Below are 144,179 nucleotides of genomic sequence, written 5' to 3' on the forward strand. Positions count from 1 at the left end.
ACAGCCAGAGAATAGCTTAGCAGCAAATCCAACACAATAGGATTTGAAAGAACATAGAGACCCATTTTATATTGGGGCAATTAGAGAAGACAGTAGGAGAAGGCAATTGCACCCCACTCCAGTACTCTTGCCTGGAGAATCTCAGGGACGGGGCAGCCTGGTGGGCTGCCGTCTATGGGGTCACACAGAGTCAGACATGACTGAAGCGACTTAGCAGCAGCAGCAGCAGCAGCAGAGAAGACAGTACTGAAGCAGGGGTCTTGAAGCAGGTCTGAAGAGATGGGAGAAAAGCAATTTATCATTTTGTGTGGTGTCACCTTAAAGGAAGGCTAATATTTTCCATTTCCTTCCTAGTTCTCAACACAAGACTTCAACCCATTGTCACCAAACACAAACCCAATGGCTTTTCCCTGGAACTGCCCACTCTGGCCCCCTAGAGGAATCAGACTCCTGAAGTGAGTACCTTATGAGATGAGAAACCTCATGTGACTGAAGGCTGGGAAGTGAAGAACTTGCCTCCCATAGAAATATACTCAGAATTGACAGTCACCATCCTCAATTCTGTTCGCAAATATCTCTGTTTTCTGATCTTGCTCAAAATTGCCAATTCTCCCTGCTGTCATGTTTAGGGAGATACTAACCACTTCAGCTTTGATGTTCCCCAGAGTCAAGTCATATCTGCTGTCTCCTATATGCACAGGGATCCTGTGTCTTATGTCTCCGTGGAAACTCTTCCCCAGAAGGCAAGTGATTGAAGGGAAGACACTGGTCCTTGTGTGCTCTGTGTCTGAAGGCACAGGGGAAACCCTCTTTTCCTGGCATAGAGGGGACATGAAGGAGAGTTTGGGGATGAAAACGTGGCATTTCCAGGGAGCAGAGCTGGAAATACTGGTTATCACCAGGTTGTGGGGGATGCAGATAGGCTGGAGGGTACTACTCTACAGCTGGTGACAGTTATGGCCTCATCCAGACTGAGGCAGGAAATATCCCTGTGAAAGATGAGATCCCACAGTTCAAACAGAGGTTCTCAGATAAGGCTCAGGGATCCTATACGATCGTGAGAACACTTTAAGGTGCTCACAGCAACCAGAGCTATGAAAAGCTAAATCTTTTCTTACAAAAACAGACCTTCCAAAATAAAGAGCTGCCTTAGGGGAGCTACAAATCTGGTAGAAAAAGAAGATAGTAAGGTGGAAGACTTCCCTGGTGGCTCAGACGGTAAAGCATCCACCTGCAATACAGGAGAACCGGGTTCAATCCCTGGGTTGGGAAAATCTCCTGGAGAAGGAAATGGCAACTCACGCCAGTATTCTTGCCTGGAAAATCCCATGGACAGAGGAATCTGATAGGCTATAGTCCAGGGGGTCACAAAGAGTTGGACACGACTGAGTGACTTCACTTTTCACTTTAAGGTGGAAGAGATAGTAAGACGAAAGAACACTGCTGCAGTCAGCAAGCCAGAGAAAGGCTTCCTAGAATTCATCCTCATAGCTCTAGGGTAAGTGCCTCTACACCTGTGATGTTCAATACAGGGGCTGCTTGTCACATATGGCTATTTACGTTTAAATTGTTATTAGTTATTAAATTGTTATTAAATTGTTATTAGTTGCTCAGTCGTGTCCGATTCTTTGCAACCCCCTGAGCTATAGCCTTCCAGGCTCCTCTGTCCATGGGATTCTGTAGGCAAGAATATTGGAGTGGGTTCCCATCTCCTCCTCCAGGAAATCTTCCTGACCCAGAGATCGAACCCAGGTCTCCTGCATTGCAGGCAGATTCTCTACTGTCTGAACCCCCAGGGAAGCCCTGCATTTAAATTAATTAAAATAAAAATATATTTTTTTATTCACACTAGTCACATTCCAAGTTCACAACAGCCATATGTAGGTAGTCTGCTGGGCAGCACAGATGTCAAACATTTCCACCATCATAGGAAATTCTGTTGCACAGCCCTGCTCTAAGGATTAAATCTGGAATGTGGGGACAGAGGCAGGGGTAGGTGGTGAGATGTCAAGCAGAAGAGACACCTTCTGACAGCCCATTTTCCCCTTCAGGTCCAATGTCTTGCCCTGTCCTCGGCCTCAGAGCTCCAGGGACCCAGGTGGTGTTGGGGGAGGGGACATGGTGGAGCTTCACTCTGAGACCCAGAGAGGCCCTCCCCAAATCCCACATCAGTTTTATCATGAGGATGTCGCCCTGGGCAGCAGCTCAGGCCCCTTTGGAGGAGGAGTGTCCTTCAACTTCTCTGACCACAGAACATTCTGGAAACTATTATTTGAGACTGACAATGGCCTGGGAGCCCAGTGGAGTGAGGCACCGCTATTAAATATCATTTGTGGGTTACTTGAGCCAGGGCTATGGGATTCCCTTCTAGAGGAAAGACAAGTGTGCCAGTCAATGTGTGCTAAGTCATTTCGGTTATGTCCGACTCTGCAACCCCATGGACTGTAACCCATCAGGCTCCTCTGTCCATGGGATTCTCCGGGCAAGAATACTGGAGTGGGTTGCCATTTCCTTCCCCAGAGGATCTTTCTGACTCAGGGATTGCACTCGCGTCTCTTACATCTCCTACATTGGCATTGGCAGGCAGGTTTGTTTTTTTGTTTTTGTTTTTGTTTTTGTTTTTTTACCATTGAAGGGCATTTGGTTAAGATCGGGATCCCTCGGAAAGTAGCATTGACATATATATGCTATCTTGTACAAAACACATAGCTAATGAAAAGTTGTTATATAATGCAGGAAGCGCAGCCTGGTGGTCTGTGATGACGTAGAGGGCTGGAATGGCGGGAGGCGAGGGGGGGAGGCTCAAAAGGGAGGGGATAGATGTATAATTATGACTGATTCATGTTATGCTGCAGAAACCAACACAATGTTGTAAAGCAATTTTCCTCCAATTAAAAAATAAATTAAAAAAAAGTACAAAAAAAAAAAAAAAAAGAAGATTAGGGTTCCTTGGGAATTCCCTCGTGCTCCAGCTCTGTGTTTTCACTGCCGTGATTCACTTTTAATCCTTATTTGGGGAACTGAGATTCCACAGACCACATGGCACAGCTGAAAAAGAAAAAAAAAAATGTTTGAAATTCCTCAGTGACTTGTACGGGAAGCAGAGACTAGAGATTGTGAAGTTAACAGCCAGCCTCACACTAACCTGAGAGGAGTGGACTACACTTCAGGTCATCGGACAAATAACTGAACATCCACTTCACCACTTCTAGCTAAGGCGAAACTCACTGAGACCTCTGCCCCATCCCCACCTCACACCCCTCCCCCACAATATCCGCAGGATTCCAGCCCGAGTCCCAGGCCTCTATCCTCAGGGTTTACAGAAGACAAGGGCCACCTTCTGGCTGCAGTGATGGCAGTGGGGGCTGGGGGGATCTCTGCTTGGTTTACTGGCAACTGCTGCTCCGTTTTTGTTTTTGTTTTTGTTTTAACCTCAGGTTCCAGAGGAAGTCAGGTTTGTAACTTCTGCCTTTATTCTTTATTGCTCTCTCAGAAATGCTGCTTTGGTGGAGTAGACGGCACACAGGTAGCCTGGAAGCTGCCACCCAATGGGTGAGACTGTCAGTTAAAGCAATTCAGCCCTCCAAGTAAGTATTGATTGCACATTTACATTTGTTTCTTCAATAGAACTCTGAAAAAATAACTCTCAGTGAGAAACAATTTCCATGAAGATGCATAAATGGGAAAAACAACAGGGAGCTAGATTTTATAAGAAATAATCTGAGTAGTCTAAGTACTATAGACTATAATGGGCTTCCCAGGTGGCAAGTTGGTAAAGAATCTGCCTGCCAGTGCAGGAGACACAAGAGATGTGGGTTTGATCCCTGGGGTAGGAAATGGCAGCACACTCCAGTATTCTTGCTTTGAAAATTCATGGACAGAGGAACCTGTTAGGCTACAGTTCGTGGGGCAGGAGGAGAAGAGGGCAGCAGAGGATGAGATGGTTGGATAGCATCACTGACTCAATGGACATGAGTTTGAGCAAACTCCGGGAGATAGTGAAGGATGGGGAAGCCTGGTGCAGCACAGTCCATGGGGTCCCAAAGAGTTGGACATGATTTAGCAACTGAATAGCAACAATAGACTATAATACAATGGGTATACTAAGTATAGTATCATTGATATTTAATTAAAACATAACATACTATACTATGGGTAATTATATATGATAATGTGTAATATAATATAGAAAAAGCTTTGGGCTTGAATAAAAGAGATGAGTTCTAGCCACAGTTCTGCCACTTGCTGAGTGGGATATATCAAAAACCTACCAAGACAATGATTTGATCCGAGTTTCATTTTCTTTCTCTGAAAATGGAGATATTCATGCATCCTCTCCTTGCCTTCACAGAGGCATTCTGAGTCATTTTATATAAAATGTCTCACTCCATTTTTTCATTTAGTTATATTCCTAATTCACTTCATGAGAAAGCTTGTGACAAAAACTATCAACAGAGGAGAATGAGGTGCAAATAGAGAATCAAGCCCATGCAAAATATAAATAGTTGGAAGTTAGCTACAGTTTGCTTGCCTCCGTTTGTAATCACACAGAGTCTAGTCCTAGACTGCTCTCTTGGTAGCAGGAGAATTCTGGATGCTTCAAGCCTGCTGCTTGGTTAATGCTCAGGCTCCAGATTGCTCCTGCAGAAGTCTTAAGAACTTGGGCTGAGCTGGCCTAGGGTGTGAATGGCACAGAACCCTCCCTTCACCAGAGTGAGGAAGGAGGAGTCAGCTTCACCAAAACCTCATGAACCAAGCACAACTGTCATATAATAGGTGAGGGATGCCTCTCCTCTGGGCTTCCCAGGTGGCGTTAGTAGTAAAGAGTCTATCTGCAATGCAGGAGGCTTGAGTTGGATTCCTGGGTCAGGAAGATCCCCAAGAGGAGGGCATGGCAACCCACTGCAGTATTCTTGCCTGGAGAATCCCATGGACAGAGGAGGCTGGAGGAACCCTACAGCCCATAGGGATATAAAGAGTCAGGCATGACTGAGCAACTTGGCACGCATGCATGCCTCCCATCAAAAGAAGGTTTCATTGGCCCACAAAGCCAGCTAAGAACTTAACAACAGACAATTAGCCATTATTACCTTGACTCCAAGAAATCACTTTTCCAAAATTACTATAGGCTAGGTCTTTACCCACAATAAAATAATCACATTTCTTTTCCAATTCACCTTCCTCCCATTGAGTGAGTGAAGTTGCTCAGTCATGTCCGACTCTTTGGACCCCATGGACTGTAGCCTACAAGGCTCCTCTGTCCATGAAATTTTCCAGGCAAGAGTACTGGAGTGGGTTGCCATTTCCTTCTCCAGGGGATCTTCCCGACCCAGGGATTGAACCTGGGTCTCCCACATTGCAGGCAGATGCTTTAATCTCTGAGCCACCAGGGAAGTCCCTCCTATTACCTTTTTCAATTCTTAGGGCATAAGAAGAGCTGTTCATCCCAAGAGAGGCTTTTGATGTTTCTCTTTGAGAAGTCTTTCCAGTTCTTTTACCTTTTTTAAAAAATGCTCTCGTAATATTATGACATAATGCACTCACTAGATGCATTGGGGACGCCCAGCATATTGGTGCCAAGAATGCACTTCCATCCTGAAGAGCCCTCCAGATACCCAGTAAGCTCACATAAAGACAAATAATAAACTTAGGGAAAATCCTAACTAACACAGGGAGGGAAAAGGATCCCAGCCCTCACTAAGTGTCCCCCCAGTCATGAAAGGAGCCTGTTAAAATGCCCTGTGCCAAGAGACTGCAGAGGACCTCCATGAAGACATTAACCAGAAGGACAAGGAGAGCCTGGCATACATCAAACAAGTGTCTGAAGATCTCATGTCCCTAAAGGATGTCTAGAAAATTTCAAAGTGCCTTACCTGCATGCAGGACAAAGGAAAGGAGAATATAGACTCCAGCAGGGTGAAGATTACTGTGCCTACTGAGGGTACCTATTAAAGTTCATATGGATTTAATTTAAGTATTCACTTTTCAAACCTTCCAGGCAAGATTGTATAAGCTAATCAGTGATGGACAAATAATTAAAAATCCTCAAGGATTCAAAATTGTGGCTGCTTTAATTTCAAAATCAAATATATCCTGAATTTATGTCATAGGGTTACTCTGAACTGTGCCTATTTGGGATACAGAACAGAAGTACAACCTAGGACTGGAAGAAACCAGGTCAGAGTCACTACATGGTATTCACATGGGGATGTCATTCACTTTGCAGTCTATAGAGACGGCATCCCATAGCACTGTGCATGGCTCTGGAGCCAATAAATCTGGCTGCACAGCAGAATCAACCATAAAATCAACAAATATCCCATCCCAACCCAGACTTCAGTTCAGTTCAGTAGCTCAGTCATGTCCAACTCTTTGTGACCCCATGAATCGCAGCATGCCAGGCCACCCTGTCCATCACCAACTCCTGGAGTTCACTCAGACTCACGTCCATCGAGTCAGTGATGCCATCCAGCCATCTCATCCTTTGTCTTCCTTTCTCCTCATGCCCCCAATCCCTCCCAGCATCAGAGTCTTTTCCAATGAGTCAACTCTTCGCATGAGGTGGCCAAAGTACTGGAGTTTCAGCTTCAGCATCATTCCCTCCAAAGAAATCCCAGGGCTGATCTCCTTCAGAATGGACTGGTTGGATCTCCTTGCAGTCCAAGGGACTCTCAAGAGTCTTCTCCAATACCACAGTTCAAAAGCATCAATTCTTCGGCACTCAGCTTTCTTCACAGTCCAACTCTCACATCCATACATGACCACTGAAAAAACCATAGCCTTGACTAGATGGACCTTTGTTGGCAAAGTAATGTCTCTGCTTTTGAATATGCTATCTAGGTTGGTCATAACTTTTCTTCCAAGGAGCAAGCATCTTTTAATTTCATGGCTGCAGTCACCATCTGCAGTGTTTTTGGAGCCCCCAAAAATAAAGTCTGACACTGGTTCCACTGTTTCCCCATCTATTTCCCATGAAGTGATGGGACCAGATGCCATGATCTTCATTTTCTGAATGTTGAGCTTTAAGCCAACTTTTTCACTCTCTTCTTTCACTTTCATCAAGAGGTTTTTTACTTCCTCTTCACTTTCTGCCATAAGGGTGGTGTCATCTGCATATCTGAGGTTATTGAGATTTCTCCTGGCAATCTTGATTCCAGCTTGTGCTTCTTCCAGCCCAGCGTTTCTCATGATGTACTCTGCATATAAGTTAAATAAGCAGGGTGACAATATACAGCCTTGTACTCCTTTTCCTATTTGGAACCAGTCTGTTGTTCCATGTCCAGTTCTAACTGTTGCTTCCTGACCTGCATATAGATTTCTCAAGAGGCAGGTCAGGTGGTCTGGTATTCCCATCTCTTTCAGAATTTCCCACAGTTTCTTGTGATCCACACAGTCAAAGGCCTTGGCATAGTCGATAAAGCAGAAATAGATGTTTTTCTGGAACTCTCTTGCTGATTCTAAATTCTGGAAATGAGGATCAAGCAATAGTGCTTGTACAGTAACCCAAATGCATAGAGATGTTGGGTTAGTTTGGGCTATTTAATAAGAAATGATCATAAAAATAATAGAAACAAAGATTGAGTGCTTACTATGTGGCAAATACTGTTATAATCATTTACCATGCAGTGACTAATTAAATGTTCACTTTTTATTATTATTACTGTTTTCCTCATTCCACAAATACAGAAACTGAGATACAGGAATGGTGAGTAATTTACCTAAAGTGACCCAACCACAATGCACTACACTAAGCTCATAAAGAGCACACCAAGGTCTCGAGAAGAAAGTGATTCACTTAGGTTACACAGCCAGTAGGCAAATCACTAAATTTTCCAGGTGTAAGGCATGTACTATCTGCCCCTGGGAAGACAGGCATTTTATATTTTTCATTCATTCCACTAACATATATTAAGCACTAATTCGACCCCAGGCACTGTGCCAGGAGCTAGAAACACAGTGGGACAGAGCCAGGAGTTTATTGCCAAGGAATACACATACAGCGGTCATGTGGAATGTGGGATGCTTATCCTGAGTGTAAACTTCCCAGCACAGGGCCTTCCAGACCATCATCTATGGATATGTGAAATGAGTAGACTCCTCTCACATCACATCCATCTGAGACAGAGCTTCTCCTTGGAGGACACTCGCTTTTCTCAGCCTCACAGGAACAGGTTCTGGTGTCAGTCCCCACAGGTGAGGCCTCTGTGTCTAGTACACCTTCGTGTATTGGTTCATTTATCCAATATCTCGTGTGTTATGTCCCATGTGCTAAAGATGCTGGCATTCTCCTGATTTATTCAAAGCTCAAAATGGAAGATTTGGAAAATGATTCAAAATGGAAATTTGGACATGCCATGTTCTGCATCCCTCCCCCTTTCTGGGACTAAGCTCAAGCTATTTCCTCAGGAACAAGCCCTTCTTCTACCCCCACCTTCTATCCCTGTCTGATTTCTACTTCTTCACATTTCAATGCATGTGTCAATGTATCTGAGAGGTCTAACTCTCCTCCCAACTCTGCTTTCAGAGATAATAATGAAATACCATAACTCCTGCTGATAATAATAGCCAGTTCTTACCATAGCATTTACTTTGTTCTTATGCTTGACATATGTTAATTGATCATATAGAGTATTGTTTATTTATGAGGGAATTAGGCACAGAGAGGAGAAGGCGATGGCACCCCACTCCAGTACTCTTGCCTGGAAAATCCCATGGATGGAGGAGCCTGGTGGGCTGCAGTCCATGGGGTCGCTGGGAGTTGGACACGACTGAGTGACTTCACTTTCACTTTTCACTTTCATGCATTGGAGAAGGAAATGGCAGCCCACTCCAATGTTCTTGCCTGGAGATCCCAGGGACGGGGAAGCCTGATGGGCTGCCGTCTATGGGGTCACACAGAGTCGGACACGACTGAAGTGACTTACCTTACCTTAGGCACAGAGAGGGTATGTAAGTTAGTCAAGATCACACAGCTAAAAAGTGACAAAGTCTAGTTTTGAAACTAGAATTCTGGCACCAGAATTCTATACAAAGATGCTATAGATTTAAGACAATATTTTATGACACATTTTGGAACACAAAAAAGAAACACTCCTTAAATATAAACTAAAACCTCATGGTGATGGTAATTGATATATATTCACATATGGCATCCCATTTTCTTCCTGGATATTACTACGTTTTTTGTCTAAGACTTCATCACATTCAGAGTTTGAACTTTTTCTGAACCACTTTGGTCAACAGCAATGCACAGGAATCTCTATTTTAGATGTGACAATATCATTGTGAGGTACATCAGAGACAATGACACTTTGTTTAAAGTCCAAGATTATTTTTGTCCTCTGATTAAATCATGTGTTATTGAAAGTTAAGTATCTTTTCTGTGATATTAGCCCAACATAATAGAAAGATATTTACACAATCTGTATCTTTGAAGGAAATGATAATGAGCTATACTTTTGATGAAAATTTCCAAACAACTGATTATTTTTCTCTGAACTTGATCTGGACGTCCCCAGATTAGACTTGTTTTGGTCCCACCAGGCGTCAGGGGTTGCCCTTGCTGGGCCTCCGTGACATTGCCCATGCATAGGTGTATCAGGCTGCAGTCTACCAACCTTTCAAGACCCTGTGCCTTTCTGGGTACTGAATCCTCTGAAACTCTGTCTACATATTAGCCCCCTTGCCAGCTTTTCTTCCCCTCTTAATTGACTGTTCCCAGGACTGACACTTCTTTCTGTGCTTTCAGAAATCCTTCAGCACAGGTCTGAAGAAATGCCTCTCTTCCAGTTCATCTGCCCCAGCCAAGGACCAGGAGCTTGTGTATATCAATGGTGAATGAGTAAGGGCTGTTAGGTAAGGTCTCCAGGTAAGGAAAGGTATAGGGAAAGGACCAATGAGGTGAGGCTTGTAGGGACGTCCTTAACATACCAGGTTCCACTGAGACTCAACTGGAGTGGTGAAGAGAAGTATGAAGCATGTGGTTGGGAAAAGGTGCCTCTGTGAGCCCTTGACCTCCACCTCCTCTCTAACCTCGTCCCCTTTTTTCAGTGAATCTAATGTGTCTGTGCATGGTTCATTCCCAGGTCTAGAGCACCCAGCAGGGACCGAAGGGTGAAGGTGAGCTTTGGGGCAGTGCTTCTGTCTTTGTTGTAGCTCAGGGGTTAAGTGGGCTGCTGGACACAGCAGAGATTTCCAGAGCAGTAACTTCTGCCCCTTAACACTGATAGCAGCCATCACTCTGCACATAGGAAGAGAATGTGGGTCTCTCTCAATGGCCGTATCTATCAGAGCCTCTGTGTCTCTTCCCTGTCTTGGGAGCAAGACAGAAATCCTGGGGGATGAAGTTTAAGGACTGGATAAAAGAGCCCTCCACCACACACCCTCTTTTTAACTTTCTAATTTCTTCTCCAGAAGAGCACCTAGGAACACATCTGGAAAGCAAAGTGGTTCCATGTTCCTGGCTTGTCTTGTCCCAGTATTTATTCTCCCTCAATGAAACATGTAGTTCAGTGTATGAGACACAGTAATCCCTCAACAAAGCATTAGCTTCATTTCTCTTTATGAGTTTTTTCCTCCTCAAAATTCCTGTGTTGTCTCTTCTGAAGTGGATAAAGGACAGTCCCCAGCAGCCGCACTGAGCAGGTCTGAGCGTGAAAGGAGCCTGAGAGAAACCTGCAGTGAGTCAGAACAGGTCCTACAGGCATGTCTTGACCTTGACTCAGATCCTTGGTGTCTTGAAGTACTCACCAGAATACCCATGTGCTTCTCTCCTAGGAGTCCTCAGTCATTGTTTCAAGGATAAGGATAATTATCTGTCAGGACTCAGCAAGGAAAACTCAACAGAAGAAAAACTAAAATCATGGCATCTGGTCCCATCACTTCATGGCCAATACTTGGGGGAAAAATGGAAGCAGTGACAAATTTTCTTTTCTTAGGCTCCAAAATCACTGAATGGTGACTGCAGTCATGAAATTAAAAGATGCCTGCTCCTTGGGAAGGAAAACTATGACAATCCTAGACAGTGTATTAAAAAGCAGAGACATCATTTTGCTGACTAAGTCCATATAGTCCATATGGCTTTTCCAGTAGTCCTGTATGAATATGAGAGTTAGACCATAAGCAAGGCTGAGTGCCAAAGAATTGATGCTTTCAAATATGGTGCTGGAGAAGGTTCTTGAGAGTCCTTTGGACTGCAAGGAGGGCAAACCAGTCAATCCTAAAGGAAATCAACCCTGAATATTCATTGGAAGGACTGATGCTGAAGTAGGAAGCTGATGCTCCAATGCTTTGGCCACCTGATGCAAAGAACCAACTCATTGGAAAAGACAGTAATGCTGGGAAAGATTGAAGGCAAAAGGAGAAGGGGGTGGCAGGGGATGAGATGGTTACATAGCATCACCAACTCAGTGTATATGAATTTGAACAAACTCCAAGACATAGTGAAGGACTTGGAAGACTGACATGTTGCAGTCCTTGGAGTCTTAAAGACTCAGACATGACTTACAGACTGAACAACAGCAAGGAAAGTCAGGGCTAAGAAGTACCCTCTGAGGATACTAGAGAAGGTTATGGAAGTATCGTCCTCATGACCTGCTCATGACCCAGACCTTGTGTTTCCTTCAGGGACCAGAGTTGGCAGTTGGAGCCGTCTTTCCAGTTCTCTTCACCCTCTCACCTAGACTATACCATACTACAGTGAAGCCAGTATAGTCTACGGCCCTCAGCTGGAAGAACCAGGTCACAGAGAGAACACAAGGGAGAGGGAACCTTCGTGAGTAGGGGCTGCCCCCAAATCCCCTGAGGGCGGCTATGCAGTCAGCACCTGCAAGCACAGAGTGAGTGGTAGCCTTGCACCAGACCACTGGCTGCAAGTCACAGACCCCCTGGGGGAAACTTTACCACAATTCTTAGGTTTAACTGTTACAGAGGGCCCTCAACGTGGCAAGCAGTGGGAGGAGATAACCTTTAAAGCACTTTTACCATCAGGCAAACCTTCTGGTATGCATGTCATGTTCACCCATGGTTTGTTTTACTAGTTTACCCCATTTCTTCACTTTTAGTCTTTTGACATGCATTCAAGCCTTGATCATCATATTACTGATGATCATCATATCATCATCTACTTCATGAGGTTAGAATAAATCAACAAATTAAACATAATAATGTGGTGTAAGTAGTTCTAATTGGCATAAGAAAACTAGTTGTGGGAAACAAATGGTTGCAATGACTCTATGTCAATGGTGTATTTTTATATTCATCTGCCTCTACTGCAACTATGTAGCTAGGCTACACTGTATCCCATTAATGTAGCTTAATTATATGAAAAACTACCTTAAAGCCATTAAGTTCCTAGATAAAGAGTTTCCCTCCTCACTCTGCACCTTCTATTTTTCATTCTCCCTGACCAAAACCCCAATTAATTCTTGATACTATTTCTGTCAATGGATTAACTTTCAACTTTACATACATTTAAAAAAAATAAGTGGCCCAATCAAAAAATGGGCCAAAGAACTAAATAGACATTTCTCCAAAGAAGACATACAGATGGCTAACAAACACATGAAAAGATGCTCAACATCACTCATTATCACAGAAATGCAAATCAAAACCACTATGAGGTACCATTTCAAGCCAGTCAGAATGGCTGCTATCCAAAAGTCTACAAGCAATAAATGCTAGAGAGGGTGTAGAGAAAAGGGAACCCTCTTACACTGTTGGTGGGAATGCAAACTAGTACAGCCACTATGGAGAACAGTGTGGAGATTCCTTAAAAAACTGGAAATAGAACTGCCTTATGACCCAGCAATCCCAGTGCTGGGCATACACACTGAGGAAACCAGAATTGAAAAAGACACGTGTACCCCAATGTTCATCGCAGCACTGTTTATAATAGCCAGGACATGGAAGCAACTTAGATGTCCATCAGCAGATGAATGGATAAGAAAGCTGTGGTTCATATACACAATGGAGTATTATTCAGCCATTAAAAATAATACATTTGAATCAGTTCTAATGAGGTGGATGAAACTGGAGCCTATTATACAGAGTGAAGTAAGCCAGAAAGAAAAACACCAATACAGTACACTAACGCATATATATGGAATTTAGAAAGATGGTAACAATAACCCTGTATACGAGACAGCAAAAGAGACACTGATGTATAGAACAGTCTTTTGGACTCTGTGGGAGAGGGAGAGGGTGGGATGATTTGGGAGAATAGCATTGAAATATGTATAATATCATTTATGAAATGAGTTGCCAGTCCAGGTTCGATGCACAATACTGGATGCTTGGGGCTGGTGCAGTGGGATGACCCAGAGGGATGGTATGGGGAGGGAGGACGGAGGAGGGTTCAGCATGGGGAACACATGTATACCTGTGGCAGATTCATTTCGATATATGGCAAAACCAATACAATATTGTAAAGTTAAAAAATAAAATAAAATTTTTAAAAAAGTAACTTAAAAATTGAAAAAAAAAAAAGAATAAAAAAGACTTCCTTTGGCAATTTGAGTGGGAATATTCTTTCCAGAATCCATTTAATCCTTAGTCCTAGGGATTTTAAAGAATTATGAAATGAGGTTTCCATAACATGAAATACAAAATAATTGAGACCAATATAACTCCGCCATTATAAAAAGTTTATTACACTGTCTCTAAAGCAAAACCTGCCTCTCTCCTTTTATACCAAAATTTTCAGAGTCCATGGTCCCCCAAATACCACAGTTTGTCCTGTCCTCCTTGTCTCCACCTTCACCTCCTGCCATATACCACCATCAGACTCTTTGCTCATTGAAGGAAAAATTTAAAGCTTTGAAATGGTTTAAATTAAAAAAAATTTAAATCTTTGAAACATTTCCAGAAACTTTAGGCAAAGTATGCAAGACATATATTTCAGGAAAATAAAGGGAAGAAAATAAATTCTAAAAAGAGGAATGGTGGGTCAAAACAGTCCCTGGTGTCTGCAGAACTAATATGTCATAGACAAAAGGAAGGTGAAAAAAAGAAAAGAAAAAATAAAAATCTGACAAACAACTTTAGGTTGAGGCATATAATGGTAAATTGTCAACAGGACTAGGCTCAGAGATGCCAATGTTGCTAGTAGAACATTATTTCTGGGTGTATCTGTGAAGGTGTTTGTAGAAGAGAATTGCATTTGAATCATAGACTGAGTAAAGACCTAGCCTCATCAATGCAGGTGGGCATCACCTAATCTGTTGAGGACCAGATTAAAACACAAAGGTGAAGAAAAGGCTTGAGCCAGGACATCCATCTTCTCCTGACTTCAGATATCAGCACTCCTGGTTCTTGGGCCTTCAGACTCAGAGTGTTATACTCCTCTGGTTCTCAGGCTTTCAGGTTTGGACTAGGACAATACTACTGGCTGCCTTGAGCCTCCAACTTGCAGACAGCAGATCATGAGACTTAGTCTTCTCAATCATGTGTCAGTCCCTTTTGTTATATCTTTGCATATTCTACTGGTTAAAAGGTAACTGCAGAGACTTAACAAGGTATTCTGGGCTAGAATCTTCTCTGTTTTTGGGAGAGAAGTGACATGGCAGGACAAAAAGACAAAATTTGGACTGGATGGGAATGCTGATTGATTTTTCACCACTTGTCTAACTTTGGGAAATTATTATCCTCTCTGAACCTCAGTTATCTTATCTATAAAATGGGAGTAATTGTTCTTATAGGGCTGTTATAAGATTGAGATCTTCTAAGAAATAAATGCCTATTGTAAAGAAGGCATATAATAAGTGGCAATTTTTATATTTGGATTGCTATTATCATCATTGTTATGGAAAGGACTGTTCCTTACAGACATTCCAAAATACAATTTATCAAGAAGTCTTTAGTGAGTTTTACCCATGTTACTGCTACCACCTTTTTCCAAACACAGGCAGATGCAAAGAACCCTACATACACTCATATAGTCTAATCAATGGAATAGACTACAGAAAGCCCACTTCTCTTCTCCAGTCTTCAGATAATATTTTAGTCAGGGTTTTTTGTTCTAGAACAGAAATCAGTTCTGGCTCACTTTTCAAAATGGGGATATTTAATTGAAAGTGTATTAGCGACTCCGAAAGTGGAATGACTAGGCTTAGGAAATGGATAGGAACAAGAAAGTAAGCGGCCCAAGCAGTAGAGCCCACAGCAAATGTCATGCTACAGAAATGTGGTCTACCACTGATCTGTCCACTGCAGCAACCCCATACCCTAATACCACCAGCTCAAACTGCAAAGTCCTAGGGTAGAGGACTAACAGGCTGAGCATGGGTTGCACATCTACCTCTTGACAGCACAGGAATGGGGGATGGAATAGTCTTGTTCATTAGGCTTTTAAAAGGATACACTGCACTATTCCTCACCAAGACCATGCATCAGGTGAGTCCACCTGAACGGAAATCAAAGTGATGATAAGAATGGTGTGTTGTACTCAAGACATCAAATAAAGCAAATGACAAGAGTCTGCTAGCACCACTAACTCAGTCATCTTAAAATATGACTAACTGACCCATATATATGTCCTATACAGCCATGCAAATAAAGTATCTTTTTTTTTTCTTTTGGCCAAGCCCTGTGACTTGCAGGATCTCAGTTCTCTGATCAGGGATTGAACCCAGGCCTTGGCAGTGAAAGTGCCAAATCCTAACCGCTAGACCACCAGAAAACTTCCAAAGTGTGTATTTTTTGATTAGATACAAATAAAGTTACTACTGTAAAACAGACTATAGCAAGAATTATGACAGGCTAGAGAAAGATGCACATTGAAGAACTTAATGAACTAAAAAATAAAAGGCTGAACTTTAAAGAGGGCCTCTTTTTAGTGTTCATAAATTAAATATTACCACTATGAAATGCAGCTACATGCTCAATAAGAAACAAAAAGTTTTCTAAGTACAAGAACTTTCACAGAGGGTAAATCTATAAAAGAATGTTTCTTGAGGGCAAAAATATTGTGTTTCCTGAAGAGAATTAAGCATTGGCTGATGTTCAGGAAGTTGAAGATATGATTTAAGAGCTGAAAGGATAAGTGTGTGAAATTTTTAACCGATGCATGACATTTTTACAGCAGTTTATAAAAGTATAAAGATAAATACTACCACCACCTGGAATAACTATTTACTTCAATATCTTTAAGAATTAAGGTGGAACTCAAAGTTTTGGTCCTGATGCTAATAGTGTATTGAGATAAATCACATCAGACAGTGCATGCACGCATGCTCAGTCGATTCAGTCATGTCTGACTCTTTGTGACTCACTGGACTGTAGCCCACCAGGCTACTCTGTCCATGGGATTCTTCAGACAAGAATATTGCAGTATGTTATCAAGCCCTCTTCCAGGGGATCTTCCCAACCCAGGGATCGAACCCACATCTCCTGTGTCTCCTGCATTGTAGGCAGATTCGTTACCACTGAACCACCAGGAAAAGCCATTGGATAGTAAATCTGTGTAACAAATCACCTTAAAACCTAATGGTTTAAATCAACATACATTTATTTATCTTATGATTTGGCAATACAGTTACTTGGCTTGGGTTTATCTCGACAGCTGTTTCGGCCTAGGCAGTGCTCAACAGTTATTGGCTGGGTTCTCTTATGCATTTCTGCTGTCACCTGATGATTGGGTTTGGGCTGTCTGGTTTAAGCAGTGAAGGCAGAAGCATGCAAAACCTCTTGAGACATTCATGATTTTCATATCATTGCTTCTGCCACTTTTTATTGGCCAAAGCAAGACATTAGGCCAGACTGGATTCAAGAGATAAAGAAACAGATTCCCCTCTTTCATGAGAGAAGCTACCAAGTCACATTATAAGGTCACAGATGCAGGTTGGGGAAGAGTCTGTGGCTATTTTTGCATCTACCACAAGTCTTGAAAAGTTAATATGTGCTCAGTCATTCAGTCATATCTGGCTATTTTGTGACCCCATGGACTGTAAGCCACCAGGTTTCTCTGTCTGTTGGTTTTCCCAGGCAAGAATCCTGGAGTGGGTTGCCCTCATCTTCTCCAGAGGCTTTTCCCATCCCAGGGATGGAACCTGCATACGCTGCGTCTCCTGCATTGACAGGTGGATTCTTTACCACTGAGCCACCTGGGAAGCCCAAAGTTGAATATAGCCTGGTCAAAATTAGTAAGAAAAACATAAATGTGCTCTTACAGTGGTCAGTGCTAATACTGAACTTATGATTTGCAATGAAAAGGAACTAAATTTGATCATTGCACCATTCATAAGAAATCACTCTATGCTGAAACAGAACACATCTCAAACTCAATAATTAAAACCATAAGCCAGATATATTCCTGAGATTAGGATCACAGAAAGACTAGCCATGTTACTTGATGAATAAGAGGCAGAGTATAGTTGTCATTCATACATGAATTTTAGGTGACTTACTTGTGACATGATACCATAGAGAACTGAAAGAAACTCATTCATGTCATCGACCTTGGCTCCTCACCAAAGATTATGTCAAATACTTGGCTTTTTAGTGGATGATTAAATACATGTAAACACAATTTCTCAGGGAAACATTCATTAGTATTATGTGCTGTGCTGTGCTTAGTCGCTCAGTCATGTCCGACTCTTGGCGACCCCATGGACTACATGTAGCTGCCAGCCTCCTCGTCCATGGGGATTCTCCAGGCAAGAATGCTGGAGTGGCCTTCCTCTAGGGGATCTTCAAAACCCAGGGATTGAACTTAGGTCTCCTGCATTGCAGCAGATTCTCTACCATCTGAGCCACCAGAGAAGTCCAAGAATACTGGACTGGGTAGCCTATCTCTTCTCCAGGGGAACTTCCTGACCCAGGAGTTGAACTGGGATCTCCTGCATTCCAGGCAGATTCTTTACCAACTGAGCCACCTGGGAAGCCCCATTAGTATTATAATTACCCAAAATTGTGATCCAATTCACTGAAATCAGTTTCTAGAAATAAAAGGGATGACCCAAACTATATAACTCTAATTATGGAGTTGAAAAGTAAATTTAGAAAAAAATGTCTGAAAATAAACTAACATGGTTAAATTGTCCTTTTCCAATGAACATGATAGTTGAGCTTGAGTTTCAAATAGAAATAACTAAACAGTAAGGCAATGTAACAGTGAAAAACAAATATGGCAATGTAGGAATGCCAGAATTCCAAATATCTAAGTCATTCTCCTGAATATGAAAACCACTGTGTGAACTTTTTACCCATGATCAGAGATGCTTACATTTGCAAATAGCTGTTTATCCTTATAAAACAACAAAACTAAATATTGTGGCCATTTGCCTTTTTTTCTTCCAGTTTTATGAAGATATAACTGACATGCAGCACTGTTTAAGTTTAGGGCTTCTCAGGTGGCACAATGGTAAAGAATCTCCCTGCCAATGCCGTAAATGCAAAAACACAGATTTGACCCCTGGGTTGGGATGATCCCCTGGGGGAAGAAATGGCAATCCACTCCAATATTCTTGCCTGAGAAATCCCATAGACAGAGGACCCTGTAGGCTACAGTCCATGGGGTCGCCTAAAAAGTCAGACCTCACTGAGTGACTGAGCATGCATGCACACATCATGAGTTTAAGGTGTACAGCATAATGATTTAACTTACATATATCATGAAATAATGATTATAAGGTTAGTAAACATTTATTATTTGATTTAACTGAAAAATTAAAGAAATAGAGGGACTTTCTGTGGTGGTCTAGTGGTTAAGTTTCTGTGCTTTCAACACTGGGGACATGGGTTTGACTCCTGGTTGGGGAACTAAGATCCCACATGCTGTGTTGTGATCTTAGTTGAAAAAAAATTTGTTTCCTTTTGATGAGAGTTTGTATCTTTTGACTACCTTTATCCAATTCCCCCTCACAAATCCCTCCCCCATCTCAGGTAACTACAAATCTGATCACATTTCTATGCATTTGTATGTTTTTGAAGTATAATTGACCTACAATACAATTAGTTCCTGTCATAGAACATAGTGATTTGATGTTTCCATACATTTCAAGATGATCATCATGATAAATCTAGTTACCATCTGTTACCATACAAAGATATTACATAATTATTGACTATATTCTCCACACTGTTCATTTCATACCCATGGCTCATTTATTTTGAAACTGGAAGTTTGTTTCTTACTCTTCCTCATCTATTTCTCTTCCCCGCCCCCTCACCCCTCTTCCCTCTGTGAACCACTTTCTGTTCTCTCTATCTATGACTATTTATGTTTAGTTACATTTGTTCATTTGTTTTTTAGATTTCACATATAAGTGAATAAAACAATATTCATCTTTCCCTGTCTGACTTACTTCACTAAGCATAATACCCTCTGGATCTTCCCATATTGTCACAAATGGCAAGATTTGATTCTTCTTTATGTCTGAGTAGTATTTCCTTGTGCCTTTATGTATCCATATATATATATGTATGTATCCACATATATATATGAACATATATACATATGCATAATACTTCCTTGTGTATATACATCACATAATACTTCATTGTGGAGAAGGCAATGGCACCCCACTCTAGTACTCTTGCCTGAAAAACCCCATGGACAGAGGAACCTGTCCATGCAATTGCAAGAGCTCCCAATGGCCAAAGCAGAAATATTTTAAGCAATGAGATAAAGTAGCATTAGATTATACCTAAAGTATAAAGTGAATACACATGAGTTCATAGTGATATAAACAAAGATTGAATGAATGAATGAACACACAGAGACAAATAAATAAATAATGAGGACCAAAAGACAAATCTTCCTTACAAAAGTGGAACTTAACACCCTCTCAACCCCACTTCCTGAGTGTGGGTTGGACTTAGGAACTTGCTTCCAAACACTAAAGGATGGAAAGGGATAAATAGTAACATTACCTTGAAGAAAACTGGCAAACACCACCATAACCAAGTGACGGAGATAAGCAGTACTTGCAGTAAGACATGTCGATGTTGTGTATCCCTTGATATGAAGTGATGAGAAGCACACTGTGGCATTCTTTCTGCAAACTCATAACCCTAGTCTAATCCTGAGAAAAACATCAGATAAACAGATGAAACAGCATTATAGGGTATCTGGCCAATAATCCTTAAAAGTCATGAAAAACAAAGACTGAGAAGCTGTCACAGACCAGGGTAGACTAAACAGAGTATCCAAATGTAATGTGGTATCTTAGATTGGATACTACAAAGAGAAAAAGGATATTAAAGGAAAAAATGGTAAAATCTGAGTAAAGTGTGAAGTTAAAATTAATGCATATATATAGAATCTAGAGAAATGGTACAGGTGAACCCATTTGCAGGGCAGGAATGGAGATGCAGACGTAGAGAACAGGCATGTGGACACAGTGGGGAAAGGGGAGGGGGACGGATTGGGAATTGACATATACACACACTACCATGTGTAAAATAGATAGCTAGTGGGACAAAGCCACTGTACAGCTGAGGGAGCTCAGTGTGTGCTCTGGGATGACCCAGAGGAGTGGGATGGGCATGGGGGTGGGAGTGAGGTTCACGGGGGAGGGGATGCATGTATACATACGGCTGATTCCTTCATTGTACAGCAGAAATGTCGTAAAACAATTATACGCCAGTAAAAATTTTAAAAAGGTAATATACCAATCAGGGTTTCTTTGTTTTGACAGATGCACCACTATAACATGAGACAATGGATGAGGGATACATAGGAACAGTCTGTACTATCGGTGCAATTTTTCTGTAGATATAAAATTATTCCAAAATTAAAAATTTATTTTTAAAAAGCAGAGTTTTAAATATTTTTTCATACATGAAAAAGATCAGTTTCTTACATTGTCAGTAAATATAAATATTACTGTTTATCACTAATACAAAATCTAAAAGTTGTTCTTGATTGTTTAAGCAACTGCCTAATAAATTGTAGTATTTGTTGATGTTTTGAGATGAAACTATAGTTATGATAACAATAATATGCCTTTATAGCAGTGACTTAAACACAACAAAAATAGTGCTTGACTTAAACTATGTAAACTTTTACATAATGGTTGTCAATGTGATTTTTGTGCTTGGACATCTTTTGTAATGTCATAAATATAAAATTTTATTTGCTAATTGAATAGCCTTCATTCATCAAAATTGGTGCCAAAAACAAGAAAACAGAAGATGTGATTTCAGCTTCCCCTCTACCCAGAATCAATAATATTGAAGTACTTAGTGTAAAATACTCTTTGTAGAACACTGTATCAATTATAAAGTGCTTTCTAGTTCATAGCACTAAAATAATAATAGTGATTTATTGAATGCTTACATTGTGCTTAGCACTGGGCCATGAGTTTTACATCATTATCTCATTCATACACATGACAGTAGCAACATCCCCTTTGAAAGAAAGTGTTAGTCGCTCAGTTATGTCCAACTCTTTGCAACCCCATAGACTGTAGTCTGCCAGGCTCCTCTGTCCATAGGATTTCCCATCAAGAATCCTGGAGTGGGTAGCCATTTCCTCCTCCAGGGGATTTTCCTGACCCAGGGATTGAACCCAGGTCTCCTGCACTGCAGGCAGGTTTTTTACTGTCTGAGCCACCAGGGAAGCCCTTTAAGTGAATGTAATATTTATCTTGTTTTTACCAGTGTTGAATCTGAGACCTAAAGAGGTTAAGTACTTTAGGTTGTATTAGTTGTAAAGTCATACAACTAATAAGAGGTGGGGACAAGATCTGAATCCATGCCTCACCCCTCCTGAGACAAATAGTGACAGTTGGAAGGTGATAGGTCACAGAGCCAGGTGATAAAGGACCTAAGTGCCACCTTGACACTCTTTATGTTCCCATGGTGCCTTGTGTCTATGAATACTTTGATCCTTACCACATTTTACAAAGTCTTTAAAGAAGATGCATTTTATTTATTTTGTGATACTTCTAAGGTCATGGACATTGCCTGGAATTGATGTCCAATACAATTCCTAATTAGAGAAACAACAGTATGAATATAGAAAAATGTGATTATGAGAAAAATACGGACCATTCACCTAATTCATCCTACATCTGTTATCTCCCCCTCCTAAGAAGGCCAGGGGTCATTTAGTCACAGATACTATGAGTGTGATGATGACAGTGATGTGACTGCCTCCGCCTTTGACCACGCTCATCTCTCAGTCTACTTGGATGTCTCTTCCATGGGAAACTTCTCCTGATTCTCCAGATCTGGGTCAGATTTCCGTTCTTTTGGACTATCAGACTTTTCATTCTATTTAACTTCCTGTCGGCTTTCCTGTCTCCCCATTAGGATGAAAGCTTATCGAGTCTTGCTTGCCACTATTCTCCTGGCACTATGCCTGAAAGTGAAAGTGGCTCAGTCGTGTCCGACTCTTTGCAGCCCCCTGGAATAAGTCCATGGAATCCTCCAGACCAGAATACTGGAGTGGGTAGCCTTTCCCTTCTCCAGGGAGTCTTTCCAACCCAGGAATCAAACAGGAGTCTCCCGCGTTGCATGTGGATTCTTTACCAGCTGAGCCACAAGGGAAGCCCAAGAATACTGGAGTGGGTAGCCTATGTTTTCTCCAGTGGATTTTCCCAACCCAGGAATCAAACCAAGGTCTCTTGCATTGCAGGAGGATTCTTTACCAACTGAGCTATACTTATGTAATTAATATATATTGGTCGAGACATTCTTGTAGCAAATTTTGGATTCTAGGATCTTAAATAAAAAATTTCACAGTCTGTTCTCCAGGAAAAGCATGATGGGGCTGTAATTTATTCTTTGCAGCCTTCTCAGATCAGTCTGTATCTTCATTTGAGACAAACGAACCAGGGAATTTTCATAAAGGTCAGACAAGGTACAAGTTGTCTTATGATTCAGATACTTTGTCCTATATAAATGGTTACCTGGAGGTGGCCCAGTAGAGTTCATCAAGGGTCATTTCTGCATTGAATGGGAAGTTTTTCAACACTGGAATGATACAGCCACATCCTTGGATTATGTGGATCTCAACTGGACTGCAGTCTTACCTGATATCTTGTAGCAGAGAGGATAAATTACAGTTTTCCCAGAAGACAGAGTCTGGAGGTTTCTGAAAATAAGAAAACTAAAGCCTTGAGAAGCTATTCATACCAAGATATCTGAGCAGTTCTTAAATATTGTGATCAAATGTTGACTTTCATCATTGAAATTTTCTCACACAGGGTAATGTGCTATTTGGTATTTAAAGAAGGATTCCTCCACTTCCCCTTTTCACTTCATTAATTTGAGCAGCGATACTCAGAGAGTATCGCTGAACTCATTCCCCAGTGCTGGGAACTGGCTTGTCTCCTATGAGATGCTCCTCAGGATGCTAGAGGAGGCTTCTGTGCTGCTGTGGGCATCCTTCTTGGTCCTCGGTAAGTGGTGGGGGGAAGTCTGCTCCCTGGGAAAACTGAGTCTCTCCACAGACAAATAGGTTCTCTGGGCTGGCTGCTGAAAAAAGAGATTTTACTCCCATTTAGAACAGCAGAAAATGAACAAAGGAGAAAGATATCAATTTAATGGAATGATAGGGAAAAAATTATTTCCAAAAATGTGTTCTTCATTTGCTTTTAATTGCTTATTTGAAAAATTCCTTTTACTCTCCAAAAAGTGAACTTATTTTTCCATGTAAAAAAAACTACAATTAGATTTTATTACCTCTCTAACCACAGATCACGAAGACCAAGAGTAAAAGATGAACTGACACCCTTGTGAAAGGGCCATGTTCTGACGATGGACTGATGTAGAATGATCTTCTGCTGAGAATAGTTACTTCTTTCTCTGTATTAAGAGATCAAATCTGTTCTAATGTTTGCAAAGAGCGTGAGAAGTTTTCCTTTGATTTTGCTTCCCTGCTTCTGTGTTACTTGCTAATATCTATCCAAATGAGACACTGAATCTCTAGTAGTTCAAGCTTTGGGAAATAAAGACTAGCCAGTCATTTGTACAATGAATTTTGTTAAACGTGTTTGCCTTGTTCTCAGCTATATCTCCAGGCTCTATTTAAGAAGGGAAGAGTTATTAGTGTGACTGGCGCATTATAGGAATTCAGTAAATAGTGAATGAGTGGCTACATGGGGCATAGCACAGTGTTGGGCAATGCAGAGGATGCAGAACATGGAAGACATAGCCTCTGTCCTCAAGAATTGACACTCTGATAAGGAAATCAAGAGTATTTGAACTGGCAATACAAGAAAAATATTGCACAATGGGTTATAGGATAATATGTGATGATAATTAATTATTGCTGATAACCCTGTGTCAGATAGTCTTCTAAGAATATCTCATTGTGTTAATGTATCTAATTCTTTAACAAATGAAGAGCTGGAACTGTTATAAATCCTGTTTTATGGGTGAGGAAACTAAGGCAAGGAGATGACATCGTGCCTTAAGTTTCATGCAGCTGTTAGGTGGCAGAGTCAGGATTCAAACCTCTAATCTGACAGTGTAGTTATGCTTTTAAACATTGCCCCATACGGCATGTCCAGTTGAGGATTTCATGTGAACTCAAATGCGAGGAGTTCTAAATCAAAAGAAAAGTGATGGTGCTGTGGCATAGACGTATCTCAGAGGGCTTCATGGAAGAGATGGAATTTCACCTGGGCTTTAATGCATGGGTGTAATTTGCTTTTGCTTCATACTGAGGTAGGAGGAAAACACTCCAGGCAAGAAGATAGCAAAGCTAAGCCTCAGCAGCAGCCACAGTTATGCTAAAAAATAATTCTAGCAACCCTTAACTAACAACTTACTAATTTAACTTCTTAAAATAAGGCCAGAAGGTAACTTTGATGGTCCTAATTTTACAGATGAAGAAATTAATTGAGGCTTGGAGGTTCTATGTAGCTTGCCCAGGGTCACACAGCTAAAATTCAAACCTGTTTCCACCTGAGTCTGCAGCCTGAGACTCTGACCATGACATCATCTTGTTTCTCCAGGGTGGGTGGATCTGCGCGTGTTTTTCCTCCTTTTGGGGGGAAGTTGAAAGTGGCAGGTGGACCTCAGGGTGAAATGGTTTGGGACTCATTGTCTTGTGCTGACACCTGACTCTTTACTCTCTTGCAGCAGCTCCAGTCAGTGGACCACTTGGTAAGTCCTTCTTTTCCTTTCTCTTTACATTTCTGGATGTCCTAACAGCCATCCTGTATCTCAAATATTTGTCAAAAGGGACCTTGTCATGCCCGCATCCTTTTCTTGAGGACTACGGGCAGATAAAAACACGTCTTAGGACTCTGACCCTAAGAGTTTGGGGGTCACACTCCAGGACCAAACTTGCTGTTGTGCTGGATGATCTTGGAGGAGGACCTGGGATATATGTCATGGAATTCAAGAAGGTGTATCTCCTTCTGATGTGCAATTCTAGCTGATCTGACAGAATGCATAGACTCCTGAGGGGGGAAGCATAGAAATAAACTATTACCTCAATAAGGGAGGTAGAGGTGCAAACAACTTGCTGGCTTCTCCATATTTCCCCCAGTTTGATAGATCAGTTGCATGCTCATACTCAGCTGCTTCAGTCATGTCCTACTCTTTGATCCCGTGGACTGCACCCTGCTCGGCTCCTCTGTCTATGCGATTTCCCAGGCAAGAATACTGGAGTGGGTTGCCATTTCCTCCTTCAGGGGTTCTTCCCCACCTAGGGATCAAAGCCATGTCTTCTGTGGCTCCTGCATTGGCAGGCGGATTCTTTACCATGAGTCACCTGGGAAGCCTCTGACAAATCACTGCCCCTAAGCAAGTGCAACCAGCTAATCCCAAACTTCAGTATTCTTTGTAGATATTTCTCTGTTAATAAGCTCAGATCATGATGACTTTGAGCCCCTATCCTACTACTTAGCAGAAAGTCCAGGCCTCTTTGGGGAGCTGTTTCCAGGAATTTTGGCAGTCCCTGAGGATTCATTCAAGTCTCCTCTATCCAGGGAGCTGATTATGGTCAGTTAACTCCAGCCAGCGGGAGCCACTGCCCCTTGATGCAGTGTCCCGTGAAACTTCCCAGAAGAGTCTTCCGCTCAGTGCCATGGATACAGACTTTTTCCCACAAGTAACTGGGAGGAGATCATAACTTGACAAAGCTTTCTTAAAAGTCCTATGATGGTGAAATAAAATACGGAGAGTGTCAGCCAGTAGACGTGGGTAATCTCAGAACCCACTGTCTCCGTCCTAACCTCAGAAAGACCCTGACAAGATGTGTCTCCTCCTGGCCACAGGGTTGCCTGTATGTAGCAGGGGCAGCTTACTTGGTGTGGCAAGGAATGAAGCTGTGTCCACCAAAGGAAGTTTTCCCTTCTCCCTAGAAAAAGACCCACTGCCCAAGTCTCCATTTCCTCAATCCCAGGCTCTTCCCAGGAACATAGATAATGCAGATTCCTATTCTCTTCAAGAGAAACACAGTCCCATACCTGCTGGGGACATAGTATATCTGTACAAACCTCTAAAGAAAGAGAGAGAAAAAAGGTCTGCAGAGACACGTGAATGTTTATATAACCAAACAGAACACTTAGTTTTCTTGTTTAGAACAAGCATTCAGGTCACTCTACAGTTTTTGCCCCCAGAGTATTTTCACTACATTTGCATATAATTCTAAGGTGTATTTGGGCACTTCTTATGGAAAAAGTTGAGAATAGGTAAAGTCTCAGGGCTTCCCTGGTGGCTCAGCAGGAAAAAAAAAAAAAAAAATCCACCCGCAATGCAGGAGCTGTAGGAGATGTGGGTTCAATCCTTAGGTCAGGAAAGTCCCCTGGAGGAGGACATGGCCACCCACTCCAGTGTTCTTGCCTAGAGAATCCCATGGACAGAGGAGCCTGGAGGGCTGTAGTTCATAGGGTCATAAAGAGTCAGACACGGCTGAAGCGACATAGCACTCATGCATGAAAAGTCTCAAGCTTTAAAAAAAGTAATTGCTTATACACCTTTAAATACAGATAGTCCTTATCTGAGTATGACATGTACTAAGATAAAAACACACTTAAGTGATTCCACTTACAATTTTACGGTAAACTGCATATCCTCAACACTGAGATATTATTTTTGAAAAAAAGATAATATAAATGGAAATAATTTACTTTGTTTTCTACATCACAAAATTTAGATTACCATAGGCAATTTGTAGAACAAAGCATGAAGCAAATATTGATTTTTTTTTTTTTTGGTATGTGATCGCAGTCACAGCTGCAGGCATCATGACTGTGTGCAAGGCAGGAAAGAGGGGGAGGGAGCAGTAGGAAACTCAAATGGCAGAGGAGCTCCCCTGCTATGGTTCTCTCCCTTCATCATAAAGGAAAAGCCTTTTCCCAGAATCCTCACCCCTTAGTTCACTCCTAGCTTTATTCTTCTGACATCTCCTTACTCAGAACTGTGTCACATTGCTGGGCAGTTAGTGCTTCCGTTTTTCAAACTTATCGGCAGGCAATAGGCTCAACAGATGGGCCCTGAGACTAACTTTCAGAAGCCAAACAAGTATTGTCCCTATCACTGATTTCCCCTCTTCAGTCGTTAACAGATTTTGCTCTACTACATTTGTCAGTGACTTTGGAGGCATCAGAGCAGTGGTCTCACAAAACTTTTACCACCTTCATGAATTACTGCATCTTTGACAGAATCAGAAGTATCACTTTAACAATCAGTTTTCATTGTACATACCATGAAAGATTAGCCTGTCAAAGCATTGTTCTGTCTAGATAGCAGCATTAAAGGAGTGAGAAAGTTTGTGTGGATATTTGTGAATAATTTGGTTTGCAATTACTTTTATTATGTCAAAGATGGAAACTTTTTTTTCTACCCTCTTATGTTTATAATGGAGGGTTGCAAATTAAACTGACAAAAGACAGATTGGCAAGAGAAAAGAAAAATTTTTATTCAAAACTTCAGGAGTACATAGAAAAATATAACCTAAGGAGGCATTAGAATTGGGGAATTATGTAATATCTGGATTGGAAAGAAGGGGAGAAGGGCAAGAAGGTCACCTGGTTGTTGTTGTCCAGTTGCTCAGTCGTGTCTGACTCTTTGAGACCCCAGGTACTGCAGCACGGAAGTGTTCCCTGTCCTTCACCATCTCCCGGAGTTTGCTCAAACTCATGTCCATTGAGCCAGGGATGCCATCCAGCCATCTCATCCTCTGTCGCTCCTTTCTCCTCTTGCCCTCAACCTTTCCCAGCATCAGGCAGGGTGTTTTCCAGTGACTCAGCTCTTTGCATCAGGTGGCCAAAGTATCGGAGCTTCAGCTTCAGTATCAGTGCGTCCAATGAATATTCAAGGTTGATTTCCTTTAGGATTGACTGGAAGGCCACTTACTGGAAAACAAATAAGTTTTAGGAGAGATAAATAGGCCCTTAAAAGAATAGATGGGAGCTAAGCTAGTGTTGTCACAATATCTGTTTAGCTGTGGTGTTGACTTTCAGTACCTGGTGATAAGAAATGATCATTTATTTGCTCCTGGGGAGGTGATTTATGACAATTGAACTGTTTTCAGCGGCTTTGCTTTTAGGCAGATAAGGGAATTCAGAATAAAAATAAATAAATAGAATCTTTTATCTTATGCCCTCAGTTCAGAATAATTTTTATGCCACAGTTGTACCTTCACCCGTCATTTACTAACTCTCACAACCTTGAAACTACAAACTTAGAAAATAAACATTCAGATAAGAAAGAACCACAGTAATAACTGTGGTAAGTAAAATTAAAACAAAACCCACCAACCCAGAATTCTTACAAAGGTAAGAAAGAGAGCAAATGCTTTTAGTACTAAATCAGCATTAAATCAAATCCCTTACGCTTATACAGTGGAAATGAGAAATAGATTTAAGGGACTAGATCTTATACAGTGCCTGATGAACTATGGACAGAGGTTTGTGACACTGTATAGGAGACAGGGATCAAGACCATCCCCAAGGGGCAAAAAAATGCAAAAAAGCAAAATGGCTGTCTGAGGAGGCCTTACAAATAGCTGTGAAAAGAAGAGAATCCAAAAGCAAAGGAGAAAAGGAAAGATAAACCCATTTGAATGCAGAGTTCCAAACAATAGCAAGGAGAGATAAGAAAGCCTTCCTCAGTGATCAGTGTATTAGAGAAGGAAATGGCAACCCACTCCAGTGTTCTTGCCTGGAGAATCCCAGGGACAGTGGAGCCTAGTGGGCTGCCGTCTATGGGGTCACACAGAGTCGGACATGACTGAAATGACTTAGCAGTAGCACCAGTGATCAGTGCAAAAAACTAGAGGAAAACAATAGAATGGGAATGACTAGAGATCTCTTCAAGAAAATTAGAGATGCCAAGGGAACAATTCAGCAAAAGATGGGCACAATAAAGGACAGAAATGGTATGAACCTAACAGAAGCAGAAGATATTAAGAAGAGGTGGCAAGAATACACAGAAGAACTGTACAAAAAAGATCTTCACGACCCAGATAATCACGATGGTGTGATTACTCATCTAGAGCCAGACATCCTGGAATGTGAAGTCAAGTGGGCCTTAGGAAGCATCACTATGAACAAAGTTAGTGGACGTGATGGAATTTCAGTAGAGCTATTTCAAATCCTAAAAGATGATGCTGCAAAAGTGCTGCACTCAATATACCAGCAAATTTGGAAAACTCAGCAGTGGCCACAGGACTGGAAAAGGTCAGTTTTCATTCCAATCCCCAAAAAAGGTAATGCCAAAGAATGCTCAGACTACCACACAATTGCACTCATCTCACATGCTAGTAAAGCAATGCTTAAAATTCTCCAAGCCAGACTTCAACAATACATGAACTGTGAACTTCCAAATATCCAAGCTGGTTTTAGAAAAGTCAGAGGAACCAGAGATCAAATTGCCAACATCTGTTGGATCATCGAGAAAGCAGGAGAGTTCTAGAAAAACATCTATTTCTGCTTTATTGACTACACCAAAGCCTTTGACTGTGTGGATCACAAGAAACTGCAGAAAATTCTTTTTTTTTTTTTTGCAGAAGTAATATATACATATATATATATATATATATTATTTTTACTTTACAATATTGTATTGGTGTTGCCATACATCAACATGAATCCGCCATGGGTGTACACGTGTTCCCCATCCTGAACCCCCCTCCCAGCTCCCTCCCTGTACCATCACTCTGGGTCATCCCAGTGCACCAGCCCCAAGCATCCTGTATCCTGCATCGAACCTGGACTGGCGATTAGTTTCTTATATGATATTATACATGTTTCAATGCCATTCTCCCAAATCATCCCACCCTCTCCCTCTCCCACAGAGTCCAAAATACTGTTCTATACATCTGTGTCTCTTGCTGTCTTGCATACAGGGTTATCGTTACCGTCTTTCTAAATTCCATATATATACGTTTGTATACTGTATTGGTGTTTTTCTTTCTGGCTTACTTCACTCTGTATAATAGGCTCCAGTTTCATCTACCTCAGTGGAACTGATTCAAATGTATTCTTTTTAATGGCTGAGTAATACTCCATTGTGTATATGAACCACAGCTTTCTTATCCATTCATCTGCTGATGGACATCTAGGTTGCTTCCATGTCCTGGCTATTATAAACAGTGCTGCGATGAACATTGGGGTACACGTGTCTTTTTCAATTCTGGTTTCCTCAGTGTGTATGCCCAGCACTGGGATTGCTGGGTCATAAGGCAGTTCTATTTCCAGTTTTTTAAGGAATCTCCACACTGTTCTCCATAGTGGCTGTACTAGTTTGCATTCCCACCAACAGTGTAAGAAGGTTCCCTTTTCTCCACACCCTCTCTAGGATTTATTGCTTGTAGACTTTTGGATCGCAGCCATTCTGACTGGCTTGAAATGGTACCTCATAGTGGTTTTGATTTGCATTTCTCTGATGATGAGTGATGTTGAGCATCTTTTCATGTGTTTGTTAGCCATCTGTATGTCTTCTTTGGAGAAATGTCTATTTAGTTCTTCGGCCCATTTTTTGATTGGTCGTTTATTTTTCTGAAATTGAGCTGTAGGAGTTGCTTGTATATTTTTGAGATTAGTTGTTTGTTAGTTGCTTCATTTGCTGTTATTTTCTCCCATTCCATTGGCTGTCTTTTCAGCTTGCTTATAGTTTCCTTTGTTGTGCAGCAGCTTTTAATTTTAATTAGGTCCCATTTGTTTATTTTTGCTTTTATTTCCAATATTCTGGGAGGTGGGTCATAGAGGATCCTGCTGTGATTTATGTCGGAGAGTGTTTTGCCTATGTTCTCCTCTAGGAGTTTTATAGTGTCTGGTCTTACATTTAGGTCTTTAATCTATTTTGAGTTTATTTTTGTGTATGATGTTAGAAAGTGTTCTAATTTCATTCTTTTACAAGTGGTTGACTAGTTTTCCCAGCACCACTTGTTAAAGAAATTGTCTTTAATCCATTGTATATTCTTGCCTCCTTTGTCAAAGATAAGGTGTCCATAGGTGTGTGGATTTATCTCTGGGCTTTCTATTTTGTTCCACTGATCTATATTTCTGTCTTTGTGCCAGTACCATACTGTCTTGATGACTGTGGCTTTGTAGTAGATCCTGAAGTCAGGCAGGTTGATTCCTCCAGTTCCATTCTTCTTTCTCAAGATTGCTCTGGCTATTTGAAGTTTTTTATATTTCCATACAAATTGTGAAATTATTTGTTCTAGTTCTGTGAAAAATACCATCAGTAGCTTGATAGGGATTGAATTGAATCTATAGATTGCTTTGGGTAGTATACTCATTTTCACTATATTGATTCTTCCAATCCATAAAGATGGTATATTTCTCCATCTATTAGTGTCCTCTTTGATTTCTTTCACCAGTGTTTTATAGTTTTCTATATATAGGTCTTTAGTTTCTTTAGATAGGTATATTCTTAAGTATTTTATTCTTTCCGTTGCAATGGTGAATGGAATTGTTTCCTTAATTTCTCTTTCTGTTGTCTCATTATTAGTGTATAGGAATGCAAGGGATTTCTGTGTGTTGATTTTATATCCTGCAACTTTATTCATTGATTAGCTCTAGTAATTTTCTGGTGGAGTCTTTAGGGTTTTCAATGTAGAGAATCATGTCATCTGCAAACAGTGAGAGTTTTACTTCTTCTTTTCCAATTTGGATTCCTTTTATTTCTTTTTCTGCTCTGATTGCTGTGGCCCAAACTTCTAAAACTATGTTGAATAGTAATGGTGAAAGTGGGCATCCTTGTCTTGTTCCTGGCTTTAGGGGAAATACTTTAAAATTTTCACCATTGAGGATAAAGTTTGCTGTGGGTTTGTCATATATAGCCTTTATTATGTTGAGGTATATTCCTTCTATTCCTGCTTCTGGAGAGTTTTTATCATAAATGGATGTTGAATTTTGTCAAAGGCTTTCACTGCATCTATTGAGATAATCATATGGCTTTTATTTTTCAATTTGTTAATGTGGTGTATTACATTGATTGATTTGCAGATATTGAAGAATCCTTGCATCCCTGGGATAAAGCCCACTTGGTCATGGTGTATGATTTTAATGTGTTGTTGGATTCTGATTGCTAGAATTTTGTTAAGGATTTTTGCATCTATGTTCACCAGTGATATTGGCCTGTAGTTTTCTTTTTTGTGGGATCTTTGTCAGGTTTTGGTATTAGGGTGATGGTGGCCTCATAGAATGAGTTTGGAAGTTTACCTTCCTCTGCAATTTTCTGGAAGACTTTGAGTAGGATAGATGTTAGCTCTTCTCTAAATTTTTGATAGAATTCAGCTGTGAAGCCGTCTGGACCTGGGCTTTTGTTTTCTGGAAGATTTCTGATTACAGTTTCAATTTCAGTGTTTGTGATGGGTCTGTTCAGATTTTCTATTTCTTCCTGGTCCAGTTTTGGAAAGTTGTACTTTTCTAAGAATTTGTCCATTTCTTCCACGTTGTCCATTTTATTGGCATATAATTGCTGCTAGTAGTCTTTTATGATCCTTTGTATTTCTGTGTTGTCTGTTGTGATCTCTCCATTTTCATTTCTAATTTTATTGATTTGATTTTTCTCCCTGTGTTTCTTGATGAGTCTGGATAATGGTTTGTCAATTTTATGTATCCTTTCAAAGAACCAGCTTTTGGCTTTGTTGATTTTTGCTATGGTCTCTTTTGTTTCTTTTGCATTTATTTCTGCCCTAATTTTTAAGATTTCTTTCCTTCTACTAACCCTGGGGTTCTTCATTTCTTCCTTTTCTAGTTGCTTTAGGTGTAGAGTTAGGTTATTTATTTGACTTTTTTCTTGTTTCTTGAGGTATGCCTGTATTGCTATGAACTTTCCCCTTAGCACTGCTTTTACAGTGTCCCACAGGTTTTGGGTTGTTGTGTTTTCATTTCCCTTCATTTCTATGCATATTTTGATTTCTTTTTTGATTTATTCTGTTATTTGCTGGTTATTCAGCAGCGTGTTGTTCGGCCTCCATATGTTGGAATTTTTAATAGTTTTTCTCCTGTAGTTGATACCTAACCTTACTGCATTGTAGTCAGAAAAGATGCTTGGAATGATTTCAATTTTTTTTTTTTTTTAATTTACCAAGGCTTGCTTTATGGTCCAGGATGTGATCTATCCTGGAGAAGGTTCCGTGTGTGCTTTAGAAAAAGGTGAAATTCATTGTTTTGGGGTAAAATATCCTATAGATATCAGTTAGGTCTAACTGGTCTATTGTATCATTTAAAGTTTGTGTTTCCTTGTTAATTTTTTGTTTAGTTGATCTATCCAAGGTGTGAGTGGGGGTATTAAAGTCTCCCACTATTATTGTGTTATTGTTAATTTCCCCTTTCATACTTGTTAGCATTTGTCTTACATATTGTGGTGCTATGTTGGGTGCATATATATTTATAATTGTTATATCTTCTTCTTGGATTGATCCTTTGATCAGTATGTAGTGTCCTTCTTTGTCTCTTTTCACAGCCTTTGTTTTAAAGTCTATTTTATCTGATATGAGTATTGCTACTCCTGCTTTCTTTTGGTCTCTATTTGCACAGAATATCTTTTTCCAGCCCTTCACTTTCAGTCTGTATGTGTCCCCTGTTTTGAGGTGGGTCTCTTGTAGACAACATATGTAGGGGTCTTGTTTTTATATCTATTCAGCCAGTCTTTGTCTTTTGGTTGGGGCATTCAACCAATTTACGTTTAAGGTAATTATTGATAAGTATAATCCTGTTGCCATTTATTTATTGTTTTGGGTTTGAGTTTATACACCCTTTCTGTGTTTCCTGTCTAGAGAATATCCTTTAACATTTGTTGGAGAGCTGGTTTGGTGGTGCTGAATTCTCTCAGCTGTTGCTTGTCTGTAAAGCTTTTGATTTTTCCTTCGTATTTGAATGAGATCTTTGCTGGGTACAGTAATCTGGGCTGTAGGTTATTTTCTTTCATTACTTTAAGTATGTCTTGCCATTCCCTCCTGGCCTGGACAGTTTCTATTGAAAGATCAGCTGTTGTCCTTATGGGAATCCCCTTGTGTGTTATTTGTTGTTTTTCCCTTGGTGCTTTTAATATTTGTTCTTTGTGTTTGATCTTTGTTAATTTGATTAATATGTGTCTTGGGGTGTTTCGCCTTGGGTTTATCCTGTTTAGGACTCTCTGGGTTTCTTGGACTTGGGTGATTATTTCCTTCCCATTTTAGGAAAGTTTTCAACTATTATCTTCTCAAGTATTTTCTCATGGTCTTTCTTTTTGTCTTCTTCTGGGACTCCTATGATTCAAACGTTGGAGCGTTTAATATTGTCCTGGAGGTCTCTGAGATTGTCCTCGTTTCTTTTCTTTTTTTCTTTTTTTCTCTCTGATTCATATATTTCTACCATTCTATCTTCTACTTCATTAATCTTATCTTCTGCCTCCGTTATTTACTATTCGTTGCCTCCAGAGTGTTTTTTACCTCATTTATTGCATTATTCATTATATATTGACTCTTTTTTATTTCTTCTAGGTCCTTGTTAAACCCTTCTTGCATCTTCTCAATCCTTGTCTCCAGGTTATTTATCTGTGATTACATTTTGATTTCAAGATTTTGGATCATTTTCACTATCATTATTTGGAATTATTTATAGGTAGATTCCCTATCTTTTCCTCTTTTGTTTGGTTTGGTGGGCACTTATCCTGTTCCTTTACCTTCTGGGTATTCCTCTGTCTCTTCATCTTGTTTATATTGCTGAGCTTGGGGTCGCCTTTCTGTATTCTGGCAGTTTGTAGAGTTGTCTTTATTGTGGAGTTTCCTCACTGTGGGTGGGGTTGTATGGGTGGCTTATCAAGGTTTCTTGGTTAGGGAAGCTTGTGTCGGTGTTCTGGTGGGTGGAGCTAGATTTCTTCTCTCTGGAGTGCAATGAAGTGTCCAGTAATTAGTTATGAGATGTCAATGGTTTTGGAGTAACTTTGGGCAGCCTGTATATTGAAGCTCAGGGCTGTGTTCCTGTGTTCCTGGAGAATTTGCGTGGTATGTCTTCCTGTGGAACTTGTTGGCCCTTGGGTGGTGCTTGGTTTCAGTGTAGGTATGGAGGCGTTTGATGAGCTCCTGTTGATTAATGTTCCTTGGAGTCAGGAGTTCTCTGGTGTTCTCAAGATTTGGACTTAAGCCTCCTGCCTCTGGTTTTCAGTCTTATTTTTACAGTAGTTTCAAGACTTCTCCTTCTACACAGCACCACTGATAAAACATCTAGGTTAAAGATGAAAAGTTTCTCCATGGTGAGGGACACCCAGAGAGGTTCACAGAATTACATGGAGAAGAGAAGAGGGAGGAGGGAGTTAGAGGTGACCCGAATGAGATGAGGTGGAATCAAAAGAGGAGAGAGCAAGCTAGCCAGTTATCACTTCCTTATGTGTGCTCTATAGTCTGGACCACTCAGAGATGTTCGTGGAGTTATACAGAGCAGAGAAGAGGGAGGAAGGAGACAGAGGTGGCCAGGAGGATAAAAAGTGGGCAATTAAAAGGAGAGAGACAGATCCAGCCAGGAATCAGTTCCCTATGTGTTCCCCACCATCCGGAACACGCTGGTGATTCACAGAGTTGGGTAGAGAAGAGAAGCGGGAGGGAGGAGACAGAGACGACCTGGTGGAGAAAAAGGAAAGTCCAAAGGGGGAGAGAGCAGTCAAGCCAGTAATCTCACTCCCAAGTAAAAATGGGTATAGAAGATTGGGTTCTTAAAGGTACAAAATTGATAACAAATACCAAAAAGCAAAGATTAAAAATCTAGAGTAGAGGTTGGATTTTCAAAAATACAATATTAAAGAAAAGAAGAAGAAGAAGAAAAAAAAACAAGACAAAGTCACAAAAATTATTTAAATATATATATATATATGAAGTTTGCTTTAAAAAAATAGGGTCTCTTTTTTTTCCAAAGTAATAGTAGGCTATAAAAATGAAAATTAAAGGAGTAATAGAGGATTTAAAATTTTTAAAAAAATTAAAAAAAAAGAATGATAGTAAAAATAGTAAAAATATATCTAGGACTTTCTCTGGTGTTGCTGTAGTCAGTGTGGGGTCAGTTCATTTTTGGATAGTTCCTTGGTCTGGCTTATATTTCTAAAGATTATGAGATGGCTGGATGGCATCACTGACTTGATGGACGTGAGTCTGGGTGAACTCCGGGAGTTGGTGATGGACAGGGAGGCCTGGCGTGCTGCTATTCATGGGGTCGCAAAGAGTCAGACACGACTGATCGACTGATCTGATCTGATCTGATAAGCTGCTTCCTATGTAGTTGGTACTAACTACAGGGTTTTAATCTATTGCACCTCTCACTTCCAAGGTGGTTCCCTCTGTTTTAGCTTCTTCTGTTTGCTGGTCTCTTCAGTGTCTGATTTCCTCCCTGTCACTAGTGGGGGCAGTGGTGGACACTTTTTTTAGGTTCACTTGTTCAGTCGCGCTGTGGGGAGGGAGGGACACTGCAAACAAATAACACTGGCATGTGCTTGCAGTGTCGCAGCCACAGTGGGCCTGCCCCCGCTCACAGCGCTTGTGTCCTCTCTGCCCACACTGCTCAGGCTGTAGATTGCTCTGTTGGGAACCGTCCAAGGCCGGCCCTGGGCTGCATGCACCTCCCACGTCTAAGCCGCTCAGGTTCAGGCATTCGGGTAGTCCTCAGAGGTGCACACTCAGTTGGGCCTGTGTTTTGTGCCCTTCCCAGGTCCGAACAGCTCAGGTGATGAGGTGTCTGGCAAGCGTGGTCACTGCGACTTATCACCTCCCCCTTCCCTGCCACTCGGTTTTATGAGTGTACAACCAGCGCACCTTCTCAGGCGGATGTTGTCCGTCCAGAACCCCAAGAAGTCTTAGTTAGCAAAGAAGACTGCTTGCAGTTTGGTAGATAATGTCTCTCTGGGGCTGTGATTGCCCCCTTCTGCCTCTGGCTGCCAGTCACCAGAGGGGGATGGTCTGCAGCCGGCTAGTTCTGTTCAGTCCTTTGTTCTGTGCGCGGGCCTGGTGGAGTCTTAGGTTAGGACTTTTCGTGTGGTAGCTATCCCACAGTCTGGTTTGCTAGCCCAAGTTAGTTCACTCAGATTGCCCTCAGGGCATTCAGGCCTGGTCCTTACTCTAACAAATGTAGCCCGCGCCTCCCTGCCCAGCCCCTGCTTGGCGGATGCAGGCATCTGCGCTGCTTCTCCGCTGGGGGAGTTACTGTTGGGCTTGTAATCTGTGGGTTTTAATTATTTATTTATTTTTCCTCCCTGTTACGTTGCCCTCTGTGCTTCCAAGGCTCGCCACAGACTCGGCAGTGAGAGTGTTTCCTGGTGTTTGGAAACTTCTCTCTTTTTAAGACTCCCTTCCCGGGACGGAGCTCTGTCCCTATCTCTTTTGTCTCTTTTTTTGTCTCTTATATTTTTTCCTACCTCCTTTTGAAGACAATGGGCTGTTTTTCTGGGTGCCTGATGTCCTCTGCCAGCATTCAGAAGTTGTTTTGTGGAATTTACTCAGCGTTTAAATGTTCTTTTGATGAATTTGCAGGGGAGAAAGTGGTCTCCCTGTCCTATTCCTCCGCCATCTTAGGACCGCCTCCCAAGAAACTGCAGAAAATTCTTAGAGAGATGGGGATATCAATAACCTCAGATATGCAGATGACACCACCCTTATGGCAGAAAGTGAAAAAGAACTGAAGAGCCTCTTGATGAAAGTGAAAGAGGAGAGCAAAAAAGTTGGCTTAAAGCTTAACATTCAGAAAACTAAGATCATGGCATCTGGTCCCATCACTCCATGGCAAATAAATGGGGGAAAATGGGCAAACTTTATTTTGGGGGGCTCCAAAATCACTGCAAATGGTGACTGCAGCCATGAAATTAAAAGATGCCTACTCCTTGGAAGGAAAGTTATGACCAACCTAGACAGTGTATTTAAAAGCAGAGACATTACTTTACCAACAAAGATTCATCTAGTCAAAGCTATGGTTTTTCCAGTAGTCATGTATGGATGTGAGAGTTGGACTGTAAAGAAAGCTGAGCACCAAAGAATTGATGCTTTTGAACTGTGGTGTTGGAAAAGACTCTTGAGAGTCCCCTGGACTGCAAAGAGATCCATTCAGTCCATCATAAAGGAAATCAGTCCTGAATATTCTTTGGAAGGACTGATGTTGAAGCTGAATCTCCAATACTTTGGGTACCTGATGCAAAGAGCTGACTCATTGGAAAAGACCCTGGTGCTGGGAATGATTGAAGGTGGAAGGAGAAGGGGATGACAGAGGATGAGATGGTTAGATGTCATCACCAACTCAATGGACATGAGTTTGAGTAAACTCTGGGAGTTGGTGATGGACAGGAAGGCCTGGTGTGCTGCAGTCCATGAGGTTGCAAAGAGTCGGACATGACTGAGCAACTGAACTGAATTGAACTAAAGCATTAAAGCAGAATACAATGCCCATCACGGGCAATCCACCAAGAGATTGCAAAGATAGAAAAGGATTTCTCATTCTTAGATGGCCAAGGGGATTCAGCCCATTACATCCATGTTTTCAAGATTAAAGAATAATTAGTTCTCAATCAGGAGGACTTGACAGCACCTTTTGCCACATATTTAGTGTCAGTCACTCTGTTGTGTCTGACTCTTTGAGACCCCATAGACTGCAGCCCACCTAGCTCCTCTGTCCATGGAATTCTCCAGGTAAAAATACTGGAGTGGGTATCCATTCCCTTCTCCAGAGGATCTTCCCAACCCAGGGATCAAACCTGAGTCTCCTATATTTTGGAGGATTCTTTACCTTCTGAGCCATCATGGAAATCCAATTTATCATTCTAGTTATCTTTTATCCAGAGGAGAAATAACTGTTTCATATATTTATGTTGGGGGCTTTCCAAGTGGCTCAGTGGGTAAAGAATCTGCCTTTGATGCAGGAGATGTGGGTTTGATCTCTAGATCAGGAAGATCCCCTGGAGGAGAGCATGGCAACCCATTCCAGTATTTTTGCCTGGAGAACCCCATAGACAGAGGAGCCTGCCAGGCTGCAGTCCACAGGGTCACATAGAGTCAGATACGACTGAAGCAACTTAGCTCGCACATATCTTTAGGTAAGACTGGAGTTACTATTGCATACTGGAGCAAGGTACACACCAAAGATAAACTCTTACCCTTCCATGGTAATGGGGAGTCAGGAGCCAGAGGAGCTGTCCCCCTACATGGCTGCATTTCAAAAAGATGGCTCCTTCTTGAGAAAGATGGTTCCGAGTTGTGAGACAGGCAAGAGACTTTTTAGCAATTATAAAGATTCACATATATTTGAAAGAAATTCTGAAGAAAAAAACAGAGAGAGAGAGAGTTGTTTCTCTTACTTTAAACAGGGAGAATGAAACCTCTTATTTTTAATTTGTATTTACGCTTACATTCTCCAGCTTCTGTCCATCAATAATTCAAAGATCTTAAGGCTTGATTTTATGCAGGGCCCACATTTTATTTTCATGAAAAAGTATCTTTGAGGTGTGGGGATTTAGAAGCACCTAGTTCCCAGCACTCATACCCTTTGTAGTTATTTCAGGGTAATTCCCACTTCAGACAACAGCCTGCTCATAGCAGCATTACCTACTTCTTGTTGGTAAAAATACTATTTAGACCCTTTTCTATAACTTCGGAATTGACCTCAAATTCCTACACTCCCTCCCTCTATAATCCCTCACCCCACTTTGTGGCCTTGCCAAACAAATGCTCATCTTAGAGAAATGCGTGTAACACGAAGAATCCGGGTGGGAAGGAGCCCAGGAGGAATCTACTTGAAGATGTGGCCTGTTTGAAAAGGTAAGGGGGTTGGCAAGTCTCCCATCACTGATCTCCCATGCTGAGTAGGTCCTGCTGGGGTTGCCCTCTGAAAGGCCAGTATTCTGTTGTAGACCATAGAGCAGCTGCTGACACTCTTGAGTAAGACAAACAGTCAGCAAATTTGAAACCTGGGGAAACAGCAGTCCTGCCACAGGTTCTTTCAGAGATCCTCCAAAGCCGGGTCTTCTGGTCCATTCCACACAAACCGCCCAAATGGGAATGCAGGCACCTTCACCTCAGACTTATTTCTCTTCTCTCCAGCTACTGTACACAAATCCGTGATTTCCGTCCAGCCTCCGTGGACCACTGTCTTCCATGGAGAGAGAGTGAATCTGACTTGCAATGGATTTCACTTCTATGCACAAGAGAAATTACAAGGCTACCGTTGGTTCTCTGGGAAAGCACGTCCACGTGAAACTCCAGGAAATACCCTTGAGGTTCGTGATTCTGGACAGTACAGGTGCCAGGCCCCAGGCTCACTCCCAAGTAACCCTGTGCACTTGATCTTTTCTTCAGGTGAGAAAGTAGGTGAATTAGTGAAAACTTGGGAAGCGGTTTCAGTACATCTTAGCTCCCTGGATTTCCCAAGGAAAGTCTTCATTCTACTCTAAGCCTTGACCTTTCAGTTTCACGTCCGACCTCCCGCATTGTCTATAGGTGTTTTTCAAACTACTATTGACATCAGAGTTTAAACATCTAACATTAATCAGCAGACATCTTGCACACTTACATAATTAAAGCAAGGAGTTAGTTTTAGGGGATTTAGAAGTGAAGCTGTCTTAGGTCCTGTCTTTAATGACATTGTAGCCTCCTTTGGGAGAAATTGCATCTACATGAATGTGCTGAGCACAAAACAGAAGGTAAAAAGTGCCATAAAACAAGAATTCAGAGGTGGGAAATCTCCAGCCTCAGGCCTCATGTCCTCACCTGTCTTAGGATTTGTCCCTTCTCCACTACTTTCCTATCTAACTGGCACACATATCTCTTCATCCAGTTTTTCCTATTCTAAAGATCTTCATTTAGAGCAGTGGTCCCCAACCTTTTTGGCACCAGGGACCATTTCAGTGGAAGATAACTCTTCCACGGAGTAGGGAGTAAGGGGATGGTTTTGGGATGATTCAAGTGCAGTAGGGTTCATGTTCCTATGAGAATCTAATGGTGCTGCTGCTCTGACAGGAAGCGGATCTCAGGTGGTGATGTGAGTGATGGGGAGCAACTGTAAATACAGGTGAAGCTTCGCTTGCTTGCCTGCTGTTCACCTCCTGCTGTGCAGCCTGGTTCCTAACAGGCCACTGTCCGTGGTCTGGGTGTTGAGGACCCCTGGTTTGATCACTCCCCAGGCATTGGTCAGTAGGAGCAGGCATTCACTGCTGTCATCTCAGAGAGAAAGTGTAGAACTTGTCTCTAATCAGAATCTGTAGAGCATGGGAGGTTCATGAGCGGACCACATTCACTGTATCTTGACCCTGAATTTGTGTCTATGACCACAAACCCTCTGCCTAGTGCACTTCAATGCACTGTAACACTTTCTAGTGTATTTCTCCAAAGACATCTTTGATAACTCCTGTTATCTAGTCAGTAGGTTGGTGCTGATCTTTGCTGTATTCAACGATATCAGATATTTTGGTCACGTCTCTCAGCTTTTCCTCTCCATGTTAGAATCCTTTTATTTTTGAATCTGTCCTTGAATGATTAAATAGATGTGTCTAGGATTTATTTAGGAATTGTATCTGAAGCAAGTCACACTGATTTGGAAGATGAATGAGCTTGGATCAGAAGACTAAATCCTGGGGAAGGAAAAGGAAGAAAAGAAAAACTCTGAAATTCAGGAGACTCAGAGGAAAGAGTGCCTGAATGACAGTGTCTTATCTCTGTGTGATTTCCAGCCTCCCTCATCCTCCAGGCACCATATTCTGTGTTTGAAGGTGATGAGCTGGTTCTGAGATGCCAGAAAAGGGGGAGAGAGAAACTGGCTGTTGTGAAGTATACTTGGAATCGAAAAATTATTTCTGGTACTGATGAAAGCTTTGATCTTTTGATACCGAAAGCAAGTTTAAATAACAGTGGCTGTTACCAGTGCATTGGATTCTTGGAAAATGCTTATGTATTGAGAACAAGTCAGACAAATATTCAAATTCAAGGTAAACCCTTCATTTCATACACATTTCCTAATCAGTGTCAGGGTGGGATAAACTGGGCACCTGAGTGGGGATCTATATGAGTAGTTTTTCTGTTTGTTTACTGATTAGTTTTGGTGTGCCTCATGGCTTGTGGGATTTTCTTAGTTCCCTGATCAGGATTGAAACAAGGCTCTCGGCAGTTGAAAGCACACTGCCCTTACAACTAGATCTCCAGGAAATTCCCTATATAAGTTGATACCTTAGCAAATGTTGGATAAATTTGTGACCTAAGTCCTCTAAGAGGTAGAGAAAGTGGAGTAATTTAACTTAAAGAGTCCTGGGAAAGATAAATGTAATAGAGGGGCCAATAAGTTTGTCCTGTTGGATGTCTGACGTTTTCTGGAACCAAGAATCCAAGCCGGCCTCATACTGAGAGCTTGGTTTCCCTCTTCTCTCTAGAACTATTTTCACGTCCAAAGCTGGAAGTCACAGATTCCCAGCCTATAGAGGGGAAGCCTGTAAACCTGAGCTGCGGGACACGGCTCCCGCTGGAGCGGCCAGACACTCGGCTTCACTTTGTGTTCTTGAGAGACGACGGGGTCATGATCTCGAACTGGAGTGGGTCTCCGGACCTCCAGATCACAGCCATTTGGAGAGAGGACTCAGGATCATACTCGTGTGGTGCTGAAACACTGACTGGTGGCATCCACAAACGCAGCCTCCCACTTCAGATTGATGTGCAGAGTGAGTATTGGAGGGCCAGGTGGTGATGTCTCCCCTGGCTGCTCCCTCTGGCCCTGTGGGGGCCCAGCACAGATGGATTTTGTCAGCCTGACAGAGGCTCCAGGCTTAGATCTCATGAGAAGTGAGGTACTGTAATAAAAGAAATACAGGATTTTGCTTCCATCTATATTTCTCTAAAAACTTAGTGTTTCTTTAAAATTCCAGCACCTTGAAATGACAGAGGTGATTCATGGAGGTAGATACAGATTTGGGGAAAACAAAATGAAAACATGAAGCTAAATGCTTTGCTACTGAATCAACAGATTCTAGGATGTCAGGTCTTTGGGGAAACTGTTTAGAAAACACATAACCACAGAGATGGACCTCAACTGGTAACAATAAACAGTGTGATGTGTAAAATGGAAAAGGAGGACATACATACATAGAAAGATAAATATAGCAAATATTGGCTTGTCTTAAGTACCAAAGAAGGACTGGTGGAAAAGGATGTAGTCTAGGCCAGTGTAATGATAGCGACTATTGCTATTATCTCTGTGGGATCAAAATAATGCAGACTAATAACTAGGACATGACATAAAACCCAAATACTTTTCCAAGGAGAGTCAATTTTTCTCTCCTGGAGCCCGTGTATCAGGATGAAAAGGTTGTTACATTTAGTGATGCTCTAGGTCTGAAATCTGCAATCTCTGGGCTACAGTGCTAGCACCTGCAGAAGAGTATATCTTCAAGTCCCATAAAAGTGCCCCTGTCCAACATCCCAGCCCCATCCTCCTACCATCATGCCCTCACCTGTTGTCCTGTGTTCACACAGGAATCCCTGTGTCTGGAGTGCTCCTGGAAACCCAGCCCCAAGAAGACGAGGTGATTGAAGGGGAGACGCTGGTCCTTGTCTGCTCTGTGGCCAAAGGCACTGGGAACACCACATTCTCTTGGCACAGAGAGGACACGAGGGAGAGTCTGGGGCAGAAAAGCCAGCGCTCCCAGAGAGCAGAGCTGGAGATCCCTGTTATCGGGGAGAGCCATGCCAGGAGCTACTACTGCACAGCTGACAATGGCTACGGCCTCATCCAGAGCGAGGCAGTGAACGTCACTGTGAGAAGTAAGGTTTAATCCCCATTGATCTTATTTATTCTCATATTTCTCAAATTAGGGGTGGACATAGCCAACTATCTTTATGATTCTCCTTTTTAAATTTCATTTCCACTTTGCCATCTTCCAAGGTGATAGACACTTTCTTCCATTAAATATCAATAAATCAAGTTGTAAGGAGGTACTCCAGTGAGCTAATGCTGTCCAGGAACCATTTCACCCCTTGGGGATGATTTTGTGTGTTTTTATGCTGATCCATTGTTTTGTTGCTCTCCAAGAACAGCCTCATGTCATTAGTAGTGTTTTAGGGTAGGGCATAGCTCCACCATCCTAAGTGTCAACTATACTCTCCTTTCAGTAAATCATCCCACAGGACCAAAGATCTAAGGCATCATTTTACTCTGTTACTGAGGGTCTAAGAGTATCTTAGTACCAAATCGCATGCAAGTTATGAAACTTACAAGTACCAAGAGTGAATATGGAGCCCCTAAATGTCCATAGAGGAGATAAGCCTTCCTTTGCGATTGCATAGTCCTAGCTTATATCTCTCTCTCCATTCATCTATCTCCAAGGAGTCATATAAAGTCAAGCCAGGTTTCCACTCAGCCACTGTGGCACTGAAGAAATGATTCCTATGGGGCTTCAATGCAGCCTCTATTTCAGGTTCATTTGCATCCTGGGTTAACTACGGGAAAGCAAAGATTTTCCTGCTTTCCTTTATATTTAAACCCCTTAAAAGAGTTATCTCTACTCACTGTCTTCACTTCTATTTTCTTTCAGACTCATCACTATCAGGCTTTCCTCACTCTAATAGGTACTATTATACCTATTCATCAGATGCTCCTTTTAAGTTTTTGTTACTGGACCTTCATCACATTTTCCCCTGGAGTAGGAAATGCACTGCACTCTGGTATTCTTGCCTGGAAAATCCCATGGGCAGAGGATCTTGGTGGGCTATAGCCCATGAGCCAGGCGTCATTCTAGATCTTCCACTTTGAATCTACCTGCAAGTCTGATAGCTCTGCCTTCAAAATACCCCCAGAATATGACTAATTCCCACCAAGTCCACTCCTACCACCTGATCCAAGCCACCTGGATGATTGCAATAATACTGTTCTTCTGCTTCATCTGTGGTTCTACACAGCCTGTTCTCAACACGGCATCAGGAGGAACTCTAAGCTGTAAATCAGACCATGTTTCTCTTTTGCCCATGGCTTCCTATCTCCTTCAGAGAGAGAACCAATGTCCTCTCAACATTCCTCTGGGTCCTGGTGATCTGTTGGTCCTACTACTGTGACCTAATGGCTCACCACTCCCCTTCTCCACCTGAGCCACCAGGGTCTCCTGTCTCTTCTTCAAAGCTTTCAGTCACATTCCACCACAGGGCCTTTGCAATGCTTTTCACTGATATCCTCATGCTCATTCCCTTGCTTCCTTCAGAACTCTACTCACCTTCTCAATGAGATCTTCCCAGCCATACTATGCAATGTAGCAGCTCTTCACCAAGCCCTCCCTCTCCTGGTCCTTCTTGATTCTTCCTTGCAGCATGTGTCAGCAATTACCATACCATGTAGTCTTTGCTGTCTCCTTTCACATCTCCCATGAGGGCTTCCCTGGTAGCTAGATGGTAAAGAACCCACCTGCAATGCAGGAGACTGGGTTCGGTCTCTGAGTTGGGAAGATCCCTTGAAGATGGGAATGGCAACCCATACCAGTATTCTTGTCTGGAGAATCCCCAAGGACAGAGAGCCTGGTGGGATATAGTTCATGGGGCCACAAAGAGTCAGACATAACTGAGTGACTGACACTTTCAACAATTCCACACCTCCCATAGTAGCTTCATGAAGGTAGATCTCTATTTTGACCATTTGTTATCACAAGTGCCTATTCTACTGATAGCTCATAATAAGCATTCAGTAAATATTTGCTGAGTGAATATATTTTGCATATATCACTTTTGCTTATCATAGTAATAATCCTAGAAATGAAAGAGATCATTATCTTCATTCTACAGAAAAAGAGAGTGAAACTCAAAAAAGTTGGCTGATTTGCATTAGGTCACAAAGCTTCTACCTAGCAGCCTGGATTTGAACCTCAATACAATCTTTTAGCTCAGAGAGAGAAACCATTGTCAAAGTTTTTTGAAGAAGTACCACTATCCACCATGCTAAATAAGCAGAGAACTGTGCTATTTATATAAAACCAGTCAGCCCTGACTGAGCCATAAACCTAAACAGTTTGGTTAGTGGCTCTGGCAAGGGGTTGCTATGCTAATGGCACAGCTGCTCTACAATTTTCCCTTCAACTCCCTCAGGGCATGTCCCGTGATCAAGCAGGGCCTTCCCAGGTCAGGGGAACTGCCATGTCTTCCCCCAAATAGATGCCACAGGAGGGTCTGCATCTCATCCTCAAAATTTCTTGAACAGTAATATTGGGTGTAATTCCCAGCAGAGAAGGGCAGAGACTAAGCCTGAAATACCATTAAAATGACATTTCAAGAATCAGGTGGGCGAAGGGAAAAAGAGATTAGCAAAGTTGAAAGCTGCCCAAAGACACCCTCTGAAGAGTCTTGAACGCCCTAGAATCCAGAGTGACACTGAGGGTAGGAACATTGCTTCTCCAGGAAGGCTTTTCTTTGCTAATTGATTTTCTTTTAACTTTGATTGTAGTATAGTTGATTTACAATGTTGTGTTAGTTTCAGGTGTATGGCAAAATGAATCTGCTATACATATACATATATCAATTCTTTTTGAGATTCTTTCCCCATATAGGTCATTATGGAGTATTGAGCTATATATATGGAGTATTGAGCTATATCTTGTGTTATATAGGATTTCCTGGTGGCCCAAATGGTAAAGAATCCACCTGCAATACAGAAGACCCAGGTTTGATCTCTGTACTAGGAAGATCCCCTGGAGAAGGGAATGGCAACCCACTCTAGTATTCTTGCCTGGAAAATTCCATGGACACATGAGCCTGGAGGGCTACAGTCCATGGGGTTGTGAGAGTCAAACACAACTGAGCAACCAACTATTACCCTGTGCTATACAGTAGGTCCTTATTAGTGATCTGTTTTGTATGTAGTAGTGTATGTATGGGAAGGCATGGCAACCCACTCCAGTATTCTTGCCTGGTGAATCTCCATGGACAGAGGAACCTGGTGGGCTCCAGTCCACAGGGTCACAAAGAGTCAGACACGACTGAAGCAACTTAGCATGCATGCACAGTGTGCATACATCAATCCCAATCTCCTAATTTATCCCTTAGTAACCATAAGTTTGTTTTGTATGCTTGTGTTTAGTCGCTCAGTCATGTTCAACTCTGCAATTCCATGGACCATAGCCCACCAGGCTCCTCTGTCCATGGGATTCTCCAGGCAAGAATACTGGAGTGGATAGCCATTCTCTTCTCAAGGGGATCTCCCAGACCCAGGGATCAAACCCGGAACTCCTGCACTGAAGGCAGATGCATTACCATCTGAGCCACCAGGGGAGCCCAAGTTTGTTTTCCGCCTCTCTAACTATTTCCGTTTTGCAGATAAGTTCATTCGTACCCTTTTTTCCTCAGACTCCACATATAAATGGTATCATGTGATATTTGTCTTTCTCTGTTTGATTTACTGCACTCAATATGAATCCACAAAGACTCTTATACTGAAAATTTTACTTACAATCCCTGAAAAAGAATAATTGTGAATCTGTTGGTAATTCACACCTATAGGTAAAATTTCTCATCTTTCCTTTTGAATTTTAAGGTCAGTAGAATGAATCAGCATCCTCTGATACAGGCAGTGAACTGGTTCCTTCACACATGTAATTTCATTTTACTCTCACAACTGTTCTGCAAGGAAACAGATGATCTCAGAGTGTAAGCAGATTTCGAGGATTCAGTTGATATGCAACAGAACCAGAATGTCTTCTTTTTAATTTGTGGACTTCCTGCAAAATCTCTGTGATTAGAAATGTCATATAGCATAGCAAATAGCATAGCAGGATAGAAACTCTGAGGTAGCCTGGAGCACTAGTGCCAAGGTAGGCTGTCTTAGCTTGCATTTCTGTAACAAGATATGGTAGACAGGGTGACTTTAAGAGCAGGAGTTTATTTCTTACAGTTTCAGAGGCTGGAAGTCTGAGATCAGGACTGAAATCAGGATGCTGGCATGATTAGTTTCTGGAGAGATGCCTCTTCCTGGTCTGCAGACTTCTGCCCTCTAGCTGTGTCCTCATGAGACAGAGTTGGGGAGAGAGTGAGAGAGATCTCTGGAATCTCTTCTTTTAAGGGCCCCAATCCCATCAATAAACTGTGGAAAATTCTGAAAGAGATGGGAATACCAGACCACCTGACCTGCCTCTTGAGAAACCTATATGCAGGTCAGGAAGCAACAGTTAGAACTGGACATGGAACAACAGATTGGTTCCAAATAAGAAAAGGAGTACATCAAGGCCGTATATTGTCACCCTGCTTATTTAACTTATATGCAGAATACATCATGAGAAATGCTGGGCTGGAAGAACATGCTGGAATCAAGATTGCCAGGAGAAATATCAATAGCCACAGATATGCAGATAACACCACCCTTATGGCAGAAAGTGAAGAGGAACTAAAAAGCCTCTTGATGAAAGTGAAAGTGGAGAGTGAAAAAGTTGGCTTACAGAAAACTAAAACATTCAGAAAACTAAGATCATAGCATCTAGTCCCATCACTTCATGGGAAATAGATGGGGAAACACTGGAAACAGTGTCAGACTTATTTTTGGGGGCTCCAAAATCATTGCAGATGGTGATTGCAGCCATGAAATTAAAAGATGCTTACTCCTTGGAAGGAAAGTTAAGACCAACTTAGATGGCATATTCAAAAGCAGAGACATTACTTTGTCAACAAAGGTCCATCTAGTTAAGGCTATGGCTTTTCCAGTGGTGATGTATGGATGTGAGAGTTGGACTGTGAAGAAAGCTGAGTGTTGAAGAATTGATGCTTTTGAACTGTGGTGTTGGAGAAGAGTCTTGAGAGTCCCTTGGACTGCAAGGAGATCCAACCAGTCCATCCTAAAGGAGATCAGTCCTGGGTGTTCATTGGAAGGACTGATGCAAAAGCTGAAACTCCAATACTTTGGCCACCTCATGTGAAGAGTTGACTCATTGGAAAAGGCTCTGATGCTGGGAGGGATTGGGGGAAGGAGGAGGAGGGAACAACAGAGGATGAGATGGCTGGATGGCATCACCGACTCGGTGGACATGAGTTTGAGTGAACTCCGGGAGTTGGTGATTGATAGGGAGGCCTGGCATGCTGTGATTCATGGGGTTGCAAACAGTCGGACACGACTAAGCGACTGAACTGAACTGAACTGAATCCTAGCATGAAGGACCATTCTCACGGCCTCATCTAAACCTGAGTACTTCTCAAAGGCACCATCTCCAAAGCCATCACACTAGGGTTAGAATCACTTCAGTTTATGAATTTTGGTGGAACACAATTCAGTCCATAGAATGGGCTGAAGTTGGCTAAGGTAGTGCTGTGTGCATGCTCAGTTGTGTCCGACTCTTTGTGACCCCAAGGACTGTAGCTCACTAGGTTCTGCTGTCCAGGGAATAGTACAGGCAAGAATACTGGAGTGGGCTGCCATTTCTTACTCCAGGGAGTCTTCCCGACCCAGGGATTGAACCCAAGCCTCTTGCATCTCCTGCGTTGGCAGATAGATTCTTTACCATTGTGCCACCTGATGCTGTGTGAGTGAGCCTAATGTGTGAGAGTGTCCCTGAAACTGGTCAAAGGGCCGTGAAATTTCTGAGGGTCTAGGGCATTAGAAAAGACCCTGATGCTGGGAAAGATTGAAGGCAGAAGGAGAAGGGGATGACAGATGATGAGATGATTGGATGGCATCACCAACTCGATGGATGTGATTTTGAGCAAGCTCCGGGAGTTGGTGATGGACAGGGAAGCCTAGCGTGCTGCAGTCCATGGGGTTGCAAAGAGTCAGACATGACTGAGCAACTGTACTGAACTGAGGGCATAATGTAAGGGCAATGAATAAGAGATAATACTTACATAGACATAGCACTTATCATATGTTAAAAAAAAAAGTGAAGTCACTCAGTCGTGTCCGACTCTTTGTGACCCCATGAACTGTAGCCTCCCAGAATCCTCCGTCCATGAGATTTTCCAGGCAAGAGTACTGGAGTGGGTTGCCATTTCCTTCTCCAGGGGATCTTCCCGACCCAGGGATCGAACCTGGGTCTCCCACATTGTAGGCAGACACTTTACCATCTGAGCCACCAGGGAAGTCCTATCATATGTTAAGAACCATTCAAAGCACTTTATTAACTCATTTTTATCCACCAACAATAGTACTGCTATAGTTACCGTTATCTCCATTTTACAGATAAGAAAACTGACAAACAGGGAAGATTAAATAAAGGTTGCTGGCCACACAGGTAGTAAAAAGAGGAATGTCTCTAACCTAACAGCCTGATTTTAGAGGTTATGCCTTCCTTTTTGTTGCTATTCCACTTATAGTGAGATATAATTGAAATACAACATCATGTAAGTTTACAGTATACAATAAAGTGATTTGCTGCATGTATATATTTCAAATTTATTACCACAAAAAAGTTAGTTAACACATCCATCACCTTACACAGTTGGAATTTTGTGAGTGTATGTGTGATAAGAACATTTATAATCTACTATTTTCAGTTCACTTCAGTTGCTCAGTCATGTCTGACTCTTTGCGACCCCATGGACTGCAGTACACTCGGCCTCCCTGTCCATAACCAACTCCCAGAGTTTACTCAAATTCATGTCCATTGAGTCAGTGATGCTACCCAACCATCTCATCCTCTGTCATCCCCTTCTCTTCCCGCCTTCAATCTTTCCCAGCATCCGGGTCATTTCAAATGAGTCAGCTCTTCGCATCAGGTGGCCAAAGTATTGGAGTTCCAGCTTCAACATCAGTCCTTCCAATGAATATTCAGGACTGATTTCCTTTAGTACGGACTGGTTGGATCTCCTTGCAGTCCAAGGGACTCTCAAGACTCTTCTCCAACTCCACAGGTCAAAAGTATCAATTCTTCAGCACTCAGCTTTCTTTATAGTCCAACTCTCACATTCATACATGACTACTGGAAAAACCATAGCCTTGACCAGATGGACCTTTGTTGGCAAAGTAATGTCTCTGCTTTTTAATATGCTGTCTAGGTTGGTCTATCTTAGCAATTTTCAAATATATTTACAATATATTCTTAGCTATAATCACCATTGTATATATCACATCCTCCAAACTTACTCATTTTATAACTGGAAGTTTGTATCCTTTGACCACCTTCACCCATTTCTCCCACCCTCCAGCCCCTACCCTTGGCAACCACCAATTCATTCTCTGTTTTTGTGTTTCTTTTTTTTTTTTTTGAAAGAGTCTATATGTAAGTGAGATCATAAAATATTTGTCTTGCCCTCTGTCTGACTTGTTGCACTTAGCATAATACCCTCAGGCTCCATACATGTTGTTGCAAATGGCAGAACTTTCTTTTTTATAGCTGTATAATAGTCTATCATATTCACATTCCATCATAATTGAATAGTGTGTGTTTGTTGTCGTTTAGTTGCTAAGTCATGTCTGACTCTTTTGTGACCCCATGGAGTGTAGCATACCACGCTCCTCTGTCCATGGGATTTCCCAGGCAAGAATACTGGAGTGGGTTGCCATTTCCTTCTGTAGGGGATCTTCCTGACCTAGAATCGAACGTGTGTCTCCAGTGTTGGCTTGTGCTTTGTCACTCAGTCGTGTCTGACTCTTTGTGACAAGTTGGACTGTAGCCCTGCATTGGCAGGGGGATTCTTTACCACTGAGCCACCAGGGAAACCCTACCGGGGTCCAGCCCCGGTTGGATCCAGGGATTCCCTCAGGAGGACGGCGTTGGCGAAAGGATAGCAAAGCGGAGAGAACAGAGGCTTGATCTAACTGGTTTATGCAGAAAGCCAATAAAATTCGTGACACCAAACTTGCTTTGACCATGGAGGCCACAGGCGCCCTCTCAAATAGCTGAAGGTGCCCCGCCTTAGGCACCTTCTCGAGTGGGTCTTAGAAGCCCAGGCAGTTAAGTGGTCTCAGAGGGCCCCCACGCTCCAAATTAGTCCTCCTGAAGGAAGAACAGAAAAGAAAAGGAGAGAAAAGGAAACAAGAACGACACAGGGAGACCAAGCCTGATGAGCAAGGCCCATAGCTTTATTTTCAAAAGGAGCTTTTATACCCTAAGTTGTACATAGAAGATAATAGGGGGTGCAAAGTCATGCAAGGTCAGCAGTCCTAGACCCTTATCGAAACCAGGCTTTCTTTCTGCACACTTATCATATACAAGCTTTAGGTGATTTACATCATCTTCTGGTCAGGAGACCTGTTAACATTCTTCTTCTGATAAAGATTAGTCAACCAGAAAAACTTATTTTCTCCAGAGGTGATTTTTCTTAAGGTTTGGCGCCACTCTCTGAAAGCACTAGGTAGAATTGCATTCCTATAGGGCAAAGGTGCAGTGGGGGATAATCAAGGGAAGAATTTATTAGCTCAAGGGTCTAAGGTTATTATTAACATTAAAGCTTTTACTTATTTTTCTATATACCAACTATGTTAATCAATACACTCCCAGGGACACAGTGGATAAGGGATATGGAAACTTGGCAGCAAGCATTAGCTCAACAAAGAAATCCTCTACTAGTTCTATTCTAACAATTTTAACTCTCTGAGAAGCTCTGAATTGTTAAAATATCTTAAGCTTCCTGTGCCTCTTATGGTTGGGAGGTTGTGAACAATCACATGCATAGCTGTAAGAGTTCAGAAACCTGTCAGGCAAGTTAGAAAGCTTTCTGAGGGATTTGAATTGGAGCACACCTATTATACCCTGGAGACTTATTAACTAGAGCTCTAAGTTGGTTTTCTTACAGAGAAAGGTGGTCAGGGATAGCCCTCCATAAATGTCAGAGGAGTAGGTGAAAGTCATAAAATAGTTAAACAGACAGATTCTTGTTTTGGGGTAGACGCTCAGGCAGGTCCAGGGGGGCCCCTTGAGTCCTGATTCACCTTTGCCTTCAGGGCCTCTCCACATGACCTTTGTCATGGGTGGGAACTCCCGTGCTGGCTCCCAGCATCTCCCCCTGTTTTATTTCTTAAGACAGCCAGATGCAATTCAGTCGCGAGCACTTTCTGTATCTATTCATACATCAATGATATTTAGGTTGCACATATCTTGGTTATTGTAAATAATATGGCGGTAAATATGGGGATGCAGATATCTCTTTGAGATAGTAATTCTGTTTTCTTTGGATATATACCCAGAAGTGGGGCTGCTAGATCATATAATAGTTCTTTTTTTCTTTTTTTAATTTTCTAGGAGTCTACATACTGCTTTTCACTGTGACTGCACCAATTTACATTCTCACCAACACTGTACAAGGGTTTTCTTCTCTCCTTGTCCTTACCAACACACTTCCTGTCTCCATTTTTTTGTTTGTTTTAGGGAATAAAGTTTATTTTGATGAAAAGTGTAAAACAAAATTAAAATTAAAATTGTGTACATTAGTAACATAACTCAACATGCTTAATTTGATATAAGTGTGACACATTTTCTTGCTTTCCTATGTTTTGCTAAATCACCATAACCTTGTTGTTGTTCAGTCATTAAGTCATGTTTGACTTTGCAACCCCATGGACTGTAGCAAGCCAGGCTTCAATATCTCCCAGAGTTTGCTCAAATTCAAGTCCAGTGGGTCAGTGATGCTGTCTAATCATCTCATCCTCTACTGACCCCTTCTCCTTTTGCCTTCTGTCTTTCCCAGCATCAGGGTCTTTTCCAGTGAGTCAGCTGTTTACATCAAGTGTAAAGCTCCAAAGTATTGGAGCTTCAGCTTCAGCATCAGTCCTTTCAATGAATATTCAGGGTTGGTTTCCTTTAGGATTGGCTCTGGTTTGGTCTCCTTGCAGTCCAAGGACACCATAACCTAGACTGCTTTATTAAAATAAGGCATGTAAACTTATTCTTAACTCTTTTGCTTATGCTCTGATTTCAAACAATTTTATTAAAAAAAAGGCCATTGTAACAGGTGTGAGGTGCTACCTCACTGTGGTTTTGATTTGCATTTCCCTGATGATTAGTGATGTTGAACACGTTTTCCTGTGCCTGTTGGCATTTGCATGTCTTCTTTGTAAAAATGACTATTCAGATCTTTTGTCCATTTTAAAATTATCATTTGAAGGTTTTTTTGGCTATAGAGTTGTATGACCTCCTCATATTATTACCAAGGACTTTTCCCCTATAATTTCTCCTAGAGGTTTTATGGTTTCTGTTCTTAAAGTCTTTAATACATTTCCAGTTAATTTTTGTGAGTGGTTTAAGGTGGAGGTCCAGTTTCATTCTTTTGCATGTGAATTAGCAAGTTTCCCCAGCACCATTTATTTAGAGATTATCTTTTCCACTGAGTATTTTTGACTCCTTTGACAGATATTAGTTGATGATATATTCACAGGTTTATGTCTGGACTCTTGATTCTATTCCACTGGTTCATGTTTCTCATGTTTTTTATGCCAATGCCAATTTCTTTTGTTTGTTCAAGCTTTGTTATATTGTTTGAAATCAGGAAGTGTAGAGCCTCCGGCTTTGTTCTTTTGTTGCAGGATTGCTTTAGCTATTTGGTGTCTTTTGTTATTCCATACAATTTTTTTTTTAATTTCTATAAAAAATGATGTTGGAATTTTGATAGGGATTGCATTAACTCTGTTTGGCTTCAATAGCTTTGAACAATATGGACATTTTAGCAATATTAATTCTTTCAATTCACCAACATGGGATTTCTTTCCATATATTTGTGTCTTCATTTGTTTAACCATATCTTATAGTTTTTAATATACAGATCTTTAATCTCTTTGATTAAATTTGCAATCAATAATAACTCTTTTATTGTTTTTGATGCTATTGAAAACAAGATTGTTTTCTTTATTTCTTCTTCAGATAATCCCTTGTTGTTGTATAGAGCACATCTGATTTTTGTATTGATATTGTATTCTGCAACTCTATGAATTAGTTAATTAGTTCTAACAGATTTTCTGGGAAGTCTTTAAGATTTTCTTTATTTAAGGTCACATCTTCCAACAGAGACAATTTTTTTTCTTCCTTTCCAATTTTGAGGCCTTTATTATTATTATTTTCTTGCCTGATTGGTCTGGCTAGAAATTCTAGAACAATGTTGAATAGGAGTGGAGAGAGGGCACCCTGGCCTTGGAGAATGTATCTGATGAAAAAAAATCAAAATTCTCCAACAATTTAGTCTATTCCTTCTATCAGTTTTTTCCCCCCACCTCTTCAAAGCACATAAGACTCAGGCTTCTAGGAGGAAGGAAACTGATGTCATTTCATTGTGGTGTCCCAGTTTATTATTTTAATGGAGAGCAATATCAGAGTTATTGTTGGTTCAACTAGTGCCCTAATCAGTGGAGATATTTGCTTTCTTTCTCAGGCATGTTGCTGTTCCAAGTTAGATTCTGCCAAGTCATCATCATAACATCTTTCCAGATGTCTAGGGGAAATTTCCAAATGGCCAAATTACAAGAGTACAGAATAGATAGACAACTGGTTAGATAGATAGACAGATGTAGTGTGTGTGTGCTCAGTCACTCAGTCATGTCCAACTCTTTTCAACCCCATGTACTATATAGCCTGCCAGTCTCCTCTGTCCAGGGAATTTTCCAGGCAAGAATACTAGAATGGGTTGCCTTCTACCGAAGAGATCTTCCTGACCCAGGGATCGGTTCCACAACTCTTGTGTCTCCTGCATTAGCAGGCAGATTCTTGACCAGTGAGCCACCTGGGAAACCATATATGTCCCTCCGAATATTAATGTCTGAAGTGAGGTGAGTGGGTCAGTGGAGGGAGCTGGCTTCCTTTTCTCCCCTTTGCCACAATCCCCTCAGATTCCTGCCTTCTGCCCCCACATGGTGAGTCACTTCCTGTCATATGCAGGCTCAGGACTGTGCTGCCCACAGTGGAAACCTGCTTCCTGTGCCACACAGTCCTAGTCCAGTCCTCAATGGCCCCCATGGGTCCTTGTCTGTTAGAGCCCTCCCTTTCCCAGGGTGCAGGACCCCAGCCAGGCCGAGGAAAGTTTCTAGGGCTTCAAGGCACCTCCAGGCTCTAGATCCCTCTCCCTGAGGCTCTCTCACACACTTTTTCTGTCCAGGCATTCCCGGGATTAAAAGAGGCCTTGTTGCGGGAGGAACCACTGGGGGATCACTCAGCATTCTCCTGGCTGTGGCCCTGCTGTTTTACTGCTGGTACCAGAGGAAACCGGGTTTGTGTTCTCTCTTACCTTTTGCTAACCTCCACAACCTGCCCCTGCCTCAGAAACCCCATTCATTGCAGCCTTGGAAACTGCCACATTACCATTCTCCACCTCACCACCCCAGTGCTAATAGATGGGCTCACCTGCTTTCTTCAAAAGGCAGTTTTCTTAACAGATGTCTAGTCTAATTTATGAAGCCTCAGGTGAAAGATGGGGAGGGAGAAGCCTCAGGTGAAAGATGGGGAGGGAATACACATTTTAATGTAAAGTTTCAAGAACTTCAAACAGTTTCCTTGGATAGTTTCTTTGGTCCAAACAGACTGGTCCACTAGATACTTCAGACCATCCTACATCCCCCATAAGTGGACAATCAAATAAAAGTTGAAAGGCCCTACGAAGAAATGACTGAGAATGGGAGCTGACTAATCTCTATCCTTCTTCCTCAGAGATGTCCTTGAGTCAAAGCCTGGGACCAGCATCTCATATTCCAATGGCTCCACTCTCTACAGGTCAGGCTACTGGCTCCCCCTCCACCCAGAGGAGAGTTTCTCCCAAGTACTGTCTGTTGTGCTTCCAAAGCCTTCTTGCTTTAACCCAGGTCAGGCTAGTTTCAGCTGGTGTAGAGGCATACACAAAAGCTTTTTCAGCTCTAGTGCAGTTACCCACATGCTTTAACTTTGTGTTTTGAGTGCATGCTCAGTCACGTCCCACTCTTTGTGACCCCATGGACTGTAGCCCCCCCAGGCTCCTCTGTCCATGGAATTTTCCAGGCAAGAATACTGGAGTGGGTAGCCCTTCCCTTCTCCAGGGGATCTTCCCTACCCAGGGATCAAATCCAGGTCTCCTGCATTGCAGGCAGATGCTCTACTGTCTGAGCCACCAGGGAAGCACAACTCTGTTTTTAACTTAATTCAACTCAACTCACCAGATCCTTCTGGGCACCTCCTGTGTATCCTGCACTCGGCTGGATGTACAGAGCTTTGGACCTCTGACCAAAGTGTCCTTAACAAGCCTGAGGTGAAGTCTGAGGTTCTGGGCATAACCACAGTTTCTTCTGGAAATCCACCTGTAGCCCCACACTACTCTGCAAGAAAAACAATTTGGTTGTATTTAGTATTTCCTAAGGTATATAAACACAGCCTTGAACCCTAATCAAGTCTCAGATGTTTGCATATTCAACACAGCAATGTGTAGCCCTGACCCCAGCAAGTTATGTGCTTGGTTCAGTTCTTTTTCACGAGAATCCAAGACTGCACTCACATTTGAATTGACTCTGTTAGCACATGGGCTTCCCTGGTAGCTCAGCTGATAAAGAGTCCATCTGCAATGCAGGTGACCCCAGTTTGATTCCTGGGTCTGCAAGTTCCCCTGGAGACCTAGGCTGCCCACTTAAGTATTCTTGTGCTTCCCTGGTGGTTCAGATGGGAAAGAATTCTCCTGCAATGTGGGAGACCTGGGTTTGATCCCTGGATTGGGAAGAACCCCTGGAGCAGGGCATGGCAACCCACCCCAGTATTCTTACCTGGAGAATAGCCCTGGACAGAGGAGCCTGGTGGGCTATGGGGTCGAAAGAGTCGGACACAACTGAGCACCGCACAGCACAGCACAGCACAGCACACAGCTCAGGTGGTACATGTGTGAAATATTTGAGGATGAGCTCCCTCTGCTGACACAAATCTGCCTTTGTTTTATTTGCAGGAGATGTCTTTCAGGGAGACACAATCAGGTGAGGTCTCAGCCTTCTGGTTTCCCAAGAATAAAATATGCAGAACTGTGGGGATACAAGATTAGGCCAAGTGATTTCTCTATGTTCCTGTGGCTTGATGCTCCCACTTTCACATTCTTTAAAATGGCCATAATCACAGCTTCTTAGAATCCTTCTAATAGTGTATACAATGGATTTTCCCACATAAATAGATCAGTTTCTTATTTCAAATTTACCCATTCCATTAAATGGATGATACTAAAGGTTATAGATTTTCTAGGTTGGCACAAAATATTTCTGGTGCAAATAGTCCTATAGTTAGACCACATGTTACTATAACTGTATAAAATGATTGTTAGTCCTAGATTTTACAGTGGGGTCTCAGCTTCTACTAATCCTCTTTTTGTCCCAAATGTGCTTACTTACTCATCAAATTTTGTGTTTTTAAGTTTGGTTTGGTAAATATGGTCTTGTTCTTCTATCTGTGTCAGTGTCTCGGTCTTAGGACATAGTCAGGGTCTTGGATCATGGATTATGTCTAATTGCTTCTTGAATTATCCAGGCAGAATGCTGTGAAGACACTTCCTCCTGATGATGAGGCTGGGTTTTGTTTGTTTGTTTGTTTTTTACCAATTGAGAGTGACCATTCTATTTACGAGATGATCATTTCTATGACGTCAAAGACTCTTCTGGCCTCGTTCTGCTGACTTCTCCCTACTCTTTTTTTTTCTCTATCCGACTTTCATGTATAGTGTAATGTTCCAAGGATGATCAGTGTTTCTATGCCTTACAGGAGACCCCTGACCTTAGGCCCACCAGGACCCCTCAACCCCATGTGCCCTGCCCCTGTGGAGCTGCAGCAGTTGTACATCAATGGTGAGGACTCCCTGGTAGGAAGCTGTTCTGGGCCTGAGCCAGAGAAAGATACTTGTTTTGAGGCCTGGCAAAAGGCCCTGGTCTCCCTAAGTATCCCAGACATTCATGGTAAACTATTGTTTATGAAGAAGCATCTGTAGCATGCCCCAGTGACTGGCACTGCTTACAAAGTGTTGTTTTTTTTTTTTTCTTCTCAGTGCATCCCAGAGAAAGAGACTTGGTATATTCTGAGATCCAGATTACGCAGCCTGGGGCAGAAGGGGAAGGTATGTTACTGGGGAGAGATTCTGGCTTCAAATTGCATTCATTCATTTGACACATGTTTGCTGAGTCTCCTTTGAGTAAAGGGAGTGAATGAGTGATCAAAACAGATTAAAAATCCCTACAGTAGTGCTTAGATTCCAAAGAAAGAGGACAGATACAGAAAGCTATGTAGCATCTTTCCTGATGTCAGAACAAAAATTAAACATTCTTCTAATAGACATTGTAATCATGAGGGTATATGTTCAAAGTTTACCTGAAAGTAATGAATGAATTATTGCAAAGCACCTACCATGTGATAAGAATATTATCATTATAATATATAAATATTAATATGTGTAATATATACACATTTAGTTAATCTATATAACAACCCTGTGTAACCCACATACTCAGCAAGCAAGACTCATGACTTACTTACAAAAATTTTCTGTCCCCCACTGTGTCTTTAAACTTTCTTCTGTGAGAGGTTTTCCTGGGCACTTGGGTTGAAAATTCTGGCAACCAAAGGCTTTTCAACACATTCTCCATTCTCTTAGGTGATAGACAGTAGGTGGACACTTTATGTCACAGTCTTGTAGTCTCTTACTTAGTAAGTAAGTAAGTAAGTCTTTTACTTTAGTAAGTAAATAGAACTCCAAGTTTGAAGATGGTTAATCAGAACTTTCTCCTCACCTAGCGCAGGCAGGTTTCAGAATGAAGCTGGCAACAGTGTGGGTGATGGGGAGGACCAGGCAGAGTTGGCTTCTTCCCTATTTCTTGGGTTGACTTCCCCTAACTAGCTTGGGGAAAGGAGTGGGAAAGAAGTTACTCCAACTGGTACTGTGGAAGCTGGCTTCTGCCTTCCTGAGATGAGAGATACTTAAGTGGGCACAGGTGAGGCATTTCTAATTCCATGAGTTGTTTCTTGCTCCTTCACTGGCCTCACCTCCAATCAGTCACATCCAACTTCCTGCTGCTGGAGTCCCTTGGTACCTGGAGGCTTTATTGAACAGGACTTAAGGTGACCACACTTCTGCTTGTTCTGTCTCCCATGTGGACCACATCTGTACCTGGGGACACCTAAGAATTTCAGGTCCTAGCTGGCCCAGCAGATTTCTTTTGATCCCACCACTTGTTGTGAGTTAGAACTCTCAATGCTCCTGACAAGGGGTGTTGAAATATTTTTTAATTGTAATCTGCAGTAATAAATACAAGCTGTGTAAAAAAAAAAAGAAATATAAGTTGTACTGTTAAGAAATGTGAATGTGCACATATATATGCACACACACATACCTAAACCAAAAGTTTTAGGAGATAATACTTAGTGTGATGCACTCAATTTTCTATTCTACTCAAATTGATTGTTTTAATCAACTTTATGGAGGAATCAACAATATAAAATATAATTCACCACTTTTAAATGCACATTCAAATTATTTTAACAAATGTATCCATTCACAGAACCACCACCACAATCACACTGTGATGTGTGAACATTTCCAGAAGCCCAGAAAATCCTTTCATACTCCTTTGCAGTTAATCTCCCTCCAGCTTCACCCTTGACAATTACTGATCTGCCTTCTGTCCTATAGTTTGCTATTCTATAATTTCACATAAACAGATTCTTATATAATGCAGTCCTTTTGTTTGGCTTCTTTCACTTAACACAATGTTTTGAAACTCATCCACATTCTAGCATAAGTAGTTCACTAATTTTTTGACATGTAAAAAGCTATGCCTATTTAATATATACAGCTCATGAGTTTGGGGATGAATCAACACCACAGAAATTGTCACTACCATTAAGCCCATAGATATATGCACCATTTTCCAAAGTTTTCTTTCACACCCTTTATGATGATAATGATGATGTGTCGTAAGGACACTTAACATAAAATTTACCTTCTTACTAATTTTAAGTATACAATAAAATATAGTTAGTGATTGCAATATGTAGCTCAGTTGCTAAGTCATGTCCAAATCTTTGCTACCCCATGAACTACAACATGCCAGGCTTCCCTGTCCTTCTCTATCTCCTGGAGTTTCCTCAAACTTATGTGCGCTGATGTCATCCAACCATCTCATCCTCTGTTGCCCTCTTCTCCTCCTACCTTCAATCTTCCCCAGCTTCAGGGTCTTTTCCAGTGAGTCACTTCTTCACATTAGATGGCCAAATGATCGGAGCTTCAGCATCAGTCCTTCCAATGAATATTCAAAATTGAATTCCTTTAGAATTGACTGGTTTGATCTCCTTGCAGTCCAAGGGACTCTCAAGAGTCTTCTTCAGCATCACAGCTTGAAAGCATCAATTCTTTGGCATTCAGCCTTCTTTATGGGCCAACTCTCACATACATGACTACTGGAAAAACTATAGCTTTGACTAGATGTACATTTGTTGGCAAAGTTTTTTTTTTTTTTTTTTTTAAACTTTACATAATTGTATTAGTTTTGCCAAATATCAAAATGAATCCACCACAGGTATACATGTGTTCCCCATCCTGAACCCTCCTCCTTCTTCCCTCCCCATACCATCCCTCTGGGTCATCCCAGTGCACTAGCCCCAAGCATCCAGTATCGTGCATCGAACCTGGACTGGCATCTCGTTTCATACATGATATTTTACATGTTTCAAAGCCATTCTCCCAAATCTTCCCACCCTCTCCCTCTCCCACAGAGTCCATAAGACTGTTCTATACATCACTGTCTCTTTTGCTGTCTCGTACACAGGGTTATTGTTACCATCTTTCTAAATTCCATATATATACGTTTGTATACTGTATTGGTGTTTTTCTTTCTGGCTTACTTCACTCTGTATAATAGGCTCCAGTTTCATCTACCTCAGTGGAACTGATTCAAATGTATTCTTTTTAATGGCTGAGTAATACTCCATTGTGTATATGAACCACAGCTTTCTTATCCATTCATCTGCTGATGGACATCTAGGTTGCTTCCATGTCCTGGCTATTATAAACAGTGCTGCGATGAACATTGGGGTACACATGTCTCTTTCCCTTCTGGTTTCCTCAGTGTGTATGCCCAGCAGTGGGATTGCTGGATCATAAGGCAGTTCTATTTCCAGTTTTTTAAGGAATCTCCACACTGTTCTCCATAGTGGCTGTACTAGTTTGCATTCCCACCAACAGTGTAAGAGGGTTCCCTTTTCTCCACACCCTCTCCAGCATTTATTATTTGTAGACTTTTGGATCACAGCCATTCTGACTGGTGTGAAATGGTGCCTCATGGTGGTTTTGATTTGCATTTCTGTGATAATGAGTGATGTTGAGCATCTTTTCATGTGTTTGTTAGCCATCTGTATGTCTTCTTTGGAGAAATGTCTATTTAGTTCTTTGGGCCATTTTTTGATTGGGTCGTTTATTTTTCTGAAGTTGAGCTGTAGGAGTTGCTTGTATATTTTTGAGATCAGTTGTTTGTCAGTTGCTTCATTTGCTATTATTTTCTCCCATTCTGAAGTCTGTCTCTTCACCTTGCTAATAGTTTCCTTTGATGTGCAGAAGCTTTTAAGGCTAATTAGGTCCCATTTGTTTATTTTTGCTTTTATTTCCAATATTCTGGGAGGTGGGTCATAGAGGATCCTGCTGTGGTGTATGTCAGAGAGTGTTTTGCCTATGTTCTCCTCTAGGAGTTTTAGAGTTTCTGGTCTTATGTTTAGATCTTTAATCCATTTTGAGTTTATTTTTGTGTATGGTGTTAGAAAGTGTTCTAGTTTCATTCTTTTACACGTGGTTGACCAGATTTCCCAGCACCACTTGTTAAAGAGATTGTCTTTAATCCATTGTATATTCTTGCCTCCTTTGTCAAAGATAAGGTGTCCATATTGTTGGCAAAGTTATATCTCTGCTTTTTAATATGCTTTCTAGGTTTAATATGCTTTCTTCCAAGGAGCAAGTGTCTGAATTTCATGGCTGCAGTCATCATTGCAGTGATTTTGGAGCCCAAGAAAATAAAGTTTCTCACTGTTTCCACTTTTCCCCCTTCTTTTTGCCATGAAGTGATGGGACTGGATGCCATGATCTTAGTTTTTTGAATGTTGAGTTTTAGGACAGCTTTCTCTATTCTTCTCTTTCATCTTCATCAAGAGGTTCTTTAGTTCCTTTTTGCATTCTGCCATTAAAGTGATATCATCTGCATATCTGAGGTCAATATTTCTCCCAGCAATCTTGATATTCCAGCTTGTGCTTCATCCATCTCGGCATTTCACATGATGTACTCTGCATTTAAGTTAATTAAGCAGAGTTACAATATACCACCTAGATGTACTCCTTTCCCAATTTTGAACCAGTCTGTTGTTCCATGTCTGGATCTAACTGTTGCTTCTTGTCCTACATACAGACTTCTCAGGATACAGGTAAGGTGGTCTGATAATCCCATCTCTTTAAGAATTTTCCACAGTTTCTTGTGATCCACACAGTCAAAGCCTTTAGCATAGTCAATGAAGCAGAAAGATTTTTTTTTGCAATTCCTTTTCTTTTTCTTAGAGAAGGAATTGGCAACCCACTCCAGTACTCTTGCCTGGAAAATCCCATGGATGGAGGAACCTGGTAGGCTACAGTCCATGGGGTCGTGAAGAGTCGGACATGACTGAATGACTTCACTTTCACTTTATGATCCAGCAGATGTTGGAAATTTGATCTCTAGTTCCTCTGCCTTTTCTAAATCCAGCTTGTACATCTGGAAGTTCTAGGTTCATGTACTGCTGAAGCCTAGCTTGAAGGATTTTGAGCATAATCTTGCTAACATGTGAAATGAGGGCAATTGTACAAGAGTTTGAACATTCTTTGGCATTGTCCTTTTTTGGGATTGGAATGAAAGCTGACCTTTCCCAGTCCTGTGGCCACTGTTGAATTTTCCATATTTGCTGGCATATTGCAGATAAGGCAATGGCAACCCATTCCAGTACTCTTGCCTGGAAAATCCCAGGGACAGAGGAGCCTGGTAGGCTGCAGTCCATGGGGTCGCTAGGAGTCAGACACAACTGAGCGACTTCACTTTCACTTTTCACTTTCATGCATTGGAGAAGGAAATGGCAACCCACTCCAGTGTTCTTGCCTGGAGAATCCCAGGGATGGGGTGGGGGTGGGGGGGCGCTGGTGGGCTGCCGTCTATGGGGTCGAACAGAGTTGGACACGACTGAAGCGACTTAGCAGCAGCAGCTGGCATATTGAGTGCAGCTCTTTAACAGCATCATCTTTTAGGATTTGAAGTGGCTCAGCTGGAATTCCGTCACCTCCACTAGCTTTGTTCGTAGTAATGCTTCCTAAGGTCCACTTGACTTCACATTTCAGGATGTCTGGCTCTAGGTGAGTGACCACACCATCGTGGTTATCTGGGTCATTAAGAGTTTTTTTGTACAGTTCTTGTGTATATTCTTGCCACCTTTTCTTAATCTCTTCTGTTTCTATTAGGTCCTTGCTGTTTCTGTCCTTTATTGTGCCCATATTTGCATGAAATATTCCCTGATATCTCTAATATTCTTGAAGAGATCTCTAGTTTTTCCCATCTATTATTTTCCTTTATTTCTTTGCACTGTTTCCTTAAGAAGACCTTCTTATCTCCCCTTGTTATTCTCTGTGACTCTGCATTCAGTTGGGTATATCTTTTCCTTTCTCCTTTGCCTTCCACTTCTCTTCTTACTACACAGTATATCTCCAGAACGTATTCATCCTTGATAACTCAAACTTTGCACCTTTTGAGCCTTACTTCTAGTTTCCTTTCCCCAAGCTCCTTGTAACCACCATTCTACTCTGCTTCTGTGAGTTTGAAAAAATACAGTGTTTGTCCTTCTGTATCTGGCTTATTTTTCTTAGCATAATGTCTTCCAGATCCAACTGTGTTGTCACAAATGACAGGATTTCCTTCTTTCTTAAGGTGGAATAATATTCCATTGTATATGTGTGTGTATGTCTGTGTGTGTGTATAATATTTCAGTTTTCATTCATCCATCAATAAACTTTTAAGTTGTTTCTATATCTTGCTGTGATCTAGTCAAGATCCTGATTTCACTTCCTTTGGATATGTATTTAGAAGTGGAATTGCTGGATCATACAGTAGTTTCATTTTTAACTTTTTAAGAAACTCCATACAGTTTTCCATATTAACAGTACCAATTTACACTCTCACTGACAGTGTTCCAGAATTCCTTTTTCTCCACATCCTTGCCAACTCTTGGTATCTTTTATCTTTTTAATGATAGCCATCCTAACAGGTGTGATGTGATATCTCACTCTGGTTTTGATTCCACTGATGATTACTGATGTTGAGCACCTTTTCAATAACTGCTGACCATTTGTATGTCTTCTTTAGAGAAACAACTCTTCAGATCCTTTGCCCATTTTAAAATTGGGTTATTATTATTGTTAGTTTAGCTGTTGAGTTGTATGAATTCCTTATATATTTTGCATATGAATCTCTTATCTGATAATATGGTTTGCAAGTGTTTTCTTCCATCTTGTATGCTGCCTTTCAGTATCCTTGTGTCTAGTAGAAATTTCAATTGTAAGCTGATCCTGAACTTGGTTTACAAATGAGGTTAAAGACTTCTGCAAGGTCCCAAATCCAATGAAGACTAAGTCTTCTGTTTTACTATAATATTTGCTGCATATAGTGCCTATTGCTATATTTGACTAATGCATATCCTCTGAACACCTGCTTTGTCTGTCACTGATTTCTCAGCCATCCTCACTAATCAGGATCTTTTGAATGATAGAATTAGAATTGCCACCAATTTGATTGGGTTAATTGGGTGCTTATTATCAAGTTACCCTGATCAGTTGCTGTTCTTCACACTCTGTCTTTGACATATTTGTCAAAACACCCTTGAAGCTGAGCACTCTATTGGTGGATGAGTTATATTTCAGGCACTCTCTGTGTTGATGATCTGTAGCAATATTTCTTCACCAGTGCCTGAGTGTTTGCATGAAGGCCCTGAAATTGCATGCAAAGTTCCTTTGATGTGTCTATTATTCCAGGGAGAGAGTACATAGCTTCTATTCGGTCATTAAAAAGATCTGTAACCCCAAAAGATCCATGGAAAAAATATGATGAAAAATAGAGTATCCCAGGATGTATCCTTTTCCCCAGGCTCTATCCCTCCATAAAATTACTATATAGTTCTCATGATTCTATCTGCTCTGAGATTCTTTATGTCTAATAAGGAGGATGTGAGAAATGGTGTGATCACTGACCTAGAGCCAGACATCCTGGAATGTGAAGTCAAGTGGGCCTTAGAAAGCATCACTACGAACAAAGCTAGTGGAGGTGATGGAATTCTAGTTGAGCTCTTGCAAGTCCTGAAAGATGATGCTGTGAAAGTGCTGCACTCAATGTGCCAGCAAATTTGGAAAACTCAGCAGTGGCCACAGGACTGGAAAAGGTCAGTTTTCATTCCAATCCCAAAGAAAGGCAATGCCAAAGAATGCTCAAACTACCACACAATTGCACTCATCTCACATACCAGTAAAGGAATGCTCAAAATTCTCCAAGCCAGGCTTCAGCAATATGTGAACCGTGAACTTCCTGATGTTCAAGCTGGTTTGAGAAAAGGCAGAGGAACCAGAGACCAAATTGCCAACATCCGCTGGATAATGGAAAAAGCAAGCGAGTTCCAGAAAAACATCTATTTCTGCTTTATTGACTATGCCAAAGCCTTTGACTGTGTGGATTACAAGAAACTGTGGAAAATTCTGAAAGAGATGGGAAACCAGACCACCTGACCTGCCTCTTGAGAAACCTATATGCAGGTCAGGAAGCAATAGTTAGAACTGGGCATGGAATGACAGACTGGTTCTAAATAGGAAAAGGAGTGCGTCAAGGCTGTATATTGTCACCCTGCTTATTTAACTTCTATGTGGAGTACATCATGAGAAACACTGGACTGGAAGAAGCACAAGCTGGAATCAAGATTGCTGGGAGAAATATCAATAACCTCAGATATGCAGATGACACCACCCTTATGGCAGAAAGTGAAGAGGAACTAAAAAGCCTCTTGATGAAAGTGAAAGCGGAGAGTGAAAAAGTTGGCTTAAAGCTCAACATTCAGGAAACTAAGATCATGGCATCTGGTCCCATCATTTCATGGGAAATAGATGGGGAAACAGTGGAAACAGTGTCAGACTTTATTTTTTGGGGTTCCAAAATCACTGCAGATGGTGATTGCAGCCATGAAATTAAAAGGCGCCTACTCCTTGGAAGGAAAGTTATGACCAACCTAGATAGCATATTCAAAAGCAGAGACATTACTTTGCCCACAAAGGTTCGTCTAGTCAAGGCTATGGTTTTTCCTGTGGTCATGTATGGATGTGAGAGTTGGACTGTGAAGAAGGCTGAGTGCCGAAGAATTGATGCTTTTGAACTGTGGTGTTGGAGAAGACTCTTGAGAGTCCCTTAGACTGCAAGGAGATCCAACCAGTCCATTCTGAAGGAGATCAGCCCTGGGATTTCTTTAGAGGGAATGATGCTGAAGCTGAAACTCCAGTACTTTGGCCACCTCATGCGAAGAGTTGACTCATTGGAAAAGACTCTGATGCTGGGAGGGATTGGGGGCAGGAGGAGAAGGGGATGACAGAGGATGGCTGGATGGCATCACTGACTCAATGGATGTAAGTCTGCGTGAACTCTGGGAGTTGGTGCTGGACAGGGAGGCCTGGCGTGCTGCGATTCATGGGGTCGCAAAGAGTCGGACACGACTGAGTGACTGAACTGAACTGAACTGAAAGTTTTCTCTTACTGTGGTTCCACCTCCAAGAAACTTTGGCAATCAAATCAAAACCAGAACATGATAATATAAGACAGTTTTTCCCTCAGGGAATACATTTAAAGGATTCTAGTGTGAACTTGCAGAAAAAGCAGGGGTTGGACTTTGCGATTGGTGAGATGGAGGTGCTGTAAATTAAGAGAGGCAATAATTGAAACTAAGAGAGAAATTATCTCTTAGCATCTGTAAAGAAAGGGAGTGAGGTTTCTCTTTGTGGTATTGAGGGAGAACTTTATAGATCAATGGAGCTTGCAAAGAACATCCAGAGGGTTGGGTAAAGAAATGGTAAAACAAGATCATGTGTGTTGTAGGAGGTGTTAGGTGGCAGAGAAGAGAAAATGAGAATCAATGCAGACAGCCCAATGACTCCCAGATTCTGGGAAATAAGCTAGAAGACTGGGTTTGGAGTGGATCCAAACATTCATCACCCTGTGGTTTTCTTTTTCTCCACAGCCAATACGTTCAGAACATCTCTAGAGGACCAGGTGAGTTTCATTTCCTGACTGTTTTTCTCTCCCACTACTACCTATCACCCCACATTCCCTCTCCTTCCAGTTCTTCTTCTATCTTTTTTCCACCCCAGCAGATCTCAATTGTCTACTCTGAAGTGAAGACACAGCTCTGAGATGATTCAGCTGGAAAGGTCAGCTCTAAAGATGAAGATGCCAAGGAAAGTTATCAGAATATCCTACTTATACGACTTGTCTCTGATCCAAAGACCCAGCTTAGTGCAGTTCTTGAGGACTCTGGAGCGACCATCTAGTTCCAGCTTTCCAGTTCTTCTTGCCCATGTGCATTCACTCCAAGGACTTCTGATTCATCCAGTCTGAGGCAGTGATGGGAAGACCCCTCAGAGACTACACTGAAATGACCAAGATCCATGGTCAAGAGAAAAGCCTATATACCTTCTCTGAGCCTAATCTAATGTGCTCCTTACTGTCTGATTTCAGGAGAGGGAGAAAGACTGCTGTAGAAAAACAGAAGGACAAATTTTGGAGAATTGGGATTTCTACCTAGATAGAAAAGACTGAGTGAATCAGGTCTCTGTTTAATACATATTCAGCAACTCTCCCTGTGGGGAATAGGTTGCTTCAATTGGTTTCACTATGAGTGGCTGCCTGCATACTTCACAAGCAAAGCACAGGTCCATCCCTCCTGCTTACACTGCCTGTCAGGATTCAGTTGCAGACAAAAGAATCCATTTCAAGTGGTTTACAGATAAAGGAATTAAAAAATTTATATCAGCTACTTTGAAAAATCATTTGAAGAGCTGGAGAAGCAGGCTCCAGACTGAGCTTCCAAAAGCAAAACCTGATTTCATTAATGTTATTAGGGGCAAAGATTTTTAACACTGGAGACAAGAAATACAACAAATATAAAAAGTTAAGTAACAACCTGGAAAACCTAAATTTGAATTGGAAATGTCAGTACAAACTGATGACAAAAACTGCTCATTTTAAAAATGTTATCTATTTCTGAGGTCATCCACCAGAAAGGTCTAGAAATAATTAATAATTCAGTAACAATGAGCATCCATTGCACATGCTGTAGTCTCTAAATACTTTTTCCTATTCAAAGAATATAGAGCCACCTTTCTTGTAGGAGCTGTATCTTTGAGTTATCAAATAGGTGATGTTAGAATAATTCTTCCAATAAATGAAGAAGGACTGAAAGAAATAGAAGGCAACTATTTTGTGTGAATGTTTCATGCTACACCTAATGATCAAGTTGATATAAAAAAAACCCAGCCTAATATTATAGGCCTCCTAGTGGAAGTATTCAATACCACCTACAAAGTATTTAAGCCTGAATTATCAGAAGTAAATCTATTGAAGTCTCTAGATCTAACTACCAGTTTATAGGAAATACAGTGGACAAAGGATTTTGTTAAATAGCACCATGGGATTTTGATCAGAAAAATCTAAACTATGGAAAAATTCTAAAGGATAAATGATCTGGTTTCTTTAACAAAAAAAGAAAGGAGAAAGGGAAGACTTATAAATTAAATGATACTTAAGACATGTCAGTCAAAAGGAATGAGTGGGTCTTGCCTCAAACAAATCAAGTTTAAAAAGAATTACTTATGGAATACTAAATGAAATTTATACATTAATATGAAGAAATTATGTTTGGATAATTTATATGTTTGAAGAATTTATGTTTTGGGTATAAATGATAGTATTATGGTTATGTTTTTATTAAAAATATTCATCTTTTACTTAATACTGAAGTATTTGTACATTAAATATTATGATTTTGCTTGAAATAATCCAATAAGAGTTGGGTGGGCAGGAAGTGGATAGAGGTACAGATAAAGCAAGATTGGTCATGTGAGCACCATTTCTGAAGCTGGATGATAGGTATGTAAAGGGAGGAAGTAGAGCTTATACTAGCCTCTTTGTATGTCTTAAATTTTGATGATAAAAAGTTAAGCATTGCATTGTACATATGTACCACAGCTTCTTTACCCAATGGATCTCTAGGTTGTTTCGTGTCCTAGCTACAGTAAATAGTGCTGCAAGGAACATTGGCGTACATGTGTCTTTTACAATTATGATTTTCTCAGGGTAGCCCAGTAGTGGGATTGTTGGGTCATATCGTAGTTTTATTCCTAGTTTTTTAAGGACACTCCATACTGGCTTCGATAGTGGCTGTATCAGTTTGCATTTCCACCAACAATGATAGAGGGTTCCCTTTTCTCCACATTCTCTCCAGCATTTATTGTTTGTAGATTTTTTGATGATGGCTATTCTGACCTGTGTGAGGTGAGTTCACATTGTAGTTTGATTTGCATTTCTCTAATAATGAGCAATGTTCAGCATCTTTTCATGTGTTCATTAGCCATCTGTATGTCTTCTTTGAACATTGCTCAGTCATAAAAAGGAACACATTTGAGTCAATGTTAATGAGGTGGATGAACCTAGAGCCTATTATACAGAGTGAAGTAAGTCAGAAAGAGAAAAACAAATATGTAAAGTATGTAAAAGCCATATGTAAAGTAGATAGCCAGTAGGAATTGTTGTATGATTGAGAGAACTCAAACCAGGGCTCTGTGACAAGCTGGAGGGGTGGGATGGGCTGGGAGGGAGGTTCAAGAGGGAGAAGACATATGCACACTTATGGCTGAATCATGTTGATGTATGGCAGAAATGGACACAGTAGTGTAAAGCAATATCCTCCAATTAAAAATAAATAAAATTTAAAAAGATAATAAGACCTAGGGTGGACGGGATAGTTAAGGAGTTTGGGATGGGCATGTACACACTGCTATATTTAAAATGTATAGCTGACAATGTCCTACTGTGAATAGCATGGGAAACTCTGCTCAATGTTATGTGGCAGCCTAGATGGAAGGAGAGTCTGGGGGGAGAACAGATACATGTATATGTGTTGCTGAGTTCCTTTGCTGTCTAGTTGAAACTATAATATGCATTAATATTGGCTATACTCCAATACAAAATAAAAAGTTAAAAAGAATGTTAAGCACTCCCAATCTCCCATACTCTGCTTTACTTTTATCCCTCAAGCATTTATCACTTTAAAATATACCATACAATTTGCTTATGTACTATGCTTATTGTATGTCAGTCCTCTGGAAAGTAAATTAAGGGAAACAACGTTTGTCTTTTTCATTCACTGACACATCCCAAGCACCTAGAACTATGCTTGATACATTCTAGGTGCTTAATAAATACTTTTGAATATCTGAATTGCCTATTTTATTCTAAAATATCTGCCATGACAGTTCTTTTAGAATGGTGTGTGTGTGTGTGTATGTGTGTGTACTTTTAGTGTAGCTAGTAAAAGCAGTGTATCAAAATGAATATGGGTTTTAAATCCAAAAGATTTTAGTTCAAGACTTGAATTGCCACTTATAATTTCTTAGATAAATTATATACATTTTTTGCATCTAATTTCCCTCTATGCAAAATGAAGATACTATGTACCTCATGGGCTTCCCAAGTAGTAAGAACTGATAGCTTATGATGAACGATGGTGAATTTGTGGTCTCCGAAGAAGATTTAGCTTTGGGACCAGGCATCAGGCTTGATCACTCAACAGCTTTTGTGTAGCAGAGTTTTATTAAAGTGAAAAAGGAACAGAGAAAGCTTCTGACATAGACATCAGGAAGGGACTGGAGAGTGCCCCCATTCTTAGTCTTAGCAAGAGAGTTATTTACTTTTAATTGTTTATTACAATAAATCAAAAGGATGTCTCAAGGTTGTAAAGATATTACTAGATCTATTTCCACAATATACATTTTAAGACAACAGGATTAGTCAGAAGGTTTTCAGGAAAGAGAAACATGTCCTCAAAGCAGGATACATTATAGTTATATAATCCTTACTAAGGAATGTAGAAAAAAACCTTGTCCTTTCCTCCTCCTTGAGAATTCCAGACCCCTTATTCCTCCTTGGGGACCCTGGACTTCTTATCAACCTGCCTAAGGATTGACTCTCAGAACCTACCTGCCAATGCAGGAGACATGAGACGCAGGTTTGATCCTTGGCTCAGAAAGATCTCCTGGAGGTGGGCATGGCAACCCACTTCAGTATTCTTGCCAGGAGAATCCCAAGGACAGAGGAGCCTGGTGTGCGACAGTCCAAAGGATAGCAGACTCTGACACAACTGAAGCGACTTAGCACACATGCTCATACCTTGTATGACCATTGTGAGCACATTCCTAATCAAGGCTTTTGTCCTTGCAGTTCCCTCTATCTGTAATGCCTTTCCTCTTGATAACCACTACTTGTTTCCTCTCATCCTTTAGAGCTTACTCAAATGTAATCTCCATAAAGTCTTCCCTTATTACCTGTTTATGATAGACACATCATCTAATCTTCATCAACTCTTCTTCTTATGCTACCTCATATTTATCCAAAGCACTTTTGTCATCTGACATTATAAATTCTTATTTGTTTATTATCTGATTACCCAAAGCATAATTTATGCTCTATGTAAACAAGAATTTTATTTGTTTTGTTTAAGAATGTACCCTTAGTGCCTCTTTCAGAGCCCAACACATGATAAGCACTTAGTTAACATTTATGAATTATGAGAATTATATAAAGCAATCAATGTAAGTGTCTGATAATGTGCCTTTTGCATATAAGCATTCAATACATATTAATTGTCAGTGTTTAGTAAGCCACTGATTTATTTTCTAGGTCAAAAAATATTTATTGTGCACTTAGTATACCAAACATAAAGATAGATTAGGAAAAAATGTTTCTCCTTAAGAAGTTTCCAGTAGAAAACAGACTGGATACAAGGGAAGGGGAATGAGAGGGTGGGACAAATGGGCAGAGCAGCATGAACACATTTACACTGCCAAATGTAAGATACAGAGCCAGTGGGGATTTGCTGTATGATTCAGGGAACTCACCAGGGCTCTGTGATAACCTAGAGGCATGGAAAGGGGTGGGGGGTGGGAGGAAGGTTCATGAGGGAGGGGCTATATATATGCCTATGGCTGATTCATATTGATGTGTGGCAGAAACCGACACACTATTGTAAAGCAATTATTCTTCAATTAAAAATAAAATTAAAAAGAAGTTTCCAAAGTAACGCACTGGAAGAGATAGATACATAAAGAGATAATTTCAGTATAATGGGAAAGTATGATTAGATGGGGAGAAGGCAATGGCAACCCACTCCAGTACCCTCGCCTGGAAAATCCCATGGATGGAGGAGCCTGGTAGGCTGCCATCCATGGGGTCGTGAAGAGTCGGACACGACTGAAGCGACTTAGCAGCATGATTAGATGGAGCACTTAGCCCATGTGTTAGGGAAAGTAACATTAACAGTTGTAACAGGTGAGCCCAGAAGACTCAGGAACTTTCCAAACAAATCATCAGTTGCTCTCAGAGCCACTCAGGAACATAGGTTGCTTACATCTCATGGTACTGCCATCTTCAGTGCTTCCAGTTCCTCTGCAAAAGGGGAGAGCATGGAAGATCAGCCAAAAGACTTTAGGGCCCAGTCCTGAAAGTGGAATACATTTCATTGCTCCCACAGGCCACTGACCAGAACTTAGCCACAGTTTCCCTACCTAACTCAGGAGTGGGAGTAGGAATCCAGCTGAGGCCTGGAAATCAGAGGACACAGATCTTATGGACACCCCAGCTAGTCACTGTGTGACTCAACCAAGGGAAATTTTCAGGGAAATTTTTTCTGGAAGAGATAGCACACAGTGAGCAAGAGAATATTAACATGTAGGAACCAACCGGATCTGAGTTCAGATCCAGGTCACAGTTCATATCTATGTAACCTTAGCTGTTGTTGTTCAGTTGCAAAGTTGTGACCAACTCTTTGTGATCCATGGACTTGTCCATTACCAGCTCCCGGAGTCTGCTCAAACTCACGTCCATTGAGTCAGTGATGCCATCCAACTATCTCATCCTTCGTTGTCCCCTTCTCCTCCTGCCTTCTACCTTTGCCAGAATCAGGATCTTTTCCCATGAGTTAGCTCTTTGCATCAGGTGACCAGAGTATTGGAGCTTCAGCTTCAGCATCAGTCCTTACAATAAATATTCTGTGTTGATTTCCTTTAGGATTGACTGTTAAGTTACTCAAATATCTCCTTAGAGATTAAAAATGAGAGAGCAGTAGAACCTAATTCATAAACATGCTGTGAGGATTAAATGTGTGGAGTCTTAAGCATAAAGTTTAAGACACAGTAAACATTTATTAATAAGAAATATTAGCTGTCAGGAAGAGGAGAAAGGAAGGAACAGTAATGAGAGGAAAAGGAAACTGAATTAGAAAACTAAACACAGAAAGAATGGGCTAGGAAATGAAGCAAAGGGCTTTGCTGCTGCTGCTGCTGCTAAGTCGCTTCAGTCGTGTCTAACCCTGTGCGACCCCAGAGACGACAGCCCACCAGGCTCCTCCGTCCCTCGGATTCTCCAGGCAAGAACACTGGAGTGGGTTGCCTAGACAGACATAGATAACTGTGCTCAGGTATAAAACAGAAAAATGTGCTCAGGAACTTATAAGCAGATTAGTATATGTTCAGAGTAAAAATCTGCTTACTGGAAAATTGTGTCAGTCTGGAAAGGTAGCTATCCCAGTAACCTTGGCACCATAAGGAAATTTATCTTGTAACCATCAGGAACCAAGGATGATTTAGTCTAACAGTGTGTCTCAGATTTGTGTCCTTCAGAGAGCTCTTTCTGGTGGTTGTGTCACAGCTTCATGGTGGGTGAGCCTGGTGACAGGGAGAGTGCTTAGGTACTGTTCACTGTTAGATGAACAGGGTAGAGCCACAGACACAGTACAGGGGAGGGGCACAAAACTTGTTTTTTGAGAAACTCAGTAAAAGTAATTGATCGATTAGAAGTGAAGAAAGGCATCGAGGACAGCTCCCAGGAATTTGGCTTAGGCTGCTCAGGGGAACTATGATGCCATAGATGGAGACAAACTGGAGTATAATTCAAAAACTTCTTGGCAAAACTGCAGCCTCACCCAGTTTTGCTCAGTGTTGCATTTTATGCGCTGGGACTTTATTTGCCAAAAACTTTGTGGAAAATTTGAGATTCACATCACGTCTCTCTCCTCCTGGCCAATCACTTTGGGGCCTAGTCTTTTTCCTTTTCTTTAAGAATTTGATTCATTGCCTTCACTCTCGAGTTGTTAGGAAGTTTACCTAGATAATCACTATGATAATTGCATCTTGTGTTTTTGATGATTCTGCTGTGCTTGCCACCAGCCTTTGGTCTCATTAGCACCATCCCAGCTTCTTGCTTATTATATTTAATAAAATCTCTAAAGCTAAGCATGGCCTTGAGATAAGATGTAAAAACAGCCCCTACCCAAATGTCAGCTCAAGAGTCTCAGAAAGAGGAACCCCAAGATAAATATATCATTTATGTTTATGCAAAATTGTGTTATGTCTTCAGACTTGCCAGAGGCATGGAAAAATAACACCTCAAAAATTTACATAAGCTGGAGGGGCAAGGGGAAAGCCTCAAACCAGTTGGCTTCTATTATTTTCTAGCTAAAAAAAGAAAAAAAATAGAATTTTCATTATGAGAGGAAATCAGCTCATTTGCACAGGGCCTCCTTCCCTGAGAACACAGGAAGTCCAAGTTCTCCCCAAGAAGCTATTCAGGGTCATGAAGAGGAGGGCAGAGTTAGATTCAGGACATTATATAACTTTTATGACCCAGTGAAAAGTGAAAACGTACTGGGGTCCAGCCCCGGTTGGATCCAGGGATTCCCTCAGGAGGACGGCATTGGCGAAAAAGATAGATAAAAGGAAAAAGACACAGACGTTTGATCTGACTGGTTTACATGGGAAACTAATAAAACCTGTGACACCAGGTTTGCACTGACCACGGAGGCCGCAGGCACCCTCTAGAATAGCGGAAGGTGCCCCACCTTAGGCACCTTCTTGAGTGGGTCTTAGAAGCCCAGGCAAGTAAGTGGTCTCAGAGAACCCCCACGCTCCAAGTCAGTTACCATGAAGGAAGAACAGAGAAGAAAAGGAGAGAAAAAGAAGGAAGAAAGAATGACACGGGGAGACCAAGCTTTGAGCAAGGCCTGTAGCTTTATTTTCAAAGGGAGCTTATATACCTTAAGTTGTGCATAGAGGATAATAGGGGGTGTAAAATCATGCAAAGTCAGCAGTCTTTGATCCTTATCGAGACCAGGCTTTCTTTTCTGCAAACTTATCGTATACAAATGGTTTAGGTGATTTACATCATCTTCTGGCCAGAAGGCCTGTTAACATTTTATGACTCTGATAAAGGTTTGTCAACTGTAAGACTTATTTTCTCTAAGAGTAATTATTTTAAAGTTTGGCGCCATCCTCCGAAGGTGTTAGATAAAGTTGCATTCCTATAGGGCAAAGGTGGAGTGGGCTTACAACAAAGGAAATAATTTATTACCTTAAGGGTCTAAAGTTGTTAACACCAAGGCCACTACTTATTTTTTTCCATATACCAACTATATTAATTAATACACTTCGGAGGATACAATACAGGGGATGTGGAAACTTGGCAGCAAGCATTGGCTCAACAATGAAATCTTCTACTAGTTCTATTCTAACAATTTCTAACTCTCTGAGAGGCTCTATACTGTTTGAATATCTTAAGCTTCCCATGCCTCTCGCTGTTGGGAGGCTGTAAACAGCGTAGCTGTAGGAGTCCGGGTAAACCTGTCAGGCAAGTTAGAGAGCCATCTGAGGGGTTTGGATTGAAACACTCCTATTATGCCCAGGAGGGTATTTAACTAGAGCTTTAAGTTGATTTCTTTCAGAGAAAGGTGGTCGGGAATAGCCCCCCATTGATGTCAGAGGAGTTGGTGAAAGTTGTAAAATAGTAAAACAGACAGATTCTGGTTTGGGGGTAGACGCTCAGGCAGATCCAGAGGGGTCCTCAAGCCCTGACTCGCCTTGCCTGTCAGGGCTCTCCCACATGACTTTGTCATGGGTGGGAACTCCCGTACTGGCTCCCAGCAAAAATGGAAGACCCCTTGTTCAAAAACCAAGAGAAAAAAAGTGATGCTAAAAGTACTAATATATAAAACTTTTTTTTCTTTCTTCCATGGTCTCTCCCTCTTCTTGCCATGATGTTTCTTATTTGCTATTTAAGGTCATCATAAGAAAAGAAAAAACAAAAATTTAAATCATTAGCAGTATAAAGGATCACCTCTATATTTTGCAATGCCAGCTTTAACTGGAAATATGAGAGTATTTCACTCATATGTAGAACCACAGAAATTAGACAATTGGTATTTCATAGTTCATTCATGCATAGGCATTTTGTTCTTACAAGAACAGTGGAAATTCTGGGGAAAAAAAAAAAAAAAACAACGTCTCACTTAAAATTTAGTTTCTTAATATAAGCACATTATGCCAATACTTTCTATTTGTGGATTACTGACAAGTAAGGAAAGTCTGAAATACTGAGATTGCCTTATATTTCCTTTTCCTTCTATGTTATTTTCAACATACATGATTAACTGATATAGGGAAGTACCATAAGAAAGGATACAATAGGGTTTCTTGGTTGTTCAAGTTTCTTAGAACGCAACTTCCTTCTTACTGTGTTTGAATCAAGTTCTGGCTCAAATTGAAAGTGTGGCTTTTGGGGGCTGTTAGTTATTGATCTAATGTTTAGTTTGTACTCCCTTTGAGTCTTCCTGAGCATGGTGGATCGAACTGGAATTCTGTGTTCATGGGATATTTAAATGCTATTTGCATTTAGGCAGCAAGGAAAGTGGATACACCTATTGTAAGTATCTTCTCTGCTCATGTGCTGACTCCATTGTCCCATTAGGCTTCATTTACAAAGCACAAATTTAAACATAAAGGTATTAGAAATTTCAAGATGGCAACAGCAGAGCATTAAACCCTTTATAGTGCAGGACCCTGTGTAACTGCACAGGTCATAAGCTCATGGAACTGGATATAGTTTTGATGCTTCCAGCAAGTCACAAGTGGCTAGTCAGAGGTCTTCTCCAATGGAACTTCCAGAATCAAACAGGCCCAACACAAGTTCTAATTCCCTTTTTATAAATTCTTTCTAATTATTTGAACCCATCATTGGAATTTGTGATCATGCTGGTGCTGGTATGAGAAGGCGATTGGATCTGAAAACCTTGGGCTGAGGGCAGCCTCGATGAAAGAGTCACTGAGTGAACATTACCGAACACAAGTTCATGTGCTCCACGAGCAGTGAGGCCAAAAAAAATGAAACGTCAGAGTTTGGAGCAGAGAAAGATTTATTGCAGGGCCATTCAAGGAGATGGGTGGCTCATGCCCCCTCCTCCCAAACTTGAACTCCTCAAAGGGTTTCAGCAAAGCATTTTAAAGGCCAGGTGAGGGAGGGGGGCGACAGGTTAAGTGATCAGCTTGTACACAGTTCTCTGATTGGTTGATGTTGAAGTAACGGGGTGGTTAATTTTATCAGTCCTTGTGTGTCAGTAGATCTGCGTGCTATGTTCTCATGATCACCGATAAGTTAATTTCTTACAGTTGGTGGTGGTTTTTAGTATCTGAAAAACTCAGGAAATACGCATGAGATACTAATATCTGGGTACTTCAGAAAGAAGCTAAAGCTGAGGATACGGGGGAGGGGTCTGTTCTGGGTAAGCTCCAAAAGCTCCTGGTTGGTTACAGGAATGAAAAAAAAAAAAAGAGAGAGCTGAGTTCAGTGTGACAGGTTAATAAACTTCATAACTGCCATTTATGCAGTATCTACTATATGCTTATGATATATACTTTGCTATTATCTCATTTAATGTCAACAATAACTAGAAGGCAAGTATAATTAATATTAGCTTTATAGATGAGAAAACTCGGGCTCAAAATCTCTTCTGTCCATGAGATTCTCCAGGCAAGAATACTGGAGTGGGTTGCCATTTCCTTCCCCACAGAATCTTCCCGACCCAGGAGTTGAACCCAGGTCTCCTGCATTGCAGGCAGATGCTTTACCAACTGAGCTATGTGGGAAGCCCTATAAATGAGAAAACCAGGGCTAAAAATCCTGCCTAGTTTTCCAAAAGTCACCCAGAGGGTAACTGACAGCTAAGATTGAGCTTCATGTCCATCGAATTTGAATCCCAATGTTCTCCCCATACACCAAGCTTCCTCTCTGACCAATGATCAGTTTATACAAGGCAGATGATGTATTGAGATGGCCAAACTGGAAAAAAAGAAAAACACAGAGAAAAGAGTCTTTGCACAGACATTGTAGGTGAGGTTCATCTTGGCAGGTCCAGCAAGTATTTTAAGATGGGGAGAGATTTGCTTGACCATCCCAGTGAAGGGTGCCTCTTTGGATTACCTTTTAAAATGTAATCAGGTAGATAAATTAATAAGAAATAAAAGTCAATAGAAAATGATGAATAGCACATATTTAGAGGTTAAATTAGGTGGAGGAAAAGGACATAGATTAGAGAACTAATAAAAAGTTGGAAGGCTGGGGAGCTTTTGTTCTTTGCTACCTGTTTAAGGTAGCAAAGCCACAGCACACGAAAAGAATGTCCAGCATGCCAAGATAGAGGTTAAGGGCAGCCTAATCTGACCTTATATCTTTTCTGAACATGGTCAGAAAAATGGTAGCAAGTATGCAAATTGACCCCTAGGGATGGGTAGCTCCCCTCAGAACCCTACAAAATTCAGTGGTAGATATCAGATATGTTCTTTCTTTGTTATCTCTGATGATGATGATCTAGTCACTAAGTCATATCCGACTCTTGGGACCCAATGGACTGTAGCTTGCCAGGCTCCTCTGTCCATGGGATTCTCCAGGCAAGAATACTGGAGTGGGTTGCCATTCCCTTCTCCATTTCTTCTGTTATCTCTGACTGTTGCTCTTATCAGATTCAGGTTGATGTAGACAGTACCTTCATGGAAATTGTGAAATATTCAAGTGTATTATTAATAAATCTTGTTATCCTAGCCAATAAGATTCAAAAAACAACACATATTCACAGAAATACTCATGAATGCTAAAACATGAATGAGACTTGGAAACATACTGAGTGAAAGAAACCAGACACAAAAAACCACATATTGTAAATTGATTTCTATGCTCAGAATAGGTAAATCTACAGAGAAAGAAAGTAAATTAGTAATCTGTTGCCTGGGCTGTGGGTGGGAATGGAGAGTACAAATGGGTGCCAAGTTCCTATTTGGGGTGGTGGAAATTTTTTAAAAATTAGATTGTCGTGATAAAACAAGTGGATTACATCATTGAAAATTATACTTCAGTAGAATTGTTAAATATATATAGATTCATTCAGTGATTTTCAGTAAGTGTTCATCACCACAAATAAAGGCAATTTGGTAAAAAGTTGTAGAGTAGAAAGTGCATATTTAAAACAATAGCGCGTTTTGGTTTCATGCAGGTCTGAGTTTTGAATAGGTTGGCACCAACCTACCTAGAAGGGTGGTGTTGTTTCCTTTATAAAGATGAAGAGGCCTGAGGTCAAGTTTGAAAACGTGCTTGAGGTCATCCCTCTTGTAAGCGGAAGCGCTCTGAGTCTTTCTGGTAACACGGCCTGTGCTTCTTTACCTCTCTGTCATGATAGAACCATGCCTGTTACATTTTCCCCCTGGAAAATGACGTGATGGTAACATTTAAAGTAAATCCTACCTTTGTCTAGATTTGTTTATGCTGCCAGCACTCCTTATTCATCTCTATCAATCCTCTTTCATCACTGCATCTGAGATTTTCCCTCCAGCTGTTGATAGCCAGAGAATGGAGAGGTTCCAACCCTTTTCCACAATGATTGACAGAGCCCTTGAGCTACATGGTTTATCCAATGATCATGAGATTACTGTGGCTAATTCCTCACATCCTAGTTTAAATATGTCTCTTCCTTTGTCTTCCAAAACCTTTTAGCTTTAACCTGTACTGTTATAGAGAGTACAGCATTTATTTATAGACTTCATAAAACCAAGTTTGCATTTCCTGCCACCAGGGACCCAGAATAGGTCCTTAGTAATTGCCTTTGAGATATAATCATTTGACCATGGAAAATGTTGCTGTTACAGATGGCTTTCAGTTTAGTTCAGTCGCTCAGTTGTGTTCAACTCTTTGTGACCCCATGAACCCCAGCACGCCAGGCCTCCCTGTCCATCACCAACTCCCGGAGCCTACCCAAACTCATGTCCATTGAGTTGGTGATGCCATCCAACCATCTCATCCTCTGTTGTCCCCTTCTCCCTCTGCCCTCAATTTTCCCCAGCATCAGGGTCTTTTCAAATGAGTCAGCTCTTCCCATGAGGTGGCCAAAGTATTGGAGTTTCAGCTTCAACATCAGTCCTACCAGTGAACACCCAGGACTGGTTGGATCTCCTTGCAGTCCAAGGGACTCTCAAGAGTCTTCTCCAACAAGGGCAATGTTGTATCTAGATTCCTATTCAAATGTTAATGCCTGTTGAATCTCTTTATTGAATTGGTTAGGTTCAGTCTCAGACAGATCTGGGATGAAAGCCTGCTTCACTACTGCTTAAGAGTCTTCAGGCTTACAAGGTACTTGAAATTAAGGTACTTAATTTCTTTGAGCTTCAGTTTTCCTCATATATAAAATGAAGATGATAATACTGACCTGAAAGAATATTGCCTCTCTTATTTCATTATTTAACTGTTATAGTGTTGATGCAAACATTAAATAAGATAATATATGCATAGTACCTGGTGTGATGTTGTATTACAGTAAGCATCCAAAATATGGTAACTATTAGGAAAACCATCACTTTGAGTTCAGAATAAGAGCATATCTACCACATTTTACTTTCTGAGACAAATCACAAATGATAAAAATTAGCTAAAAAAAAATCTACCTTGAGTGAAACTTTTTTGGGGGAGGAAAGGCTTTAACAAAACAATTTTTCCAAGCATATTTTGTCTTGGTATTTAAACTCATGTAAAATTAACTCATGTGTATTTCAAGAAAAAAAATCCATCTTTTTCTGATTCATTTATGCTTAACTTAGTAGGATGTTTCTGCAGAAGAGTTATTGAGTATCCAGGTCACTCCCTATCATCCTCCTTAAACTTCTATTACTTCTTTTTTTCATCTTAAATTTGTAGATTAATTTGGTAAGATTTAAGGTCATTGTGCTGCTCTTCACAAAAATGATGCAACTCTCAATTTATCTAGCTTTTTTATGTCAATAAATTTTATAATTTTTTTAAAGTACTACCTAATCAGGTCCAACTGCTCAAAAATCATTACCTAAGAGAAGCAAATGTGGGTAGAAAGGAAAGTTGTTTTTAATCAGAATGTCAGCCATCTGGGAGAAGGTAGACTCAGTTCAGTTCAGTTTAGTTGCCCAGTCCTGTCCAACTCTTTGAGACCCCATGGACTGCAGCACACCAGGCTTCCCTGTCAGTCACCAACTCCTGGAGCTTACTCAAACTCATGTCCATCAAGTTGGTGATGTCTTCCAATCACCTCATCCTCTGTCGTCCCCTTCTCTTCCCACCTTCAATCTTTCCCAGCATCAGGGTCTTTTCCAAGGAGTCAACTCTTCGCATCAGGTGGCCAAAGTATTGGAGTTTCACTTCAGCATCAGTCCTTCCAATGAATATTCAGGACTGATTTCCTTTAGGATGGGCTGGTTGGATCTCCTTGCAGTCCAAGGGACTCTCAAGAGTCTTCTCCAACACCACATTTCAAAAGAATCAATTCTTCAGTTCTCAGCTTTCTTTACAGTCTAACTCTCACATCCATACATTACTACTGAAAAAACCATAGCTTTGACTAGATAAACCTTTGTTGGCAAAGTAATGTCTCTGCTTTTTAGTATGCTGTCTAAGTTGGTCATAGCTTTTCTTCCAAGGAGCAAGTGTCTTTTAATTTCATGGCTACAGTCACCATCTGAAGTGATTTTGGAGCCCCCCTCCCCCAGCAAAAAACAATCTGTCACTGATTCCATTGCTTACCCTTCCATCTATTTGCCATGAAGTGATGGGACTGCATGCCATGATCTTAGTTTTCTGAATGTTGAGCTTTAAGCCAACTTTTTCACTCTCCTCTTTCACTATTATCAAGAGGCTCTTTAGTTCTTCTTCACTTTCTGCCATAAGGGTGGTGTCATCTGCATATCTGAGGTTATTGATATTTCTCCCAGCAATCTTGATTCCAGCTTGTGCTTCTTCCAGCCCAGCATTTCTCATAATGTACTCTGCATAGAAGTTAAATAAGCAGGGTGACAATATGCAGCCTTGACATACTCCTTTTCCTATTTGGAACCATTCTGTTGTTCCATGTCCAGTTCTAACTGTTGCTTCTTGACCTGCATACATATTTCTCAGGAGGCAGGTCAGGGGGTCTGGTATTCCCATCTCTTGAAGAATTTTCCACAGTTTGTTGTGATCCACACAGTCAAAGGCTTTGGTATAGTCAATAAAGCAGAAGCAGATGATTTTCTGGAACTCTCTTGATTTTTCTGTGATCCACTGGATGTTGGCAATTTGATCTCTGGTTCCTCTGTCTTTTCTAAATCCAGCTTAAACATCTGGAAGTTCATGGTTCATGTACTGTTGAAGTTCGGCTTGGAGAATTTTGAGCATTACTTTGATAGCATGTGAGATGACTGCAATTGTGCATTAGCTTGAACATTTTTTTGGCATTGCCTTTCTTTTGAATTAGAGTGAAAACTGGCCTTTTCCAAGCCTATAGCCACTGCTGGGTTTTCCAAATTTGCTGGCATATTGAGTGCAGCATCATCTTTTAGGATTTGAAATAGCTCAACTGGAATTCCATCACCTCCAATAGCTTTATTTGTAGTGATGCTTCCTAAGTCCCACTTGACTTTGGACTCCCAGATATCTGGGTCTAGGTGAGTGATCACACCATCGTATTTATCTGGGTCATTAAGATCTTTTTTGTATAGTTCGTCTTGTATTCTTGCCACCTTTTCTTAATATCTTTTGCTTCTGTTAGGCCCATACCATTTCTGTCCTTTATTGTGCCCATCTTTGCATGGAATGTTCCTTTGTATCTCTATGTATCTCTAATATATATGTTAGGTCCATCTAGCTAACATGTCCTTTAAGGCCAGTATTTCCTTATTAATTTTCTCTCTGGATGATCTATTCATTCATGTAAATGGAACATTAAAATCTCCTACTACTATTATTGTTTATTTCTTTCTTTAAATCTGTTTAAATTTGCTTTATACATTTATGTTCTCCTATGTTGGATGCACAAATATATTTACAAATGTTATATTCTCTTGTTGGATCGACTCCATTATCATTATGTAATGTCCATCTTTGTCTCCTACTTCACTGTTTGTTTTAAAGTCTATTTTCTCTGATATAAGTACAGGATGGCACCCCACTCCAGTACTCTTTCCTGGCAAATCCCATGGACCGAGGAGCCTGGTAGGGTGCAGTCCATGGGGTCGCTAGGAGTCAGACACGACTGAGCGACTTCACTTTCACTTTTCACTTTTCACTTTTATGCATTGGAGAAGGAAATGGCAACCCACTCCAGTGTTCTTGCCTGGAGAATCCCAGGGATGGGGGAGCCTGATGGGCTGCCGTCTATGGGGTCGAACAGAGTCAGACACGACTGAAGCGACTTAGCAGCAGCATCACTGCAGATGGTGATCAGCCATGAAATTAAAAGACGCTTACTCCTTGGAAGGAAAGTTATGACCAACCTAGATAGCATATTCAAAAGCAGAGACATTACTTTGCCAACAAAGGTCTGTCTAGTCAAGGCTATGGTTTTTCCAGTAGTCATGTATGGATGTGAGAGTTGGACCGTGAAGAAAGCTGAGCGCCGAAGAACTGATGCTTTTGAACTGTGGTGTTGGAGAAGACTCTTGAGAGCCCCTTGGACTGCAAGGAGATACAACCAGTCCATTCTGAAGGAGATCAGCCCTGGGTGTTCTTCGGAAGGAATGATGCTAAAGCTGAAACTCCAATACTTTGGCCACCTCATGCGAAGAGTTGACTCATTGGAAAAGACCCTGATGCTGGGAGGGATTGGGGGCAGGAGGACAAGGGGACGACAGAGCATGAGATGGCTGGATGGCATCACCCACTTGATGGACATCAGTTTGGCTGAACTCCGGGAGTTGGTAATGGACAGGGAGGGCTAGCGTGCTGTGATTCATGGGGTCTCAAAGAGTCGGACACGACTGAGTGACTGAACTGAACTTAACTGATTCCAACTTTCTTTTGGTTTCATTTGCATAGACTACTTTCCCTTCATTTTGAGTGTGTGTGCTCCTGTCCTTACATCTGAAATGACTCTCCTGTAGGCATTATATATATGGGTCTTGTTTTCTTATCAGTCAGTCATTCTATGCATTTTGGTTGGAGCATTTAACAAATTTGAATTTAAAATAATTATTGATAGATATGTACATATTGCCACTTTGCTAATCCATTCTTAGTTGTTTTCTGTAGTTCTTCTATAGTTCTCTTTTTCTTATCTTGAGTTTTTCCTTTTTAACAGACTATTCCAATTTTACATCATTTTTTACTCTTAAAGTGATACTCTTTATCAACAAAATTTAAATATACAAGCAAGTGAATTTATATGTTCAACAAAATTAAATTACAATCATTCATGTGTTTGCATGAAGGTTAGTTCTTGTAAACTTCTCATGCCAAATTTACAAGAATAAGCTTTTCATCTTAAGCAATCTTTATAATTTTTTAGAAATTTGAATGTCATCTTTCAGATTAGTTTCAAAATCACCTTTGGTCTCTCTGTAAGAGTGTACCAGTTTAAATTATAATTATTTTTAATTGATGTTTAGTTGATTTACAATATTACATTATTTTCTAGTATACAACATACTAATTCAATATTTTTATAAATTATGCTCCCTTTACAGTTATTACGAAACAATGGCTACATTTTCCAATGCCATACAATAAAAGTATTTATTTTATGCAGCAGTTTATATCTCTTACTTTATTACCCCTATCTTGCCCATCCCCCTTCCTTCTCCCTGTTGGTAACCACTTCTTTGTTCTCTATACCTTTGAGTCTTTTCCTGTTTTGTTATTTTTAAGTTTGTTTTATTTTTTAGATTCCATCTATAAGTGATGAGATACAGGATTTATCTTTCTCTGTTTGACTTATTTCACTAAGTATAGTAAGCTCTAGGTCCATCCGTGTTTCTGTAAATGGCGGAATTTCATTTTTGTTTTTTTGGTTGAGTAACATTCCATTATGTCAAAGTGAAAGTGAAAGTGAAGTTGCTCAGTCGTGTCCAACTCTTTGCAAGCCCATGGACTGTAGCCTACTATGCTCCTCTGTCCATGAGATTTTCCAGGCAAGAGTACCTGTCCATGAGATTTTCCAGGCAAGAGTACCGGATTGCCATTTCCTTCTCCAGAGGATCTTCCCAACCCAGGGATTGAACCTGGGTCTCCTGCATTGTAGGTAGATGCTTTACTGTCTGAGCCACTAGGGAAGTTCCATCATGTCAGGGGAGTTTATAATTTCCTTGGTTTTGTCTTGACACAGCAAAAATTTGAAGCAACAGATGGACCAGTGTTACAGCTCAGTATTACAGCTCAGTTTTATTTGGCAAGCGAAGGAAAATACATCCTCAAGGCGTGAGGGTGGACCAACACAAAAGAAGCACAGAGAGAGAGAAGAGAGGAGAAGAAGCTCAATATGGCTCCTGTTTTTATATGTTTTTTCTCCTGCCCCTGAGTCTGCCCTATGTAAGCTGGGCTAGCCAGGAGGGCTATTCGCTTCACCTTAGGTTCTTATTCCAGTCCTTGGACCTTTCTTTATTTTATTTTTGTGGGCTTTCCCCTTGTTTGTCTTTTAGCCACTGCTATTTTGGATTCCTTTCTCCTATTATAACTACCTAACAATTTTCCAGTACTCTTGCCTGGAAAACACCATGGACGGAGGAGCCTGGTAGGCTGGAGTCCATGGGGTCGCTAAGACTCAAACACGACTGAACGACTTCACTTTCACTTTTCACTTTCATGCATTGGAGAAGGAAATGGCAACCCACTCCAGTGTTCTTGCCTGGAGAATCCCAGGGATGGGGGAGCCTGTTGAGCTGCTGTCTATGGGGTCGCACAGAGTCGGACACGACTGAAGCGACTTAGCAGCAGCAGCAGCAACAGTTATAACAAATATATCATCTTCTTTATTCATTCATAGGCTGCTTTCATATTTGCCTATTGTAAATAATACTGTTATGAACATTGGGGTACATGTATTTTTTTATTAGCATTTTTTTTTTGGATGTATACCCATGAGTGGAATTACTGGATCATATGGTAGTTCAAGTTTTAGTTTTTTGAGAAGCCTCCATACTGTTTTCCACAGTGGCTGCACCAATTTGCACTCTTACCAACCATGTGAAAATAAGGGAAGCAAAAAGCAAAAGAGAAAAGGAAACATATATCCATTTGAATGCAGAGTTCCAAAGAATACCAAGGAGAGATAAGAAAGCCTTCCTCAGTGATCAATGCAAAGAAATAGAGGAAAACAATAGAATGGGAAAGACTAAAGATCTCTTCAAGAAAATTAGAGATACCAAGGGAACATTTCATGTAAAGATGGACTCAATAAAGGACAGAGATGGTAGGGACCTAAAAGAAGCAGAGGATATTAAGAAGAGGTGGCAAGAATACACAGAAGAACTGTACAAAAAAGATCTTCATGATCCAGATAATCACGATGGTGTGATCACTCACCTAGAGCCAGACATCCTGGAATGTGAAGTCAAGTGGGCCTTAGAAAGCATCACTATGAACAAAGCTAGTGGAGGTGATGGAATTCCAGTTGAGCTCTTTCAAATCCTGAAAGATGACACTGTGAAAGTGCTGCACTTGATATGCCAGCAAATTTGAAAAACTCAGCAGTGGCCACAGGACTGGAAAATGTCAGTTTTCATTCCAATCCCAAAGAAAGGCAGTGTCAAAGAATTCTCAAACTACCGCACAATTGCACTCATCTCACATGCTAGTAAAGAAATGCTTAAAATTATCCAAGCCAGGCTTCAGCAATACATGAACCATGAACTTCCAGAAGTTCAAGCTGGTTTTAGAAAAGGCAGAGAAACCAGAGATCAAATTGCCAACATCAGCTGGATCATCGAAAAAGCAAGAGAGTTCCAGAAAAACATCTATTTCTGCTTTATTGACTATGCCAAAGCCTTTGACTGTGTGGATCACAAGAAACTGTGGAAAATTCTTCAAGAGTTGGGAATACCAGACCACCTGACCTGCTTCTTGAGAAACCTGTATGCAGGTCAAGAAGCAACAGTTAGAATTGGACGTGGAACAACAGACTGGTTCCAAATAGGAAAAGGAGTACGTCAAGGCTGTATATGGTCACCCTGCTTATTTAACTTCTATGCAGAGTACATCATGAGAAACACTGGGCTGGAAGAAGCACAAGCTGGAATCAAGATGATTGCCGGGAGAAATATCAATAACCTCAGATATGCAGATGACATCACCCTTATGGCAGAAAGTGAAGAAGAACTAAAGTGCCTCTTGATGAAAGTGAAAGAGGAGAGTGAAAAAGTTAGCTTAAAGCTCAACATTCAGAAAACTAAGATCATGGCATGCAGTCTCATCACTTCATGGGAAATAGATGGGGAAACAGTGGCTGACTCTATTTTTCTGGGCTCCAAAATCACTGCAGATGGTAATTGCAGCCATAAAATTAAAAGATGCTTACTCCTTGGAAGGAAGGTTATGACCTACATTGACTGCATATTAAAAGCAGAGACATTACTTTGCCAAAAAAAGGTCCATCTAGTCAAGGCTATGGTTTTTCCATTGGTCATGTATGGATGTGAGAGTTGGACTATAAAGAAAGCTAAGCACAGAAGAATTTATGCTTTTGAACTGTGGTGTTGGAGAAGACTCTCGAGAGTCCCTTGGGCTGCAAGGAGATCCAACCAGTCCATCTGAAAGGAGATCAGTCCTGGGTGTACATTGGAAGGACTAATGTTGAAGCTGAAACTCCAATACTTTGGCCACCTCATGAAAAGAGCTGACTCATTGGAAATGACTCTGATTCTGGGAAAGATTGAGGGCAGGAGGAGAAGAGGATGACAGAGGATGAGATGGTTGTATGGCATCACTGACTCAATGGACATGGGTTTGGGTAGACTTTGGGAGTTGGTGATGGACAGGGAGGCCTGGTGTACTGAGGTTCATGTGGTCGCAAAGAGTCAGACACGACTGAGCGACTGAACTGAACTGAACCGAACCAACCATGTACAAGGGTTCCTTTTCCTCCATATCCTTGCCAACATTTGTTATTATTATTTTTTTTTTTATGATAGCCATTCAGGTATGTGTGAGGTGATATCTCATTGTGGCTTTGATTTGCATTTTCCTGATAATTAGTAATATACCTGTTGACCATCTGCATTTCCTCTTTGGAAAAATATTTATTGAATTCTTCTGCCCATTTAAAATGTTTTTTTTTTTTTTGAAGTTGAGTTGTATGAGCTTATCGGATATTAACCCCTTATTGGTTATATTATTTGCAAATATTTTCTCCTTTGACATGCAAAAGCTTTTCATTAGCTCCCATTTGTTTATTTTTGCCTTTGTTTCTTTTCCCTTAGGCAATTGATCCATAAAAAATATTGCTATAGTTGATATCAAAGAGTGTTCTGCCTATGTTCTCTCCTAAGAATTTTTTTCAGATCTTAATCCCTTTTAAGTTTTTTTGGAATATGTTTTGAGAAATTATACTAATTTCATCCTTTCACATGTAACAGTCTGGTTTCCCAGCACCACTTACTGAATGTGCTCTCTTTCTTGTGGTTTAATGACTTTTTCTTTCTTTCTTTTTTTAACTGTTATATTTATGTTACTTTGTCTTTCTCTCATTCTGATTTGTTTGTTTGCTTTAGTATTTACTATAGGATAGCTTCGTGGTTACCAGGAGGCTTTCATATAATAACATAGCACTCTATTTGAAGTTGGTAAGAACTTAAATTTGATCCCTAAAGCTCAACATTTTTATTTTCCTCATGACAGTTTATATCTTTATATCTTGTGTATCCCTTAAGTAGTGATTATAATAGTTATTTTAACTACTTTTGTATTTAATTTTTATACTAGCTTTGTAGGTGATTGAACCACTACCTTTACTATATATTTGTATTCTGTATCCAGTTCCCATGACCCTGCAGCAGGCCACTGTCAACCCATGCCTCCACTGGAGACTCCTGGACATTCACAGGCAAGTCTGGTTTAGTCTCTTGTTGGGACACTGTTCCTTTCTCCTGGCTCCTGGCTCACTTGCACAAGGTTTTGTTTGTGCCCTCTAAGAGTCTGTTTCCCCAGTCCTGTGGAAATTCTGTAATTAAATCCCATTGGCCTCCAAAGTCAAATTCCCTGGGGGATCTTAGTCCCTTTGCCAGATCTCCAGGTTGGGAAATCTGTTGTGGGTCCTAGAACTTTCTTAACAGTATGAGAATTTCTTGGTATAGTTGTTCTACAGTTTGTGGGTAGGTCAGTCAGGAGATCTATGGTGGGGCTAATGGTGACCTCCTCCAAGAGGGCTTGTGCCACATGCTGCATGACCCAGGTCTGCTGCACCAAGAGCCCCTATCCCCATGGCAAGCCACTGCTGACCCATAGCTCTGCAGGGGACACTCAAACACTCAAAGGCAGGTCTGGTTCAGTCACTGCAGTGTCTCTGGGTCCTGGTGCACATAAGTTTTCATTTGAGCCCTCCAAGCATCTCTGGTGGATATGGGGTTTGATTATAAACAAGAATTTGCCCCTCGCACTGTCTTGTTGGGGTTTCTCCTTTGCCCTTGGATGTGGGGTAATCCTTTTCTAATGGAATTCAACGTTCTCTTGTTGATGGTTGTTCAGCAGTGAGCTGAAATTTTGGAGTTCTCACAGGAGTAGGTGAGCACACATCCTTCTACTCTGCCATCTTTACCTTCCCTAGGGTCTTGCTTATTCTGGATCTCACAGCACAGTCCCAGAGAGTGGACACATAGCTACTCTTGAATCAAACCTATTTGGAGCCTAAGCCTGGACACCATTTTTCCTGGTGACTGGGGATTCCTTAAATCTCCCATGAAGCACAGTTGGGACAAAGATCATAATATGCTCCTGTCATCTTACACAACAAATTTAAGGCGACAGAGTAAGAAAGCTAAGATGCTTTTCCCCTACTTCCCATCCCCCGCCTTGTTTTGGTCCTTTCCAATATCCTCCTAGGACTGGAAATCTAAGATGAGACTTATCACTTCCACGCCCACCCCTACACCCCCAACCCCTTCCCACCCTGTATCCCCATGGTGGGGTCGCCAGGCTTTGCCTTTCATTTACTTTGCCCTTCACCTTAGGAAACATCACTAAGAACAAAGCTAGTGGAGGTGATGAAATTCCAGTTGAGCTATTTCAAATCCTAAAAGATGTTGCTGTTAAAGTGTTGCATTCAATATGCCAATAAATATGGAAAACTCAGCAGTGGCCACAGGACTGGAAAAGGTCAGTTTTCATTCCAATCCTAAGAAAAGTCAATGCCAAAGAATGTTCAAACTACTGCACAACTGCACTCATCTCACAGGCTAGCAAAGTAATGCTCAAAATTCTCCAAGCCAGGCTTCAACAGTACATGAAATATGAACTTCCATATGTTCAAGCTGGTTTTAGAAAAGGCAGAGGAACCGGAGATCAAAAGAGCCAGCATCCATTGGATCACACAAAAAGCAAGAGAGTTCCAGAAAAACATCTGCTTCTGCTTTATTGACTATGCCAAAGCCTTTGACTGTGTGGATCACAAGAAACTGTGGAAAATTCTTCAAGAGATGGGAATACCAGACCCCCTGACCTGCCTCCTGAGAAATCTGTATGAAGGTCAAGAAGCAACAGTTAGAACCAGACATGGAACAACAGACTGGTTCCAAATAGGAAAAGGAGTACGTCAAGGCTGTATATGGTCACCCTGCTTATTTAACTTATATGCAGACTACATCATGAGAAATTCTGGGCTGGAATAAGCACAGGCTGGAATCAGGATTACCAGGAGAAATATCAATAACCTCAGATATGCAGATGACACCACCCTTGTGGCAGAAAGTGAAGATAAACTGAAGAGCTTTTTTTTTTTTTAATTTTTATTTTTTAACTTTACAATATTGTATTGGTTTTGCCATATATCAAAATGCTTCCACCACAGGTATACATGTGTTCCCCATCCTGAACCCTCCTCCCACCTCCCTCCCCATACCATTCCTCTGGGTCGTCCCAGTGCACTAGCCCCAAGCATCCAGTATCGTGAAGAGCTTTTTGATGAAAATTAAAGAGGAGAGTGAAAAAGCTAGCTTAAAACTCAACATTCAAAAAACTAAGATCATAGCATCTGGTCCCCACACTTCATGGCAAATAATTGGACAGGAAAGCAATGGAAACAGTGTCAGACCTTATTTTCTTGGGCTCCAAAATCACTTCAGATGGTGACTGCAGCCATGAAATTAAAAGACACTTGCTCCTTGGAAGAAAAGCTATGATCAACCTAGACAGCATGCTAAAAAGCAGAGACATAACTTTGCTGACAAAGGTCTGTCTAGTCAAACTATGACTTCTCCAATAGTCATGTATGGATGATAGTGTTGGACCATAAAGAAAGCTGAGCAGTGAAGAATTGATGCTTTTGAACTGTGGTTTTGGAGAAGACTCTCAAGAGTCCCTTGGATGGCAAGGAGATTGAACGAGTCAATCTTAAAGGAAATAAGTCCTGAATATTCATTGGAAGGGCTGATGCTGAAGCTGAAACTCCAATACTTTGGTCACCTGATGTGAAGAGCTGATTCATTGGAAAAGATCCTGATGCTGGGCAATATTGAACACAGGAGGAGAAGGGCATGACAGGGTGAGGTGATTGGGTGGTATCACCAACTCGATGCAAATGCCCCAGGAATTGGTGGTGGACAGGGAAGCCTGGCATGTTCAGTCCATGGTGTTGCAAAGAGTGAGACATGACTAAGCAACTGAACTGATTGACTGGCTTACTATATATTTACCTTTTTACTGAAATATTTTCTTTCATATATATATATATTTTTTTTTAAAGAAATTAAGCTTTCTTTTCTGTTTAAGTAAGTCCCTTTTTACACTGCTTGTAAAGCCAGTTTAGTGGTGAAAAGTCCTTTAGCCTGTGCTTCCCTCTCCTTCTATTCTAACTTTTCTGGGTAGAGTATTACTGGTTGGATTTTTAAAAAAATTCTTTTGTTTAAGCACTTTGAATATATCACTTCACTCCCTTCTGGCCTGCAAAGTTTCTACTATATAATCTACTGATAATCTTATGAATGTTCCCTTGTATGTAACAAAATGCTTACTCTAGATGCTTTTAATATTTTCTCTTCATCGTTAACTTCTGCCATTTTAATATGAAATTAAATGGTCCCTTAAGGGATTCCTTGGTGGCTCAGATGGCAAAGAATCCACCTGCAATAAGGGAGACCTGGGTTCCATCCCTGGGTTGGGAAGATCCCCTGGAGAAGGGAACAGCCATCCACTACAATATTCTTTGAAGAAGGAAATGCCCACTCCAGTACTCTTGCCTGAAAAATTTCATGGACAGAGAAACCTAGTGGGCTACAGTTCATGGGGTCGCAAAGAGTCAGACTCTACTGAATGACTTCACACTCACTCACTCACAGTATTCTTGTCTGGAGAATTCCATGGACAGAGGAGCCTGGCAGGCTACAGTCAGTGGGATTGCAAAGAGTTAGACATGACTGAGCCACTTTCACTTTCACTTTAAGAAGACCAGAATACAGACCCAGAAAGAAAAGGTGGGGAAAACTATTTGAAAATAAGAAACTGGCATTCCTCATGGCAGGTAATGTCAGTATACCAGGATGAAAACCTGACTTTTAAAAAGTTATCGAAGCAATTCACATATACAGAAATTAAAAACAAACAAACAAACAAAACTGTATAGAAAGACATTGGAGAATGAAATGGCAACCCACTCCAGTATTCTTGCCTTGAAAATCCCATGGACAGAGGAGTCCATGGGGTCACAAAGAGTCAGACACAACTGAGCGACTAAGCATATAGCATGTATGCTTCTGCTGCTGCTGCTATGTCGCTTCAGTCGTGTCCGACTCTGTGCAACCCCATAGACGGCAGCCCACCAGGCTCCCCCATCCCTGGGATTCTCCAGGCAAGAACACTGGAGTGGGTTGCCATTTCCTTCTCCAATGCATGAAAGTGAAAAGTGAAAGTGAAGTCACTCAGTCGTGTCTGAATCTTCGAGACCCCATGGACTGCAGCCTACCAGGCTCCTCTGTCCATGGGATTTTCCAGGCAAGAGTACTGGAGTGGGGTGCCATTGCCTTCTCAGGATAGCATGTATAGAAAGACATAAAATAAAATATCTTCTTCCATTCCATAGTTCTGAAAATATAACCACTATTTTAGGTTTATTTCCCAGGAAATAAGAAAGGATTCTTATATCAATTTATTTATACATGTACTCTATATTTTACATTTACCCCAATGTAATATTAGTATAAATACCAATCTACTCCCCACGTTTTTCTCTTCACATTGATCAAGGTTGTCTTGCTTTCTTACATGTACAAGCTTATCTCATTGTTAATGTCTTCATGGTGTGTCATTATTTAGATGTATCAGAATATTCTTAAGCAGTCCTATGTTTATTCTGGAGAAGGAAATGGCAACCCACTCCAGTATTCTTGCCTGGAGAATCCCAGGGACAGAGGAGCCTTGTAGGCTACAGTCCTTGGGGCCACAAGAGTCGGACACAACTTAGTGACTAAACCACCACCATGTTTATTCAGTCCTATAATGTTTCTTCCAGTGTTCAGCTATTATGAATGATGTCATAATAAACATTATTTTAGAGCTATCTTCCATGCTTTCCTTAAGCGATTTTTCCAGCAATAGAAACGTGGTGTCAAAAACCCTAACATTTATTTTTATCACTTTGATCACAGGGCAGGAAACTTTGATTAGTAGTTAAAAATGGGAACTCCCACTTCCTTTTTTCTAGTTTACTAATGCATCCTCCTCTTTGAAAAAGCTATTTCACAGATGCCTATCTTCGGGCTAGGGTGATAGTGTACAACTTTGAGATCAACGACAAAAGCGCTATTCCTGAGAAAGCTTCTCTTTTGGCCTCTGCCTTGGGCAGACCAAGTCTTCATGCTGCTGTGGGTATCACTGCTGATCTTGGGTAAGTAGAAAAGCTCAACATGAGCCCTGGGTGGGGTTAGGACAGCATCTCTCTACCACAGACCTGGCTTTTTTGGGGGGCTCAGCCCCTTCTCAAAGATTCTTTCCTGACTCGAGAGATTATGTTCTCTGACTTCACCGTATAGCTCAGAGATTCTTACTTTGAGGCTGCAAGAGTGGTCAGAGCCTCAACTTTACAAAAAAAGGAAACCACAGTGACCACAGCACTAAGGGATTATTCATTTTTTTCTACAAAAAATACTACATCATGAAGTACAGCAAGAGTATTCTGTTTGCTTGTTCATATGGTCTCATTCAGAGAAGACCTTACCTTTCTGTCTGTAAAGGAGGTGTGTTTATTCCTTATGTGACAATCCAAGGCTGTGGTGCTGGACATGAGAGGACAAGTTTTCTAAGACAAAAGATGTCTCCTTCTTTTGCACACAAATGCAAATGATATCAGTGATTGGCAGTTTAAGAGCACAAAGAAAGGGAGATGAAGACAGGGACTCACAGGGGGAAGTGAGCAAGGCAGGGGAAAAACCTAAGATGCTTGATATTTTTCTTTTCCCCTTCAGGTTTATTGAAGCATAATTGACAAATTAAAATTTTATGTATTTAAGATGTGTAAGATGTCTTGATACACATATATTATGCAATAATTACCACAATCAACTAGTTAGCATTCCTCTCACTTCACATAGTCACCTTGTGTGTGTGGTAAGAACACTCAGGATCAATTCTCTTAGCAAATTTCAACTTAACGTTATTATTAACTAGTCACCATACTCTACATTAGATCTCCAGTACTGCTTCATCTTACAACTGAAAGTTTGTTCCTTTGACCAACATGTCCTCAGTTCTCCTACAGCGTACTCACTGCTGGCAAACACCATTTTAGTCTCTGCTTTTGTGAGTTCAACTTTTTCAGATTGAACATGTAAGTGAGATCATGTAGTATTTGTCTTTCTCTGTCTGGCTTATTTCACTTAGCATAATGTCCTCCAGGTTTATCCATGTTGTCGCAATGTCAGGATTTCTTTCTTTCTTTAAAAGTTGAATAATATTCCATTGCATATATGTGTGTGTGTGTATACACATGCTACCTTTTATTTATCCATTAAACAAAAGACAGACACTTAGCTTGTTTCAATATTCTAGCTACTGTGAGTAATGTTGTAATGAATATGGGAGTGCAGGAATCTCATTGATATACTAATTTCATTTCCTTCAGATATATACCCAGAAGTGGGATTACTGGATCATATGATAATTTTACTTTTAATTTTTAAGGAACTTCCAGACTATTTCTGCATTATGACTGTGTGAATTATATTCTTGTCAACAATGTATAAGGTTCCTTTATCAACACTTGTTATCTTTTGTCTATTTGATAATAGCCAATCTAATTAGTGTGAGGTGTTATCTCCTGGTTTTGATTTGTGTTTCTTTAATGTTTGAGTGGGGAAGGAAATGGCAACCCACTCCATGTTCTTGCCTAGAGAATCCCAGGGACAGAGGAGCCTGGTAGGCTGCCGTCTATGGGGTCATGCAGAGTCAGACACGACTGAAGCGACGCAGCAGCAGCAATGTTTGAGCATCTTTTTATAAACTTTTGGAGATTTGTACATCTTGTATTGAGAATATCTATTCATATTCTTAACTATTTTTTAATCAGGTTATTTGTATTTTGCTGTTTATTTGTTAAAGTTCCTTAGACATTTTAACCCCTTATTGGATAGATGGTTTTCTTTTATTTTCTCCCATTTCATAGGTTACAATATTGTTGATTATTTCCTTTGTTTGCAAAATTTTTATTTTTGATGCACTCCCATTTGTTTTAGTTCTTGTTATTGTTGCCTATGCTTTTGGGGTCATATCCAAAACTCACGTACTAGGTCAATGCCAAGAAGCTTTCTCCATGTGTTCCCTTTTAGCAGTTTTACAGTTTCAGGTCATACATTTAAGTCATCTATTTCAAATTGATTTTTGTACATGATGAGATACAAGAATCCAATTTTATTTGTTTTCATGTGGAAATACAGTTTTCATGTGGAAATTCAGTTTTCACAGAGTGATTTATGGAAGGAACTCTTCTTTCCCCTTTGTGTGTTTTTGGTACAGATTTTGAAGATCAGTTCAGTTCAGTTCAGCTGCTCAGTTGCGTCTGACTTTTTGCCCATGAACCTCAGCACACCAGGCCTCCCTGTCCATCATCAACTCCCAGAGTTCACCCAAACTCATGTCCGTTGAGTCGGTGATGCTATCCAACCATCTCATCTATTCTTTGGATCTCTGAATTCAGATGCTTATATCTGAGGGTGGTGTTATCTGCATATCTGAGGTTGTTTATATTTCTCCTGGCAATCTTGATTCCAACTAGTGCTTTCTCCAGCCCAGTTTCTCATGATGTACTCTGCATATAAGTTAAATAATCAGGTTGACAGTATACAGCCTTGACGTACTCCTTTTCCTATTTAGAACTAGTCTGTTGGTCCATGTCCAGTTCTAACTGTTGCTTCCTGATCTGCATACAGGTTTCTCAAGAGGCAGGTCAGGTGGTCTGGTATTCCCATCTCTTTCAGAATTTTCCACAGTTAATTTTGAAGATCAGTTGACTATAAAAGTGTGCATTCATTTCTAGGCTCTCTGTTCTGATCCATTGATCTATATGTCTATTTTTATTTTAGTTTAGATTGTTTTTTATTGGAAAATAATTTTTCTACAATACTGTGTTCAGTTCAGTTCAGTCGTTCAGTCATGTCCGACTCTTTGTGACCCCATGAACTGCAGCACGCCAGCCCTCCCTGTCCATCACCAACTCCCGGAGTTCACTCAAACTCACGTCCATCGAGTCAGTGATGCCATTCAGCCATCTCATCCTATGTCGTCCCCTTGTCCTCCTGCCCCCAATCCCTCCCAGCATCAGGGTCTTTTCCAATGAGTCAACTCTTCACATGAGGTGGCCAAAGTATTGGAGTTTCAGCTTTAGCATCATTCCTTCCAAAAAACACCCAGGACTTATCTCCTTTAGAATGGACTGGTTGGATCTCCTTGTAGTCCAAGGGACTCTCAAGAGTCTTCTCCAACACCACAGTTCAAAAGCATCAATTCTTCGGCACTCAGCCTTCTTCACAGTCTAACTCTCACATCCATACATGACCACTGGAAAAACCATAGCCTTGACTAGATGGACCTTTGTTGGCAAAGTAATGTCTCTGCTTTTGAATATGTTATCTAGGTTGGTCATAACTTTCCTTCCAAGGAGTAGGCATCTTTTAATTTCATGGCTGCAATCACCATCTGCAGTGATTTTGAAGCCCCAAAAAATAAAGTCTGACACTGGTTCCACTGTTCCCCCATCTATTTCCCATGAAGTCATGGGACCAGATGCCATTTTAGTTTTCTGAACGTTAAGCTTTAAGCCAACTTTTTCACTCTCCACTTTCACTTTCATCAAGAAGATTTTTAGTTCTTCTTCACTTTCTGCCATAAGGGTGGTGTCATCTGCATATCTGAGGTTACTGATATTTTTTTGGGCAATCTGGATTCCAGCTTGTGCTTCTTTGAGCCCAGCGTTTCTCATGATGTACTCTGCATAGAAGTTAAATAAGCAGGGTGACAATATATAGCTTTGACGTACTCCTTTTCCTATTTGGAACCAGTCTGTTGTTCCATGTCCAGTTCTAACTGTTGCTTCCTGACCTGCATATAAGTTTCTCAAGAGGCAGGTCAGGTGGTCTGGTATTCCCATCTCTTGAAGAATTTTCCACAGTTTCTTGTGATCGACATAGTCAAAGGCTTTGGCATAGTCAATAAAGCAGAAATAGATGTTTTTATGAAACTCTCTTGCTTTTTCAATTATCCAGTGGATGTTGGCAATTTGATCTCTGGTTCCTCTGCCTTTTCTAAAACCAGCTTGAACATCAGGAAGTCCACGGTTCATGTATTGTTGAAGACTGGCTTGGAGAATTTTGAGCATTACTTTACTAGCGTGTTTGATTAGTGCAATTGTGCAGTAGTTTGAGCCTTCTTTGGCATTGCCTTTCTTTGGGATTGGAATGAAAACTGACTTTTTCCAGTCCTGTGGCCAAGGCTGAGTTTTCCAAATTTGTTGGCATATTGAGTGCAGCACTTTCACAGCATCATCTTTCAGGATTTGAAATAGCTCAACTGGAATTCCATCACCTCCACTAGCTTTGTTTGTAGCAATGCTTTCTAAGGCCCACTTGACTTCACATTCCAGGATGTCTGGCTCTAGGTCAGTGATCACACCATCATGATTATCTAGGTCATGAAGATCTTTTTTGTACAGTCCTTCTGTGTATTCTTTTTGTACAGTTCTTCTGTGTATTCTTGCAATGTTGTGTTGGCCTCTGCCTTATATCAACATGAATAGTTTTGATTATTACCACAGCTTTGTAATAGTTAGAAGTCAGAAATTGTATTTTCCAGTTTTGTTCTTCTGGCTCAAGATAGTTTTGACTTTTGGAGGGTCCTTTGTATCTGAAAAATCTATTCAGATTTTTTCTTTGTGATTGCTATGGGACCTATATAAAATATAAGAATTTAAATTAATAAATTTATTTAAATCAAGTATTAAAACTCTATCCTTTAATTATCCCCCATTTTATTATAGATATCACAATTTACATACTTTTACATTGTGTATACATTAACAATTTATTGTAGCTATAGTTAATTTTTAGCACTTTTGTCTTTTTAAACTTTTTGCTAGAGTTAAAAGTGTTTTACATACCACTATATAGGATTTTATGAATGTTTATTTCCCCTCAAACTTCATATATTAAAATTTTGACACTGAAAGTGATAGTATTAGGAGATGGAGGGGCCTTTGGGAGATGAGTATGTCATGAGGAGACAACCATCATAAAACAGATTAGTGCCCTTATAAAAGAGGTCAAAGAGAGTCCTGTTATGCTTCTTTCATGTGAGATTATAGTGAGAAAGTGGCTGTCTATGATGAAGTGGACTGTGCCAGAGAGAGTCAGCCAGAGTTACTAATCTCCAGAACTTTGAGAAATAAATTTGTGTTGTTTATAGGTTACCCAGTACAGCACTTTTGTCATAACAAATTGTATAGACTAAGACACAGTATTTAACATATTCTGAATTTGATTATACTCAGTTCAGTTCAGTTCAGTTCAGTTGCTCAGTCGTGTCCAACTCTTTGCGACCCCATGAATTGCAGCACACCAGGCCTCCCTGTCCATCACCAACTCCCGGAGTTCACTCAAACTCACCTCCTCTTCCTCAATTCATGATGGAGGTATATCCTAATAAACTCATTATAAGTAGAAAATATCATAAGTCTAAAATGCATTTAATACACTCAGCCTATCAAATATTATAGCCTAACCTAGACTGCTTTAAACATGCTCAGGACACTACCTTAGCTGATAGTTGGGTAAAATCAGCTAACACAAAGCCTATTTTATAATAGAATGTTGAATAATTCATGTAATTTACTGAATACTGCACTGAAAGTGAAAAATACAATAACTGCATAGATACAGAATTGTTGTAAGTGTGTCTGTTGTTTATCCCTGTGACTATGTGGCTGACTGGGAGCACTGGCACACTGCTGCTGTCCAGCATCGCAAGAGAGTAACATACTGTGTGTTGCTGGCCCAAGAAAAGATCAAAATTCAAAGTCTGGCTTCTACCAAATGCATATTGCTTTTGCACCATCACAAAGTTGAAAAATCATAGGTCAAACCATCTGAATATTCACCTTTACTAGTGAGTTTTACAATTTCATGTGTTTTCAAGTTGCTGTTGCTGCTGCTAAGTCACTTCAGTTGTGTCCGACTCTGTGCGACCCCCTAGATGGCAGCCCACCAGACTCCCCCATCCCTGGGATTCTCCAGGCAAGAGTACTGGAGTGGGGTGCCATTGCCTTCTCCGAGATCATAATCTGCATATCCATAATTCAATACACTAACTCTGTCTTCTCAAAACGTAGGGATCAAGCTTCATTAAAATAATGCTGGATCATTACTCACATTCTCCACCAAAAAACAAACAAAAAACTGATAAAGCTGGTACTCATTATAACAAAGTCCTGAAGAAATATGTCCAGTACCCAGAGTATCTGCATTATATTGCCTAAAATATCCAGTTTATAACAGAAATATTAGGCATGCATAGAAATAGGAGTTGGAACTGTATAGTGGGGATAAAGGGCATTTGAAAAATGACCAGTAAAATTACCCTAGTAAAATTAGGTGATATCTCAGCAAAAAAATGGGGAGGCCAAAAGGCAGAGGGACACATTCAAGGTGTGCTAAGAAAAAAACCTATCAACCAAGAAGTCCATCTTGACCAAAACTACCTTCTGAAAGATAGAGACAAAACAAAGATGCTCTCAAATCAATAACAACTGAAAAAATATATTAATAGACAATTGCCTCACAGGAATTACAGGACGAGTTCTTTAGCTTGAATACCAGGGATTCCAGAAAGTGGTTCATATTAATGTTAACAAAGAAAAACACCTGTATATTTAATGCCATAAGAATAAAAGGCAGAAGTAATACAATTTTCTTTCAATTGATGTGAAAGGAACTATGTAAAATAGTTCCTTTTTAAATATGTGTGTCATGTGTTAGTACACTACAATATATAGCAATGTGATACCCATGTTAGGACATTTGCCATTCAAAAGCACAAGTGTAAGAGTAAACTGTACTGAGCAAAGGAAATGACCACAGATGGTACACAAGTGTACCAAAATATTTGAGAGGATTATATCATTAATATAATCTGCATGACAATAATAAAAAAAGGGAAAAGAATAAAGCTTTATATGAATGCTTTCTTGTATCCCTGGAATTAAGCTATGATAATATGTAATCAATGCATATATTTTTAAAGAGGAACCTCTAAATTTTTAAAAAATATCTAATGGAGAAGCCATTATATTCATTTAATGAAAAATAAATTTATAAAGGACTAAGAGAAGGCAATGGCACCCCACTCCAGTACTCTTGCCTGGAAAATCCCATGGATGGAGGAGCCTGGTGGGCTGCAGTCCATGGGGTCACTAAGAGTCAGACACGACTGAGCGACTTCACTTTCTTTTTTCACTTTCATGCATTGGAGAAGGAAATGGCAACCCACTCCAGTGTTCTTGCCTGGAGAATCCCAGGGACGGGGGAGCCTGGTGGGCTACCGTCTATGGGGTCGCACAGAGTCGGATACTACTGAAGTAACTTAGCATAGCATAAGAATTAAAAGTGTTAGTTGCTCAGTCATGTCCAACTCTTTGCAACCCCATGGACAATAGCCTACCAGGCTCCTCTGTCCATGGGTTTCTCCAGGCAAGAATACTGGAGTGAGTAGCCATTCCCTTCTCCAGGGGATCTTCCCTACCCAGTGATTGAACCTGGGTTTACTGTATTGCAGGCAGATTCTTTACCTTCTGGAAGAGTTAAAAATTTAAGAGCTGTAAAACACAAAAGGCAAATGCCAGGTGTATTGCATCTATGTCAATAATACTAAGAGTGAATGAATGATATGGTCCAAACAGGAGGAAGAGAGTTTCACCTCATATGAAATAGACAAACCCTGATCTAAGTATGTACTATGTAGAAGAAGTAGACTGTATTTTTTATTATATTTTTAATTTTATTTTATTTATTTATTCATTTATTTTCAGCTGTGCTGTCTCTTTATTGCTGAGCATGGGCTTTTTTCTAGTTGGGATGCTTGGTCTTCTCATTTGCAGTGGCTTCTCCTGTTGTGGAGCACAGGCTCTAGAACACTGGCTCATTAGTTGCATAGCATGTCCTTAGTTGCCCTGAGGCATGTGGAATCTTCCTGGACCAGGGATCAAATCTGTGTCCTGTGCTCTGGCAGGCAGATTCTTAACCACCAGGCCACCAGGGAAGTCTAGAAAGCACACTTTAGATGAAAGATACTGAGTGAAAGTCCAACTGTGTGATAGATATACATGTGAATGACACCAACATGAAAAGAGGTTGTATAAACATTGTGCAAAATGCACTTGAAAACAAAAATTATTAATAGAGATATTGAGGGATATTATATGGTTCCCAAAGTCTCAAATGTTATGGCTTGCATCTGAAGTGAAACCTAAAAAAAAGGTGTAGCCTTTTTCATGCCTCTGTTAGCAAGTGAGAGAGACTGAAAATCAGTACCATGTCTATTGACCTTCACAGACGTTAAAGATGACTCACCAAACCTGATTTGAGGAGGAAAGGAAATAATAAAATTTAAAGTAGGGATGAATGAAATGGGGAGTGAAAAAATCATAGAGAAAAACCAGTGAAACCAAAAGTGAGTTTTATAGAAAAATTAACAAAATTGACAAATCTTAAGCAAGGTTGATCTAGGAAAAAGAGGGAATATTCAAATGTATACAGTCAGGAAGACTGAGGGATATTACTACAGACATTGCATAAATAGAAAAGGACTATGAAAGAATTCAGTGAACAAGTATATGCCAAAAGCTAAGACGACTTACATGAGACACATAATTTCCCTGAAGGAAACAAATTATTGAAACTATGAAACTAAAACAAAAATAAATAAACCATAAAACCCCAAATCAAAACAGAACTACAAAAAGTGAAGTGCTTGAGGGACTTCCCTGGTGGTTCAGTGGTTAAGAATCCCTGTTCCAGCGTAAGAGAGTTCCCTTTTCTCCACACCCTCTCCAGCATTTATTGCTTGTAGACTTTTGGATTGCAGCCATTCTGACTGGCGTGAAATGGTACCTCGTAGTGGTTTTGATTTGCATTTCTGTGATAATGAGTGATGTTGAGCATCTTTTCATGTGTTTGTTAGCCATCTGTATGTCTTCTTTGGAGAAATGTCTATTTAGTTCTTTGGCCCATTTTTTGATTGGGTCATTTATTTTTCTGGAGTTGAGCTGTAGGAGTTGCTTGTATATTTTTGAGATTAGTTGTTTGTCTGTTGCTTCATTTGCTATTATTTTCTCCCATTCTGAAGGCTGTCTTTTCACCTTGCTAATAGTTTCCTTAGTTGTGCAGAAGCTTTTAAGTTTAATTAGGTCCCATTTGTTTATTTTTGCTTTTATTTCCAATATTCTGGGAGGTGGGTCATAGAGGATCCTGCTGTGATGTATGTCGGAGAGTGTTTTGCCTATGTTCTCCTCTAGGAGTTTTATAGTTTCTGATCTTATGTTTAGATCTTTAATCCATTTTGAGTTTATTTTTGTGTATGGTGTCAGAAAGTGTTCTAGTTTCATTCTTTTACAAGTGGTTGACCAGTTTTCCCAGCACCACTTGTTAAAGAGATTGTCTTTAATCCATTGTATATTCTTGCCTCCTTTGTCAAAGATAAGGTGTCCATATGTGCGTGGATTTATCTCTGGGCCTTCTATTTTGTTCCATTGATCTATATTTCTGTCTTTGTGCCAGTACCATACTGTCTTGATAACTGTGGCTTTGTAATAGAGCCTGAAGTCAGGTAGGTTGATTCCTCCAGTTCCATTCTTCTTTCTCAAGATAGCTTTGGCTATTCGAGGTTTTTTGTATTTCCATACAAATTGTGAAATTATTTGTTCTAGCTCTGTGAAGAATACCGTTGGTAGCTTGATAGGGATTGCATTGAATCTATAAATTGCTTTGGGTAGTATACTCATTTTCACTATATTGATTCTTCCAATCCATGAACATGGTATATTTCTCCATCTATTAGTGTCCTCTTTGATTTCTTTCACCAGTGTTTTATAGTTTTCTATATATAGGTCTTTATTTTCCTTAGGTAGATATATTCCTAAGTATTTTATTCTTTCCATTGCAATGGTGAATGGAATTGTTTCCTTAATTTCTCTTTCAATTTTCTCATTATTAGTGTATAGGAATGCAAGGGATTTCTGTGTGTTGATTTTATATCCTGCAACTTTACTATGGAGAACAGTGTGGAGATTCCTTAAAAAACTGGAAATAGAACTGCCTTATGATCCAGCAATCCCACTGCTGGGCATACACACTGAGGAAACCAGAAGGGAAAGAGACACGTGTACCCCAATGTTCATCGCAGCACTGTTTATAATAGCCAGGACATGGAAGCAACCTAGATGCCCATCAGCAGATGAATGGATAAGAAAGCTGTGGTACATATACACAATGGAGTATTACTCAGCCATTAAAAAGAATACATTTGAATCAGTTCTAATGAGATGGATGAAACTGGAATCTATTATACAGAATGAAGTAAGCCAGAAAGAAAAACACCAATACAGTATACTAACGCATATATATGGAATTTAGAAAGATGGTAACAATAACCCTGTGTACGAGACAGCAAAAGAGACACCGATATATAGATCAGTCTTATGGACTCTGTGGGAGAGGGAGAGGGTGGGGAGATTTGGGAGAATAGCATTGAAACATGTATAATATCATGTATGAAACGAGTCGCCAGTCCAGGTTCGATGCATGGTACTGGATGCTTGGGGCTGGTGCACTGGGACGACCCAGAGGGAGGGTAGGGAAGGAAGGAGGGAGGAGGGAGGAGGGTTCAGGATGGGGAACGCGGGTATACCTGTGGCGGATTCATTTCTATATTTGGCAAAACTAATACAATATTGTAAAGTTTAAAAATAAAATAAAATTAAAAAAAAAAAAAAAAGAATCCCTGTTCCAATGCAGGGGATAGGGCTTGGATCCCTGTTTGGGGAACTGTGATGCCAATGCCTCAGGGCAACCAAGCCTGTGCACCACAACTAACACCTGATGCAGCCAAATAAGTATAAAAATATATTTTTAAAAGGTGAAGTGTCTGAATTATTAAACCAGAAAACACCCATAAAATAAACCCAGACTGTACCTCTGAGTAGATAACGTCTATACAAAGTTCTTCAAAAGTTTTCAACAATATATATTACTGTTGTTCACAAAGTCTTCTCAAAGGAGACAATCAGTTCAGTTCAGTTCAGTCGCTCAGTCGTGTCCGACTCTTTGTGAACCCATGAATCGCAGCACGCCAGGCCTCCCTGTCCATCACCAACTCCCGGAGTTCACGCAGACTCACACCCATCGAGTCAGTGATGCCATCCAGCCATCTCAACCTCTGTTGTCCCCTTCTCCTCCTGCCCTCAATCCCTCCCAGCATCAGAGTCTTTTCCAATGAGTCAATTCTTCGCATGAGGTGGCCAAAGTACTGGAGTTTCAGCGTTAGCATCATTCCTTCCAAAGAAATCCCAGAGCTGATCTCCTTCAGAATGGACTGGTTGGATCTCCTTGCAGTCCAAGGGACTCTCAAGAGTCTTCTCCAACACCACAGTTCAAAGGCATCAATTCTTCGGCACTCAGCCTTCTTCACAGTCCAACTCTCATATCCATACATGACCACAGGAAAAACAATAGCCTTGACTAGATGGACCTTTATTGGCAAAGTAATGTCTCTGCTTTTGAATATGCTATCTAGGTTATACTTCACACTTATTTTGTGAGACTGTTACTACTGTAATATGAAAAGTGAAAAGTTAACTACCAAAACAAACAAACAAAAACTCAACCCTCAGAAAACAAAAACTATACACCTGAGACTTTCCTGGTGGTCCCATGGCTAAGACTCTGAACTCCCAACGCAGGGGGCCTGGGTTCAATACCTGGTCAGGGAATGAGATCCCACATGCCACAACTAAGAGTCCACAAGCTGCAACTGAGGGTTCTTCTCAAATATGGGTTCTTCATGACCTTTGACCCTCTTTTTAACACTGTTAAAGGCTTCTCTCCAATGTGAGTCCTTTCATGGATTCAAAGAGACTTGCAGTTTCTGAATGGATTCTCACAGTGTTTATATTGATAGGGTTTCTCTCTGGTGTGAAATCTTTCATGTGATTGAAAGCTTTTATGACTGCAAAAAGTTTTTTCACATTGTTTACATAGGATTTCTCTCCAATGTGACTCCTTTCATGGAATCAAAGAGAAATGTGGTATCTGTATGCTTTCTCACAGTGTTTACATTGAGAAGACATGGGAAACAGCATTTTGTACCTAGGAAGCTCACGATATATAAGGATCTTTATTCTACAAGGACAATGTACAAGATATATCTATGCAGCAAGATCTCATGTAAACAATTGTTCAAGCAAAAGTTACCAATGATGGTAAAAGTGGATAGTAAGCTATATGCCAAGTCGTTGGTAATGACTTCATGAAACAGAGGGACAGTAAGAGCTGGAGGGGGCAGGGATGGAGTGCAGGAAAATGTAATAAAAAGGGACCTCATAGTTGGAAGCTGCATGGAATACTCCAGAAATGGGAAGACGTCCTAGTGTGGCACCAAAACAGAGGAGCAGAATAGGGTAATGGCCAGGAGCATATGCTTTGGAATCAAACAAGATGAGTTCAAATAAATGGGTTAAAAATTATATTCTGCCCCTCAGTTCAGTTCAGTTCAGTTCACTCAGTCGTGTCTGACTTTGTGATCCCGTGGACTGCAGCATGCCAGACCTCCCTGTCCATCACCACTTCCCCCGGTTTGCTCAAACTCATGTCCATTGAGTCAGTGATGCCATCCAACCATTTTATCCTCTGTTGTCCCCTTGTCTTCCTGACTTCAATCTTTTCCAGCATCAGGGTCTTTTCAAAAGTCAGTTCTTCTCATCAGGTGGCCAAACTATTGGAGTTTCACTTCAGCATCAGTCCTTCCAATGAATGTTCAGGATGGATTTCCTTTAGGAAGGACTGGTTGGATCTCCTTGCTGTCTAAAGGACTCTCAAGAATCTTCTCCAACACCACAGTTTAAAAGCATCAATTCTTCACTGCTCAGCTTTCTTTATGTCCAACTCTCACATCCATACATGACTACTGGGAAAATTATAGCTTTGACTAGATAGACCTTTGTTGGCAGAGTAATATCTCTGCTTTTTAATATGCTGTCGAATTTGGTCATAACATTTATTCCAAGGAGCAAATGTCTTTTAATTTCATGGCTGCAATCACCATCTGCAGTGATTTTGGAGCCCTCAAAAATAAAGTCTTTCCCTGTTTCCCCATCTATTTGCCATGAAGTGATAGGACCAGATGCCATGATCTTAGTTTCCTGAATGTTGAGTTTTAAGCCAACTTTTTCACTCTCTTCTTTCACTTTCATCAAGAGGCTCTTTAGTTATACTTCACTTTCTGCCATAAGGGTAGTGTCATCTGCATATCTGAGGTTATTGATATTTCTCCTGGCAATCTTGATTCCAGCTTGTACTTTTTCCAGCCCAGTGTTTCTCATGACGTACTCTACATGTTAGTTAAATAAGCAGGGTGACAATATACAGCCTTGACGTACTCCTTTTCCAACTTGGAACCAGTCTGTTGTTCCATGTCCAGTTCTAACTGTTGCTTCTTGACCTGCATACAGGTTTCTCAGGAGGCAGGTCAGGTGGTCTGGTATTCCCATCTCTTTCAGAATTTTCCACAGTTTGTTGTGATCCACACAGTCAAAGGCTTTAGTATAGTCAATAAAGCAGTTATTTTTTCTGGAACTTTCTTGCTTTTTTGATGATCCAGAGGATGTTGGCAATTTGATCTCTGGTTCCTCTGCCTTTTCTAAATCCAGCTTGAACATCTGGAAGTTCACAGTTCGCATACTGTTTAAGCCTGGCTTGGAGAATTTTGAGCATCATTTTGCTAGAGTGTGAGATGAGTGCAATTGTGCGGTAGTTTGAACATTCTTTGGCATTGACTTTTTTGGGGATTGGAATGAAAACTGAGTTTTTCCAGTCCTGTGGCCACTGCTGAGTTTTCCAAATATGCTAGCATATAGAGTGCAGCACTTTAGCAGCATCATCTTTTAGGATTTGAAATAGCTCAACTAGAATTCCATCACCTCCATTAGCTTTGTTCATAATGATGCTTCCTAAGGCCCACTTGACTTCACATTCCAGGGTGTGTGGCTCTAGGCGAGTGATCACCCCATTGTGATTACTGGGTTGTGATGATCTTTTTTGTATAGTTTTTCTGTGTATGCTTGCCACCTCTTCTTAATATCTTCTGCTTCCATTAGGTCCATACCATTTCTATCTTTTATTTTGCCCATCTTTGGATGAAATGTTCCCTTGGTATCTCTAATTTTCTTGAAAATATCTATAGTCTTTCCCATTCTGTTGTTTTCTCTATTTCATTGCATTGATCACTGAGGAAGGCTTTCTTTTTTTTTTTTAATTTTATTTTATTTTTAAACTTTACAATATTGTATTAGTTTTGCCAAATATTGAAATGAATCCACCACAGCTTTCTTATCTCTCCTTGCTATTCTTTGGAACTCTCCATTCAGATGGGTATATGCTTCCTTTTCTCCTTTGCCTTTCACTTCTCTTCTTTTCACAGACATTTGTAAAGCTTCCTCAGACAAACATTTTGCCTTTTTGCATTTCTCTTTCTTGGGGATGGTCTTGATCACTGCCTCCTGTACAATGTCATGAATCTCCATCCTTAGTTCTTCAAGCACTCTATCAGATCTAGTCCCTTGAGTCTATTTGTCACTTCCACTGTACAACTGTCAGGGGTTTGATTTAGGTTATACATGAATGGTCTAGTGGTTTTCCCTACTTTCTTCAATTAAAGATTGAATTTGGCAATAAGGAGTTCATGATTTGAGCCATAGTTAGCTCCTGGTCTTATTTTTGCTGGCTGTATAGAGCTTCTCCATCTTTGACTGCAAAGAATATAATCAATCTGATTTTGGTATTGACCATTTGGTGATGTCCATGTGTAGAGTCTTCTGCCCCTACCAGCTATCAAACAGTTTTTCATCTGTAAAATGGGGATAATCATAGAATTTTCCTCATAGGGGTAGTGACAAAATTACATGAAATAACATAGGTGAATATCTACCATATAGAATACACTCAAAAAAGTATTTGTTGTTGTTGTTTGTCATTCAGTTGCTAAGTTGCATTCAACTCTTGTGACCCCATGGACAGTAGCACACCAGGCTCCTCTGTCCACTGTCTCCCACAGTTTGTTCAAACTCATATCCATGCTTTGACTATATGGACCTTTGTTGGCATAGTGACATCTCTGCTAGCCTAAACAGTTTCTTGTCTGTAAAATGAGGACGATCATCAAACTTTCCTCATATGGATAGTGAATAGATTACATGGAATGATATAGGTTGCATATCTACTATATAGAATACACTCAGAAAAACAATCACTACTTATAGAACAATACAAAATCCATGGTGTCAAGGTTTTCAGAAAATGGAAAATAATCCATTGTTCTGATTATAACACTTAGGTTTGGATTACTTCTCCATTAGCCCCATGTGGACAGAAATAATATCCCTTTTGCTCACTGCTGGATTTCCATTGCCTTGTCCAGTTCCTAGATATGGTTAGACAAATTCCACAAATTCCTGTTGAATGAATGACTCAAGTCTGTTCCTCATTGGAATGTGTAATTAATGTACAAACCTGTCAGTTTTGCCTTCTCTGCCTCTTGATTCCCCCTTTCTCAAACCTGTATCCTCTCAAACCAGAATTGAAAGAGAGACATGTACCCCAGTGTTAATTGCAGCACTGTTTACAATACCCAGGATATGGAGGCAACATAGATGCCCATCAGCAGATGGATGGATAAGAAGTTGTGGTCCATATACACAATGGAATATTACTCAGATATAAAAAGGAACCCTTTAGAGTCAGTTTTAATGAAGTGGATGAAATTGGAGCTTATTATACAGAGTGAAGTAAGTCAGAAAGAGAATGACAAATACTGTATTTTAATGCATATGTATGGAATTTAGAAAGACAGTACCAGCAATACTATGTGCAGGGCAACAAAGGAGGCACAGATGGAGAAGAAAGGAGAACAGATTTTTGGATTCAGTGGGAGAAGGTGAGGGTGGGATGATTTGAGAGAATAACACTGAAACATCTACATTACCATATGTAAAATAGATGACCAGTGCAAGTTCGATGCATGAAGCAGGGTACCCAAAGGCAGTGCTCTGGGACAACCCAGAGGAATAGGGAAGGGAGGGAGGGGTTCAGGATGTAGGGACCACAGGTACCTGTGGCCAACTCATGTTGATATATGGCAAAAACCATCACAATATTGTAAAGTAGTTATCCTTCAATTAAAATAATTTAAAAAACCCATATCCTCTCAAGGAGAGATACTTACTGATCTAGTACTTCTAATTAATTCATTGTTCAATAATCATTTATGAAACAGGTCTGATGAGTTAGGCACTGTTATAAATTCTGTGTGATGTATGGTGAAAATAAGAAGTCCCCGCTGTCATGATGATTCTATTGTAGAGAAGGGAAAGTGAACAAACAAACAAGATGATTTCAGATAAATACTCTGAAGAAAATTAAGTATCATTATATCTTGCTCTGCCTTCTCTCCAGTCCTTCTGCTTTACCTCTTCCAGAGTGCTCCAACGAAGATACAATTTTTAATCTTGTCACTCCTCCTCTTGAAACGTTTCCATGGTTCCCTGTTACTTTTATGATGAAACTATAGCTGCTTACCTCTCATAACTTAGACCCTGTCTGCTTGTCCAATCTGATTTCCCTTAAATTCTCTACCTTCCAGAACCACTCTCCTACCCAGATGAACACCCAGTGCTATTTCTTCACATCTGGGGCCTTTCTGTCTCGACTGACCTCCCCATCATCTCTTCCCACACAGAAACACCTTTCCCTGGCTGACTCCTATGTTCTCATCCAGTTTTCTCAAGCATCACTTCCTTTGCTACACACTCGCTCCCACACACAGACCCTCCATATTGGGATGGGTGGCCCTTCTGCCTTTATGATGCCCCCATGTGTATTTTTAGTATTTACACCCTGTATTATAATACTTATTCTTCAGGTTTCTGTTTACCACCCACCCCGCCCAATTAACTTCTTGCTACCAGATACTATTTTTTAAATTCATCTTAATAGTCCAAGCACAATGACCGGTATATATATATAGACATTTGTTAAATGACTGTTATATTTTTAAAATAAATTCTAACGAAAAAATAATAAGTGAATGGGAAAAAAGCAAGCATTACTTTTGAAAAGCCAAAGAATCTCTGCTCTGTGCTCATCTCTGACTCTTTATATTTTTACAGCTCCTGTCGGTGGACAGTTTGGTGAGTTCTCCTTATGTTCTTCAGTGTCACTGGATAAAGAGTGTCTCTCTAATAAATATGAAATACTTGTGACAATTGTCTGAGGATCTCTAATATCTCCTGTTTCTCTCGCTGACATCGACAAGGATGTGAAAGTGTCACCCGGTTTACTGGCATTGCCCTACGGCCTGGATAGCTATATAGTCATCCTCAGACCCTTCCCAGGAGAAGTAGCAAATGCTCAAGCAGCTACAGGCTTTCACTGGGCCCTGCACTTACTCCTATTGCAAATGAACCTCAGATCACAAGGCAGGACATCTTAACTCCATGTCAAATGTTTAGGACTTGGGATAAGATGTTCTCCAGTCATCAAACTCAAAAAATTGCTCTGAAAACATCACAGTGGGAATGTTTCATTCTCTACAGTTTTCTCTCCAGGAAATGTGTGGAAAATAGATCATCCAACAGATGGGCCCTTAAAAGGAAGAAATGCACAATAAGAGGAGATTGGAGGAGAAGATAAATTGTCTGTTTCCTACATTTTTTTAGAGTTCTGACTCTTCATTGACATTCGTTTGGATCAGAGGGTATCTTGGATATTTGAAGACCCATGAATAGCAAGAACTGTCTACAACCTCTCTCCTGTCCAAAATCAGATGCATCAGTGTTTCATCCTTGTCTAGATCATCTCTGGATTCTAGCTAACACCTTGTCCATTCCTTGCTTTACCATAATTATCTATGATAGACTTTTTATTTATTTATTTTTGATAGTGAAACAGTTAAGTGTTTATTAGGAGGAAAAAGGGTACAGTGCATGTGGATAGATACACGGGCAGACAGAGAGAGAATTGCTCCATCATGGTAATTTAAATCACTTACATGGGGCATTTCTTCCTGGTTCCCTTTGGCCAATCACTTTGATTTACCTGTATTTGATATATCTAAGGATCCTCCCATGTGTGTGTACACATCTCTTAGCCAAGATGGATTGTGGTGAAGAGACCTATGTGTAGACTGAGCATCGCTCTTTTTTTTTTTTTTTTTTCTGATAGGCAAGAAGTAAATTTATTAATATAGGGTGCTTGTAAGAGATGCAAATGGACAGGCGAGGGAGCTCTGTCCCGAGGATTGAGTGGGCTACAGTTTTATAATGAAAAAAAGAGGAGGGGAGAAGACCTCCTTCTTCAAGTACATGTAGATGCAGACATAAGGCATACATCATTAGCTCCTCCTTCATATTAGGCAGAAAACTGTCTGACCCTATGAGGTCAAACTAGGATTATCATATTAGTGGAAGGGTGGTGACAGTTCTTCCATCTAGTGGCCTGGGGCATATCTGTGGTTTTGTTTATGGTTTTATAATTAAGCAAGCTTGCTTCGTTGAACAATGTTCCAATAGCTTTCTTGGGCTATCATTAACTTTCAATGGCCTCCCAAAGTTTCCTAAGTTTCCTTCTCTATCTATAGTCCCCTACTAGGATCATCACTCTCTTTTGACTTCCAAGGAGCTTTCTAGTTGGGAAGGCTTTCTTGACTTTGAGAATGAGAAATATGTGGTCTTATCTTTATCTTTTTCTGTATATCATCTATAAAATGAAAGTGCTAAGCAAGTTAATCTCTCAAGCTTTTGTCAGTGCCAAAATCTTAATATGATTTATCCCTTCTTTTGTGCAAAGTGCAAAACTGTGATTTTAACAACTCCTTGTGAAGTTTTTATGAGTTTATGAACATGATAAAGTGGCAGAGGATGACTTTTTCCAGAATGCAATTCCATAACAGACTAACCAACCATTTTTCCTATTGACATTTGGCAGTGAATCTTGCTGGTATTGCAATCTTGAAATCTCTTTGCTCACTGCCATTCCTCAGCAGTCACTTTCTCCTGGGTGAGAACTCTGGTTGAAACAAAGCCATGAACAGTGACCTTCCTGGGGATTTCTTGGGGATTCTCCAAAGTCAAGGCCTCTAGACTGTGCCTCACAAACCACTGTGATGGGAACTGTAGGCCACTCCACCTCAGATTCTTTCTTTTTCCTCCACAGCAAGTGAAATAAAATCTGTAATTTCCCTCCATCCTCCATGGACCACTCTCTTCCAAGGAGAGACTGTGACACTGACTTGCAAAGCATTTCAGTTCAATGCACCACAGAAAAGAAAATGGTACCGTTGGTATCTTCCTGGAGAAATACAAAGTGAGACAACAGAAAACACCTATGAGGCCCGTGAATCTGGAGGGTACAAATGCCAGGCCCAGGACTCACACTCAAGTGACCGTGTGGACTTGCTCTTTACTGCAGGTAGGAAAGAAATGAAAGAAAAAAAAAGTTTAGGAATAATAAAGTGACTCAAAACCCAGCTGCATTTACTAATTCAAAAGCTCTAGAAATAGGGTCCAAGAATTTATATATTTTACAAGCTCCTCAGGTAAAAGAAAATTTGAGAAGCAATTTATTTGAATGGTTTCTGAATCTATGTTTAGTTTGAGGCTTATAAATTTATTTGGAATAAAAATCTATGTGAGGATTTATTAATATTTTATAGATAGGTAGATAGAAGATAGAGAGGGAGTAATTTCCATTTCTGTCCTAAAACCACCTATTTTGAATGAATTTGAGGCAGTTATATAATCTTTCTAGTTATAATATAATGCTCTTTAAGTTAGTGAACAAGGAACAGTATAGTAGCAAAGAGCTAAGAAAATGCTTAGCCTCTTTGGCCTGACAATTCTTCTCTTAAGAACTTACCTACTGAAATAGTCATAGATATATACAACCAAAATTGAAGAATCTTAAATGGTCAAGAAGAGAAAAAATTCATTAAATATTCTTACTGACATTGAAGGAAAATGTAGTCATTGAAAACCAGGTTAAAGAATGATATTGATGACATAGGAAAGTATTCATAGTAAAGTAAGTGAAAAGCAAATTATCAAGTGGATAAATACTTTAATTTCATAAAAAGAAATACATACAGACTCTTATATACATGCACAGAGATAAAAGAAGTAGAAAAATATATGCCAAAATCTGGTGAGTTGATAAGATTAATTTGCATTTCTGTTTTAAGCATTTTCTCAAGCATATGTGTTCCTTTTAAAGCGAGGGGGAAAAAAGGGATTTCCCTGGTGGTCCAGTGGTTAGGACTCTGTGCTTTCATTTCAGGGAGCATGGATTTGATCCCTGGTTGGGGAATTAAGATCCCACAAGACATGTGGCATGGCCAAAAATAAGTAAATTAATTAAATAGATAAAATCAGAAAAAGAAATGATGATTACTTTAAGAATCCTTTTCCCTAGTTCCCAGGCTTATAAAATCTTTTAGAATAATAGCAAAAATAAGGGAGAAACAATCAGAAGAAACAAACAACCGCCCTTGTGTTTCCTACAGCCAGCCTGATCCTGCAGGCTCCATCTGATGTGTTTGAAGCTGACTCTGTGGTTCTGAGATGCCAAGCAAAGGCAAACGTAATACTAAATAACATGACATTGTACAAGAATGGAAAAGTCCTGCAAGTCCTTGACAAAACTTCTGACTTCCATATTTATCAAGCAAGTATGAAGGACAATGGTGACTATCACTGTAGTGGATTTAAAGATACTCACTTGGTTTCTTCAAACAAAATTAAAATCGTAGTCCAAGGTAAAGCGTTCTTTATTTTGTGAAATAGGTTAGTCAAAATGAGGACTCCTGAGATTGTAGAGGATAAAAAGGGCGGTCTGAAATACTACTGAATCTCAGGGAGCATTCCTACAAGGCATAGAGAAAGTACTGTTGTGCTTTGGGCTGAAGGATATTAGTAATCAAAGGCGGCATCTTTTCTGCCTGCTTTTGTATGTTCTGCTTGCGGGTGCGGAGGATGAACTGTGGTTTTCTCCAAAGCAGTTCCAAGCCTCACTTTGCTGAGAAATATTGTGATCCTTCTCTCTAGAGCTGTTTCCAAGTCCCGTGCTGAAAGCCAGCTCCACCCAGCCCACTGAGGGGAACACAGTGACCTTGACCTGTGAGACCCAGCTCTCTCTACAGAGGCCAGAAAGCCAGCTCCTGTTCCGTTTCGTCAAAACATCCATGTGGTCAGAATGGAAAATCTCCCCAGAATTCCAGTTCTCTCCCATACGTAGAGAAAACTCAGGGTCTTACTGGTGTGAGGCACGGAGATTGAATTCCCTTGTCCAGAAACAGAGCCAGGAATTACAGATACAGGTACAAGGTGAGTGGTAGTGGGTTCTGAGATTTGCCAGAATGGGGCTGGGAAGGGCCGGGCAGAATGACACAACAGTTTGTTTTTCTTTCAGTACTGTAAGACACAACTCGTTCTTTTTCCTCTGAAGTTAGGCTTCCTTGACATCATTTTTTTGTCTTTTTTCCTGGTGGCCCTATAGGCATGGGCTTCCCAGGTGGTGCTAGTGGTAAAGAACCCGCCTACCAGTGCAGGAGACATAAGAGCCCCGGGTTTGATCCCTGGTGGGGAAGATCCCTTGGAGGAGGGCATGGCAACCCACTCCAGTATTCTTGCCTGGAGAGTTCCATGGACAGAGGAGCCTGGCGGGCTACAGCCCATAGGGTCACAAACAGCTGGACACAACTGAAGTGACTGAGCACACACACATATACTATAGGCATAAACCACAGAGCCCTTTGACTGAGCTAGATGGACTCTGCTTAGCCAGATGGACAGATTCTTAGAATGCTAGATGCCTGGAGGTGAGCACTTAAGAATAAGAAAACTAAAGGACAAGAGCTTGGGGAACAAATATTTCTAACTAGATGTATTTAGGGATGATGTTGTTCCCACTGGGCTTCCCTTGTGGATCAGATGGTGAAGAATCTGCCTGCAATGTGGAAGACCTGGCTTCGATCCCTGGGTTGGGAAGATCCCCTGGAGAAGGGAAAAGCTGTCCGCTGCAGTATTCTGGCCTGAAGAAGTCCATGGACTGTACAGTCCATGGGGTCGCAAAGAGTCGGACATGACTGAGTGACTTTCACTTTTACTTTGTAACCCTATTGCTTTTTCCTAAGTCTCTGAAACTGTATAGGTCTTCAAGCATGAATGCCAACCAGTGGTCAAATGCCTCTTCTGATTTATTTTGACCTATTGATATCTCATAGGAGCACTAGGAAGGATGCAGATCTGGGGTGCATGCTCTCCTGAGTGAGGAAATAGTGAAAGTGGTTAGCATTCTCCATTAATTTGCTCCCATTCCCAAGCAAAAGAGACGGTTCCATGTTTCTTCCAAACTGTCTGAAATTGAAAGTGTTAGTTGCTCTGTCCTGTCCAACTCTTTGCGACCCCATGGACTAGAGCCCACCAGGCTCCTCTGTTCATGGAATTCCCCAGGCAAGAATACTGGAGTGGGTAGTCATTCGCTTCTCCAGGGGATCTTCCCAACCCAGGGATCAAACCCGGGTCTCTCACATTTCAGGCAGATTCTTTACCATTTGAGCCACCAGGGAAGTCCTTGAAACTGTCTAGATATTATTAATCTTTGTTTTCTAATCATAGGCAACATTTTTTTCTTAGGTATATGATTTGGTCTGGACAATTGAGAGGAAGTAGAGGATGTTACTCAACAGTTGCAACACAGTGATTTCTAGCATAGGATCTCCCTTCATGTTACTGATGGAACCCAGACCCCAAATCCTACTCCTTATCTGTTCCCAGGTATCTTCCCTTGTTCTTCAAGCCTGCAAGATGACTCAAAAAGGCATTGCCCTTAGCCAATATCCTAGTGTAAAACCATAACCACCTGGAGTGTAGAACACTTTCATCCCAGATTTTCCTATTTTAGGAGGACTGTCACAGGTCCACCTCCTCTGACCATCTAACTGACAGGCAGAGGTGTTAAGAAGTGCTTACTCCAGGGCAAGCTTGCTGTATATGTCAATGATTGATTTCCAACAAAGCACTGAAGTTGTCACAGCTGCAGAGCAAGTACCTCCAGTGCCAAGTCTTCCTGTCCTTTCCATCCCGACCACTTCAATGTTAGGCACTGGGTGTAATTTCCAGGATGACCGGCCCATGCTCTGTCAGGTAGGGCATAAGGAGAGGGTGGGCATTTTATTCCTTGTGGAATAAATGCTTCCTGGTGGCTCAGATGGTAAAGAATCTGTCTGCAGTGTGGGAGACCCGGGTTTGATGCCTGGGTTGGGAAGATCCCCTAGAGAAGGGAATGACTACCCACTCCAGTATTCTTGCCTGGGGAATTCCAGGCAAGACAAAGGAGCCTGGTGGACTCTAGTCCATGGGGTCACAAACAGTTGGACAGGACTGAGCAACTAACACTCTCAATTTCAGGAACTGGCTCCACCAGTTCATTAGGAATTGAAGTTCTCTCAAACCATTGTCTCTTCAGCACTTTCTCCCTCTTCCCAAGAAGTCTCAATTCCACTGCAGGTCAACTTCCCATCAGGTCAGCAGACTTAGCCCTTCCCATTCTGTGACTCTTCTTCTGTGTCTCATTCTGTGACACCCCAATGCCAAGAATCCCACATGTCATTTTTATTCATTTAGAAATTGTTCGTGACGTCCGAATACACTCCCACCCAGAGTTCGTGTTTGAAGGTCAGGAGCTGGTTCTCATCTGCTCAGTAAATGGAGTTCCAAGGCCCATCACAGTCTCCTGGTACAAAAAACAACCCAGCCTTTGGAAGGACAGAGAGCTTCAAACTTCCTCAAAAACAGAATTCAAGGTCCCTGTGGTGCAAAGCAGCGATGCTGGAGAGTATTACTGTATTGCCAGAAATGGTCGCTTTTCCCTTGAGAGCAACTTAGTGATCATCAGTGTGAAAGGTGTGTCTGCCAAGTATCATTTGCAGAACAGCTTTTCAAACTGTAAAGACCATGAGGTGGTTGAGTGGGAGTGGGTGTTGATTGTTGCCAATAATTTACTGCTATGAATAATCTACCAGAAGTTAGATTAACAGCAGGGGGATTTAGGGGTAGAATGGGTTGTGGGAGCTTTTGGAAACTCCTAGAAATGGAGGACAGAAAAAGTATTCAAGGACTGGCATATGTGTGGGATCTTCATATTTAAAAATTTCTTTTTAAATGAAATGGTTCTTGAACAAATAGAATTTTAGAGCTGGAATGATCTGGGACCATGTCTCTTGATAGGAGGGCCCTCTTTCTCTTGTAGTAGGTCACATTCTCTCCGTGTCCTCACATAACCTTTCTTCCCTGTCCTTGAAGAGAGAGAGGTCTCTGGTATCTTCCTCTCCTGTAAGGACGCGAGTCCTATCTGATTAGGGGGTCAATCTTCTCTTATGACCTCACTTAACCTTTGTTGTTCAGTCTCTAAGTTGTGTCTGACTCTTTGCAACACCATGGACTGCAGCATGCCAGGTTCCCCTATGCTTCACTATCTTCCAGAGTTAGTTCAAATTCATATCCATAGTCAGTGATGCTATCTAACCATCTCATCCCCTGCCACCCCCTTCTCCTCTTGCCCTCAATCTTTCCTAGCATCAGGGTCCTTTCCAATGAGTTGGCTCTTTGCATCAGGTGGCCAAAGTATTGGAGCTTTAGCTTCATCATCAGTCCTTCCAGTGAATATTCAGGGTTGATTTTCTTTAGGATTGACTGGTTTGATCTCCTTGCAGTCCAAAAGACTCTCAAGAGTCTTCTCCAGCACCACAATTTGAAAGCATCAATTCTTCAGCACTCAGTCTTCTTTATGGTTCAGTTCTCACATCCATACCTGGCTGACTACTGGAAAAGCTATATCACTGATAACTATACAGACCTTTGTCAGTAAAGTGCTATTTCTGCTGTTTAATATGCTGTCTTTTAGGTTCGTCATAGCTTTCCTTCCAAGGAATAAGCGTGTTTTAATTTTATGGCTGCAGTTACCATCTGCAGTGATTTTGGAGCCCAAGAAAAGAAAATCTGTCACTGCTTCCACTTTTTCCCCCTTCTTTTTGCCATGAAGTGATGGGACCAGATGCCATGATCTTCATTTATTGAATGTTGAATTTCAAGCCAGCTTTTTCACTCTCCTCTTTCACCCTCCTCAAGAGGCTCTTTAGCTCCTCTTTACTTTCTGCCATTAGAGTGGTGTCATCTGCATACCTGAGGTTGTTCATACTTCTCCTGGCAATCTTGATTTCAGCTTGTAATTCATCCAGTCTTGCATTTCACATGATGTGCTCTGCATATGTTAAATAAGCAGGGTGACAATATACAGTCTTGTACTCTTTCCCCAATTTTGAACTAGTCCATTGTTCCATGTCTGGTTCTAACTGTTGCTTCTTGACCTGCATACAGGTCCCTCAGGAGACAGGTAAGGTGGTCTGGTATTTCCATCTCTTTCTTTAAAAAACAAAAAAGTTTTATTTACTTATAGCTGCACTGGGTCTCTGTTGCTGCATCTGGACTTTCTCTAGTTGTGGTAGGGGCTACTCTTCATTGAAGTGAGGGCTATTCTTTGTTGCAGTGAGCAGGCTTCTCATTGCAGTGGCTTCTTTTGTTATGGAGTATGGATCTAGGTGCTCAGGTTCAGTAGTTGTGACAAACAGGGCTAGTTGCTCCATGGCATGTGGGACTCTTCCTGGACCAGGGATAAAATCTGTATCCCCTGCATTGCAAGGCAGATTCTTAACCACTGGGCCACCAGTGAAGTCTGGTATTCCCATCTCTTTAAGAATTTTCCATATTTTGTTGTAATCCACAGTCAAAGTCTTGAGCATAGTCAGAAGCAGATGTTTTACTAGAATTCCCTTGCTTTCTCTATGATCTAATGAATGTTGGCAATTTGATCTCTGATTCCTCTGCCTTTTCTAAATCCATCTTGTACCTCTGGAAGTTCTCAGGTCACATATTGCTGAAGACTAGATTGAAGGATTTTGAACATAACCTTGCAAGTGCATGAAATGAGCACAACTGTATGGTAGCTGGAACATTCTTTGGCACTGCCCTTCTTTGAGATTGGAATAAAAACTGACCTTTTCCAGTCCCGTGGCCACTGCTGTTTTCTAAATTTGCTGAAATGTTGAGTGCAGCACTTTGACAGCACCATCTTTTAGGATTTGAAAAAGCTCAGCTGGAATTCCATCATCTCCACTAGCTTTGTTCATAGTATTGCTTCCTAAGGCCCACTTGACTTCACACTCCAGGATTTCTGGCTTTAGGTGAGTGACCACACCATTGTGGTTATCCCAGTCATTAAGACCTCTTTTGTATAGTTCAACTGTGTATTCTTGCCACCTCTTCTTAATCTTTTCTGCTTCTGTTAGGTCCATACTGTTTCTGTCCTTTATTGTGCCTATCCTTGCATGACATGCTCCCTTGGCACCTCCAACTTTCTTGAAGAGATCTCTAATCTTTCCCATTCTATTGTTTTCCTCTATTTCTTTACACTTTTCATTTAAGAAGGGCTTATCTCTCCTGGAGAAGGAAATGGCAACCCACTCCAGTATTCATTCCTGGAAAATCCCATGGACCGAGGAGCCTGGTCGGCTACAATCCATGGGGTCGCAAAGAGTCGGACATGACTGAGCAACTTCTGTGTCTGTGTTCTGTGTATCTCTCCTTGCTGTTCTCTGTAACTCTGCATTCAGTTGGGTATATATTTCCCTTTCTTGCTTACCTTTTGCTTCTCTTCTTTCCTCAACTATTTGTAAACCCTCCTCAGACAACCACTTTGCCTTCTTGCAGTCCTTTTTCTTGGGGATGGTTTTGGTAGCTGCCTCCTCTACAGTGGTGTGAGCTTCCATCCATCATTCTTCAGGCACTCTGTCTACCAGATCTATTCATCACTTTCACTGTATAACCACGAGGGATTTGATTTAGGTCATACCTGAATGGCCTAGTGGTTTCCCCTACTTTCTTCAATTTAAGCCTGAATTTTGCAATAAGGAGCTCATGATCTGAACCATGGTCAACTCAAGGTCTTGTTTTTGCTCACTGTATAGAGATTTACAATCTTCAGCTGCCAAGAAGCTGAAGCTTCAGTCATTTAACCTTATTTCCTTAAAGGCTCTATCTCCAAATACAGTCATATTGGAGGTTGTGACTTCAATATATGTATTAAAGAGGGACACAGTTCACTCCATAACACCATCCCCATTGGCTTTGAATAAGTGTCTCTATCTTGTGGGCTTCATCCTTCAACCAGTTCAGATACTATCATACTCCTTAATATGTCTGCAACATCTCTCTCTCTCCTTTCTTGATCCCCAGCATCTGTAGAACTCACCATTTTTCTCTTTTCTTTCTTTATCCATTGAATCCCCATACGCTTGAGTTTCCAATCAATCGTAGTAGTTCTCAAATAATTCCTCTATCCCAGGGTTATGGAGATATCTGTTGTTCCCATCAACAGTTAATTATTTTCAATAACCAATGTGCAAATCCATGTAGGATACAGCAACAGGTAGTAACATCAGTTACTCCAACCATGTAACTATGGTTACTACACCACCCCAAACTACCCTACCTCCTTTACCAGTATCTAACACCATCTTACCCTCAGTACTGTTAAGGTGGTTGTGGTAGTGATAGGAAAATAGCTTTGATAGAGCCCTGTGCTGTTCCCTTCATTGATGGCAAGCTCCAGTTCCACTTTTAAGGAGTCGATGTTATTTAACTTTGGAACAGGAGTCAGGAGACAGACTTAGGTCCTGTCTGGCCCTGAAAACATCCTGATGAGTTACCACAGACAGATCTCCTAACCTTTTCCTGACTCAGTTTTCTCACCTATAAATAGAAAGGGTCAGGCTGGATACAGGGAGATTGTAGGAATGGAGAAGATTCTAGAAGAGTATGTGAATGTCTGACAGAAAAGAGAAAGGGGCAGAGGCCCGAGGCCAATCCCAGCAAAGGGAAAAAGGAGAGCAGGGACTGACAGGAAGACTAAGAGTGGCTTGGGCAGGTGAGGGGACAAATCTTCCAAGTCATATGGCAGAGGGAAGGAGCAAGGTAAATGTGTCAGTCTGATGGTAGCAAAATCAGGGATTTCTTCCCCAAGAACATCATTTCCCCTGGAAAATTGGAGTCAGGTCACCTAACAAGGGGAGATAGGAGAGGAGAAGGGCCAGGTCTGATGGAGAAGGAGAAGACCAACATGGAGAATAGGAAAGAGCTGGGGAGAAAAGTCAGGAGACGGTGAGCTGCCCTGAAAGCCAGTGGACATGAGACTGGACATTTCATTAGCCACTGATTGACAGCTTCATGAAGTGTCAGGAGCAACTGTTAACTAAGTTTTTTCTCTTCCTCAGTCCCTGTGTCTCAACCTGTCCTCACTCTCAGACCTCCTGGGACCTGGACTCTTGTGAGAGATAAGATAAGCCTTCAGTGTGAAGTTCAGAGAGGTTCTCTGCCTATCTGGTACCAGTTTTTTCACGAAGATGTGTTGCTTATGAAGACAAAATCTACTTCAGAGAGAAAAATGTCCCATAGATTGTCTCTGACTGAAAATCACTTTGGAAAGTACTACTGCACAGCTGACAATGGCCTTGGCCCTCAGAGAAGTGAGGCTGTGAGTAAGTAAGCCTCCCTATCATTAGTAAGCCCAGGATCTGTTAGAGACCTATACTTGGCCTCTATCCCTGACTGCTCCAGAAATGTGTTCCCACCTTCAAGTTTCACCTACTTTTTCATCTGGCCAAACCATTGTCCTTCTCAACACCCCAGCTCACTGAGACAGCTATCTGCTGCTTTTGAGCCTGGTCCCTTCAGCAGCCCGTGTGCCACAGTGCCCCTGGCTGCCTACACAGCAGCTCTGTCTTTCCTGGACCCCAACCTCTGAGGAGTCAAGTGCTTCTCTCTTTTTGTCCTCTTGTCTTGTGAACCCCCCAGATTCCTGATTTTCATCCATTACACTGTCCCCTGTAGCCACAAAATAAGTTCTCCCTGAGGCACACAGATTTGTCTCTTGTCCTTTTCATATCAGATACTGATCATTTACAATGTACAAAACCAAGTAAGATGTAAAGACAAGGAGCATGATCATAGTTACTTCAAATATGACCCTCTTTTTAAGAAAATGTTTATCAGAGTGTAGTTGAATTACAGTGTAATGTTAGTTTCAAGTGTACAGCAAAGTGGATCAGTCATACATAAATATATACACATTCATTTTTAGATTCTTTTCCAATATAGGTCATTATATAATATTGAGTTAAGTTCCCTGTGCTTTACAGTAGTTTTTAATTAGTTATCCCTTTTATATATAGCAGTAATGTATATGTCAGTCCCGATCTCCCAATTTATTCCCTCCCTCACTCCTTTACCCCCTGGTAACCACAAGTTTACCATAAGTAAACGATAAGTTTAATTCAACATAACCACATTGAGTAAGCTCTTTTAGAGTTGGTTAGGTAGCAATGTGAAAGGGGCCCAAATGGGGAAGGGCTGGCAGCAGATCAAGGGATAACCACTGTGAGCCAAGAGGAACTCACCTCTGCTTGCCTGATTTAAGGCCCTAACAGTGAATGTCAGCTCAAAATCAAGTTATATAGGTTTCAGTTGATCTCTGAATCTCAGTTTTGTGTCATCTATGTGTGGCCAAAGCCCAAGCCCAATTTTAGGGAGCAGTGTGATTTGGGTTTGTATTGATGGTAGAGTCTAGTCCTGGCTGGTCCTGGAAGCAACCTGTTTTCTCTTCTGTTTGAAAAAAAAAAAAGCTGAGCCAGGCTGGAGATAAGCCAGAATGCAGCCCCTCCCACAATAAATATGCAAAAGTTTTAAAGGAAAGGATCAGGGAACCCTGGAAGGAGACATCAAATGAAAGAGACGGAGAAGCTGTGCTCCTGACATCCACAGACCCAAGGAATTTGGAGGCAGGATGTCATCATCAGATGCTCTCAGAGATGCACAAAGTTCTATAGAATGGCTGCTTTATCCACCTCCTAGGTAATCACTGCATGTAGTATGTATGTCAGACTATACTGACATCTAAGAATACATAGACTAGACCAACACTGTAGGAGTGTTTAACAAAGTGAAACCAAGTGAGGGAGAGTTTTAAGCAAAAGACAGTAGAGGCCAAGTCAGAGAAGGCACAGCTGATATATGATGAAAGATAAGAATTGAGTCACATCCCCTGAATTTAGCCACAAAGCACTGAAAAGGAAAGTGGAAGAATACAGGGGAGAACCTGGTTTGATAGCTGGGTTTGATGGCTGCCTCACCACATACTAGCTATGCAGCTTAACCCCAGTGGGCCTCAGTTTCCTCATGTGTGAAATAAAGGCAGTGATAATAGCTTCTCAGGATTGTTGTGATGATTAAATTAGTGTTTGTCTACATATGTTTACAAATAATATATGACAAATGCACACCATACACATAGTTAAAAACATTATATTATATCATGTGAGTGAGTGAAGTCGCTCAGTTGTGTCCAACTCTTTGCAGCCCCATGGACTGTAGCCTATCAGGCTCCTCTGTCCATGGAATTTTCTAGGCAAGAGTGCTGGAGTGGGTTGCCATTTCTTTCTCCCATATTATATCATAAGTGTCTATTATTATCATCATTATCATTATAATCACAAACATGAAAAATCAACTTTAGTATGTTGGTGGGGATAAAAACAAGGTTGTATTGAGCAAATTATCAGAGTGAGAGAAAAAAGTAGAGACAGTGCTTCTTCTATGAGTCTTTCCACAGAAAAGAAACATTGAGAACATTAAATGTAGATAGGGTTTTGTTTTGTTGTTTTACTAAAGGGGAGAGGATTAAGCACATCTAAGTGGTGTTTGGAAGAAGTGAATAGATGCAGAGAATTTATATCTGGGACACATGGAGGTGAGCTCAGGGTCAAGAAAGAGCAGGATCCTCCTTGAGTTGGTGGAGGGGCAGCTTGTCCAAGGTCACCAGACAGGGGAGAAGCAAGGGGCTGATGCAGGTAAATGGTGTGAGTCTGGTGGCAGCAAACTAAGGGACTTCTTCCTCAATAACATCAATTCCTCTGGAAAATGGGAGTGAGGTGACCTAACAAGAGGAGACAGGAAAGGAGAAGGGCCAGGTCTAATGGGAAAGGAGAAGACCAACAAGGAGAACAGAAGAGAGGTGGGGAGAAAAGCCAGGAAGGCTCTGGGGTGCCCTGATGGCCAGTGGACATGAGACTGAACATTTCACTAGCCACTGATTGACAGCTTCAGAAAGTGGCAGAAGCAACTGCTGACTATGGTTTTTCCTCTCCCCCAGTCCCTGTGTCTAAACCTGTCCTCACCTTCAGCTCTCCTGGGACCAGGACTTTTGTGGGAGATAAGATGAGCCTTCAGTGTGAAGTTCAGAGAGGTTCTCTGCCCATCTGGTACCAGTTTTTTCATGAAGATGATTTGCTCAAAAAGAGAGAAGCCATTTCATGGATAACAGAATCCTATAGCTTCTCTCTGATCGCAGAGCATTCTGGGAACTACTACTGCACAGCTGACAATGGCTTTGGCCCTCAGAGAAGTGAGTCCATAAGCCTCTCTGTCACCGGTAAGCCCTAGTTCTGTTAGTGACCCATCCCTGGCCTCTATCCTTGTGAAAGTAAAAGTCACTCAGTCATGTCCAACTCTTTGTGACCCCATGGACTATAAAGTCCATGGAATTCTCCAGGCCAGAATACTGGAGTGGGTAGCCTTTCCCTTCTCCCGGGTATCTTCCCAACCCAAGGATCAAACCTAGGTCTTCCACATTGCAGGCAGATTCTTTACCAGCCGAGCCACAAGGGAAGGCTGGCCTATATCCTTGACCCCTCCAAAAATGTGTTCCCACCTTCAAGTTTTCCCTGATTCTTCCTCTGACCAAACTTATGTCATTCTCAATACCCAGGTTCTCTTGAGACAGCTGTCTGTTGCTTTTGAGCCTTGTACTATGAGCAACTCAGATGTTATCACACCCCTAGCTTCCTGCAGAGCAGCTCTCTCCTGGACCCCAACTCTGAGGAGCCCCAGTGTTTCTCTTTTTCTGTCCTCTTGTCCTGCTAATCCACAGATTTCTGATTTTCATTAACTACATTGTTCCCCATAGCTACAAAATCAGTTCCCATGGTCATTGAGTTGTCACTTGTCCCTTTCCTATCAGATACTCCTAGATGGTTCAGTGGTAAAGAATCTGCCTGCCCAAGCAAGAGATACAGGAGATGCTGTTTTGATTCCTGGGTTGGAAAGATAGTCTGGAGTAGGAAATGGTAACCCTCTCCAGTATTCTTGCTTGAAAATATTCCATGGACAGAGGAGCCTGGTAGGCTGCAGTCCATGTGGTCACAAAGAGTTGGACGTGACTGAGCAACTGAGCACACAAGCACTGATCATTTACAGATACACAACCATAAAAGATACAAAGACAGGGAGCAGGATCATAGTTATACCAAAGATGTCCTTCTTGAGTAAGCACTTTTAGAGTTGTTTAGGCAGCAGTGTGAGAGGACACAGAGGGGAGGGGCTGGAAGCAGGGCAAGGGGCATCCATTCTGAGTCAAGAATTCACCTCTGCTTGCTTGGCTTAAGGTCCCAAAGTCCATGAAAGTGACTGTCAGCTCAGTATGAAGTTAAAATGGTTTCTGTTGAGCCTTGAATCTCGGGGTTTTTTTTTTTTTTTTTTTTGCCATCTATGTGTGGCCAAACTCCAAGCCCAATTTTAGGGGGCAGTGTGATTCATGCTGTCCTGAGGGCCGGTGGACATAAGACTGGATATTTCACTAGTCACTGATTAACAGTTCCAGGCAGTGGCAGAAGCAACTGTCGACTAAGTTTTTCTCTCCCTCAGTGCCCGTGTCTCAACCTGTCCTCACCCTCAGCCCTCCTGGAACCTGGACTCTTGTGGGAAATGAGGTGAGACTTCAGTGTGAAGTTCAGAGAGGGTCTTCGCCCATCTGGTACCAGTTTTTTCATGAAGATGTGTTGCTCACAAGGATAGAAGCTACTTCATGGAGAACAAGGTCCTATAGCTTCTCTGTGACTGCAGAGCATTCTGGGAACTACTACTGCACAGCTGACAATGGCTTTGGCCCTCAGAGCAGTGAGACCATTAACCTCTCTGTCATTGGTAAGTTCTGGATTCCTGCTAGTGACCCATCCTTGACCCAGATCCTTGTCATGCCAACTCCTTTCAGAGATTTTCATGGATCTCCCTGTTTCCTACACCATCAACCTAATGGTCATCTTATTTCCCTTCTCAAAGAACCATCTGTCTGTGGGCTTCAGTCCTCATTCAGCCCTCACTCAACTAGGCCCCTAAGATAGCTCAACACCTTCCCCCACTTTTACCAAATGAATTTATTTTCCCAAAAGTCCCTGGTGGCTCAGATGGTAGAGAATATGCCTACAGTGCAGAAGACCCAGTTTTCAGCCCTGGGTCAGGAAGATACCCTGGAGTAGGAAATGGCAACCTACTCCAGTATTCTTGCCTGGAAAATTCCATGGACAGAGGAGCCTGGCTGGTTACAGGCCATGGGATCACAAAGAGTTGGACATGACTGAGAGACTAACACTTTTATGTTCCCAAATTATTTTTTCAGGCCCTGCATGTTCAGTCTCCAAACCAATTTCTCTTAACTGGATGCACAGAAGCATCTCATATCTCCCCACTAATACCTACATATTAATTTAGCTACAAGCTCAGGCATATGGACATATAGTGGGCAAGAGCTTACTTTCTCCAAAAGCTTCTGCAGCAGTTCAGACTCTTGCTGCTGCTGCTGCTGCTAAGTCGCTTCAATGGTGTCTGACTCTGTGTGACCTCATAGATGGCAGCCCACCAGGCTTCCCCATCCATGGGATTCTCCAGGCTGGAGTGGGTTGCCATTTCCTTCTCCAATGCATGAAAGTGAAAAGTGAAAGTGAAGTCGCTCAGTCATGTCCGACTCTTAGCGACCCCATGGACTACAGCCTACCAGGCTCCTCCATCCATGGGATTTTCCAGGCAAGAGTACTGGAGTGGGGTGCCATTGCCTTCTCCAGTTCAGACTCTTACAGTAGGTTTAAAGAGGGCTGAAAGTGAAAGGAAGAGAAGAAATGGCCTCCTAGAAGCCAACTCACTGGTTTTTCTGGGGTTTCTGGGATATTTTGACTTAACTCAGTAATAACACAAGTGTCATTTCTTTGTATTATGTTTTCAACAGTTTTGTTGCAGTATGACATATATTTGTACATGTATACGAATTATCAGTGTACAGTTCATGGTTGCCTATAGAACCGTGAAAAAGTGTCATTTTAGGATCAAAATTGCTTCCGTTTACTTTTGGAATCTTCGTGTAGAAGAGAGTGAAAGTTCAGTTTTCTTTTCATAGAAGCAGAAAGAAAGACAGAGAAATCTTGAGTCAGATGTATCAGATCATTTTAGATAAGAAATAAAAAGACCTTGATGTCTCTGGGGGGTGAGGGTTTGCTAAGTAAATCCAGGGAATAAAAAAAAAGGAAGACAACATATCTAGATTCATGGAATAAGAACTGAGAGATTTCTCAGAATTCAACTTATTTCTCAAAAACAGGTGATATTGATGCTTGATGAGCTAGATCCTTTCATTATTATCTACTCCTAGCCCTGCCATCTGTTTCCTTTCTCTGTCCTTCTGCCCTATTTTTCGTATTGCTCCTAAGTGCTTTCACTCTTATTCTTAAGACTCTACCTTATGAACTTATCTTGCCTCAAACCTCCTGAAAATTTCATCAGTGACTGTCTTAGACTTTGCAATAGGATATCCTGCTCTGTATTTTAACGTCTGCCCCAGCTGCCAATGCTGTATGGTTTGCTACCAAAGCAGTGCTTCTAACAAGTCTAATTAGCCAAGCCGCCTAGCTCTAAGACACCTCATAAGCCACAGGCAAGTCTACACATGAAATTTTCTTAAACCAACTGCCCACCTCCAGTTCAACAAGTGGTAGCAGAGGGAGCAGGGTCAATTGGGACAGCATGACATATAATGAACTACATTGAAGAAAATAGTTTTTCTAGGAATGATATACACAGCAGGGCCTCTGAGGTTTCCTAGAATGAGCAGTGTACATGTAAAACATCTTGCTTGAGTTGTGTGGTATCAGTTTGGATAAGAATACCCAAATTCTAGCCCTAGTTGTGAAAATAGCTAGTTCAAAATTTAGGCAAAATTTTAAAATTTTCTTTGTCTTACTGTTTAACTTTCTCTTGAAAGTTAGGTAAGACAGTAATTAGTGTTCCTTAAAGCCCCAGCATTCTGTGATTTGAGTTGGAATAAGAACCCAAAGGTAATGAATTCATGATTCTCTGGAAGAAATAAGGTGGGTGTCCCTTTTTTTTTTTACCTGGAAAAGCAAAGGAGAGCATCACTTTGACAGAGTCTCATCATCCTTCAAGGTGGTGGGGAGGAGTTAGGGGAATCACTTTTAGGGTTTGAGAAACAGGAATTAGTCAGAATATGATGGTAACTACAAGTGTGGTCTGGTCAGACTTTAAATTAGGCAAGTTCCTGTTATGGTCTGTGGGTTCCTGTTAGGAACCCATGAGTCCATCTGGAGTCCTTATTACTATGGTCCTATCTTGAAAGTGATCAGTCTGAAAGATCTCTTGCTCCTTGACAGTTCTTGTTTCAGATCATAGTAAAACATGACCAAAGGAAGACACTGCCCCTATATAAATTGTTGAGTAAAGAGATTACTTATGAAATGTAAATGCTCTGAGATTCAAACTCTAAAGCCTGAAGCTGAGCTATCAAGGAAAGTCCCAAGTCCTAAAGACATCCTCTTTCTCATGACCATGTTTTATTTTCTTCTCAAATTTAATGTTATCTAAAACCGTTTTATTTCTTGTTTCATGTGTATCTTTCTGAATACCAGAGTATAAGCTTCATGAAAATGGAACCTTTTTAGTTTTGGTCTGCTCTGCATCCCTGTACCTACTTGGTGTCTGGCACAAAGTAGGTCTTCAGTGAGCATTTGTAATTCCTTGGACAAAAAGTCTTTCAGGTGAGATGAGGAAGAAAAGACTAGGGAGAGAATACTGGTCTTCGCATCTGCTTATACCAACTGAACAGAAATAAATGAGCCTTAAATTAACACACAAATTGAGCAGCTTCACACTGAGCCATGCAGACTCTCTGACAAAATAATTTGTTTTGTGTGTGTGTTTTTTTTTCTTTTTGAGGGAATATACCCCAAAGAGAAGACATGGAAATTTCGTGGGAATATAAACTGATAAGATATGCCCATTTTGAATCTATCAACACACACACATACACAGAGCATTCTCAAGCAAATACAAGAGCCTGAATATAACTTTATTCATTGAAGTATAAGCCATAAACAAAAGAAGTCTAATATGGGAATTTTTGCTTCGATGCATTTAAAACTATAAAAGGGAGAGAAAAAGCACAAAATTCCTAATAACTTTAAGAAGAAGAATTGCTTTAGGGAACAAAAAAGTTTTCTGGATATTCTTAATACAATTAAAGAAAAGACTTATGTCCATAAAGACTTATGGACTCCAGGGGGAGAAAAGTACAATGGGGAAATTAATGAGGTTAAAGAAGAGATGATAAGATAACAGAAAAGAAAAACAAGTATGTATGTGTGTGTGTATATATATATATATATATATATATATATATATATATATATATATCAGAGGTCAGGAGAGAAACCAAAGAAAACAATAAAGCTATTTTAGAAATAAAATCCAAATTTGACGGAAATGCATACTTCTGAAATCTGTTAACTGAATGGAGTTGGTATGAGAAAATAATATGGAACCCAAGGTAGAAAGACACAGAAAAAGGAAAAAGAAATTAAAATATGGAGATCAGATAATGAAGACCACAAGTGTCGATAATTAAGTGTCTAAAGAGAGAAACAAAACTCAAAGGTTTACTTAAAAATTTCTTGACTTGAAGAAAACTTGAGTATGTAGATTAAAAGACATATCTTGATGAGGTTATTGATTTTCAAGGCTAAAAATATCCACGTGCACATGCACGAGTGTGTGTGTGTGTGTGTGTGTGATCATGGCAAAAAAATCACAACCCAGTCATCTCAGAAAGAAAAAATATTAAGTTGTCTTAGATTTTACATAGAAGTCAATACTAAAAGAGAGAAGCAATGTTCAGACTGGCAGTTTCAGAGGAGAAATGAGAATTGAGAGTTTTATCAATAACCTCAGATATACAGATGACACCACTCTTATGGCAGAAACTGAAGAACTAAAGAGCCTCTTGAAAGTGAAAGAGGAAAGTGAAAAAGTTGGCTTAAAACTCAGGGCAAGGGTGGGAAGATATGGGAGAATGGCATTGAAACATGTAAAATATCATATGTGAAATAAATCGCCAGTCCAGGTTTGATGCATGATATAGGGTGCTCAGGGCTGGTGCACTGGGATGACCCAGAGGGATGGGATGGGGAGAGAGGTGGGAGGGGGGTTCAGGATGGGGAACACATGTACACTCATGGCAGATTCAAGTCAATGTATGGCAAAACCAATACAATATTGTAAAGTAAAATAAATAAATTAATTAAATTAAAAAACAACAACAACAACAACAAACCTCAACATTCAGAAAACAAAGATCATGGCATCCGGTCCCATCACTTCATGGCAAATAGATGGAGAAACAATGGAAACAGTGAGAGACTTTATTTTTCTGGGCTCCAAAATCACTGCAGATGGTGACTGCAGCCATGAAATTAAAAGATGCTTACTCCTCGGAAGGAAAGTTATGACCAACCTAGACAGCATATTAAAAAGCAGAGACATTATTTTGTCAACAAAGGTCCATCTATTCAAGGCTATGGTTTTTCCAGTGGTCATGTATGGATGTGAGAGTTGGACTATAAAAAAGCTGAATGCAGAAGAAATGATGCTTTTGAACTGTGGTTCAAAACAGTGGTTCAACTGTGGTGTTGGAGAAGACTCTTGAGAGCCCCTTGGACTGCAAGGAGATCCAATCAGTCCATCTTAAAGGAGATCAGTCCTGGGTGTTCATTGGTAGGACTGATTTTGAAGCTGAAACTCCAATACTTTGGCCACCTGATGCGAAGAGCTGACTCATTTGAAAAGACCACGATGCTGGAAAGATTGAGGGCAGGAGGAGAAGGGGATGACAGAGGATGAGATGGTTGGATGGCATCACCGACACAATGGACATGGGTTTGGGTGGACTGTGGGATTTGGTGATGGACAGGGAGGCCTGGCATGCTGCAGTTCATGGGGTCGCAAAAAGTCGGACACGACTGAGTGACTGAACTGAACTGAACTGATATCAAATCAAAAAGACATTTTCAAATGTGCAAGGATTCAAAGAACTTAGTACCCATTAACCCCTCTTGAAAAATTATTTGATGACAAATTCTAGCCTAGCAGAGATAAAAATTAATATAAAAGACTCAAAATGAAGAAACCGTGATATGAAAAGTGAATACTGAATCTATTCACATCAGTAGGTCTCAGCCTTGGCTCCATATTAGACTGATGTTGATGTATGGAAGAACCATCACAATATTATAAAGTGATTATCCTCCAATTAAAAATTAAATAAAAAAAGAGTCACCTAGGAATATTGAAAAAGATATTTTATTAAGCTCTCTCCAGACCAGTTTACTTCAGAATCTTTCAGATGAGGACTCATAATCCTTTTTTTTTTTTTTAACACATCCTCAGTTGAAAATATTGTACAAATAGGGTTGAAAATCACTGATTAAGACAAAAAACAAAGGCTAGGCAATATAAGAGTTATGGCTACAGAATAGAAAGCAACTATCATAAATGTTAAAACAGTAAAAGGCAACAAAGGTCCATCTAGTCAAAGCTGTTTTTTCCAGTAGTTGTGTATGAATGTGAGAGTTGACCATACTGAAAGCTGAGCACCAAAGAAGTGATGCTTTTGAACTGTGATGTTGGAGAAAACTCTTGAGAGTCCCTTGGACTGCAAGGAGATCCAACCAGTCCATACTAAAGGAAATTAGTCCTGAATATTCATTGGCAGGACTGATGCTGAAGCTGAAACTCTAGTACTTTGGCCACCTGATATGAAGAACTGACTTCATTGGAAAAGACCCTGATGCTGGGAAAGATTGAAGGCAGGAGGAGAAGGGGACAACAGGGAATGGGATGGTTGGATGGCATCAGTGATTTGGTGGACATGAGTTTGAGTAAGTTCCGGGAGTCGGTGATGGACAGGGAAGCCTGGTGTGCTGCAGTCCATAGGGTCACAAAGAATTGGACACAACTGAGCGACTGAACTTAACTGAACTGAAAACAGTTAAAAATACATGTAACAAAGAAAAATCAGTCAGAGGGAATTGAGGAAATGAAAAAACCAATTTTATTCCTATTTCATAATGGAGGACAAAAATTCATTTGGTAATTTAGAAAAATTAATGACAGATTCAAAAGTTTTCATTCTGCAAATAATTGAATACTTTTACAGACTGCAACTCATCAATTAATGGATTATAATTCACTAGTAGTCCATAAAAAATCAGTAAAGTGTAAGGTTCCCATAGGATAGAATAAGTAAATTCTTCAGACAAACAACTGTAAAGTTTAAGATTAGGAAAAGAGACATAATAAGGAAAATAAGTCTGTGTGTTTATGTGACTATAATTGATCAGAGAGTGGGGGAAAGAGACTCTTATAAACCATGAATGTAAGTGCAAATTGGTTGAAACTTTTTGAAGAACAATGTAGCATTATATATCATTATTTGAATACTTATATCACAGTTCCAGAAATCCCACTTGTAAGAATTTATCCTAAGAAATGTATTGACAAAGCACAATGATATATATACACAGAATTGTGTATGGAGCCTTATTCAAAATTAGAAAAAGATAGCAACCTAAAGTTCCATAAAGGGGGATTGCTTAAGTGTGTTACAGTAAATTCATACTGTGGGATGCTTTGTGGTTGTTAAAAATAACCAAGCAATATTTACCCTAAAATATCAAATTTTAAATTTAAAAGAGTTGCTTTTTATGCGTGTAAATTATACCTCAATAAAATTTATTTTTTAAGCAAGTGAGATAGATCCTTAAGTAATAACATAGAATGATGGTCATGATATTTTGCTAATTGGGAAAATCAGCTTGTAGACCAGTACGTGTCTTGTGCTCCCATGCATATATGTGGGTTTTTTATGCATTTATTTGTGTTGATAAGGCTGAGTGTTCTTACACGTAGAAAAGATCTAGAAAGTGTCACCAAATTATCAGCAGAGGTAACCTCTGGAAAACAAAAATAGAGGAAATGGGAAAAGATACTGATATCAACTAACTCGTTTTTGCTTTCAGTTCCAGTATCTCGCCCTGTTCTCACACTCAGGCCTCCCAGGGACCAGGCTGTGGTAGGGGACGTGGTAGAGCTTCACTGTGAGGTCCAGAGAGGCTCTCCCCCGATCCTGTACCAGTTTTATCATGAGGATGTCACCCTCGGGAGCAGCTCAAGTGCCTCTGGAGGGGGTGCTTCCTTCAACCTCATTCTGAAGACAGAGCATTCTGGGAACTACTTCTGTGAGGCCAACAATGGCCAGGGAGTCCAGCGCAGTTACACAGTGTCACTCAGTGTCAGAGGTAAGTGGACCCAACTACAGCACAACCAGAGACTGACCGTCTCCCCCACCTTTCCCAGTAGCCGAGATTGGAGTTACCCCAGGGACACTTGCTGTGGGACATCATTGCTAGCCTGCTGTCTACACAGCCTCCATCTGAGAGTTCTATATTCTACATTTTTAGGAACTTGAGCCTTCGTTTTGCTTGCTTTGCCTCTCCTGGTAGCAACACTGCAGCCATTGTGACCCAAAGTATCCTAATGTAGGAATAAAGGCTTTTCAAATGCAAGTTGCATCCTGGCCAACAATGATCAGCAAAAAAAAGTTTAAAAGAAATTATAAAGTTCAGCTTGTCTCAGAAGAGATTTAGTTGTGCTTTCCTCTATCTGTCAATCAATAAAAAGACCAACTCATTCTTTCACGGCCTCATAAATTTTGCTCTAGCCTCTCCTGCCACTGTCCCAGGGCAGCTCAGATCCTCACCCTGAACTCCTGCTAAAAGGCTTCTCAACATCATTCTCCTGAATTCTCTTTTACTTGTCATTCAACAGTAGCACTCTCTCCCACCTGGCCATTATGGGGTGGCCTCCTAGTCATGCCCACTTCCAGTGCAAGCTTGACACCACTCTCATAGTCTTCCACTCTACACTCTGTCATCTTTCTATGACTGTAACCCCACATGGATGACCCACTCAACACCATGGCTTGTCATCCTTTCCACAACTCTCATGCACTCCCCCGTACACACACTACTCCACTTACCTGACCACAGCCTTCTATCCTTCTGCTTGTTTCTTCAACTCCTCTAATCACTGTTGTCCTCAGACCTCAACAGAACTCCCAGTTCATTAGCACCTTTACTTCCTCCCAGACAATCACATCCTTGGCTCCTGTTTGTCTTTGTATCCATCCAGTAACTTATCCTTCCTCTTCCTAAGGTACAGAATAGAAGACTGCTTCCTATAAAAGGTGAAAATCACCATCTCATTTCTATAATAGATTCCATCCTTGCTTGCATTCTCAGACATTTTGAACAACTTTCTCTCTTATGTCCCTTAACACCTGCTCTATAGGATCCTTCCTATTGAGTTTAACATGCTATATCTCCCCCATGTCTAAGGGGGAAAAAAAACCCATTTGATCTCATTTATGCCTCCAGTTGGGCTTCCCAGGTGGTAAAGAATTTACCTGCTAATGCAAGAGACACAAAAGAGGTGAGTTTGGTCCCTGGGTAGGGAAGATCCTCTATAGTAGGAAATGGCAACCCATTCCAGCATTCTTGCCTGGGAAATTCTATGTACAGAAGAGCCTGGCAAGCTACAGTCCATGGGACCATAAGCTGGACACGACTGAGCAACCAAGTACACATCCCTCCAGCCACTGTTCTCTTATGACTAAATTTCCAAAAGAAGAGTCAGTTGCACAGGTTGCCTCCATTTCCTTATTATCCACTAAGATTAAGCCTTGGTTTCTTCTGAACTTTATACCAAAATTATTCTTACAAAGGTCACTAATGACTTCCATGGCTTTAAATCCAATGGCCATTTTCCAATCCTCACCTTACTTGATCTCTCAGAAACAGTCTATGTTGTTTATCTTTTTATTCTTCTGGAAGCCATCCCTTCCTTGTCTTCAATGATTTCACTGTCTCCTGGATCATCTCTCTCTGCCATTCCCTCTCAGTCTCCTTTACTAGCTCCTCACCTTATAGATGAACTAAGCATTGGTGTGTTCCAGAATTTTGTCCGGCATGTATCCTCTTGTCTTATATATTAATATGTTCTTTCTCTGGATGATCCTGGGGATGTCATCTATATAAGTGATTCTTTTCTTTTTTTTTAAATTGGAATATAATTGCTTTCCAATGTTGGGTTAGTTTCTGCTGTACAACAGAGGAAAGAATTTTCTATGTGAGTCACCAGAGTGACCCAGGCTCCAGGCTCCCATCTTAGCAAACAGCTCCCCATTTTTCAGTAATGGCATAAACAAACGTTATGTTCCTGAACCTGGTAGGTAGATTCCGTTCTGCCAGAGGAAGATTTTGCTGTAACTTTCATACAAGCTATTTTTGAATGCATTGTCTTATTTTGTTTCGTGGTGTATTTTTTTTTTATTTAATTTTATTTAACTTTACAATACTGTATTGGTTTTGCCATATATCAAGATGAATCTGCCACAGGTATACATGTGTTCCCCATCCTGAACCCTCCTCCCTCCTCCCTCCCCATACCATCCCTCTGGGTTGTCCCAGTGCAACAGCCCCAAGCATCCAGTTTTGTGCATCGAACCTGGACTGGTGACTCGTTTCATATATGATATTATACATATTCCAATGCCATTCTCCCAAATCACCCCACCCTCTCCCTCTCCCACAGAGTCCAAAAGACTGTTCTATATATCAGTGTCTCTTTTGCTGTCTCGTATACAGGGTTATTGTTACCATCTTTCTAAATTCCATATATATGTGTTAGTATACTGTATTGGTGTTTTTCTTTCTGGCTTACTTCATTCTGTATAATAGATTCCAGTGTCATCCACCTCATTAGAACTGATTCAAATATATTCTTTTTAATGGCTGAGTAATACTCCATTGTGTATATGTACCACAGCTTTCTTATCCATTCATCTGCTGATGGACATCTAGGTTGCTTCCATGTCCTGGCTATTATAAACAGTGCTGCGATGAACATTGGGGTACACGTGTCTCTTTCCATTCTGGTTTCCTCAGTGTGTATGCCCAGCAGTGGGATTGCTAGGTCATAAGGCAGTTCTATTTCCAGCTTTTTAAGGAATCTCCACACTGTTCTCCATAGTGGCTGTACTAGTTTGCATTCCCACCAACAGTGTAAGAGGGTTCCCTTTTCTCCACACCCTCTCCAGCATTTATTGCTTGTAGACTTTTGGATCGCAGCCATTCTGACTGGCGTGAAATGGTACCTCATAGTGGTTTTGATTTGCATTTCTGTGATAATGAGTGATGTTGAGCATCTTTTCATGTGTTTGTTAGCCATCTGTATGTCTTCTTTGGAGAAATGTCTATTTAGTTCTTTGGCCCATTTTTTGATCGGGTCGTTTATTTTTCTGGAATTGAGCTGTAGGAGTTGCTTGTATATTTTTGAGATTAGTTGTTTGTCTGTTGCTTCATTTGCTATTATTTTCTCCCACTCTGAAGGCTGTCTTTTCACCTTGCTAATAGTTTCCTTTGTTGTGCAGAAGCTTTTAAGTTTAATTAGGTCCCATTTGTTTATTTTTGCTTTTATTTCCAATATTCTGGGAGGTGGATCATAGAGGATCCTGCTGTGATGTATGTCGGAGAGTGTTTTGCCTATGTTCTTCTCTAGGAGTTTTATAGTTTCTGGTCTTACATTTAGATCTTTAATCCATTTTGAGTTTATTTTTGTGTATGGTGTTAGAAAGTGTTCTAGTTTCATTCTTTTACAAGTGGTTGACCAGTTTTCCCAGCAGCACTTGTTAAAGAGATTGTCTTTAATCCATTGTATATTCTTGCCTCCTTTGTCAAAGATAAGGTGTCCATATGTGTGTGGATTTATCTCTGGGCCTTCTATTTTGTTCCATTGATCTATATTTCTGTCTTTGTGCCAGTACCATACTGTCTTGATGACTGTGGCTTTATAGTAGAGCCTGAAGTCAGGCAAGTTGATTCCTCCAGTTCCATTCTTCTTTCTCAAGATAGCTTTGGCTATTCAAGGTTTTTTGTATTTCCATACAAATTGTGAAATTATTTGTTCTAGCTCTGTGAAGAATACTGTTGGTAGCTTGATAGGGATTGCATTGAATCTATAAATTGCTTTGGGTAGTATACTCATTTTCACTATATTGATTCTTCCAATCCATGAACATGGTATATTTCTCCATCTATTAGTGTCCTCTTTGATTTCTTTCACCAGTGTTTTATAGTTTTCTATATATAGGTCTTTAGTTTCTTTAGGTAGATATATTCCTAAGTATTTTATTCTTTTCGTTGCAATGGTGAATGGAATTGTTTCCTTAATTTCTCTTTCTATTTTCTCATTATTAAACTTTTAACTACAAAACCTCCCAGGTGAGTACATGCTTATGCCATATCTCTTAAAAGTTCATGACCTGAAACACTTTTAAAATGCATGGAATTCCCCCCAGACCTGGTCCTCTTTCAAATTATCCCCACTTCTGTGAAAGATAACTCTGTTCATTCAGATACGCAAAGCAAAAAATCCAAGAGTCTTCCTTGACGTTTCTCTCCCTTGCTCTCCATAGCCAGTTAATCAAGTCTTGTTGCTTTTATTTTTTCTAAATATTTCTCAAATCTTTTTTTCTATCTTTACTGCTACTATCATAGTTATATCTACCATCATTTCAATTACTGCAATGCCACTACTCCACTCCACTTCTAATAACATTTCCACTCCAATTTTGTGCCATTACGATCTATTTTACACACTGAGATCAGAATTGTCTTTTTTTTTTTTTTTTTTAAGATAGCTTTGATCATCTCATGCCTCTGTAGAGAGACACTTACAGATTTCCCATTGCTCTGTGAAGAAGGATCAAAATCCATACCATGGCTTGTGAAGCTCTGCCTAGCTCTTCAGCCTCCTATTTCTTGGCATTCTTCAAATGCTTCCCATAGCGCTGCTGTTACCTTGTTTCAATAACACAAAAGCTCCAACTTTCCTACCATCTCAGGGCCTTTGCACATACAGTTTACCCACCTGTGCAGTCTTCATTCCCTTCTTCACCTGATTAATCCAAATGTCACTTTGTGAGGAAGCATTCCTTGACTAACCCATACTAGATCAAGCCCCAGTACTATACATTTCATAGCATCCTATTCTTTATATCAATAAAATAAAAATACTTGTATTTTTATTTAACTGCTCCTTAACATCTCATCTAGATTGTAGTCTTCATGAGAGGAGAGCCTGTGTCTTTCTTACCATTGAATCCCCAGTATACCATCCTGTTCCTAAGGCTTATTAATTGCTAAATTAATTTCTGATAGATGAATAAATATAAAAGTGAGCCAATAATTTGATCAATATCTATTCTCTTTTGGGTCTTATTTTTGATGTAGCCAAGGCTCAGTTACATCCCTGGCTATATAAACAACAGTCTTCCTTGTTTCTCATTTTCTATTGAACTGATTACTTCTTTTGACTACTCTGATACTTGAGTTTCAATTTAATCTTTATTTTCAGATTCCTCAAACATTTTTGAGATTGTGTATTAAGTACTCCCTGCTATTCTTTGGAAGTCTGCATTCAGCTGGATATATCTTTTTTTTCTCCTTTGTCTTTCACTTCTCTTCTTTTCTCAGCTATTTGTAAGGCCTGCTCAGACAATCATTTTGCCTTTTTCATTTCTTTTTCTTGGGGATGATTTTGATCACTGCCTCCTGTACAATGTTATGAACCTTCATCCATAGTTCTTCAGGCACTCTGTCTATCAGATCTAATCCCTTGAATCTATTTGTCACTTCTGCTGTGTAATTGTAAGGGATTTGATTTAGGTCATACATGAATGGTCTAGTGGTTTTCTTTTACTTTCTTCAATTTAAATTTGAATTTTGCAATAAGGAGTTCATGATCTGAGGCACAGTCCACTCCTGGTCTTGTTTCTGCTGACTGCATAGAGCTGCTTCATCTTCGGTTGCAAAGAATATAATCAACCTGATTTCAGTATTGAACATCTGGTGATGTCTATGTATAGAGTTGTCTCTTGTATTGTTGGAAGAGGGTGTTTGCTATGATAGTGTGAAATATCAGTAACCTTAGATATGCAGATGACCCCACCCTTATGGCAGAAAGTGAAGAGGAACTAAAGAGCCTCTTGATGAAAGTGAAAGAGGAGAGTGAAAAAGCTGGCTTAAAACTCAACATTCAAAAAACTAAGATTATGGCATCTGGTCTCATGGCAAATAGATGCGGAAACAATGGAAACCGTGAGAGACTTTATTTTTTCAGGCTCCAAGATCACTGCAGATGGTGACTGCAGCCATGAAATTAAAAGACACTTGCTCCTTGGAAGAAAAACTATGGCAAACATAGACAGCATATTAAAAAGCAGAGACATTACTTTGCCAACAAAGGTCTGTCTAGTCAAAGTTATAGTGTTTCCAGTACTCATGTATGGATGTGAGAGTTGAACTATAAAGAAAGCTGAGCACTGAAAAATTGATGCTGTTGAACTATGGAGTTGGAGAAGATTCTTGAGAATCCCTTGGACTTCAAGGAGAGCCAACCAGTCCAAAAGGAAATCAGTTCTAAATACTCATTGGAAGGACTGATGCTGAGGCTGAAACTCCAATACTTTGGCCACCTGATATGAATAACTGACTCATTGGAAAAGACCCTGATGCTGGGCAAGATTGAAGGCCGGAGGAGAAGGGGATGACAGGATGAGATGGTTGGATGGCCTCACTGACTCAATGGACATGAGTTTGAGTAAGCTCCAGGAGTTGGTGACAGACAGGGAAGCTTGATGTGCCACAGTCCACGGGTCGCAAAGGGTTGGACACAACTGAGAGACTGAACTGAACTGATTAAGTACTCCAAACTATATAACACTATATATATATATGTATATATAACACTACACAAATGATACTATTTCTTCAGATTTGAAGAAATTATAGCTCAGTTCTTAGTGATATCACAAGGTCATTAAAAACTGAGAAAGATATTTTTCTGTTTGAAATGTCTTTTCTATGGTGGAACACATTTATACAATAGAAAATGATGGTTAACCCTTTTTCTTCCCTCAGTTCCAGTGTCTCATCCTGTCCTCACCCTCAGGACTCCCAGGGTCCAGGCTGTGGTGGGGGACATACTGGAAATTCACTGTGAGACCCAGAGAGGCTCTCCCCCCATCAGGTACCAGTTTTACCATGAGGATGTCGCCCTGGGGAGCTTCTCAAGCCTCTCTGGAGGAGGAACATCCTTCAACCTCTCCCTGACCACAGAACATTCTGGAAACTACTCCTGTGAGGCTGACAATGGCTTGTGGGTCCAGCGTAGTGAGTCAGTGTCACTCAATGTCAGAAGTGAGTTGGTCCTGCCCACAGCATCACAACCAAGGACTGACTATCTTCTCTCCCTGGCCTCCAAAACGGAGCTCCAGTACTACTCTTTGCTGGGTAACAGCCCAGCGTACTTCCTGCCCACAGAACCTCTAACTGAAGTCTGGGGTCCTTACTGTGGTTACTGTTTAGGAGCCTTGACTTTCCCAACAGCACAGTTAAAGAAGTCTTCTTGAGTGTGATTAAAAAAAGAACTCTCAGTAAAAATGCAAAGAAGGTTTTTAAGAACATAGACTGCATTTTGATCTATGACTATGATACAAAAGGGAAACTAAAGAATTCTAAGTATAGGTTTTTCTGCTCCAAAAATGTTGGGCCAGGTTTTTCTTTCACTGACTCCCAACTAACCTCTACACTTGAGCCTTTTTCACTACCAGGGATAAATATGCCTCACACATCTCCTTTAATCTTTAAGATGAAGAACTGAGTTATAAATGAGATCATTTTTTATCTTCAGTTTGCAGGAGAGGAAACTGAAGTTTAGAGAGGGGAAGTAATGAGCTTACAGACACAGTTAACAATGGTAAAGCCACATTGAAAAACAAGCCTATCCAACTCTTAATGTAAATCTACATTATGACACCTCTCATCCCTTTGATGTGATCTCATGCTTTAACACGACTTTTTAATAATTTATTATTTGAAGGAATACATGAACCTTCATGACAAAAAGAAATCAAATTGTACGAAAGGGACAATATGAAAAGTAAAGTTCTCTTTCTACCTGCGTGGACACACTTTCATACCTACATGCTTCCAAGACATAACCACTGTCAATATTTGCAGGTGTATTTTTCTAGAAATATTAAAATATATTATAAAGGCATAGAAATTTTACAAGTAGAATCATACTACATGTATAGTTACGCAGCTTGCATTTTTTACTTAAAATTTTATTTTGGGCGT

At 40.8% G+C, this 144,179-nt stretch overlaps 2 protein-coding genes across 7 annotated transcripts in view; both read left to right on the forward strand.

The window, feature by feature from the left end:
* Positions 1–23,234: 23,234 nt before the first annotated feature.
* On the forward strand, positions 23,235–71,723 carry FCRL4 (Fc receptor like 4). Of its 2 annotated transcripts, none has more exons than XM_002685957.7 (13): positions 23,235–23,345; positions 25,033–25,056; positions 40,406–40,660; positions 42,031–42,285; positions 42,724–43,008; positions 43,820–44,107; positions 56,318–56,428; positions 56,866–56,928; positions 58,118–58,145; positions 58,918–59,000; positions 59,198–59,266; positions 68,467–68,498; positions 68,597–71,723. In XM_002685957.7, exons 1-13 carry the CDS (start codon positions 23,285–23,287, stop codon positions 68,636–68,638), a joined length of 1,596 nt encoding a protein of 531 aa, XP_002686003.3. In that variant the 5' UTR covers positions 23,235–23,284; the 3' UTR covers positions 68,639–71,723. The 2 variants fall into 2 exon arrangements, with proteins under 2 accessions (XP_002686003.3, XP_015317325.1); XM_015461839.3 differs by having other exon boundaries at positions 68,600–71,723.
* Positions 71,724–95,531: 23,808 nt separating this feature from the next.
* The window catches only part of FCRL5 (Fc receptor like 5), a 64,024-nt gene continuing 15,376 nt past the window's right edge, over positions 95,532–144,179 (forward strand). For 2 of the 5 annotated variants that reach the window (XM_024989901.2, XM_024989903.2), the window contains exons 1-10: positions 95,532–95,670; positions 112,756–112,776; positions 114,800–115,054; positions 116,145–116,396; positions 116,686–116,964; positions 119,266–119,544; positions 123,969–124,232; positions 126,902–127,180; positions 128,452–128,730; positions 135,939–136,217. In XM_024989901.2, coding sequence (XP_024845669.1) covers positions 95,640–95,670; positions 112,756–112,776; positions 114,800–115,054; positions 116,145–116,396; positions 116,686–116,964; positions 119,266–119,544; positions 123,969–124,232; positions 126,902–127,180; positions 128,452–128,730; positions 135,939–136,217 — 2,218 coding nt within the window. In that variant the 5' untranslated portion in view covers positions 95,532–95,639. Of the gene's footprint in view, positions 95,671–112,755; positions 112,777–114,799; positions 115,055–116,144; positions 116,397–116,685; positions 116,965–119,265; positions 119,545–123,968; positions 124,233–126,901; positions 127,181–128,451; positions 128,731–135,938; positions 136,218–142,958; positions 143,238–144,179 lie in introns of all 5 variants that reach the window. The other 3 variants (XM_024989905.2, XM_024989902.2, XM_024989904.2) reach the window with 3 other exon arrangements.

This window comes from Bos taurus, chromosome 3 (genome assembly GCF_002263795.3).
Source record: "Bos taurus isolate L1 Dominette 01449 registration number 42190680 breed Hereford chromosome 3, ARS-UCD2.0, whole genome shotgun sequence".
Lineage (NCBI taxonomy): Eukaryota > Metazoa > Chordata > Mammalia > Artiodactyla > Bovidae > Bos > Bos taurus.

What these genes read in the sequence shown, in the direction of transcription:
- FCRL4 (XM_002685957.7), top strand. Translation starts at nt 23,285, where the DNA reads ATGCTCCTCAGGATGCTAGAGGAGGCTTCTGTGCTGCTGTGGGCATCC. An exon ending in GCACTTGATCTTTTCTTCAG is followed by an intron (nt 40,661 to 42,030) that starts GTGAGAAAGTAG and finishes TGTGATTTCCAG; the next exon opens with CCTCCCTCATCCTCCAGGCA. An exon ending in AGTGAACGTCACTGTGAGAA is followed by an intron (nt 44,108 to 56,317) that starts GTAAGGTTTAAT and finishes TTTTCTGTCCAG; the next exon opens with GCATTCCCGGGATTAAAAGA.